Here is a 121,001-nt window from a genome sequence, read left to right on the forward strand (position 1 = left end):
GCACAGGTAGACAATCAGATAAAGAGAACCCTCTGTATCCTGCATAGTTCGCAATAGCCTACTTTGCAACCCGGAAGTGTATTTCAGCCATTTAAATAGGAAGGGGTGAGGGTGTGGCAAGGAGAGGCAGGTGCAGCCAATATTCCTAAGAGAGAAACCGAGTGCTGTTTCCAACAGTACCCATAATCATTTATGTAATTTTTCTCGATGCTGTTTACCTTTGAATCTCGTCGTTTTTATTGGTCTAGAAGTGGTGGTGGTTTTAAACAGCTTTTCACACCTGGCGAGGTGTAAAGGGGGAAGGGAGTAACTGTAAAAGCGATAAGCTGATGCCTTCTAAAGTGATTGCTAGTTGTTCTAGCCAATAGTTCATTCGAAACTGAAAAGATTAACACCTCACTTGTCATGATTTGTGATTGCTTTGGGAATGTGATTGTCTTTGGGAATGACGTGCATCACAACAAGCAATATCGGTTGTAAACATGATAACCTAAGCAAAGCGAAGCTAAACTAAGATAAGCTCTCCAGAGCACATGCGACTGATTTTGTGTGGTGAAATTGAAGCAGTCGTAGATTATTTTGTTAGTCAATATTTAGATTGCATATACTTTTGGACATCATAGAAAAAGAAAATGTTAACTTTAGCTGGAGTTTATGTTGATTTTTTTGGGTAGAATGTTAAACCGGAAGTTAGCTAAGTCAAAGTCAAAAGTCAAAGTCAAAGTAGGCTTTATTGTCAATTCCTTCACATGTTCTGGACATACAAAGTAATCAAAATTACGTTCCCCACTGTAACGTGGCTCGCGCCACGGAGCGAGGGGACGGACACAAATGCTGAGAAGAGCGAGATTTATTGCAGGACATTCCATATTCATCGTCACTAAAGCAGTCAGGGGTCATAACGGGGGGCCAGTCAGAATAACATAGATACACGGGCATAACGAAAACAAGGCAAACACGAGCAAGGCAGGGAAACACAGAGAACACGAACCACAGGCGAACGGCAATCCAAATGGAACAAACACCAACATCCAAACATCCAAAACAACCGACAAGGGACACTCAGGGATTATATATACACAGAACACCAAACAAGGATCAGGTGCAAACAATGACGACAGGGGTGTGGTAACAACGAGGAATCAGAGACAACGAGCTGGGCGGGATAAACAGGCAGGGAATAACAAAACCACGAGGAACAGAGACGTTGGAGTGACAGCGGGGAGAGGGGGCGTAGCCATATGTGACACCCACAGACATTTCGACATACAGTATTTAGGACATAAAAGACAGTACGCAGGAATACAATGTAATAAAATAGATATGTGGTTGTAATAAATAGTGATAAGTAGTCCTGAGTTGGTGTTTCACACTGAGAAAGTGTTAATAAAAATAAATATATTTGTGCAAATGGATCGCATTAGCAGCAAGGTTGATTGAGTCACAGTAGCAGCAACAGAATGTCTATTTGTGCAAGAGGCATTAAAGTGCAAAAACAAAAATTTATTGTGTTCATGTGTGAAGTAGGGGGGGGGGGGGGGTTGGGGGGTTATTTTCATAATAGTCCAGGGGGGGGGGGGGGGGGGGGGGGGGGTTGGGGGGTTATTTTCATAATAGTCCAGGTGAGGCTGAGTGAAGGGAATTCAGCATCCTTACCACCTGGTGAATGAAGCTGTTTTTGAGTCTTGTGGTGTTGGAACGAAGACTTCTGTACCTTCTCCCAGCAGGGAGGATGCTGAACAAACTGTGTGCAGGGTGGCTTTTATCACGCGCAATCATTATTACTTTCCGAGTGAGGCGGGTAGTGTATATGTCCTGTATGGATGGTAGTCGAGCCCCAATGATCTTGCCAGCTGTACTCGTTGATGTACACGCCCAATTATATAAATGGCTAAGAAGGGCTATGAAGGGCTACGAAGGATGCAGTTGCGTCCGAACGTAAATTGTTGTTTGGGGGTGGCGAGCGTAAAATGTAACCAGGGGATGTAAAATGGACACAGCGAGAAAAAAAAGACTTAAAGTGTGCAAAAACAGTCTAAATAGTCGTTTGAACTAATCTAGTGAAAACCGGGACATTAAATGAATTTTTTATTTTTTTTGCCGGGACTGAATATTAAAAAGAAAGAAAACCGGGACAGTCACGTGAAAACCGGGACAGTCCCGGGAAAACTGGGACAGGTGGCAACCGTACCTGCTATTGTGCAAATGGAACAGACAACAGGTAGAAATGAGATGCAATTACTGTAACAACACACCCCCTATAAAGGAGTGGTTCTGCAGGTGGTGATCACAGACCTTTTCTGTGTTCTCATCCTTTCTGGCTGATGTTTTGGTCACTTTGGCATTTTGTCAGTTCTCTCACCTTGGAGGTAGCATGATGCAGTGTCTACAACCCTCAGAAGTTGCTCAGGTAATGCAGCTCATCCAGGATGGCACATCAATGTGAGCTGTGGCAAGAAAGTTTGCTGTATTTGTCAGCAGTGTCCAGAGCAAGGAGCAGTACACTAGGAAACATGGAGGGGGCCATAGGAGGGCAACAACCCATCAGCAGGACTGCTAACTCCTCCTTTGTACAAGGAGGAACAGGATGAGCAATGCCAGAGCCCTGCAAAATGACCTCCAGCAGGCCACTGATATCCATGTTTCTGCTCAAACCGTCAGAAAAAGAATCCATTAGGTTGATTTGAGGGTCCAACGTCCACAAGTAGAGCCTCTGCTTACAGCCCAAAACTGTGCAGGGCGAGTCCGGAGACACCATGGAGAATGTTCTGCTGTCTGCAACATTCTCCAGCATGACCGGTTTAGCAGTGGGTCAGAAATGTTGTGGTTATTATAGAGTTATTTCTTTGGCGGGCTGCACAGACCTCAAAGTGCTAGCCAGAGGTACTCTGACTGCCATTAGGTGACGTATTTCTGATGCTGCGGGGATGCTCTGGGTTCGCTGTGCTTTACACCAAGGCCCCTGGGGAACATTAATTTCCTTCGGGATCAATAAAGTATATTCAATTCAATTAAATTCAAAATACTGTGCAAAATATTATTTGCCTGCCTCATTGTGCTCCAGACAAATTGAAACTGGTTGAAATTGAAATTATGTTTGAAAACTGTTTTCCTTCTCTGTTCAGTTTTCAGTGTGTACAAACTGCATCTTCAACTGCAACTGCAAGTTTTTAGGATATCAATAACAGCACTTATATCAGCTTCATGAACCCCAAGTGTAGCTAGCTAGCTTGTCTATGTAAATGAGTAAAATTTGTTATGTCATGTATTTCTTGCAGATGTTCGATTGTTTGCATAATGGTGGATGGAAGCAGACATTTGGCCTGTAGTTTTAGATAAAATTGGGCTAGACGTTTCAAAAATAGAGCTTCATCGATGATCTCTGAGTAGACCTCTTCAGTACTTTTCTCAGCATGAGAAGGAGTACCTATCGGCATATCAGGAATGCTCTGCCACAATGGAGCAGTCAGGGTTTATAATGGAATTAACAAGATTTTGTTTTAGATACACTATATTGCCAAAAGTATTTGCTCACCTTCTTTGACTCACATATGAGCTTAAGTGACATCCTATTCCTAATCCATAGGGGTCAGTATGACATTGGTTCACATTTTGAAGCTAGAACAGCTTCAACTCTTCTGGGAAGGCTATCCACAAGGTTTAAGGGTGTGTTTATGGGGATTTTTGACCATTCATCCAGAAGTGCATTTGTGAGCTCACATACTGATGTTGGACAAGAAGGCCTGGCTCTCAGTCTCCACTCTAACAAAAGTAATTGGAACACCTGATTCCAATAATTTGGATGGGTGAGTGAATACTATTGCTGCTAAGTGTGTGAGGCCCTGGAGACAGAGAAAATAAAATGTAACCAGACTCTGTTTACTGAAGTTAAACACAAACACTTCCTATAAGTGAACTATGGACCATACCAAAGGAAAGAAATAAGGAAAAGAGAGCTAAACCTGCCTACCCCAAACTTCTTCCCTAACCAAAAATACAAAGGTGGCACGTGACCCTAAACTGGTGTGTCTAGACAGACTGTTATCCTACGTGGATGTAATATGTAAAACTGGCCCATCTAAACTGTCCACTTACAGGAACAAAAAAAGGACAGGGACAAAATAAAGACCAAGCTAAATATTATTATTAGGATAAGGTGGTGATTCATGGATGAGCAATTTTCTAGCCATACAGTTTAAATGTATGGAGGTTGAAAGGTGACAAATAAATACATGTGCATAAAATAGAAATACATTTTAAAAAATGCATAAATATTCATGAAATTTTATTCATTTATTGATTTAAGGATTTATTTATGGATTTATATGCCTCTATTCCATGTTAATGAGGTGGGCAAGACTGTTGCAGTTCTTACAAGCTATTGGTTGAGGGTTGGTGGGCGTGAGCAGCAAGGTGGACAAGAGGTAACTAGTGCAGAGGCAAAAAACCCTCAAACTAGCAACAAACCCTTCAAAAAGAGGTGAATACTCTGACACTTGTGCTTGTAAAGAACCAAAATTGTTCGAGGGGAGCATTCACAAGCTCTTCATGGGATTAAGGGTGTTGCAGGGGATGGTGAGTCCACAGCTGAAGAGGAAAATAAGCCAGTCCTTACTGATGCAGAGTAAACTGTGATTCTTGATCTTAGTTACTGTAGAAGTGTAACGTTTCTCGCGCTGCGTAGCGAGGAGACGGACACAAATGCTGAGAGGAGCGAGATTTATTAAAGGGAATACCATACTCATCGTCAGAAAGCCAGGCAGGGTCGATCACAGGAGGGCAGTCCGAAAAACATGCAAACACGGGCATTACAAAACTGGGGAACACGAGTAACAGGCGAGGGATAAAAGACAGGGACACAAAACGGTCGGGTACAACGCTGAACAAGAACTTAGTTAAACCAATCAAACAAAATACCAGACAAAGGACAAGGGAGACTCAGGGGCTTAAATACAAGGAATCTAACGAGGGGCAGGTGACGGTAATAACACGGGGCGTGGTAACAAACAAGGTAATCACAGAGACGAACGAGCGGGGCGGGGTAAACAGGTACGAAACACAGACACGAGGGAGTTTGGAGTGACAGCTAACGGAGGGGGGCACGGTCATACGTGACAGTACTCCCCCTCAAGGCATGCCACTCCGGGGCACGCAAGGGCAGACAGGGCAGGGGACCACGGGACACAGGACAAGAGACCAGGGGCATGGCAGGGACTGGAGACAGGGGAGCAGAGACTGGCCAGGAGCCGGGTAGGGACTGGGCAGGACAGGGGACACAATGAGACCCGACAGGGCCAGGGCGAGGAATAGGGGCAGGGCCAGACGAGACAGGACCGGGAACAGACACGGGAGCGGGGCCAGGGGACAGGGCGGAGGCAAACACAGAGGCAAAGACACCATGAACAACGGAGACAGGCACTGGCACAAGGTGGGTGACAACTTGGGGAACAGACATGGGGACAGGGACAGAGATGACACCACAGGAAACAGACACAGGAACAGGAACATGGACACGAACAGACACAACCACGGGGACAGGGACCAAAACAAAACCAGGGATGGGACCAGGGAGCAAGGGGAACACGGGCAACGAAACATAGGAGGCACATGGCGGAGCAGGGGGAACACAAAGTCCATGCCCAACAGGGGGCAGCACAGTCCCAAGGGCAACAGGCGGGGTCCGCTGGCGGGCAGCGGGGACAGGCGGGGTCCGCTGGCGGGCAGCGGGGACAGGGGCCGGCAGGCGGGCAGCGGGGACAGGGGCCGGCAGGCGGGCAGCGGGAACAGGGGCCGGCAGGCGGGCAGCGGGAACAGGGGCCGGCAGGCGCGCAGCGGGAACAGCGGCCGGCAGGCGCGCAGCGGGAACAGCGGCCGGCGTGGACAACCTCCTCCGGGTCGCGGGTACAGGAACAGGCCCGGACCTGACGTCCTTGGGGGGCGGAACCGCCGGGCTGACGTCCTCGGGGGGCGTGTCCGCCGCACTGACGTCATCGGGGGGCGTGACCGCCATACTGACGTCATCGGGGGGCGTGACCGCCATACTGATGTCATCGGGGGGCGTGACCGCCATACTGACGTCATCGGGGGGCGTGACCGCCATACTGACGTCACCGGGGGTTCGAGCCGGCCACTCCTGGGTTGAGTGGCCAGTACTCCCCCCCAAAAAATTTTTGGGGGGCCTTCGGGGAGCGGCTTCCGGGAGGACGACGATTTCATGCGCTGTGGCGGCAGGGCTCTGAACTGGGGGCGTGGTCTTCCTCCTTCCCCGGTCCGGTCTGCGTCTGGAAGAACATACAGACACAACTGCTTATCGGTGGCTTTCCTGGTGACTCCGCCTCGTCGGAGGTATCGGGAGCTCACAACGACTTTTGAAAGCCAACCGAGAGCCAAGCCAACGCTCGTCTGCACATTCATTCCGTCTGCCCGACTCTCGCGCTACAGGCTGGAGTCGGGCAGACACATAGCGCTTACCAGGGAGCTCGTCGCCAAAGCCAGACACCGAAAGTGATTTCGCTTTGTTTTTACAGCGACGAGACTCCCCTGTACCCACAGCGCAAGGGGAATTCCTGTCTCTGGTTTGTTCGCGCTGTAATACCGGAGAGTCGAACCGAATTAAACCAGTCAACATCTCATTACAGCGGTTAAACTTACCAGAGTCTCACTCTCTCGCTGTGTCCTTGTGTGGTCTGGTATTATGTAACGTTTCTCGCGCTGCGTAGCGAGGAGACGGACACAAATGCTGAGAGGAGCGAGATTTATTAAAGGGAATACCATACTCATCGTCAGAAAGCCAGGCAGGGTCGATCACAGGAGGGCAGTCCGAAAAACATGCAAACACGGGCATTACAAAACTGGGGAACACGAGTAACAGGCGAGGGATAAAAGACAGGGACACAAAACGGTCGGGTACAACGCTGAACAAGAACTTAGTTAAACCAATCAAACAAAATACCAGACAAAGGACAAGGGAGACTCAGGGGCTTAAATACAAGGAATCTAACGAGGGGCAGGTGACGGTAATAACACGGGGCGTGGTAACAAACAAGGTAATCACAGAGACGAACGAGCGGGGCGGGGTAAACAGGTACGAAACACAGACACTAGGGAGTTTGGAGTGACAGCTAACGGAGGGGGGCACGGTCATACGTGACAAGAAGAATGTGAATTTGCACAAGTTGAGACAGTAAACACTGCAACAGAAAGTCAAAGAGTCTTAAAACATCCTTTGACAAACAAAGATGATAAATTACATGGCATATCACACTGAAGGTTACTAGATTTGTAGGAAAAACAGGTAGAAGAACCAGCAAGGGGTAATGAAAATGTATTTGAATAAACAAACAGAAAATACAAACAACCCATTTTCATTATCTTTTGACCATCCATAACATATCTGATACACAAAAATGATAAAAGCAAAAATACATTTCATGTTCCCAGTCTTTTATCTTTAATTTTTAACTCCCCTGAGATCTTTTCCAGCACACATACACACATTTTCTTCTTCAATTATCTGCTCTCTGACCTCTCTACAGGAGGAGAGATTACAGTCTATCAATACTGTTGTAAATAGATATGTAAACACAACATCAGGCATAACTTTTCATACCTTGTATGATCAAAGTAGTAACAAGTACCTGTGAAACTAAATTAGTTCTTGCAGAACCCACTCAAATAAGAAAGTTAATACACTGTAAGAATGGTTATAACTGAACCAATCAAGAAGCATATTCAGAACCATAAAATAAAGTTTTCGGTACCAACTTATACTTACATTTTAGTACTGAACAAAACCTTTTTTTGTAAATTTTATATACATCTTTTTTTTCTTAGAGCAGCGATCTACCTACTCCCTTCTCCCCAACTATGTCAGCATATAGTCTTTAGTCCAAGCTGGTGGTTGTCTCACTCTCTGGGTGTTGTGTCTTTTCAGAGTCTCTCTAACAGTTTCCTCTGTTATACCGTCTTTTGATGACTCCACCGCATTCTCTGGGTAGAGAGACGTGAAGCATTCCACCGTCTGCCGTCACTCAGTATAAAAGTGCTTAATCCAGTCTGCTGTTGCACGGACAAGGGTTCAGTGTATTGGCTCCCCTTTTCCAACATGAAAAGGCTTCCATACTCACACTTTGTCACCCACTCTGAGGTTTAGAGGTCGTACACCTCTTCTCCTGCCAATGTAACGCTTACTCTGGCCACTCTAGCAGCGACCCAAGCATACCTCTCTTCATCCATAGTAGGTGACAGGACATGTAATTTCATTTGCATGGGCCTGCCTCTCAGAAGTTGAAAAGGAGATTGTCCAGTAGTTGCATGAGCTGTGGCTCGGTAATTGTGAAACATGTTAGTCACTGCAGGCTTCCATGGTATTTCAGTTGTCTGTGCTGCTTGAATGCAGTCCTTGAGAAATCTGTTAAAGCATTCAATTGAACCATTAGCCTGCATATGGTAAACACTTGTTCTAATGTGTTTGACGTTCCGTTCTCTCAAAAACTCAACAAGAACCAAGGATGTGAACTATGAACCATTGTAGTAATGACACAACGGTTTCCTTCATGTGAAAAAATAGAAGTCAGGAATGCAAGGGACGTGTCTGTAGTCACATTCATTGAAAAACCTACTTCTGGCCACTTACTGAAATAATCCCCCAGGGTGATAGCAAATATACTGTCATAGGCCCCACGTTCACACGGACCCTCTATGTCGACAGCCACATACTGTGGGCCTCCCAAATTCCCAAAAGAAATTCAACAGGCTGCATCGGTGCAGGAGCAGCATGGGCTGTTTTGTCAAATGACTAACAAACTGTGCAAGACGAAAAGACCTCATTCAATTTAATTCAATTAAATATACTTTATTGATCCCATGAGTAGTTCAATTCAAGTTCCCCTGAGGCCCTGGTGTACAGCACCAAGAGTGGCCCAGAATGGCCGCTGCATCACGTAAATTTAGATGCACTGCCGTTCATAGATTTGGGGGAGAAACATAGAGAGATAAACACTAGGAGGAGACAAAAAAATTATCACAGATTATTCCCACAACAGGACAACAGTCTGTGCGCATGCAAAATATCCCCATAGCACATACAAGCATTGATAACACAGTCAAGCAGAGAGAGGTGTGATTCATTCAGATAGGGAGGGGGGAGCCAGAGGCCTGGTACACAGGTTTTGTGTCAAAGTTTGTGGTGGAAGGTGAGAGCCATCTCTGACATTCTCTGTGTGGAGGAAGGAGCAGGTAACCAAGACAACGACCTTCTGGGAGAATTTTGTTTGGGCGCCAATGCAGATAAGCAGGAATGAGGAATTTAGCAGGGAGCCCGTCCTTGAGCACTTGAGCACACGGAACCCCTCTTAAGTCTCTCCCAACTGATCCAACTTTGTTAGGAGTGGTGAAATCTCTGCTATCTCTGTGAATAAATCATGTTCAAACTTCTTTTCTATCCTGGAGTGATTGAGAGGAACACGTGAGAGACCATCAGCCATAACATTGAGACTACCATGGTGGTCCTGCACATCATACTGAAAACACATGAGACTCGCTGACCATCTTGCAATCCTCATGCCAGCCCTGTTCATACCTTTGGTATTAAAGAGAGTTGTAAGAGCTTGGTGGTCAGTTCGTAGCATGAACCTCCGTCCCCACACATAAGTTATTCATCATTCCACTGCCCAAACACAAGCTAGAGCCTCTTTTTCAGTGGTGGATTACTTCCTCACAGCAGCTGACAATGTGCGTGAAGCAAATGCAACAATGCGTTCACTATTATCGTTATGCAGTTGTGTTAACACGAGGCATAATCTGAGGCATCTGTCGTAACGAAAGTTGGTAATTCGGAGTTATGGATGGAAATTGCAGGACTTTTCAGAAGCATTGTTTTCAGATTGTTGAAACTTTTATCTGCTTCCTCATTCCGCTGTAACTCACTGTAATATGTAGCACCTGCCAGTTCTGCAAATAAATCTTCCACATGAGGAAGAGGATAACAGTCCATAATCACACTTTTATTTGGTTCACGCAAGTCAACACAGAGTTGGAGACCCACTTTTTGTTTTCGTGCTACCACAAGGGGACTCACCCATTCAGAGGCATCTATACATTCAATTATGCCCTATTGAAGTAATCGCTTTAAGTCTACTGACACGTCTTTACTAGTGGTGGGCCGTTAATGGCGTTCGTTAATTTGATACTCTTATCGGGCGATATAAAAATTATCGCCGTTAATTTATTCTTAAAGTTGGGTTGGGAACTGGGTCAAAATGGGTAAGCAAAATATGATGATTTTCAACTTGATAGTTTAGCTCGGCTGTATTCCTAACCAAATTGCACAGTAGCGGCGAGAACGAGTTTTCAAACCTGTGAATTACAAATCGTACGTGTGTACATGGATGCAGCCACGAAGTCGTCAGGTTTGCTTCATGGAAAATTCATTTTTAGGAACGTAAAGTGTTAGCGGAGCGGAGCTCGGAGCGGTCGTTTTCTGCATGGTCCTAGCGCTAGATTCCTTGCTATTTAAATATTTATTTTTAACCGTTAAAACTGCAGAGGACCAAAACCGGCTTTTGAAAAAGTCCCCCCCAAATTACGTCCGTGAGGTTAAATGTACTAAATGTTGGCTTACATTTCATATATCATGTTTAGCTGAATAAACATGTTATCAACCCCTTTTAATGTACAGTATGTAGGCTTACAAATTCATGTTTAACTGAAAAAACCGTTGAACACGAGTAGCCTACATTTTATTGAGCATGTTTTTTTTCTTCAAGTATCAAAGTAGAACAACTTTCTCAAGCAGTAAGTGATGCATTTTGGAAACAGGAGATGAGCCCCTGGTCTAATGCGCCCTCTGTATTAAGAAACCCTATCTCAAAAACTGACTTTTAGTCATTACTTGGGTAGCACGCATATGAGCCATTTTAATATAGATTAATCTAGATTTTAAACACACTAGAGATTAATCTAGAGATTAATCTAAATTAATTTCAAGATTTCAGTGAGATTAATCTAGATTTAAAAAATTAATCTATGCCCACCCCTAGTCTTTACGTACACTCAGTGGTAGACGCCTTAACTTTTGGCATACAGGTTGCACTGATTTGTCCACTTGTACCTCATGGATGAACCCTTTCACACATTCATATGTGGTAGATCAGGGGTGCACAACATACGGCCACTTGCGGCCCGCGGACGCCTCCGTTGCGGCCTGCCTTGTCTGATGCTGGTTGATAAATAATTTGGCCCGCCTGACGAACCAACAGTGTTGCCAACTTAGCGACTTTGTCGCTATATTTAGCAACTTTTCAGACCCTCTAGAGACCCTCTAGACTTTTTGTGGTGTTATCGGAGACTTTTGGAGACTCTGAACACACACGCTCTTCAGTTGCTGTCCTCTGGGGCAGGTGCTGCCATGAGCCCCGCCCCACAACACTCAGTGCAATCCAACAGTCTCATATTCAGAGCAGACCTTCACCGCTCCACGTCCACACTGGCAACACTGCGAACCAACGCTAAGCATAAGTCAGCAGCAATTTTGTTCTTTCAGTAAATCGGTAGCCATTTTGTTTAATATCAATTATATTTTAAACCACAGAATTCTGTTTACAGTGTGTTTAAAATGGAAGAATCAGAAAAAAGTAGTAACAAAAAACGAAAAATAGATCAGAAGCATAGAAATTTTAATGATGAATGAACGGAAAATTATTTGATTGTATGGCTATCGGGAAAATGCATCTGTTTGGTTTGTTGCGAGTCTGTGTCCGTTGCTAAAGAATACAATGTCCGTCGTCATTATGAGTCTAAACATGGGTCCAAGTACTCTGATGTCCTAGGAGAGTTGCGCAAAAGTACGGTTGTTAATTTATTAAGGTCACGGCCATTCACGGATGGAGATTTCATCAAGGAATGCATGTTGGCTGTGTGTGATGAAATATGTCCAGACAAGAAAGCCATATTTAGTAACGTGCCATTGTCAAGGATGACAGTACAAAGGCTTGCTGACGATATAGCCGGTGACTTAACAGACCAGTTAAAGGTTGGATGCAGCTGCTCGACCATGGAAACCCATTCCATGAAGCTCTATGCACACTGTTATTGGGCTAATCTGAAGGCCATATGAAGTTGTGTCTGTAGTGATTGACTGCAGAAAGTTGACGACCTCAGTTCACTTTCCTACTTTTCGCTTGCCTTGGATGAAAGTACAGATATCAGTGATACTGCACAATTACTTGTTTTTGTGCACGGCGTAGATAGCAAATTTGACATAACTAACAAACTAAAGGACATAGACAAGAACTGTTCGAACATCACTGCATAATTCATCAGGAAGCCCTGTGTGCTAAAACTTTAAAGTTCAATCATGTGATGGACTTTGTAGTCAAAAGTGTGAACTTCATACGAGCTAGGGGACTAAAGCATCGCCAATTTCAGTCCTTTTTGGAAGAAGTCGAAGCTACTTTTAGTGATGTACTTTACCACACTGACGTCCGCTGGTTAAGTCGAGGATCAGTCCTGAAACGATTTATGGCACTCAGAGTCGAAATACAACAGTTCTTGAATGCCAACGGACACGACACCAGCGTCATGAGTGACGACACTTGGTTGGCAGATCTAAGTTTCCTGATCGATATTACAGGCCACCTGAATGAGCTCAATCAGAAATTGCAGGGCAACAATAACCTTGTTTGTGACTTGTTCGAAAAGATTGTTGCGTTTGAACGGCAGCTGAAACTATTCACAGCTCACCTGAAGGTTTCAAATTTGAGCCATTTCCCCATGTGTCACCAAATGTCTGCACAGCAACAGGGAACAGTTGACTACACTAAGTATGCTCTGTGTACAGAACGGTTACTGGAGGGGTTTGCAGAGAGATTCCGTGACTTTCGAGCAAAGAAGCCACTGTATGCTGTCTTCGCTGACCCACTGGGTGTTGATGTTAATGATGTGCCATCAGAAATGCAGCTTGAAATCATTGAAATGCAGAGCTCATCAGCTCTACGTACTGTGCTACGTGAGAAAGGGGTGTTAGAATTGTATAAGTGCATTGACAAGGACAACTATCCTGCAGTTGTCAAAAATGCACTGAAACTTGTGTCAGTGTTTGGTTCTAGTTACATTTGTGAGCAGGTGTTTTCTGTGATGAACTTGAACAAATCAAAACTTAGATCTCGTTTAACAGACAGCAATTTACACTCAGTACTGTGGATTTCATGCTCGCAGTTGTCACCAAACTTTGAACAGCTAGCTGCCAACAAGAAATGCAATGTTTCGCATTAACTTTCTTTTTGTTTGTCTGTCTCTGTCACCTGACAAAGTTGATGGTTAAGAGAACAGTTTGTTTGTAGTTTTGTACCAACAGTATTCAGTAATCACTGTGGTCAGAGTTTTTGCTTCATTTTACTTACTTTACTTTTAAGTTTATTATCTCATTTCACAGTCATTTGCAGTGATGGTAGTTGGCACTGTGACGCTGGGCGGCGGCAGACGGACGAGACACAGAGTCCTTATTCTCACAGACGTCACTTTTTATTTACACAGAGAGTTGCGCAATCTAGCGCACGAAGAACATATATTTAACACAGCAACGTGTAACATAGACAACGACGAGCACAAGACACTGCGCGAACGCACATTAAATAGACAGACCACATCAACCCCACGTGATGACGAGACGAGCCACAGGTGAGACGGATAATGACAAGACGCACCCACACCCACGGAGGTACACAGACGCAGACGAATAGACGCAGACAACACTAACACACGCCCCAAAGGAAGGGTTCGGGGACCGTAGCGTGACAGACGCCCCCACCAAGGGCACTACCCGTCCCGGGGTGCCAACAGGACTGAGTGCCCCGAACCCACGTCGATGGGCGGATCTGAAGCGCCCAGTCCTGCGTCTGGGAGATGACCGCCCTCGGCGGAGAGTCCGCCACGCACAGTCTAGAACACCCTCCCTGGGAAGACGGGGGAAAACACGTTAGACACATTTAACGGGACATTCACAAACACACACACAGGTACACTTACACATAGTGGAACGAAAGGGAAAAACGGGTTAGGCACACAAATGGGAAGACTTACGAACACTGGCATACACAAACATGAAACAGGCGCCAGACTACGCGCCAGGAGTAGAGCGATAAGGGGAGAGAGATCGGGAGCTGCCGGTGCTGCAGCGGACGGTCCTCCTCCGGTCTTTGCTGCGGATCCTCCGCTGGGTGCAGCGCGACCGGCGGACTTGCCGGGTGCTGCGTGACCGGCTGACCTGCCGGGTGCTGCGCGACCGGCGGACCTGCCGGGTGCTGCGCGACCGGCGGACGTGCCGGGTGCTGCGCGACCGGCGGACGTGCCGGGTGCTGTGCGACCGGCGGACACCCCGAGCGGACCGCCTGGGAGATCCCCTGCGGTCTCCATCTCCTCCTCCTCTTCTCCTTGGTCCCACTCCATGGACTGCTCCGGGCTGCCACCCCGGGAGCAGTCCATCCTCTCTCCTCCGGAACGATCGGAGGATGGGACCGTCTCTGGTGTCCACCTCCCCTTTACAGTCCCAGCGGAACACTCAGAGGGAGGCGGACTGCCTTCCTCCTCCGACTCGAACTCCTCCACCTCCTCGTCGTAGCCCACGGCTGGTGCGGAGCAGTCTGACGGAGGGTATTCGTCGTCCTCCTCCTCCTCTTCCTCCCCATAGACCACGGCAGGTGCGGAGCACTCGGACGGAGGGTAATCGTAGTCTTCCTCCTCCTCTTCCTCACCGTAGCCCACGGCAGGTGCGGAGCACTCGGATGGAGGGTAGTCCTCCTCGTTCCCCTCTCCCCCACCATAGTCCACCGTGGGGGCGTAGCAAACGGATGGAGGGTAGTCCTCCTCCTCACCGTAGTCCACGGTGGAGGCGGAACAAACCGAGGGAGCCTGATCTTCCTCTTCCTCCTCGCTCTCCGATTCCTCCCCCTCGAACTCGCTCTCAGGAGTCTTCTCTGTGGAGCAGAGTTCGAGGGAGCCTACCCTCAGGGGCGAGAGGTCTCTGGTGGGACAGGGGTGTCGCTCCTTCCACATCCGCACCGCGGTCTGGCGGAAATACTCCGCCATTTCCACCGTCTTGGCCTCCCGAGACCGAAGCAGCATGATGCTGCATAACGGGTCCTGCTCCATCAGTTCGGGAGTTACGGTGGCCGCGCGGTGTGGGGCAGGAGCAGAGGCATGGCGGCGCTTGCTGGGCTTCTTGCCCTTCTTTGGCCGGGTGGTGTAGCCTGGCATGGCTTGTTGTGTCTCTGACGGCTCGTCGTTCTGTGACGCTGGGCGGCGGCAGACGGACGAGACACAGAGTCCTTATTCTCACAGACGTCACTTTTTATTTACACAGAGAGTTGCGCAATCTAGCGCACGAAGAACATATATTTAACACAGCAACGTGTAACATAGACAACGACGAGCACAAGACACTGCGCGAACGCACATTAAATAGACAGACCACATCAACCCCACGTGATGACGAGACGAGCCACAGGTGAGACGGATAATGACAAGACGCACCCACACCCACGGAGGTACACAGACGCAGACGAATAGACGCAGACAACACTAACACACGCCCCAAAGGAAGGGTTCGGGGACCGTAGCGTGACATGGCACAAACATTTCTGAACTACTGGTACTGGTTTTTACAAATGTTCATTGTCAAGATTCCTAAAAAGCAGCATGAAGATGATTTGATAAATAGTTGATGCTATTATAACTGTAAAAAAGTAAGAATTATTGTGCACAATGTACATAAAAATAAAAGGTCGGCGACCCCAGACCCCCAAATACAAGGTCACACTGTCATGCTTGCCATGGTGGCCCTTCAAGCAGCTTTACCTTTATTTGTGGCCCTGCTCCTCCTTCAAGTTGTGCATCCCTGTGGTAGATAGATCAGAGTCAAGATAATACACTGTAGAGTTTTGCCTGGCCACAGGTGGCATATTTACAATGTGGTCTGCAGTATCCTGAACCTTGCCACCAACAATGTTGACATTTAGTGCTTTAGATCTGGGCTTAATAAAGGTAATCCAGTTTTCACAATATAGAACAAAGTTGGAGTTTTGTGATTTTGGTCTTTAATGTTAGCTACAGCTGGTAGACAGCCAATCACTTGTAACTCCTGTCAACATAAGTGAGTAATTTGACTTCAGGTTCCTTGAGTGTGCCATTAACAAAATACTGTTTGTATAAGCTTTCTGGAAGAATAAACACAGAAGCTCCAGTATCAACAATTAATGTTAGAACATGGGAGTTTCCTGAAGGTGCTTTAATATTAACAGTGCATGTGATCTTATTATATGTTGCTGCAATATGTTTAACATCACCTACATAGAGCACAGTTAGCTCTGGAATGACCACCGCCCTCACTTCGTGAATAGCAGATTTACAGACCTTGCCGAAATGTCCATTTTTCCCCACAGTTGTTGCATTTTACTCAAGCTGCTGGACAGTTTTTAATCATTCGCCAGGTGTTTACACGATCCACATCCAAAGTACGTGGCTGCTGGTCAGTTTTTGTGGATTTTCTGTGGTCTTTCTGTTTCTGTGGTAGAGATTTACCTGAACATAATCCTTGCTTCCTTCTAAAACAAGCCAGTGTAGCACCCACAGCCTGTACTAATGCAGTGACTGGTTTCACTAATGAGAGTAATGTAGCAACTTTAGTTGCTGACTATCTGGCATGCAATTGTTTGAGGTTTGTCCAGTGTAAGATTCACCTCCAGTAATAACTTGTCTCTTAAAGCACTGAGACAAGCGTTAGAAATTAACTGGTCACTTATCATCTCACTCTCCATTTGCCCAAAAGAACATGGTGCTGCTAACATTTGCAGAGCTGCCACATACTGAGACACGGTTTCCTCCGCTCGTTGCACACGTTGTCTGAATTAACTTTCGGCACAAAGTGCTTCTCAAGCGCAGTCATAGCTTCATCAAAAGTCGTACCTTACTCCGGCAAAGTGTAGAACAATCATTGTCCCTCAGATCCCAAACAATGAAGTTAAACAGCACGCTGCCTTGCATTTGGCCATGTGTCTCCAGTAGCGTTTATAACTAACATGTAGTTGTCAAACATTTTCCACCATGTAACGAACAGTATCACCGGCTCACCCATGTGAGAAAGGAAAGGCAACGAGCTCGGTACTGAAGCGCTCATTCTCATTGCCAATTTTGTTATGTTTGGGTATCAATAATCCAGATACCAAGTTCCCAGTCTTTTATATTTTAATTTTTAACTCCACTCAGATCTCGTCCAGCACACATACACACACTTTCTTCTTCACTTATCTGCTCTCCTCTCTGACCTCTATACAGGAGGGGAGAGGTATTACAACAATACTATTCTAAATAAATATGCAAACAGCACGTGTTTTAAATTTTAAACTTAATGTCAACCTTGCAAAATTAAAACACACACACACACACACACACACACACACACACACACACACACACACACACACACACACACACACACATACACACACACACACACACACACACACACACACACACACACACACACACACACACATTCAGCATTCTTCTTCTGTGGAATAACCAAAGTTTGAAGTTGTGCTTTAAGGAGAAGGATCTCAAGTTTGGTTCCTCTGCCAGGCAAATCTGTATACATTGGTCTTTTTAACCCAAGTTATGGGTATAGGAGTGAACAAAGCAGCTGTGAGTAATGTGGTGAAAACAATTTGTCACTGTGGCCAGGCAGGTCAGTCTGTTTGTTTTCCAAGTGATGACCAGATTTCTCAGACCAAGGGGAGGTTCTTACTTTTGAGGAACATGCTCAATTAAATCAGGGATATTGATTGCACTTGTGTGTATAGAAAGTTCTCCAAGAGAGAGAGTGGGAGAACATTAACAGGAAGGGAAGGCACAGCATAAACATACAATTTGTGAGTGATCCTGACCTCCTCATCACAAACTGTGTTGTGAATTGGTCTGGGTCTGTCCATGATGCACATATCCTGTAGGAAAGCACTCTATACAGAAGGCTACAGGCCAATGGACCAGATGACGTAATAGTAGGAGACAGTGCCCGTCCACTCCTACTATGGCTGATGAACCCTTTTCTTGCATGCGTCAACACTGCTGATTTCCAAATCAGTGTGTATTATTGAGCATTTTAAATAGAGTTCTGAAGAGACGCTTTGCATGCCTCAACTACTTGCGAGTGGATCCTTAAGGAGTGTGCTACATAATGGTCACTTGTACAGTGTTGCCCTGCACAGTATTACTACAAAGCAGAAAATTATATTATTAATTAATAATATAGCATCATATCACAAAGGTTAGCAGATAATTTCCACAACTAAGAAAACCTGATTAAAGATATTTGAGGATTAAAATTAAATAATGTTACAGGTTGGAACTTAATATCACCAAACGATATGTGTCAGATACAATCAAAAAGTTGAAAAAACTTATTGTTTTAACATTTTGTTATTATTATAATTTGTTATTATTAAATTATTTAACAAAAATATGCTTGGAGCAGAATTCAAAATATGTACATCTATTAGCTGCTATTCATGATCTAGTAAACAGAAGCCTCCAAGCCAATTACAAAGAGGGTTCAAATGATGTACTAGAGCTGCAGTGTCTACTGAGGAAATAGAAAAAAACACATTTTGCAATTTGTGACCATTCGGTTGCCCCCACCTCCGCAAGTTCTTTCCCTTATCTGGTTAGTATTCATTGTTGCTGTGTGTGCGTTTGTGTGGAGATCTGTGTGTCCACCACACCCCTCTCGTGTCTCGTTAGAGTGCATTGAGGCTATGTGTGTCAATCTGTGATCCACACCCCTTGTTAATATGTTTATTTAAACTCATGTTTGCTATGTGTCTTGTCAGGCGTTGACCAGTTTTGCATGTTTCATAAGATTCTTGGGTTGACCCTGAAACACCATTCACGTTCTAACGAGCCCCACCTCTGCAACATGCTTTCTCTCTCTGCTAAACGTTACATGGATAAAACAGTCAAAAGTGTCAACTAAAATCTTCAAAAGCTGCTCTGTAATCTTTAATTTTGGGAAATATTCCAGAGCACTGTATTTGAAATGAAACAATGAGGATTAATTCAATGTTTAAAGAACAGTCATAAATTGACTATAAGTACCCCAATTTCCTTTCACAACAAGGCAAACAGAAAGTTGCAAACATTTCATTACAAAGGTGCTCTACTGAGTTCTGATCTGATGACTGAAGAGGCACTGGTTTGAGTTGACATGGGCTTTGTGACATGCTACAATATTATGCGGGAAGTAACCATTATAAGATTGGTAACCTATGGATATATTCAGCAACAGCACAGAGACGTGTGTGTTTGTGTGTGTGTGCATGTGTGTGTGTGTGTGTGTGTGTGTGTGTGTGTATGCCTGTGTAAATAAACAGATGTCCAGACAGATGTCCATCATTGTTCTCTGAAGCACTTGGCTTGCACAACTGATGATGGAATTCTCAAAAAGTTCTGTGTACTTCACTACAATGTTTAAAATATATATAAGGCAAAGGCTGTTCCCTCCAGAGACCTAGACTATTTTGCTCCATTGGAACCCTAGCTACAATTGGCATCACTGGGACTTGAATACCAATGACAGGATAAACACACATCCGATGACTCACTTTTGAACCCGTCAGCCTGAATTGGTGATACAGAGCAGGCTGAATATGTTGCTAATAAACATGATATATTAGAACGGCTAACACTTTTTCCAATCTTCAGCAGTCCAGTTTTGGTAAACCAGTGCCCACCGTGGCTTTGCATTGAAATCCCTGGTAGACACTCCTTACTTTCTGATATTCTGCCATGCCAGTTATGTAGTCAGTTTCATTGCCAAAGATGTTTAAGGATAAATAATAATGAGGAGAGGCTGAACGAGGGAGTAGCTGTAAGGGAGAAGGTATATGTAGAGTCCGGTGTGACAGAACACCCCCCCCCCCCTTCCCGTAGGCCACGGTGGAAGGAGGTGATGAAGACAGGATCTAGAATCTGAGACGCAGGTACCCAGCTGAGCTCCTCTGGGCCAAACCCCTCCCAGTTGACCAAGTACTGCAGCAGCTTGTCTCTCCATTTGGAATTCAACAAGGCATGCACTTGATAACGTCAACGTCTTGTCCAGGGATGTACTTGTCCTTGTCCAGTCCATGCATGGATGTTCCCAGTCAAGCTGTCTCTGTAAGTGACCTTGTTAACCCATTGTGTGACAGTGTATGGTCCGACGTACTTACTGGTCAGCTTGCCCCTCTGTCCCATTCATACTGTCTCTTAGCTCGTAGCGCATCTTCTTACCGCTCTTGCAGTTTGAGTCCGATTCCATGAATACAGTGGAGGCCATAAACCCATAACACACTCAAAAGGTGTTAGTCCTGTACCTTTATGGCGGAGCAGTTTTTGAGGTTTTCAGCCTACAGGAGGTATGTGCTTTGCATCTCAGGGTGTTCCTGATAGTAGAGTCAAAGTTTGCCAATGTTGGCAGGTCTGTGACGATATCCCAATTGAGACCAAGGGTGTTGTGGTGTTAGTACACTACATGGGAAGCAACTTACCTGCAGGCAAGGTGTGCAGGGTTTGCACAGGAGGTGACATGTTGAACAATGTCCCTGTGCATTGCCAGCTACCGATATTGGGCACTTACTAGCTGGGCTGTGAACACTGATTCAGGTGCCCAGTGATGTGCGAGTCCAGGTGATGAGTCCTATGCCATGTTTCAGTAGAACATAAAGTATGATAAAGATGTGAATTAGCTCTCTCAATTTGCCTCGGTCTATATCTGTTTTTAAGTGTCACAGCAGGCCGATCCCAGGGTTCAGCAGAGACATCCTTTTTCCCATCAATCACGTCAATTAGCCATGCCCTCAGTCACCCAATTATTGATAATTATTGTTCACCTCCTGTCCCACAATTCAGTGCTGAGTATTTCTTGCTGACAGACTTCTTCAGCCCTGAATCAGCAAGCATTCGTGTTTGTCAAGTGTGACTGCAATTTGCACCCTTTCCTGCTCCAACTACTCCTTCTGCTGCATCCTCACCATCACATTAACAAGTTGATATCTGTTCTCTAAGCTTCTCAGTCTGCTTCTTGTGGTCCTCTGAAATCATGTTATGGGATTCTTCTCCTTATATAAATGTAATGTATTCCTTTATAGTATTCTTGATCTCATCAGCAGTTTTACTTCATTGAAGGCAAATCCTGAAATGTTTGAAATATTTCTCTTTCCACATCAAAGCATCTACAAGATTTTAATATTAATACTGGCAGAGTGTTAATGGTAATATTGATAAATTAAGTGAACATTGTCATGAAGCACAAACAAGAGGACCATGTTTCGCAGACTCCTCTGTGTCAATTGCCTCGTTCCTCCTCTCCGCAGTATTGAATCTTCACACCTGTGTCTCCCTCCGCAGTATTGAATCTTCACACCTGTGTCTCTCATTAGTATACATATTTAAGACCTACCTACCATTACCGAACTTTTGTAAGCATACAGAGTGTTATTCTACTGCCTGTCTATGCATGGTTTGATCTAGTCTGTTTGCACTACACTTTTGGATTTGCCCCTTTGTATTTTTGCGGTTTGTTTGGGATTACTGACCTGGACTGTTTTGACCCTGTTTTTGGATTGCCCTTGAATGTTGTGTCCTTGGATCTGGTTTTGACCCTTGTCCTGTTTCAACACGCTATTCTTAATAAAAACAGTTATCATATACTCTGCACACATCTGCGAAGTGACATGTACCCAGCCTCACAAACATTTAACTTTCTGAATTATATTCTGATTCATTTTTTTATTTATTACTTTACTTGATTCCATGATAGCCAGTGCAATGTTTAACCATTGTGTTGTACACTTACCTTCTGCAGCACGAAAAACAAACAAAAAAATTGTGCAATAGTTAATCTACTGCTACACAATTCTATTCCATACTCTAGACCCAGTGGTCACTGGACGATGCCCAACACTAACACACCTCCACCACAACGGAATAAAAAATAATAATAAAGTAAACCCTGTATTTGTTTTGTATAACTGTGCTAAACATTTACTAACATGTAAATGTAATCTTTACCAAGTGTTGAACAAAGGGTTTGGTCAGGTTTTGCACACATAATCGCAATTATAATGAATAAAAATGCCCATCAAGCCTTTTTTGTGTTCTCTAATCTGAAAATCTGTCACGGTACGGCGGCCCCCTACCAGTCACCTGCGTCCACAGCGGCAGTTGTTGTTGTTGATATTGTGTATGTCCCTTAGGTGGGCGGGGCTCGCGATCCGTCTCACCTGAGGGTCATTTGTTTGTCTATATATGTCTTGTCTTTGTACCAGTTGACCGCTGGTTATTATATCCTTCATTTGGATCAGTTCACAGGTTTTGGTTTGCGCACTATTTCAATTAAACCATACTTTTTCCCTGAGACTTGGCGTGATCGCTTCCATTTTGTTTCGCTCACCCTGCCCGTCACAAAATCAACATCAGAACATGATGAAGAGCACATTTTGCATGGAAAATGAAATATTGTGCAGAATATGAGAACATACAACAACCAGCCTTATTTTTCTGCCTTAAATAAATGTTCTGCTATACAAAACAGCAACTTGATTTCAATGACGTTTGCTTGTGCAGAAACCACATTACCAAGACTGGACACTGTTTACACTATCTGAGACAATATCTGGTCTGAAATTGTATGGTGATAAATCATTATTTTACACAAATAGCGCAAATATTAAATGTTAATCACCAGTTACTGTCCCAATTGCCTGTTTCCCACATTGTGATTAAGTACAAGCCTAGACTAAAAAGAACTTTAAAAAGCAATTCACAAAGTCCACATCCAGGACTGTGGCTCCACAACATGAGTTGTGTGTGCATATTATAGTTACTACTCTTCATGTAACACATCAAAAAAGCCTTTGTAATGTGTGCTGCAGTGATGTGCTTATATAATCAGCATACTCCTAGCTGGATGTTCTGGTAAATCGATAAACAAACTCTAGCTGGTTCAGAACGCAGCAGCACGAGTTTTAACAAAAACTAAAAAGTTTGATCACATTAGTCCCGTACTATCGTCATTACACTGGCTGCCAATTAGATTCCGTATTGACTATAAAATACTTTTATTAACATATAAAACGCTGCATGGCTTAGCTCCAGACTATCTTAGTGAACTTATTGAACAATATAACCCAGCGCGTTCACTTGGTTACGCAGGGTTATTAACTGTTCCTAGGATCAAAAAGATCACAGCAGGTGGAAGAGCCTTTTCTTTTAAAGCTCCACAACTGTGGAATAATCTTCCTGCCTCTATTCGGGACTCAGACACAGTCTCAATGTTTAAAACTCGATTAAAGACTCATCTGTTTAGTTTGGCCTTTGATTAATCTGTTACATATTTACTACATCTCGTATCTTTTCTCCGAGGTTCACCTGGAGAGTAACATTGCAGTCGGAGCCTACAATACCAGCATCACTGCTCCGACAGGGAATGAAAGCCTGGCGTTCATCAACAGACATTTACAGTGACAATATCATAACCCAGAACTTTCATTTTTACCTTTACTTAGTCTGATTGTGTGATTTGTGTGTGACTTGTGTATTTGTCTGTATTTTGTGTAATTTGTGTGTTAACGGGCCGCCCAATGGAGGATGGGTTCCCTTTTGAGTCTTGGTTCTCCCGAGGTTTCTTCCTATTCCCCACCATCATAGGGAGTTTTTCCTCGCCACTGTCGCCTTTGGCTTGCTCATTAGGGTTCTGGACCCATAGTATTGTTAACCTTTTAAATCCTGTAAAGCGCTTTGTGACAACATGTGTTGTGAAAAGCGCTATACAAATAAACTTTGATTGATTGATACTTCTTCTGCAATTTGTAACAAATTTCAGGAGGTCATCCATAGTTGTGATAACTTCAGCTAGTGCTTGAGCTATGCGATTACTTCACCAGTTTACCCTAGACTTCTTGAAGACCTGTGGAATCATTGTATTTTACAGACAAGGATAAAACAAAGAAATAAACCAAAAACAAATTTTCCCATTAACTTTTCAGCTAAATGTTGTCCTCAAAAATGCAAATAAGCAAACATTGTACACGGGTTCTGATATTTTCCACTGAATCTCATGCCTTTAAAATCAGATAACTATGAAGCCTTTGACTAGCTAATTGTGGTGAATGTGTGAGGATATTGCTCAGCGTACCAAGAGAGTACAGTGACATCTGAAGAACAGCTTTGAACAGTTTGAAGAAGGGCTTGACCATCTTAATAGCAACAGGATTTAACAAAGGAAAACAGGAGTTGGACTCACTATCATTAACTACTTCTACCAATATGAACAAACCTGATGAAGTGGAATCTACTTCTCCAGCCCACTGGAAGACTAGTTCAGAGTTTAACTTATTGCTCCAGGTTAACCAGCTCTTTCATTGTTGCCTGGTGAGGAATTACAATCATTTGTCTATGGTAGCTAAACACATGATAGCTAAACAGTGAAATGCATTCTAATGCTAAAACTCCAATTTCACAATTTGTTAGGGGGTGGAATGTGTTGAATAAGACCCTCATCCGGGTAGGACTTCCTGTCTGCACTGAAGGAGCATCCTGAGTCACCTATATGGCACTGGAAAACTGGAAAATATTCAGGGTATAGATAAGTTGGGCTTTGATGCCTCTCTGGAAAGGGATGATTTATTTTAGTTCTTGCCCTTACCCCAATGACCCTGATAGCCTGTGGATACCATGAACACATGATTCTCCTGCTGACAACTGAGTGATGCAAAGCCATTCAGTGGAGGAACAGACCACAAAGTTTCAAATGGGCAGGGTGTGTCTTGTTCAGGCTCAGGTACAGTGTGCACCCAAGGGTGCTAACCACAGTGGCACAGTATTAGTCAACAATTGGAGACACAATGAGGTATTTGAAAGTTTACCTAAAGCATATGTGATGTTAAACAAAAGCCTCAAATATTAGTTTAAAATAGCAGTCTTAATATTGTCATAGACAATATAATGAGAATGTCAGTATTAATTCATGCTCCACCCTGAAATAATAATTACTCTTTAACATGAGCAAGATTCCTTATAAAAACCCCCTTAGAGGACGAGGTAGGTGAAAGAGGGGACGCAGCCTCTCACTTACATCCCAGGGCTGGTAACGATGGGAAGGCCAATAATGTCTCGAGTGTGGATGCTGAGATGTGTTACATTACTCATCATACTGCAGTCATCACAACAAACAGGTTGGTTCTTGGTTATAAAGTGGATTATACTTGTAAACTGTTAAAGATATTTAAATTCTGTTTTGTTTAGTCTGCATGCATTTTCTGTTGCCTGTCCATTTATGCTCTTTGACAGTTTCACTTAGATGGATATAAGCTTTGTTTATTCAGGTAATGGGAAGCGATATAAATTTGTACAGCAAACATTTTGAGAAGGACATTTTGAGAACAGTGATTGGTATCAGTGATTCTTTTTACTAATAAAAAACCCAGTTCCAGTGCATTATTCACTTTTGAACTATAAAAAATATTATTGACGTAAATAATCAATATTGTATAACATCTGTTTTAAGTGTATTTTATTAATTCTATTTCAGTCTTGATGTATCAGAAACATTCTGAATTATTCTGTGAATGTGTGTTCATTGATACTTTCATTTGATCAGACCAAAAGAAACCATCGATGAAGATGAAACCAGGAGAACCAGGTAGGTTCTGGTGTATATCCAGGTTAAGTATATTAATATACCCTGGCTACTACAGTTTATTACCTAATTTATTACTTATTTACTTAGGATAAGATTGCCATTTGGGAAAACCAGCGAGACAACTAGGAAAACAGTTAACAGAACAGTAGCAAATAATAATTAGTTAATTACATGTTAATAGAAACATGTAAAAATAGAAGATTAGACAGAAAGCAAACCAAACTACAATATGACTAAAACAGAGCAACCAACTGAATCAAAAAGAAAATAATATGATACACAACTTTGTCAAATACACAAACAGAACTACAGAAATCTACAAAAAACATGTGATGATTGTGAGGTTAACTGGACAGGAAACACAGAGCAGAAGATACAGGGTACAGAACATGAACCTAGTCAAATGGAGAGTTGAAAAGATACAGAGATTAATAATATGAAGGCTACAGTAACAATGTGCAGCAACCAATGGATACAGACATGGATACAATCAGTGGTATACATGCACAGAAAACAGGTGAAAAAAGTAAAGTTTACCAAAAATAAACACAATTAAGTCAAACAAATAAGTCAAACAGACCCGAACGTTTGACAGGGGGAACGGAGTCAGTAATTACACACCCCCTCACCATCTAAGACCACCAAGAAGACACTAGAAGACACATGTCTTCACATCTTCTTGTAGAAAGGAACAGAAGACAATCAGGGATAGCAGGAAACCAGGGAGGGACACATAGGGGGCAGGCTAGAGACACTACTAGAGAGAACAGGACCAGGTGACACAGAGATAGGTCAAGTGGGACCAGAATTAATGGGTATAGATGTGGACATGACACAGGATGACAGGACAGGGCACTAGGCTATAGGTGACTGACAGTCTACTTTGTGAATTTATGGTACAAAGTCCTCTTCTGACCCTCTTCCTGAGAAAACATTAGGAGTTTCGAATGCTGTGGGGAAGTTGTTTTCTCTTCTGTGCATCTCTTGAACAGGGACCAAGTGTAGAGGTGGTTTGTAATGGGGAGATGGAACCTGAAGTCAACCCCTCCACTAGAGTATTCAGATTCCTTAAACTCACTCTCTTGCTTTGTCCATGGTATGGTTAGTCCTTTTGTAACATTAGACTGAGAGGAGGCAGACACAAATGCGAGGACAGGACAGGTTTATTTTCAATAGATCTTCCTTGTCAGAACACAATAGGTAAACTTTCCTATTGGCAATACAGAGACGAGACTTACGAGACTGACTCAGCATGATACACAAAGGACAGAGAGTCAGAGTTGGTGAAAATCAGCGAGAAAACTAGAAAAACACAGAAAAACGCAGTAACACCAGCAATGAATAACACAAATGCTAACACAAACACAGCATTCAAAATATACAGAGACTAATAAAGAGAAGGCTACAGTAACAATGACCAGCAACCAATAGATACTGACATGGGGTATGAATACACAGACAACCAAGGAAAGTAAATAAGACACAGGTGAGGGGAATAACAGGTGATGAGGGGATAAACAGGTGTGGAAACTCAAAGTGAAACACGGGAGCAAATGGACCATCAAAACAAGGAAGTCAAACACTGACACAAACAGGATTGACAGGGGGATAGAATAGGGTAGGACTTTTAGGGTACGGTGCAATGATCTGGAGCAGGGGTCGGCAACCTTTGAGACATGGAGTGCCAACTATAACATGTCTACACTGTAAAAAGTGAATTATTGGAACAACTTAAAAAAATTACTTCAATTGGTAACACGCAAATGAATTAAGTTTCTTCAAATCAAGTTAACATGTTAGATGAACATATTTTTTTAAGTTAGATGAGCTTAACAATCTAAGTATTTTCAAATGATCAATTTGCATTAATACGAATTAATTTTAAGGCAAGTCAACTTAACTTTTCACAGTTTTCCAATTCAATTATTAGCGTTACTGAAAAGTCAAATACCGGTCCTTCACAACTCAACAGTACAGTTTCAGGAAAGGTAAACTTAGTAATTACCCTAATGTGTTATTTTAGTTTGTTAAATCTAATTGTAATTAGCTCCAAACAATTACAATTTTAGGTTAGCTGAAAGAAATAAAATGTAATGTAACTAATAACATAACATTAAAGCATACTATGCACTTAAAATGTATCATTCGGATCATTTTATTTTAAACAAATATGTCCAAACTGCATAACAATCATACAACGTTGTGACTTGGGAGAAAGACGCTGCAGACAAGTCCATTCTCCCACAGAACAGAGGTTTTATTCTTCACTTTCAATAAAACCAGCACTCACAGGCACAATTCATACAACATGAGACCTAAATTAGGTTGGCCTTGCACATGAAACACATGGGGAGGTCATGAAGACGGCAATGTTACACATACATGGAGGGTGAAGTAAGATAATGCACATGTACATAAAAAGATGGACCGGGATGACTTAAGTAATAACACAATTAATAATCATTAATAACACTATACAGACATAAACACCACATAATACGCACAACAGGGCCGGAGCCGCAAGGGCTCCAAGTATAAACGCCTCCGCGAAAGTATAATCCATTAATATAATAATTTATATTCATTTATAATTTTTTTTTGCTGATGCTGGTCCAGCGTGCCGTGTGCCAGTGATTATGCCTCGGCGTGCCAAAGGTGGCACGCGTGCCATAGGTTGCCGACCCCTGATCTGAAAAATTTATATTAATGAAAAATTATAAAGTATTGATGAAATATTTGATCAATAATCTGAATGGAATCTCTCATTTGATCAGCTCACGATTCTTCTAAAATTGAAGTTGTCCAAACAATGAAAATGAAACAAGAAACATCAGGTATGACATTCCAGTGTAATTATATAGTAATAAAGTGTATCAATATACCCAGGCTAGTACTTAATTTATTACTTATTAAAGATTATAACATTGATAATAACATGGAAATTGACATTTTATAAAGGTTACAATGTTATAGAGAATTGTTATTTAAAGAGCAATTATGAAGTTTTTGGGAAATATTTGATCAGTAGTCTGAAGGAATACTCTCATTTAATCAGCTCGTGAGACTTCTGAAACCCACAAAGTGCAATCAATGGAGACTAAAGATGGATCATCAGGTATACATTTCTAGTCTATATGTAATACATTTTATTATTATGCATAGGCTCCTACATTTCAATACTTCATATTATTGACATGGCCTTGCTATAATTGGTTACAGTATTACAGTAAGTCATAATAAACTATTTTTGATGGATTTGAACTATAAATATGAATGAATTCTCTCATTTAATCAGCTCATGAGTCTTCTCAGACCAACAAAGGGCAATCAAAAGTGATTGAAAAAGCATCATCAGGTACAACTTAATAATAATAATTATAATATATAATAATAATAATATAATACATTTTAATACTATGGCCATTTCATGATAGCTTCAATTGTTCTGAAGAATTATTGTTTATGTGCCATGGTTGAGTAATTCTGATGTACTTGCTTGTTGATCTGATTGGACACTCTCATTTAAATCAGCTCATGAGTCTTCTGAAACCCACAAAGACCAATCAAAAGAGATGAAACAAGGATCATTAGGTATATCTTTCTAGTATGCCAGTAATTAAGTGTATTATTAAACACAGGACACTACATTTCAATACTTGATAATATTGACATGGCCTTGTTATGATTGGTTACAGTATTCTGAAGAGATACTATAAATTATACATAATAGAGTATTTATGATGTATCTGATCTATAATCTGAAAGGATAATTTCATTTAATCAGCTCGTGAGTCTTCTGAGACCCACAAAGGGCAATCAAAGGAGATGAAAGAAGGATCATCAGGTAGACCTTTCTAGTATATACCTCAGTAATTAAGTGCATTATTGTTCAAAGGTTATTACATTTTAATCCTTCATAAAATGGACATGGCCATTTTATGATGTCTTAAACTGTTCTCAAAAATTACTCTTAATGTGCCATAATGGAGAATTTGTGATGCATTTTATCAACAATCTGATTGGATACTCTCATTTAATCAGCTCATAAGTCTTCTGAGACCCACAAAGGACAGTCAAAGGATATGAAAAAAACATCATCAGGTAGACCTTTCTAGTGTATATCCCATTAATTAAGTGTATTATTGTACAAAGGCTACTACATTTTAATGCTTGATATTACTGACATTGACATTTTATGATTGTTCAGAGAATTATCACCAATTGCTATTAATAAACCATACTATAGTATTTTGATGGATTTGAACTATAATCTGAATGGATACTTTCAATTAATGAGATTTTGAGTCTTCTGAGACCCATGATGGGCAGTCAAGGGAGATGAAAAAAGCATGATCAGATACACCTTTCTAGTCTTTATCCTAGTAATTAACTGTATTAATATACCCAGGCTACTACAATTTAATACTTGATTAAACTGATGTGGCCATTCCATGATAGCTTAAATTGTTCTGAAGAATTATTGTTTATGTGCCATAGTTGAGTATTTCTGATGTATTTGCTTGTTAATCTGATTGGATACTCTCATTTAATCAGCTCATGAGTCTTCTGAAACCCACAAAGACCAATCAAAAGAGATGAAACAAGGATCATCAGGTATACCTTTCTAGTATATATGCCAGTAATTAAGTGTATTATTGTTCTACATAGCTATTTTATGATATCTTAAATTGTTCTCAAAAATTACTCTTAATGTGCAATAATGGAATATTTGTGATGCATTTGATCAACAATCTGAATGGATACTCTCATTTAATCAGCTCATAAGTTTTCTGAGACCCACAAAGGACAGTCAAAGGAGATGAAAGAAGCATCATCAGGTAGAGCTTCCTAGTGTATATCCCAGTAATTAAGTGTATTATTGTACAAAGGCTACTACATTTTAATGCTTGATATTACTGACTGACATTTTATGATTGTTCAGAGAATTGTCGCCAATTGCTATTAATAAACCATACTATAGTATTTTGATGGATTTGAACTATAATCTGAATGAATACTCTCAATTAATCAGCTCTTGAGTCTTCTGAGACCCATGATGGGCAGTCAAGGGAGATGAAAGAAGCATAATCAGATACACCTTTCTAGTCTTTATCCTAGTAATTAACTGTACTAATATACCCAGGCTACTACATTTTAATACTTGATAAAATTGATGTGGCCATTTCATGATAGCTTAAATTGTTCTGAAGAATTTATCTGATTGGATACTCTCATTTATTCAGCTAATGAGTCTTCTGAAACCCACAAAGGCAACTCAAAGAAGATGAAGCAAGGATCATCAGGTTGACCTTTCTAGTATACTTTATATCCCAGTAATTAAATGTATTACATTTTAATCTCTCATAAAATGGACATGGCCATTTTATAATATCTTAAATTGTTCTCAAAAATTACTCTTAATGTCCCATAATGGAGTATTTGTGATGCATTTGATCAAGAATCTGAAAGGATACTCTCATTTAATCAGCTCATAAGTCTTCTGAGACTCACAGAGGACAGTCAAAGGAGATGAAAGAAGCATCATCAGGTAAACCTTTCTAGTGTATATCCCAGTAATTAAGTGTATTATTGTACAAAGGCTACTACATTTTATAGCTTGATATTACTGACTGACATTTTATGATTGTTCAGAGAATTGTCACCAATTGCTATTAATAAACCATACTATAGTATTTTGATGGATTAGAACTATAATCTGAATGAATACTCTCAATTAATCAGCTCTTGAGTCTTCTGAGACCCATGATGGGCAGTCAAGGGAGATGAAAGAAGCATAATCAGATACACCTTTCTAGTCTTTATCCTAGTAATTAACTGCACTAATATACCTAGGCTACTACATTTTAATACTTGATAAAATTGATGTGGCCATTTCATGATAGCTTAAATTGTTCTGAAGAATTTATCTGATTGGATACTCTCATTTATTCAGCTCATGAGCCTTCTGAAACCCACAAAGGCCACTCAAAGAAGATGAAGCAAGGATCATCAGGTTGACCTTTCTAGTATACTTTAAAAAATGTATACACTTAATTACTGGGATATAATCTCAGATTAATCTTAAATTGTTCTAAAAAATTACTTTTAATGTCCCATAATGGAGTGCTTATGATGCATTTGATCAACAATCTGAATAGATACTCTCATTTAATCAGCTCAAAAGTCCTCTGACACCCACAAAGGCCAATCAAGGGAGATGAAAGAAGGATCATCAGGTAGACCTTTCTAGTGTTTATCCCAAGTTTATTAGTAAACACAGGCCACTTCATTTCAATAATTGATAATATAGACATGGCCTTATTATGATTGGTTACATTATTCTGGAGAATTACTATTTCTAAGCCATATTTATAACGCATTGGGACGCGAGGACTGTACCTGTTGCGAGGTCTATAGAAACAGGGGTGAACCCAAGTGCCAGCTCGCACAAAAATAAAGGAACTGAAAGCAGCGCGACCAAACCAAAACAAACCACCGTAATGCAATGACGCGAAATAAATCAACGCATAAAAATGAGGAAACTACCGCGGAGAAAACACGGGAGAACAAACGAATCATAAACGACGCGGAAAACTGAAAGCGTGAATGATGACTCGACCATAGTACCAACACGGGAGAATAAACTACATGAAAACTCAGAAGACGCGGAAAACTCAACGCTTAATAAGGAAGAAATGAAGGCAATACAAAATACGCCAGGGGATGTAGCTGGCTAGCAGGCAAATTCCACAAAAAACTCAAAACCCTTCCGAAACTAGACCCAGACAGAGACGTAACAGCAAAGGAAAACTTGAGGGAAGCCAGGAAGCGGCGCAGGAATAAACTAGAACTCGAACAAGCGAGACTGGTGACGAGACACCGTGCAAACGCAACTCAAGATAGCGTGAGAACGGCTGACAAATGCGCAGCATGAGGGCTTAACGATTCAGCAGAGAGATACTACATGAAAACAGCTGTAGATCATCACTGCTGATTGTGGGAGCTCTGCCTAGAGCTGGCTCGCGAGCTCCTCCCAGTGGCAGCAGGACGAACCACCCTGGAGCCAGTCCTGACAATATTATTGTACAAAGGCTACTACATTTTAATAAATATTACTGACATTGGCATTTTATGATAGGTTAGAGTATTTTCGCTAATTGCTATTATTATGCAATGAAAGAGTATTTGTAAAGTATTTGATCAGTAGTCTGATAAAATACTCGAATCAATTCATGAATCGTCTCAAACCCACATAGCAAACAATGTATATGAAAGGAGCATCTGTCTATATCAAGTATATATTCCCGTAGTCATGTGTACTAATATTCACAATTATGTATATTAATATACACAGGCTACTGCATTTCAATACTTGATGATACTTACATAGCCATTTTATGATAGGTCAGAGTATTCTGGATAATTGCTAGTTATAATAGAGCATTTGTGATGCATTTGATCAATAATCTGAATGGATAATCTCATTTTATCAGCTCAAGTGTCTTCTAAGACTCATGAAGGAAAATCAGTTGAGATGAAAGAAGGATCATCAGGTACGTGTAGTCTATATCCCAATAATTAAGTTTATTAATATACATAGGCAACTATGTCACTGTAAAAGATAACACCATTGCTTAATCAAAAAACATTAGTAACCTTTACTTAATTCATAATAACCTAGTGATTTAACTCATATAATTTTAGTAAAGTCCTATTTTTTTATGAAACACCTCAGAAACAAAATACAGGTGAGTATACTCAACGCAAACCTTCAAGTTGCAGGATCCACGCATGCGCAGTGACGTCAGCAAGTCAAACGTTTTTCAGCGGAGCGCAGCGGAGATTTAACGTACCGTTTAACGGGCATGTTTCACTTTTTAAGTAAACGTTATGTTAAAATGTGAGATGAGACTGCCATGTTAATGAACCAACCGATTAGCTTAACTGAGGCAATAATTTCCAGTTCTGGTTATTAACCTGTCTGGCAGAAGTATTAGCAAAGTAACTTATGCTAACCGGGATTAGCAATTTACGTTCAGAAATACGGATGGTCACCATTAAAGTATTAACAGTGTAGATATAATAATTTGAAGGCACTTTTTAGATTCAAGTGTGTTTTTGGAAAGGCTTCGCCGTGTTAACGTCTTAGTTATGTAGTTTAGCTGCTGAAGTTATTGTTGTTTAGTAGGGGGCGGGACATTCATTTACCCAAAATGCCACTTGAGTTCATCTAAGGCACCGTTACCGTGGGCTGTGTTCGAAATAGACTACTACATACTGGATACTGCATACTGGACTCAGTATATACTGGATACTGCATACTGGTCCTCGTAGTAGTATGCAGTACAGTATGCAGTATATTTTGCGGAAGTAGTAAGTCATCCGGGTATGTTTCGCGTACTGGAAATTTTCATTTTGGTCACATACCGCATACGACATACTGATTTGGGGCTCGATCAGTACGCCAGTAGTATGTAGTAGACTATTTCGAACACAGCCCATGTCTAGTAGCTAGAATTTAGAGGTGAGTGAGGTTGTGCCTTATGTAGGTGTTCGTGAGAGTTAAAAGTTTTTATCTCGTGCGATATTGATGCACTGCTTGTTTGAGCTGGTGTTATTATTGCTGCAATAAAAGAAGCAATTTTTCCTTGCTTCTTCACAAAATGTTGCACAATGCTTTGATAAAACCAGCATGTAACATTTTAATGCTGGTTTTATATCAGAAATTAATAAAAGAAATACTGTGGTCTAACAGTTCTTAATTGTGCTTACTTTATTTTTCTAAGGCAGTCGGTTTCCTAAATTTCCTAAACAGGACTTTTTTTTATAAAGTTACATAAACTTTGGTAATATAAGTAGCACCACTTATAAATGACAAGTTAGCGTTACTATGCTATTTAGTCTGTACAACTCAACTAAACTGAGTAAATACAACTGTTTGGTACATTTAAGTAGTAGTAGACATTAAGTAAACATAACTTGAAAATAACAGTTATATTTACTTAACTTTTTAAGTGCAACCGGTTTCCTCAATTTTTTTAAGTAAGATAAACTTATCACATTTTACAGTGTACTTAAGAATCATGTCATGGACATTTTATAATAAGTTACAGTGGTCTGGATGTTTGCTATTAATGAGACAAAGTGTTTGTGAAGTATATAATCAATACTCTGAATGGATACTCTCATTTAATCAGCTCATGAGTCTTCTGAGAGCCATGAAGACCAATCAGTAGATATGAAAGATGGATCATCAGGTAGACCTTTCTAGTCTTTATGCTAGTAATTAAGTGTAATAGCATACAGAGGATACTACATTTTAAAACTTGATAATATCGACATAGTCATTTTATGACAGGTAAATTTTTTTTTCTGGAATATTACTATTAATGTGCCACAATAGAGTATTTGTGATGTATTTGATAAAAATATGTAATTGTTACTCTCATTTAATCAGCTCATGAGTCTTCTGACACCCATGAAGGACAATCAGTGGAGAAGAAAGAAGGAGCAACAGGTAGACCTTTATAGTCTATATCCCAGTAATTAAATGTATTAATATACACAAGCTACTACAGGTTACTACTTGATGATACTGACATTGCCATTTCAGCGCAGGTTAAATATTCTTGAAAATAGCTGTTTATGAGCTATCTGTGAAAATGTTTTTGAATAATAATCGTCTATCTCTTTATATTAATTAGAAACTACAGTGATAACTGATACAGGTAAAATATATTTTAGCAATATTCAAAACTCTGCTACTCCGTTTCAAGAAAAGTTGCAACTGGTCTTAAGAAAACATGTTGTTTAACCCAGGAGTGAGTGTGGGTCACAACGGACAGATTTGCAGCACCTGGGGAAACTTCCACTTCAATACATTTGATGGAGAATTCTTCCAGTTACCCTATACATGTAACTATGTACTGGCCACCCTGTGTGACACCACCAAGATGGACTTTAATATCCAGATGAGGAGGCAACATGTCAACAACATTCCCACCATCAGTTCCTTTACCTTAAAGCTGGAGGGAATTGTCATCAAGCTTTTCAATGGAGCTATTACCATGGATGACAAGGAGTGAGTGTTTTGGCTGGGATTAAAATCAGATCAATGACCTTTGAGTAATGCTTATATGACTAGCCTGTGCAAATTCATCAGTATTGTGTGGAATTAATAAATAAACAAATATTAGATAAATAAATAAATATTAGATAAATAAAAACTAGAACTTGAAAAGTAAAATTAAGTGAAGATAAATAATTACATTATTAGCTTGTATAAACTGCATTGTTGAATTGTTTAAAACACTTTAAAGCTGTGCTTGTGGTCATTTGATTATGTGATGTGAATGTAATGTGGTCATATGATTATGTAAATGTTTTGTACAGAGTGACGTTCCCCAGCTCTCACCTTGGAGTGCGTATTGAAAAAACAACGAGTTTCATTAAGATAATTTCCAAGTTGGGAGTGATAGTCAATTGGGATGAAGTCAACTCACTCTCGGTACAGTTCAACTATTGTTTTCATTGCCATTGTATATACAGTATATTTGCAAAGTAGTGTCTAAATAGATCTAATCTCTTAAACCTATCCTTAAATTCATATTTATGACCATGAGCCATGATATGTGCATTACACTCTTTAAAAAATGACTTCCGTTTCAGAACAGTGAGAGCATTTTCTTTGTAAGTGTACCTGATATACTGAAGGCAGAAGGTGAACATCCACTGTAAAGCTTAGTTGTCTGATCACTGTTAGTGCTGGAACTCTAACACCATGCGACATAGAGCCTTGCCAAGATTACAAATAGGGAAGCTTTTCAAAGAATAAGAATAGAACAAAAATATAAAGAATTAAAAAAATCTGCAGTGATATAATTGGAGATATCCAAACAGGATGTTTCCTTTGACAATTTCTCAATGAACTGGCATATCACAAAATGTTTTACAGCACAGAGCCTTATACCTAACCTCATCCCTGTCTGGGGATAGAGTTCAAAGGCTGGCAAAGAACTATGATATAGTGTCTCTACCTGATATGCAAGAGTTCTCTAAATAATAGTTTTAAAAACATTTTATTCAAATTCTTTATTTAAAATCATTTGAATAATAAAAGATGGATAATGGTTCTCTAATTGCTGGCAAGAAGGAGAGGTGATGTCCTGGAGATCCTGAAATTTCAGTCTTGCCAGTGTTAAATATATATTAAATTATAGGTATACAAATTATAGCTGTAATCTTGCCAATATAAAAGCAATTTAAATAATTTTATGAAATCATCATTTTAACTGCCTCCAGCTGTATAATTAAATCACTGCCTCCTGAAAACTGCACTTTAAAAACAAATACTGCTCATTTTTATAGTTATAGAAAATATAGTTTATTGCATGGACTCATAAATAGGCATTTGACTCAAAGGAAATAAAAAGGTGATTTTTAAAACTTTGTACTTACTGAATTGAGAATGCAGCGTGACATGCATGTGTGCAGATGACTTTTGTAGGACAAGCTTTACAGATATCCCAGACATAACAAAAATGAAGGTCAAAGCCAGTACTGAGTCGCCAGGAAGTCCAAGATATCATATTCAGACTGAGTTCAGCAGCTAAAATCCAAAACATGCACAGATATCCAAAAGAGATTAAATTAAAAGGCAGATTAATAGATAACAGCAAGAGTCCATACACAAGAAAGGAAGTGCAAAGACAATGCTCAGTATTCACTGTTAACAATGCTGTACTTCACAAAGAGGAAGTAATCATGCTTAAATACTTGAATTAAAATTGTAAATAGTGAAACTAGTGAATATTCTGGTAATTGGGTTGTCTGGTGAATAGCTACTGAAGTCAGTATGGCAGTCATAGTCTGCCATTTGTAATGTATTGTTTTTGAAATGTTTTTGTGTGCGTTTCCTATTTTTATATATACTCACATTTTTTATATGCTGTGAGTGAAATTAAGACTATCATGCAGCATTCTAGAACTATCTTTATATTCACTGTCCGTGTGTAAGTGTTAGGAATGACCTGCATTTTGTCCTACTTGTCAGGTTGAGTTATCAACAAAGTTCAGGGATCAGACCTGTGGGCTCTGTGGGAACTTCAACGGCATTACGTATGATGAGTTCACAGAAAATGGTGAGACTTATTTTTATTTTGGTAGCTACAAATAATTTATTTCAGTATATTGTTTGATATTAATACCAATCTCCAGGAGGAATGGAAAATTTACCTCCAGAATTTTAACATACAACAGTACTACTACCAATAATGATAGTTTGCTAATGAACTCATATTTCCTCATACGTTTTGATGCTGGTGGTTGTGACGGGCAGGGTGAGCAACTTAAAAAGGAAGCGATCACGCCAAGTCTCAGGGAAAGAGGATGGTTTAATAGAAAGTGCGCAAACCAAAAACCCGTGACATTGTTCCAGATTGAGGAAATAATAACCAGCAGTCAACTGGTACAAACACAAGACATATATAGATGAACAAACGACCCTCAGGTGAGACGGATCACGGGTCCCGCCCACCTGAGGGACGAACATCACGTGACCAAAAACAGGACCGCTGCCGCTGTAACCGGGGGCGACCGGTAGGGGGCCCCCCCACAACGTGACAGACCCCCCCACCAAAGCCGCACTCCCCTCCGGATGTGCGGCTTACAGCGGCAGCACACAAAACACAACAAAGGGGCGGGAGGGCGGGGTCAAGACAGGGACCCGTTCCCTGCCGTCCTGAGCTGAAACACAAAACACATAAAAGCTCCTCGTCACAGGACGCAGACCAGGCAGGGACCCGTTCCCTGCAGTCCTGGAGCTGAAAACATAAAAAGACAGACAGGTTAGCTCGCCTCCTGGGCGGGACCCTGGACCGACTAGGCCGTCAACAAGACGATAACCATGCCCCGGTCGGTCACAGGGCCCTCGCGCCCTAACCGGCCTTAGGCCGCTTAAGCCCCACCGCTGAGTGCGGACCGGGAGCACATGGCCCAACAGACGTCACAGGTGTGGATGTGTGCAGGCCGCCACACTGGGGTGCGGCCACGGCTTCCACCAACACCTCCCGAACCTACCTCCTCGCTCGGAGCTGACCCCTGCCCTTTTCGGTAGGGGTCACCCCAGACTCCTGGGGAGTGAACCCCTCCCAGGGCCCCTCATCTCAAGGTGGACTCCTCCACCCAACCCAGGAGCGCCAGAGACCAGGGCCCTGGCAATCCGCATCAGGGACACGCTGGTCACCCCGAGCTTGAAGGGGATGGTCTCCGCCTGGAGACCCCACTAGGTCCGGGAGTGCCGCAGTCCACCACCAGAAGCGACCTGCAACACATCACACACACACGCACACAGACGACACACAACATATAACACGCACTGCCCTGACCTTTGCACCCCCTTATACCCAGGGGGGAGGGGACCCCTTCTTGGCATGAGGAGACACCCTGTCCATACACCCCAGGCATCCTCAGCCTACAAAGGGGTACAGGGGCTCCTCCCTGCTCAGGGGTCCCTCCCAAAAGCCAGTTCTCCCTAAGGAGCAGCGCCTTCTGAGCCACATGCCGTGGCTCAGGAACCCCATAGCTCCCCCCCAAAAACATATTTAGGGGGGGCCCCTCCGGGGAACAACAAAACAAAAACATAAAACACACACGCACCCAAGATGCTCTCAAATGGGCCCCTCCCCACACACAGTGAAGAGGGGTGCAAGAGAGGAATTACATAAAACAAAGCACGCTACACTCTAGGACAAAACGAACACGCAAAGACAGAACACAAACAAACGGACAGGACCCACCGATGCGCGAGCTCTGCGGAGCGCGACGCGCCCACTCCAGCTCTCTCTCTCACCGTTTTCACCACGGGATCCGTAGATCTTTAAAGAGAGAGCTATGCGCGAGCGGCTTGCGCGCCACGCCCACAGCGTTCTAGCGCGCAGCACGCATCGGTGGGCCCGTCTACATACACACACGAACACCACCAGCGAAACACACACACCACGGCACACTCACACACTCGCTCACGTCCGCGTCGTTATTAAAACACAACACAACGTACATACACAGACAATAACGAACAACGAACGTGCGCAATGTGAGGCACCGGTAGTTTCGCTGGGTGAGAGCGGAGTCTACTGGTCCCCAGCTCTAGTCACCGCCGTGTGACTTATGGGTTTTAACACAAACAACATTTAAACACGGCGGGACGAGTGGGGACAGACTCAACACACTCTCAGACAATACACGACAAACACACAGCACGTAGACAAACACTTACCACGAGACATGACCACGAACGAAGGAGAAAGCAAAGGAGACTGGCGGCTTCCGAAGGGTGGCTGGTTATTCTGTGATGGGCAGGGTGAGCAACTTAAAAAGGAAGCGATCACGCCAAGTCTCAGGGAAAGAGGATGGTTTAATAGAAAGTGCGCAAACCAAAAACCCGTGACATTGTTCCAGATTAAGGAAATAATAACCAGCAGTCAACTGGTACAAAGACAAGACATATATAGACGAACAAACGACCCTCAGGTGAGACGGATCACGGGTCCCGCCTACCTGAGGGACGAACATCACGTGACCAAAAACAGGACCGCTGCTGCTGTAACCGGGGGCGACCGGTAGGGGGCCCCCCCACAACGTGACAGTGGTTAAATAACCAAACATATTTCACTATTTGATGTAATGCGAAGTGATCACAAAGCAGACACATTCGCTGAGAAGAGTGAGATTTATTTGGGGCAGATCCATAATGACGGTCATATACACATACAAATCCAGAAGACTTAAATATTATTCTCCTTGGTGATTTTAATATACATATGGACAATGTAAACTGCACCACTTCTAAGGATTTTTCATCTTGCCTGGACAGTTTTGGATTACATCAACATATCAACTTCCCAACACACTCTAAAGGACATACCTTGGATTTAGTTTGTTGTTCAGGTGTAACTCCTCATAACTGTATGGCCACAGACCTCCCTGTTTCCGATCATTTGTTAATCTCATTCAGTATCAACATGACTGTCTAAAACAGGGGTCTCCAACACATCGCTCGCGAGCTACCAGTAGCTCGCCAACCCTTTCCGAGTAGCTCGCCAAAGGTCCAATGAATTACATATAAATTTGTAAACCTAATTGGTCCCATCGAGAAATCTACTTAAATTTATGTCCAATCAAAATTCACAGTTGTCCCTCCCCTTCTAACACTAAATGATTATTCGCCAATTATACAACAGTTAGTTCACAATCCGACTGGTTGAGAAGTGTTCTAACCCTGCAGATATGTGTGATAACAGCACGGTATTCTCATTCTCTGTATCACTCCGCGGACGCGTTGTCAAGTAACGGCATGTACATATATTCACGATAACACACTCCCTCTCGTGTTCTATTGCTCAATTAGCTGTCAATCAAAAAGTTAGGCTGCCGTCAATATTGAATAAATCAGGGGTCACCCACGTCATGAGTCGCCCGCGGGCTTGTTTTAAAAATAGCTCACTATAGCGCCATGCACCAAAGCGCTGCATCGTTTATGTTTTTGCTACTATTATAGATTGTCCGCGGTTGCTGGCGGTCTTCCGGCTTAGCAATTGACACTCGCACATGCACCCCCCCCCCCCCCCCACTCAACATCTTTCACTTTCGTTCGCCGCCAAGGTAGCCCTCCGCAATAACTGGTATCCAAGAAGTAGCTCCCAGTTCCAAAAAGGTTGGAGACCCCTGGTCTAAAAGTAGAGTACCACATGTTATCACTTATCGTAATATAAAAAATATTAATATAACTTCACTTCTATCAGGTATTGACAGTCTTACTAATGCCTTTCAGACACTACTGATGATTTGGTCCATCACAATGGGCTTCATTCTTTTCTGGACTCACTTGGTCCACTAAAAACCCGGACTGTTTCTTTTACTCACTCTGCCCCTTGGTTCTCATCTCACCTGCGTCAGCTTAAAACTACAGGGTGCCAGTTGGAGCGTCTTTTCAGGAAAACTGGCCTCACAATACACAAGGATCTATATCATAACCATCTTCTTTCCTATAAAGACAGTCTTCACACAGCTAAATCCCAGTACTATTCTCAATTAATTAGAGCCGGTGATGGAAACACACGGGCCCTGTTCACTCTGGTCTCAACCACTCTACAGCCACTAGACTCCTTACCTTCTCACTTCTAGTCTGTCGACCATTGCAATTTTTTAATGTCATTCTTCAATACTAAAATTGATTTGATTCATCAGAAATTGCCTCCTGTCACTTCCTCTACCATATTTCCCCCTATTTTGTGCCCTCTCACTCGTCCATTTACTAATTTTCTGCTTCCAACTATCTCTGATATATCCACTCTCATCCACAAATGTAAATCTTCCACTTGTCAACTTGATCCTCTTCCAACAACCCTGGTTAAAGCATGTCTACCCTTTATTTTGCCTGTGATAACTGCCATTATTCATTCTTCTCTCACCTCTGGATCTGTCCCTGTGTCATTAAAGTCTGCTGCAGTTACCCCAATATTAAAGAAACCTGGTCTAGACCCTAACAATTTCAATATTGTTCTATTTCTAATTTACCTTTCTTCTCTAAAATCCTTGAGAAGACAGTTGCTTCACAGGTTCACTCTCACCTCTCCAATAATGACCTCTATGAGCTATTTCAATCTGGATTTCGTCCCCATCATAGTTTAGAAACAGCACTCCTCAAAATAACAAACGACCTCTTGACTGCAGCTGACTCAGGTCTTTTATCCATACTTATCCTCCTTGATCTGAGTGTGGCATTCAACACCATTTCTCATTCTGTCCTCCTTCATAGGTTATCAGCCATTGGTTTTTCCAACACATTGGTCCTATTCTTTTCATGATTTACCTTCTTCCTTTAGGTCACATCTTTCATAAATATAAAGTCCAGTTTCATTGTTATGTGGACGACACCCAGCTGTATGTTTCTAGCAAACCCAACTCCACCCTCCCTCCCTCCTCCCTCTGTGATTGTTTACAGGAAGTCAAGTCTTGGTTTTCCTCAAATTTTCTCAAACTCAACAGTGATAGAACAGAGGTCCTCCTCATTGGTTCTAAATCAGTTCTTGCAAAAGTAAAAGGTTTTTCCATTTCCATAGACAACACTATTGTTCCTCCCTCCCCTCAGGTAAAGAGTCTGGGTGTCGTCCTTGATAGCACTCTGTCTTTCCAAACCCATATAAATAACATCACTCGGTCTGCATACTTTTATCTCTGTCACATTAACCGTCTCCGTTCCTCTTTCACTCCTGAAAATACTGCCATCTTGGTTAATTCCCTGGTCACTTCCCGCCTGGTCTATTGTAATTCTCTTCAATCAATCAATCAATCAAATTTTATTTATATAGCGCTTTTTACAACAGTTGTTGTCACAAAGCAGCTTTACAAGTGCCGAGTCCTAGCCCCCAGCGAGCAAGCCAAAGGCGACAGTGGCAAGGAAAAACTCCCTTTTGTTCGGTCTCTCCCTCAAATCCCTCCATAAGCTTCAACTGGTTCAGAATGCTGCTGCCGTGTCATATCTAGAACCCCATCCTTTCATCACATTAGTGTCATATCTAGAACCCCATCCTTTCATCACATTAGTGTTATATCTAGAACCCCATCCTTTCATCACATTAGTGTCATATCTAGAACCCCATCCTTTCATCACATTAGTGTTATATCTAGAACCCCATCCTTTCATCACATTAGTGTCATATCTAGAACCCCATCCTTTCATCACATTAGTGTCATATCTAGAACCCCATCCTTTCATCACATTAGTCCTGTTCTTCAGCAGCTTCACTGGCTCCCTGTTATATCTCGCATTGATTATAAACTTCTACTTCTCACATTAAAGGCTATTCATCACCTCGCCCCTCCATATCTCATTGAACTCCTAAACATTAACAGACCCAGCCGCACTCTCAGATCCTCCTCGTCCATCAGTCTCACTGTTCCCCTAGCACGTATGAGCACCATGGGGCTAAGAGCTTTCAGTCGCTCAGCTCCCCATCTCTGGAACTCTCTTCCACCGGACATCTGAAATATTGATTCCTTGGATGTTTTTAAAACACACCTGTTTAGGACTGCATATAGTCTCTAATCTGCTCCCTGCTTTTTGTAGTTTATGTTGTTTGTTGTTGTTTATGTTCTTTGATATGATTTTATTCTTTTATGTACGGTGACCTTGAGAGTCGTGAAAGGCGCCTATAAATAAAATGTACTATTAAAGATTACTGTGACGCTCGGGGCTGGACGAAGGACGAGACACGGATCCCTCTGGCTTGACAGACGTCACTTTTATTTTAGCGCGTAACGCGCACGAAAAACACAGATATAGCGCAATAGCGCACGTAGACCACTCCGCATACACACACAACGTGTAGACTTAGACAACGACGAGCACAGGACACTGCGCGAGCGCACATTAAATAGACAAACCACATTAACCCCACGTGATTACGAGACAGGTGATCTCACAGGTGAGACGGATTATCACATGACATAGCCATCACCACGGAATATCCACAGACGCAGACGATGCACGTAGACTACGTAAACACATGCCCAAAAGGGGGGGGGCCGGGGTCCTCAACGTGACAGACGCCCCCTCCAAGGGCACTACCCGTCCCGGGGTGCCAACAGGACCGAGTGCCCCGAACCCACGACGATGGGCGGATCCGACGCGCTCAGTCCTGCGTCTGGGAGGTGACTGCCCTTGGCGAAGCGTCCATCACGAATCGCCTAGCACACCCTCCCTGGGAAGACGGGGGAAAAGACGTTAAACACATTAAACGGCACAGGAACAAACACACAAACAGGCAAGCTTACACACGTCGACACAAACGGGAAAAGGGGGTTTGGTACACATACGGGCAGACTTACGATTACAGGAACACACACACACGACATTGGCACCAGGCTGCGCGCCAGGAGGAGAGCGATGAGGGGAGAGAGATCCGGAGCTGCTGGTGCTGCGTTGGGCAGTCCCCCTCCTGCCTTTGCTGCGAACCCTCCGCTGGGCGCAGCGCGGCGGGCGGACGCGCCAGGTGCAGCGCCGCGGGCGGACGCGCCAGGTGCAGCGCCGCGGGCGGACGCGCCAGGTGCAGCGCCGCGGGCGGACGCGTCCGAGGCAGCGTAGCTGGCGGACGCGTCCGAGGCAGCGTAGCTGGCGAGCTTGCCAGGCGCAGCGTGAGGGAGCTCCTCCTCACAGTCCATCAGCTCCTCCTCGCCCTCCAGGACCCCTTCCATAGACTTAGCCGGGCTCTCACCCCGGGAATAGTCCATGGGGCTGGCCCTGGAAGGTCCGGAGGACGTGGTCTCCCCAGGAGTGCCCCTTCCTTTTACAGTTCCCACGGAACACTCAGAGGGAGGCGGACTGCCCTCCTCCTCTGAATAGAGGTCGCTGTCTGTGCCCTCCTCCTCCTCACCGTCTCCAGCGGGGTAGGCGGAGTACCGGCCGTCGGAGCACTCCTCCCCCTCCTCGACGGTGGGAGAGGAATCTACGGGCGGAGGGAGATATTCTTCTTCCTCTGACTCCTCCTCCTCACCGTAGTCGTTCACCGACAGGGGGTAGGATTCCTCCCCTTCCCCACCATAGTCAATGGTGGAGGCATCGCACAGAGAGGGAGGGTAGGCCTCTTCCGCGTCCTCTTGCTCCTCCTCGGAGTCCACCTCCCCAAACTCGCTCTCTGGGGTGGACTCGGTAGCACCGAAGATGCAGGAGCCCACCCTCAGAGGCGAGAGGACGCGGGATGGAGGGGAGTGTCGCTCCCTCCAAATCCGTACCGCGCCCTGGCGGAGGGACTCTGCCAGCTCGGGTTCCCTCTCCTCTAGCCGCCGGGCTGAGGCCAGCTGGAAGGCGCACACCGGGTCCTCCTCTAGTTGCGCCAGCGTCGGCGGGTTCTCCTCCTCTACGGGCACGCCCTCTGGTGGCGACGCCTCGTAGAGCTCTGGGTTACTCACCCGTATGGGTGATCCTTCCCGGGAAGGAGCTGGGTGCCTCTCCTCCCACACCCGCGTCGCTGTCCGGCGGTACTCCTCCGCCAGCTCGGGTATGGATGTCTCCCGAGCCGCGCACAGCAGGTACGCGCACTCGGGGTCCTGCATGAGCTGTGCCCGAGTCGGCTGGGCTTTGCGGCGCGGGGAAGAGGAAGAAGAGCGGTGGTGCCGCTTGCTGGGGCGATCCGCCTTCTTATGCCGGGTGGCGTAGCCTGGCATGTTGGTGTCTCTGCGAGGCTCATCGTTCTGTGACGCTCGGGGCTGGACGAAGGACGAGACATGGATCCCTCTGGCTTGACAGACGTCACTTTTATTTTAGCGCGTAACGCGCACGAAAAACACAGATATAGCGCAATAGCGCACGTAGACCACTCCGCATACACACACAACGTGTAGACTTAGACAACGACGAGCACAGGACACTGCGCGAGCGCACATTAAATAGACAAACCACATTAACCCCACGTGATTACGAGACGATCTCACAGGTGAGACGGATTATCACATGACATAGCCATCACCACGGAATATCCACAGACGCAGACGATGCACGTAGACTACGTAAACACATGCCCAAAAGGGAGGGGCCGGGGTCCTCAACGTGACAATTACTCAGACATAACTTCTGAAATAATTGGTTGTCATGATTTTGAATGAATGTTGTTGCCGATGGTTCTGCTATCAATTTAACATATAATCGCTCCTTGTTTATAGTTGTGTACTAGTTGATTCTGTTGGCAAAGACAATGAGTTTTATGAATGTACATTAAAAGCAGGCCACCAGGCCATTCGGACACTGTTTACTCTTTAAAATCAGCACAATGGGAACTATGGCTTAGGAAAATGTTTCTTTGAGGTATTTACATCTTTCTCTGCAGTTAAAATGTATTTTCTAAAACTGCTGTTTACAACTGTCTACAAATTGCTGCTTAAAACATTGTAAGTTTTATATTTCTTTTACAGGGGCACGACTAAATGCAGATGACTATGGCCACAAATGGAAGATGGATGCACCAACTGAGACGTGTGAGGAGGTGAATGAGCAGGAGAATCCTGAGGAATGCCTGAGCAAGGTATTTATTACTCACATTCACGATCGTTTAGTAAGCCTGCATCTGTAATGTAGATACACCTGCATCTGCATAAATAAAGCCAGAAATAAATAAAAGCTTAAATCAGTAATTCCAGATATAAATATTTTTATATATGCTGAACATTGTTTCTATTTTTATGCTGCACAATAATTTTTTTATTTATTGATTGGTCACCTTTCATCCTCCATAATACCGAATAAGACATTTTCATAGTATAATAAGGTGATAATAAGGGTTTACCATCTAACATTTTGTTTCATTCTTCTCAGAGATCTACATGTCAACAGCTGCTTTCCAGTCCAGCATTCAGTAGCTGCCAGGACCTACTATCCATTCAAGGCTTTATGGATGCTTGTGTTAGAGATGCATGTCACTGTAACAGCAGCAAGACCCCATGTTTGTGTAACACAATATCTGAGTTCTCACGACAGTGTGCCCATGCAGGGGGCAGGCCGCAAAACTGGAGGACCAAAACACTCTGTGGTATGTACCTGTACCAGTAATAGTGATGTCATCTGAAAAGCAGTTTTGGAGACCATTGGAAGAAATCTGTTTTATACACAGTTCAATATACTGTGACGTGCAGGGAGTGCAAAATAAAATGGAAGCGATCACGCCAAGTCTCAGGGAAAAAGGATGGTTTAATGAAACCAGTATCCAGTATCCAACTTAGTATCCAAGTTGCCTGAACTATACATTTTATGCTTTATGAAGTAAATTCAAAATATACAGAATATAATTAAGTAATTGTGCATTTTATTTGCATGTCAAAAAGTAAACATAAAATATTACCAAACAGGCATATGAGAGCTGCTTTATAAATGTAATAAAAATTGAAACGTCGTCGTCTCAGGAGGACAAGAATGAGCCATGACACCAACGTTAGCTCAATGCTAATTTATTAGCAGTACGCTAACGGCAAAACCACACTGGTTCTAAGGGAGGGGGGACACTAACACGCATACAACACACATCCAGGGAAACGGGAGAACTGACCGCGGAGCTGTATGTGGTTGGAAAAAGTATCTAAAAAAGTACTTAATTAGAAATCGATTGGGCTTCAGCAAATGCTTAATTACTACGCAGATCTAGCTAGCTAGGTAGCTAACGTTAGTCCGCATGCTAACAGTTTGCCGACGTGAGGTAGTTAAATTCCAAATGGACAGTTAACGCGTGACAGTTAATTAACCGTTAATCGGTAGCTTGTCCTTGCCAACCACAACAGTATTAACACTAACATTACTAAACTCATAGCAAAGTTAAACACTGAAAAACAACTTGTATAGTTATCAAAACTAGACCTAAGCCAACGTTTGGAAAATATGTTGAAATATGACCTAGTTCAAAATTCAAACTCAACAAACGCCATCAAGTTAGTTGTGTTAGCGTAGTAAAGATCCACATTAACTTCACTCAGTGAACGTTTGAAGTCCTCTAGATAAATGGTGAAACGCTGGGTCTTCATTTTAGTTTTGGTGCAGAAGGCGCCAAGAAAATCTTCTCTCGAGCATGCGCATTAGTTTTACCACTACCACTATTGCTCGCCCAACAGTTTTTTACTTTGGACTTGACATGTTGACTGAGAACCATAATGCTCATTCACTGAACACAAAATATTAAGTTGAATGGTAAAAATGCAGCAGCTGATGGCACAATTCGTTTTTTGTTTTTGGAGTAACTATTTTCATGTTTCATGCTTTGCTCACATAAATTTTTATATTCACAGAACATAAGCAAACAAAGATTTTTTACAGTGTACCTCCTCCCGGAGTTGACCCCTGCCTCCTGGGGAGTCAGCCCCTCCCGGGGACCCCGATATATACATAACTATATATATAATATATACAACTAAAGGAGCTATATCTAAAATAAGTGAAATGCAGAATATGAACTAATGGCACAGGAATGCATAAAATAGACTATACAGTGACTTGTGGAACCATCTCATTAATTCTGGAGCAGCAGTGTGATGCAGGGCAATTACAGGCGTTATAGGGGTTGTAGCAGGGGTATCCAGACAAAAGAACATCTTGAATATTTCTACTTTATAAAATAGTGGCCCTGTTCTTTTTTACCTTTGTTGTTGTTAACCTATTGAGTGCTGAAATTATCCATGTGGTTTGATCTATGTAGGAAAAGAGTGTCCATTGAACATGGTACACAGTGAGTGTGGGAGCCCCTGCCCAGACACCTGTTCTAACCAAGAAGGGAGCCAGCTCTGTGCAGACCACTGTGTTGATGGCTGCTTCTGCCCACCTGGTAACCCACCACTTATGAACACTGTAGAAACACACACACACTGAGTCTTGTATGATTAGGAATAACATGGACATTCAGAACTCAGGAGACAAGGACCTCTGGTAGTCAGTGGCAGGATTTACTGGATCATCTCTGACACACTATAATAAATCACAGTATTTCATTATATACACCATGTTGAATATTGGTTCACCAATAATGTTCACTTTCTAGTTCAATAATTCAATACAATAATTTTATCAAATAGAATGACAAAACAAATTCTAATTCAGTTTCTTAGGAAACAAATTTGACTATTCAGTTTTATACTTCTGAGCCAAATTCCCAGGTATTCCTAGAAACATAAAATGAAATGTGCATGGATTTCTAAATAGTACCAGGATACTATTTGAAAAATACTCAAATAAAAAAGTCAAATAAATAACCAACTCACTATAATGGTGGACTTGCACAGCTAGATTCACATTCATGTGTGATGTCTGTTACTGGCTAGCTAGCTAACACAAGTGATGTAGATAATAGTGATGAAGATAAGGGAGAATTTTGATTCCTTTGATGAAGGAGACAATGAAAAATTAATACATTGATGACTAAATGAATATTATTTTACAATATTTCTTAATAATGGACTTACGCACATTCATATTTAGGCACGTTGTGTGCTACTAGCTAGCTAGAACTAGGACCTGCTTCTGTGAAAAATTTGTGTAATTGATTCATAACAAAATAGTCCTGACAATTGTTTTTGGCTTTTGCTTAAACTGACTGTCCATTAGTAATTGTTTACTTTGTAGGTTTCTGTGTGTGAGTATAGTGTAGTATAGTATAGAATAATATACAGTAGTACAGATGAATGGATACGTGTTGGACATGCTGAACACTGTTCTATGCTGATGAGTCTTTTTTTAATAGCTGTAATGTTTTTTTTTCTCTTGCACACATAAATACTGATATATTGATACTCCATGAAGCTTGATATGGAATAACAAAACATTTACCAGGCACATTTTATCTCAGTCCCTTAGATCACACTTTTATGCAATAAGTGATTTTTAGAAAATGTCTTTTTTATGTAAAAATGTCTTTTTAAATTAACAAATTTCTATAATACTTTATATATTTCACCACTTTTGTCAACTTTGGTAAAATTATTTCCAACATCAAAATGATTAATTTATTTCAGTAAAGGTATGTCTCCATATGAATTATGAAAATAATATATCTATACCATACAAAAGACTAAAGTGAATTATATATGTATAATGATCTGTTTATACAGGCACTGTGCTTGATGACATTGGGAATACTGGCTGCATCCCTGTTGATCAATGTGCTTGCAGCCACAATGGAAAAAACTATAAATCTGGAGAATCATACACAAGGACTTGTCAAAAATGGTAACACACACACACACACACAGTCCATATACACATTATAAACAAAGTGTACTTTAACTATCTTTCCTCTCTGTGTATATCAGTGAGTGTTCTAGTGGGCGGTGGACTTGTGAGGTTCTCGACTGTCCTGGCACATGCATGGTGACGGGGTCTCATGTCACTACATATGATGGCACTGCTTACACCTTCCATGGAAACTGCTACCATGTCCTTTCCAAGGTCAATTCTGTTAAATTCACTTAAAACCACAGAGACATTAGTTGTTTATTAAAGCCAGTGACTAATATGCCAGAATTGTCTCTGTATTGTTAAACTTAGTGTCATGTCTCTAATCCAATCTAGTGCAAAATAAATAAATAAAATCCTACAAAATATGGAAAAATTGCAATACAAGTAATAATTGTGACAGAAAAAGTATTGAAGTAAATTAGAAATATTTGAAATTTTGCTTTATTTTCTTCAGGACAAAGATTTGACTATATTGGGGAATTTGGTGCAGTGTGGTCAGACAGATACTGAAACATGTCTGACAGCTCTGAAACTGATAATCTCAACAACCACTGTAAGCATTCTGAACTAAATAAACATTTGATATCATCTGTAAAATTCATAACATATATAGGGGACAAACACAGTGATATTTGAGAGGTGAAATGAAGTTTATATGATTTACAGAAAGTGTGCAATAATTGTCTAAACAAAAATAGGCAGGTGCATAAATTTGAGCACTGTTGTCATTTTATTGATTTCAAAACCTTTAGAACTAATTACTGGAACTCAAATTTGGTTTGGTAAGTTCAGTGACCCTTGACCTCCATACAGAGGTGACTCCAATTATGAAAAAGGGTAGTTAAGGGTGGCAATTGTATGTTTTTCACCTCTTTGCATCTTCTCTGAAGAGTCGCAGCATGGGAGATTCAAAACAACTTTCAAATGACCTGAAAACAAAGATTGTTCACAGTCATGGTTTAGGGGAAGGATACAGAAAGCTATGTCAGAGATTTCAGCTTTCAGTCTCCAGTGTGAGAACCATTGTGAGAAAATGGAAGAAGACAGGTACAGTTCAAGTCAAGGCTTGAAGTGGCAGACCAAGCAAAATCTCGAATAAACAGAAGCGAAGGATGTTGAGAACAGTCAGAGTCAACCCACAGACCAGCATCAAAGACCTATAACATCATCTTGCTACTGATGGAGTCACTGTGCATCGTTCAACTATTCGGCGCACTTTATACAAGGAGATGCTGTATGGAAGAGTGATGCAGAGGAAGCCTTTTCTCCACCCACATCACAAACAGAGCTGCTTGAGGTATGCTAAAGCACATTTGGACAAGCCAGCTTCATTTTGGAGTAAGGTGCTATGGATTGATGAAACTAAAATAGACTTATTTGGCCATAACAAGGGCCGTTATGCATGAGGAAAAAGAACACATCACTCCAAGAAAAACACCTGCTACCTATAGTAACATTTGATGGTGGTTCCATCATGCTGTGGGGCTGTGTGGCCAGTACAGGGACTGGGAATCTTGTTAAAGTTGAGGGACGCATGGATTCCAATCAATATCAGCAGATTCTGGAGACCAATGTCCAGCAATCAGTGACAAAGCTGAAGCTGCACCGGGGCTGGATCTTCCAACAGGACAATGACCCTAAACACTGCTCAACATCTACTAAGGCATTCATGCAGAGGAACAAGTACAATGTTCTGGAATGGCCATCTCAGTCCCCAGATCTGAATATTATTGAAAAGCTGTGGTGTCGCTTAAAGAGAGCTGTCCATGCTCGGAAACCATCAAACCTGAATGAACTAGAGATGTTTTCTAAAGAAGAATGGTCTAAAATACCTTCAGCCACAATCTAGACTCTCATAAGAAGCTATAGGAAGCATTTAGAGGCTGTTATTTCTGCGAAAGGAGGATCTACAAAATATTAAGTTAAGGGTTTTTTTTGGGTGCCCAAACTTATGCACCTGGCTATTTTTGTTTAGACAATTATTGCACACTTTCTGTAAATCGTATAAACTTCATTTCACTTCTTAAATATCACTGTATTTGTCCCCTATATGATATATTTAACTGAATTTTTTAATCCAAACATTCAATGATTTATAAAGGTAAATCAGGAAAATTAACAAGGGTGCCCAAACTTATATATATATATATATATATATATATATATATATATATATATATATATATATATATATATATATATATATATATATATATAAAATCATCTCATGCGGTACTAAACTTTCAGGAGTCTTTCAGCACCAGTTCATCATACAGTGAATGATGTATCAACACATCTCAATTTCCAATTAATGTAATCTTGTTAGCAATGTTTCATTATTATTACTTCTTCATTTTTATGTCCAATTTACAGGTTACTTTCTTACCAAATGGCATTGTACAAGTTAATGACTTCACTACCAAGCTTCCAATTTATACCGGTGAATTTTCCAACCCTGACTTATTTTACCTAAACATAAAATCATAGATGCTTTAAGTTGTGAATATCTACCTATGCATATTTCCAGTTGTAAAAGCAAGTCTGGACAGCTTAATAAAGATCGATTGATGAGTAAGCTGTGATTTTTAATGACATGGGGCTCTCTTATTTTATTCTCAGATCAATTGACGATCTTCAAGCCTTCTACATTCTTTATTATTGCCAACACAGCAAATCTTCGTTTGGAGATCCAACTAGTTCCAGTCATGCAAGTGTACATTGTAGCCAGTTCTACAAAGACAGAATTAAGCGGTCTGTTTTCATCTACATTTGTAGGCCTGTGAGCATATATATTTATCCTTATATTGAAATGTTTCATTTCATGACAAATACAATTCTTTCCTATAGGTCTGTGTGGGAACTTTAACAATGTCCAAGCAGATGACTTTGTCACAGAATCAGGACTTAAAGAGGGCACAGGAGTGTATTTTGCCAAGACATGGGAGGTTGGGTTGAATTGTCCTGATGTCAGCAACAACAATCAAGACCCCTGCAGTATGAGTGTTGAAAAAGGTATAGTCCTTATTATTCATGTACATTCAGCCTAGTTCTTTTAAACAATAATTTCTCACATATGTTTAATTCTTTTATCTTTTTTTTTTATTTATGTTCTTTTAGAAAAATATGCCAAGGAATGGTGTGTCCTGCTTACTGACCCAGCAGGAGTGTTTGCCCAATGTCATGTTGAAGTCAACCCAAAAAATTATAGAGATGTAAGTTTTGGTGCCCAAGCTAGAGTTATTTTAAAACAATGTTTTCCATACTAAACCTCAAAGACACCTGTGCTCAGTCTTAGCTCTCAGAATATTTCTACAACAACAAGTTTTTACAACTACATTGTTTACATCAATTGGGACAGAAAAAAAACATGAACAGTCTTGTGGACCCTAATGTCTGGGTTTGAAAACATCACATACTCGTGCCATTTCAGGAATTGTTTTAATTGTGTTGCTTAATTTTCTGCAGAGGTGTGTGTATGATGCGTGCAACTGCGCCAATAGTGAGGACTGCATGTGTGCAGCTGTTTCATCATATGTCCATGCATGTGCTGCTAAGGGTGTACTGATCTATGGCTGGAGAAACACCACCTGTGGTGAGGTGCTAATTTGAGTATTGAGTAAAAATTTAATTCTTTTAACAGCTTTGTATAACATTGGAAATTGACAGCTAAATCGGTAGGCCTGTTTCAAATTAAGATGGAAAATAATATATGTACTCTATTTCTTTGATTACATAATTTATGTCTGACATTTTCTAATTATGTACTTTTCAGGTCAGTTTACTTCTATAAAGTTCAGTGTAGCTTAAAATTGTACCCATAAAGGTTTAAATTGGTAATTCATCGTCCTGAGATTTAAAAAAAAAAGTGAGTTTTGTAGTTTTGTCTTTTTGTGGCTCATAGCTACACTCAAGTCAAATGATCCGATACAACTAGTTTATTTAAAACAGTGAAGGTGTCAGAATAATGAAATAACACATAACTATGCTACGTTAAACCAAAATGGATGCTTTAATAGATGGCTGTAGATGGCTGTAGATTGAGAAGTTATTCAGAGCCGTCCATTACTGCACAGATTGTGAAAATGGCTGTGCGACAATGAGGCAGCTACCAATTGTAACGATGGGGTGGTAGTATAACCAGGGGGCGGACACACTGGCGCTGGAGAGCGGGACTCTAAGCTACCTAAAGTAGCCATATTAGCTGACCGTATAGTGCCTACACGGATCACTCTACTCTTGCGCAGCATGGTAAACACTAGCACCGACAGACTACTAAAAGATCACTCACGGAAGAACACACCATATAACAAAGTTAAATCAAATAACTATTACACAAAGCACAACGGGAAGATTAACACACACACACACACACACCAAAACATACGGTGAGCTGTAATACAAAGCTAACGGAATGAAACACGAAACATAACCAGAGCAAACTGAACCGAAGACCATAAGAACACTTACAAAACACTCTGAAACAGGAAACACTGAACACCTAAACTCACAGGACACTATACAGCTGGAGTGCAACATAAGCAAACATGACTAAACAGAAGTAAACCATATACGACGTTGGGCAATATACAACAGACACAACTACAGGAAACGTGTTAAATCTAAAACTACTCAGACAACACAAGGCGATATCTACAACTAAAGCACAACGAAGAGAAACGTGACAAAACAGAAACAAACCTCACACACTGAAACTCGAACGACGTAACATACAGCAATCTTTACCATGAAGCATAACACTCAATAGAAGTACAAGCAAGACCTTAAGAGAGAAACATACACCACTGCCGTACAAGACTCTGACTTCACCATAAACGTTAGAAATGAAACATTGACCCACACTGAAGACCTGGAAAACAAATAATATATACAAACCCAAACGAACAAACAAGAGACAGCTGAAACCAATGAGACAAAAAGAGAGGCGGAACTAAACAGAAGACCAGGGGAGGAGGAGCCAGGCTAGACAGACAGGGAGGGGGCGGAGCCAGGTGTGACACCAATGATGCCCTGATTTATTAAACTTTTGAGGAGACATTCAAAATGAATTTTAAATTTCATTATTATTATTATTAGGGTTAGTGTTATTATTATTATTTCATTATTATTTTAATTATATACTGGTTACATTGTTTTGGGAAAAAATTATATATGAGCCTTCAACATTAACTATTTATATTTATATTAGAAGCAAATTTAAGCAAAAACCATTAGTAAAAAATGCCTTTAAGACTCTGAGGAACATGCATTGTGTAAGATAGGCAGCCTGCAGATTCAGTAATAAACAGAGACACAACGTCATGTTTTCAAAACAACAACTGACAAACACAGAGGGCAAGACACACAATTAAATACACAGTGGACAACAAGCAACACAGTCAAAAGACGTGGGGCAAGGGATTCAAATAAAACTGACATACACACACCCTATAAGACACACACGGAAGTAAATATACATATAGTATATATAAATATACAATATACATATATAAATATACATATAGTACATATACATATACATAGACAAACGAATCCAGACACTTGTGCACACCCGAGGGAAGGAGTCAGGGGCTGTAACATGACACATTCAGTCAGCTGTGTCCAAACTTTTCACTGGTAGTTTACATTGGATTCTACAATAGAGCAGTGCTAGCAGTAATTAAATATTTTCATTTGCTATAAATAAACAAGTCTACACTCAAAGTAGCAATTTCTCTTCACAAAAACCTGAAATTCTCACTGTTAAAGCAAGTTTGTCTCCCATTGTGAAGGTTCATTCTCCAAGGATTGTCCAAGCAGTATGGAGTACTCCTATAGCCTGAGCAGTTGTAGGACCTGCCGCTCTCTCAGTGGCCAGGACCATAGCTGTCAGGTGACTTACACACCACTGGATGGTTGCAGTTGTGTTGAAGGCACCTACCTCACGGATCAGGGCAAGTGTGTTGACTCCTCCAACTGCCCCTGTTACTTCAACGATGAGGTTGTGGCTCCCATGAATGTCATCGTCAAGGACGGGGCTACATGGTATGAACATTAATTTAACCTGTGGCTCTCTATTCTCTAATTGGGTCATCTGTGTTCATTTGCATTTACATTAAGAGCATTTAGCAGATGCTCTTATCCATAGCAACTTAAAGTAGGCCTATTCATCACTTTGTCATATTTATCTCAATACCGTAACTCACTTCCGGAAGTCATCTATTAATAAAATAATCCCTGTATCACTGTAATCAATGTAAATAAACATTCATTCAAATACGATTTTTCAACTTTGTTAGATTATGTGACTTATTTTGCTTTATCACAGCACTTGCAATCATGGCGAGCTCCACTGCATTGGACAGCAGCAAGTTCCTAGTGAGCATAAGTCCATATTTTCTTATGTAGATTTAGGGCGTACTCACACTAGGCACGGTTTGCTCATTACGTGCTGGGGCCCGGTTATCCCCCCTCCCCATTCCCCCTCTGGCCTGCACTCACACTGCCTTTATCAAACCGGCCCAAGCACGCTTACACAGCGCGACTTTATTTGGAAAAAAAGCGCGCTCGCACAAAACTATGGAGTTCCCAATTCTCTTTTTATTGTATTTTTGGAGTCGTTTTGGGAGTGCAGAAACACGGTGCAAGCACAGATTTATCGATCATTTGTCATTTGCCGCCATGACTGTTTAACGTGAGCGTCGCATCACTGACGTCATGTTTGAGTTCCGGCAAAATGAACCAATCATATGAGGCACCAAGCGGGCTCGGGCACGGATAGCACTCACACTAGAAGCGAACCGTGCCCGAGTCCACGCAAATCGTGCCCTGGCCGACCTCTTCAAGCGGGCCCGGGCACGATATACTGGGCCGGGCCCGGGCACGGTTCGGAGCGATCACACTAGTCAAACGAACCGTGCTTCGGCAGGGAACCGTGCCCGGGCCCGGATCACAGACCCTAGTGTGAGTACGCCCTTATATGAATGGATTTTGTCTTTAATGCAATTAGTGTATTTCACACTAAATACATTGTGTATAATGTTTTTTGTTGTTAGCTTGCACAGATCCTATGTTCTACTTCAACTGCTCAAATGCTGAACCTGGAGAGAGTGGAGCAGAGTGCCAGAGAAGCTGCAAAACACAGGGACCTGACCAATGTGTAAGTCACCAGATAAAGGTGGAGGAGTGGATGTGGAGAATAGGTGGAGGTGTGGATGGAGCAATAGATCAACTTATCAATATATGGATAACAACTGATCGTAATATGACAGCACTTATACCAGAAAGAAAAAGCTTTTGAAGCTACGTTTCCACAGTAATAAGTGTGTGAGACAAACCTGGTGCTTCAAACCTCTATTCAGTGTTTTCTTAATATCATAACTTTGTTTACACTATTTATTAAATTGTCTAACAAGTCTTCAGTCTTGTTGTGTTTTGGTGTATATAGCTCTGGTATAACATGTTAATTTCACTACGTTGGGTAATGTGTGCAGAGCAGGCTTCTTCATGTCATAAAATGTGAGCTACATTGAAAGAAAAGCTAAGAATGTGGTTCCAGAATAATTGCTATGGTTCTGACCAATATCTTGTCAATTGTCTTGCCCTCTTGTCAGTTGTGAGTTCATTGCTAGATGTGTTATAATAGTTTGATATTGAGCCAACATTGACAATATTATGGACATATCTTTACATGACTGTAAGATCTTCTAAAGCTTTCCCTCTATGGTGTGGGCCACAGGTGAGCTCACACTGTATATCAGGGTGTGTGTGTCCAAATGGTCTGCTGGCTGATGGACAAGGAGGGTGTGTGAAAGAAGAGGACTGTCCTTGTGTTTATAATGGAGGCTTCTACCAACCAAAAGAAACTGTTAAATCTGACTGCAACACATGGTGAGCTAGTTCATTTAGTGACACAGACAGGATGCTGTTAATGATAATCTTGTGTATATACGTGGTCATTATATGATATGTTAAACCTACATTATCTGCTAATGCATTTGCTGAATGTGAACTCAACAGCATTTCTGATTATATTTTGACATTTAAAACAAGCGTAACTCGAAATTGTGGTATGAACTTTCCAGCACTTGCAAAAACCGGAAGTGGGACTGCACAGATAATGAATGTTCTGGTGCTTGCTCTATATATGGTGATGGTCACATTACGAGTTTCGATGGTAGGAGATACACTTTCAATGGAGACTGTGAATACATGTTGGTCCAGGTAACTTTTGATTATTATTTCATTCTTAATTGTTTTTCCTCAACAAGCTAGACGATCATAAAAATATTATACTTGATAGTATAACTTTCTCACTTAGTCAAATACAAAGGTGTCAAAAGTACTGGTTTCAAAACTACTTAAAATATTAAAGTAAAAGTAATGTAAGGGAATAAATGCTATTAAGGACAAAAACTTAGGTTGCACAGGGCATTTAGTGCACTACCTCACCTCCCCAAAAAACATTTTTATAAAGGCTATAAAGTTGTTTGAACATATAAATGTTGAAAAATTAGGGAGCACTAGACTACCTGTTTAAGCTGCATATATGCCCATTGAAAAGGAATGCATTTTAGTTCAAATTAAAACCATTGTCACAGTGGCAGGGGAGGGGCAGCGAAGGAGTGGTGCACAACACAAATCATGTATTATCATGACGAAAATACACAGATGACAAGATAAATAACAATTCCAAAACCTAAAACTGTCAGAACGGGAGATGTAGGGGACGGAAACTCTCGCGGATGTTTTATGATGGCGAACCCAAGCGCCTCGTCCGTACACTGAATAATCACACAAGCGCGAGGGAACAAAGACTCGGCGCACTGGGTACTCAGTGCTGACATGGAGGGTGAAACTGAAAGTAATCGCGGAGAAACTCGATGCGTAAAAAGGGAGAGAACAGAAAACAATCGCGGAATACTCAACACGTAGAGAACAAACAGAAAACCAAAAAGAAAACCAAGGACGCCAGGGGAGGTAGCTGGCTAGCTGGCAAATGCCGCGAGGAAACAAAAAACCCTTCCCAAAAACCAAAACCAAACGGACAGGAAGAATAACAGCGGGAGGAAAACTTGAGAGAGGCCAGGGAGCGGCGCAGGAGGTAAGAACTCGAATGGACAGAGAAACAAACAAAACTGAAACGAGCAAGAGGCAGGGTGGCAAGACACCGAGCAGAGACAACAGGGAAATGGCGTGAGGTTGACGACATGAAGCAGACAACTCAGCAATGAGGCACTGCGCCTGTCGTCCTTAAAAACACAGGATGACAGGTGAATGCCATCATCGCTGATTAGCCTGTGGTCTGACTCGTGGGCTCCTCCTGGTGGCAACTGGAGGAGCCGCCCTGGGGCCAGCCCTGACAGAGCCCTCCCCTCTAGGCCCGAGACCCTGCGGGCCCAAGGCGACAGCCCTGTCACGGCGGAAGTTCCGGATCAGGGTCTGGTCCAGGACCCGGCTGGCCGGAACCCAGGAGCGGTCAGCAGGACCACACCCTTGCCAATCAACCAAGAACTGCTCCCGGCCGCGAACCCGACGGACGTCCAACAACCGACGGACGGCATAGGCAGGACCCCCACCGACTGTACGGGGGGCAGGCGGCGTCGCGGCACGGGGAAGACGGCACAGAACTGGCTGAAGCTGCGAGGCGTGGAACACAGGGTGCACCCGGAGGGACAAAGGAAGGGACAGGCGGTAAGACACCGGATTGACACGCTGCTCGACCTTAAAGGGGCCCAGAAAACGCGGTGCCAGCTTCAGGGTCCCACCACGAACCGGCAGGTCCCTGGCCCACAGCCACACCCGTTGTCCAGGACGAAAAGACAGGGCCGGAAGGCAACGCCTGTCAGCACAGCACTTGTGGCCAGCCGAGGGGAGCTTAGGCAGGGCTATAATAATAATAATAATAATAATAATAATAATAATAATACATTTTATTTCAAGCGCCTTTCAGGACACCCAAGGACACTTTCCAGGAAATTAGAAAACATGCAACACATACAGTAACAAAACAAACACATACATAAACAGAAGAAACAGACAAAAAGGTCATTGGGAGTAAGCGATATTGAACAGGTGAGTTTTAAGTCGTGTTTTGAAAAGAGGGAGTGAATCTATATTGCGGATTTCTGGCGGGAGAGTGTTCCAGAGTTTGGGAGCAGAGCGGCTGAAAGCTCTGCACCCCATGGTACTTAGACGAACAGGTGGCACAGATAGATGAGTGGAGGAGGAGGATCTGAGGGAGCGGGAGGAAGATGTGATAGTGAGGAGGTTTGAGAGATATGGTGGAGCCAGATTGTGGAGTGCCTTGAACATATATAGGAGGATTTTAAAATGTATTCTGAATCTAACCGGTAGCCAGTGGAGCTGTTTGAGGATAGGTGAGATGTGGTGAGATGAGGGCGTTCTAAAGATAATATGAGCAGCTGCATTCTGAACCAGTTGAAGTTTATTGAGGGACTTTTGAGGAAGGCCATAAAGGAGAGAGTTGCAATAATCAATACGGGAGGTAACGAGGCTGTGAACAAGAATCGAGGCAGTGTGTGGGGTGAGGGAGGGACGAAGACGATTGATGTTGCGGAGATGAAAGTACGCAGCTCGGGTTATATTGCTAATGTGGGAGTGAAATGAAAGAGTGCTGTCTAAGATGACACCCAGACTCTTAACCTGTGGTGAGGGGGAGACTATGGAGCTGTCAATCAGGATAGAGGAACTGTGAACTTTGGAAAGTGTGCATTTTGTACCGCAGAGCAATATTTCTGTTTTATCAGAGTTTAGTTTAAGAACATTAGAGGAGAACCAGGTTTTTATTTCAGACAGACAATTGGAGAGAGATGAGGGAGGGAATGGAGAGCTAGGTTTACTGGCTATGTAGAGCTGGGTGTCATTCGCATAGCAGTGGAAATCAATGGTAAACATGCGAAATATATTTCCAAGGGGTAGCAGATAGATGATGAACCTCAACGGCTGCTGTTCAAATATCAGGGCACATTGCAGCAAAAAACCACGACATTCACCGGATCCGCCTGTGAAGCGTGCAGGCGAAGGTAGAGCAGGCTCATAGTGAGCGTGTGTGGCTGAGGGCACAGCAAGCGGCGGGCTAACAGGAGCAGTTGGTGGTTGGCTAACGTTCTGCAGGGCCACCGTAACATTTTGTAGCTGTTCTAGTACGTGTCTAGTACGAGAAACTCAATGCGTAAAAAGGGGGAGAACAGAAAACAATCGCGGAATACTCAACGCGTGTAACGGGGGAAGACAGAAAACAATCGCGGAATACTCAACGCGTAGAGAACAAACAGAAAACCAAACAGAAAACCAAGGACGCCAGGGGAGGTAGCTGGCTAGCTGGCAAACGCCGCGAGGAAACAAAAAACCCTTCCCAAAAACCAAAACCAAACGGACAGGAAGAATAACAGCGGGAGGAAAACTTGAGAGAGGCCAGGGAGCGGCACAGGAGGTAAGAACTCGAATGGACAGAGAAACAAACAAAACAAAACTGAAACGAGCAAGAGGCAGGGTGGCGAGACACTGAGCAGAGACAACAGGGAAATGGCGTGAGGTTGACGACATGAAGCAGACAACTCAGCAATGAGGCACTGCGCCTGTCGTCCTTAAAAACACAGGATGACAGGTGAATGCCATCATCGCTGATTAGCCTGTGGTCTGACTCGTGGGCTCCTCCTGGTGGCAACTGGAGGAGCCGCCCTGGGGCCAGCCCTGACAAAATCGGATGGCTTTTGACATACAGTACATGGACTGGCTGGTCTTCCTGGCTACCATCCTCCTTGCTGGTGCTTAGTTGGGACTTTTCGGTCAAGTACACGAGTTCTGGTACAATGAACACCACTGATGTTAATGACATTAATTATTTATGTGACAATGATACACCTGAGTGAAACTGAAAGCTTGCTTGATAAGGTGTAAAATGGATCCTGTTTGCTTCAGCTGATTAATTTTGCCATGTCTTCCATATCAAAACTATCCTGTGTGACAGTGTTTTATCTTGGCAGGACTACTGTGGCAGCAGCCTTAAGGGTTCATTCCGCATCATCACAGAGAATGTCCCCTGTGGCACCACTGGGACCACCTGTTCCAAATCTATTAAACTCTATCTGGGGGTAAGGAGCTCATACAATGGCCTCTTGGTTATTAGAAGGCAGTTCTCCAGTATTAAAGTGCATTAAAGGGGCAGTGTGAGTTCTTCCAAAACTGGAAAAAAAACTGAAAACTTGCAGAATCATTGTCTACTAACTTGTCAGCTGTTTAAACTTCTCTTGTACTTTTCCTTCATTTTATTTATAGAACCAAGAGTTGCATCTGTCAGATGAGGATATTAAAGTGGTCAATTATCAAAATGATTCAGAAATCCCTTATCATACCCACTATGTGGGGATATATTTGGTAATTGAGGCAAAAAACGGTCTGGTTCTTTTCTGGGATAAGAAGACAAGTGTAATGATCAAATTAAGTCCGTCTTTTAAGGTAATCATAAAGACAACACATTCAGACCTGTTCTCATAGTGCCATGCCCCATCCCACATACATTCTTGTTTCCTTTGTCAATATATCTCTATATGCTTTCAGTTTATGTTCCTTCCACACATACTGCCATGCCCATCCTTGTTAGAAGTATTTTCCTCTTCACCTGATTCCTTCTGTTATTGTTTGTGAATGGAGTGTTGTGAAACAGTGTTTTTTGTTAGTTGCTTATTCTGTTAATCCGAGAATAATTACTCATTCAGTCACATTTACTCCCTGTTTCCCTACCACTTTTTCCCCAATGACAGGGCAATGTATGCGGCTTGTGTGGAAACTATGATGGAAATGGAAAAAATGACTTTGTGACTCGCAGTGGTGAGGAGGTGGTGGAACAGCTCGAGTTTGGTAACAGCTGGAGAGTTTTTCCGACATGCCCGAAAGCCAACAGTGTCAGCAGCTCCTGTGATATGAGACCACACCGTCAGGCCTGGGCCATCAAACAGTGCAGCATTATCAAGAGTGATGTCTTTAAGGACTGTCACTCCTTAGTGAGTAACCAATAATGTGTTGAGGATGATTAATAGACATATATATATATATATATATATATATATATATATATATATTAGTGCTGTCAATTCCAGGTGCTGCGAATAAAAGTCCTCACCAGGATTTTGCTCAGGCTTCCTGGATTGTGTTGATTCCACAAATTTTACCTGGATTGCTAATTAGAAAATCTAGCAAGCTTGAGCAAAATCCTGGTGAGGACTTTTAATCTTTTAATCTAACCCTAACCCTAGGACTTTTAATATATATATATATATATATATATAATATGCAGATCAAGCATTAAATAGTCTCCCTTCTGAGAGACTCAGTTCAGTTGTTTTGCTTTTTACTATAAAGTATATTACATACACAGGGCCGGCCCTTTCATTAGGCGACATAGACAAATGCTAGGGGCGCTGTCTGTCCAGGGGGGCGCTCGCGTGCATGTGGTTTTTTTTTTTTTTTTTTTTTACAAATGAACAATTAATAAATGTGAAAACAAGCAAAGTCCACATAATCATAATTTAATTGTTTAATAATATTAGTCAAATTAATAATTCTTACAATAACAACACACGACACCTATCACCCGCGTGCCAACCCGCCCTCCCCCGCACGCTCTGCGCACCTCGTTACTGTTTCTCTGTGTGGGGAAAAAGACACCACAGAGTGAGTGACATCTCCTCGTAAAGACGTCAAAAAGGCAGAAGTCCTCTGGTGCCCAGGGTAGTAAAAGGAGAAAAGTGGAGGAAGAAAGGCGGCAAAAAACAGGTAATATAATGGTAATATGTGGTGAATTAACACTATACCATTGGCGAACCGTCTGGGACTTCAACGCCTTCTCTGAAGGTTAATTGATCTTAAAAAGGATGCTTTATCTATTATATGTAATATATGTTAATAACGCTTCACCAATAATTTGTATTTTTCCTATAAATCGGCTTTCAAATCCACTTTTCGTACTTGTGCTGGAAAAAAACCTCAGCGGTGAAATAAAAAATCAACCAATCAGCAGGCATGAAAATCTGTCACCTTTCGGCGAAATTCGCCGTTTTGAAGTTGAAAAGGGTGACCTACGTGAATCGTGTAGATCCGATGAGTTTTTTGTTTGGTGGTGTGGTGGTTAGCACTGTCGCCTCACAGCAAGGCGGTCTGGGTTCGATTCTCGGTCTGGGCTGCTCTGTGTGGAGTTTGCATGTTCTCCCTGTGCCTGCGTGGGTTTCCTCCGGGTACTCCGGTTTCCTCCCACAGTCCAAAGACATGCGTGTTAGGTTGATTGTTCACTCTAAATTGCCCGTAGGTGTGAGTGTGTGCGTGTGTGTTGGCCATGCGGTGGACTGGCGACCTGCCCATGGTGTACCCTGCCTTCGCCCGGAGATGCTGGGATTGGCTCCAGCCCCCCCGTGACCCCGACTAGCGGGATTAAGCGGTTCAGATAATGGATGGATGGATGGATGGACTAAATTAGCAAACAGAGCACTTCTGAAATTGGCTATTTCAATGACAGTGGCCAGCAGTTTCCGCCCAGAACCTTCATAGAGGCCAAATAGCGTTTCAATCATACGAACGTTCTTCATTCATGTTATTCATTTACTGCTAAGCGGGACGAGAAGCAGGACCTAGTGCTACACCGCGGACAAGTCAGAAGAGCATACATTTACCACTACATTTACCAGATCGTACATTTACCACTACATTTACCACATCGTACATTTACCACTACATTTACCAGATCGTACATTTACCACTACATTTACCACATCGTACATTTACCACTACATTTACCAGATCGTACATTTTTAATTGGGTGGATTTAATTGGGTTATTAATGGTTTCAATCGTTTTCATATTTTGCGGTAAAACAAAGTTACTGCCATTCGCTACAGCGTTGAACACTGTCAGATCTAACCACAAGCTCTTGTGATAATAGGCCCATCTATCTACCTATTGTCACGTAGGGCTACGCCCCCCTCTCCCCGCTGTCACTCCAATGTCTGTTCCTCGTGTTTTCTGTTATTCCTTGCCCGTTAATCCCGCCCCGCTCGTTTGTCTTCGTGATTCCTTGTTTGTTACCACGCCCCGTGTTATCACTGTCACCTGTCCCTCGTTAAATGTCATTGTATTTAAGTCCCAGTATTCCCCTAGTCTAGTTATCCGTGGTTTTGTTTGTGCTTTGTGCTTTGGCTTCGTGCGTTGTATTCCCGTTGTGAGTATTTCTCGTCTGCTGCCCTGTATTACCTGTTTGTTCCGCCGTTCTGAGTTTACCCGTGTTTCGTTTCCCAGTGTTCAGTATGTCGCTCTATGTTTCATGTTCGGACTCCCTAGACGATCTGACCCATGCATTCCTCCTCGACCCTGAATTTTGTATTCCCTTTATTAAATCTCGCTCTCCTCAGCGTTTGTGTCCGTCTCCTCTCTCCGTTGCTTATGCAACGTTACACCTATTTAAGTTCGTGTCAACCCCGTGTAGTTAACGGTGACATAAAATAAGAAACAAGATTTTTTTCTAGTGTGTCTGTTGTAACTGGTGAATCCAGGGACGTGTGAGGATCACATTCACACCAGGGCTGAAAAGGTTGAAGATGAAGTTGTAAACTCTTGTCGTTTGAGTCTACCCTGTGCTTTAGCTCATGGTATTTCGTTTCACAACAAATAGCTGTCTGACTGAATAGTTCGCTTGTATTACGTTTACAAATACATTTACAAATAATACCGTGCAGCAACACAAACTTAATGTCAGGAGATACATTGTTACTGTTAACAATGCACTTCCAATAAAGTTAGTATTGGAAAAACTAATTTTAGTGCTGAATGTAACTACTAAAGTAACTCGTAATCTAATGTAGTTACTTTTAAAATCAAGACATATGTAATTTAACTGTTACTTTTTAAAGGAGTAATCAGTAATTGGATTACGTTTTCAAAGTAACTAAGCCATCACTGTGGACCACTGACTTGAGTTATTGTGCTTTCAATTTCTGCCTACAGGTGGATCATACTCAATATTATGATGCGTGTGTGAAAGACACGTGTGCGTGTGACACTGGTGGAGACTGTGAGTGCTTCTGCACAGCTGTGGCAGCCTATGCAGCCGCATGCAGTCAACAAGGAGCCTGTATAATGTGGAGGAGTCCAAATATTTGCCGTGAGTTGAAATACAGTACAGAAACCTGTGGCGCAGTGGGTATGGTGACATACTCACCGCATATGTAACCTGAGAGTGCCGGCTCGAACTGACACACTAAGTAAAGGTGCACGAGAGTAAAACAAACACACGCACAGTGTCAAAAACACCAACACAAAACTACGTGGGGAACTCAGTTAAACACAACCGTGAACAATCGGGAGAAAATAGAACACAAAACAATGCAGAAAAACTAATAAGTGACGAGAGAGAGAGAACGACAGGTGTGATGGATCATTGCTGATTGCGCTCATTTTGTCTGGTGCTGACTCGACAGCCTCCAGAGGTGGCAGTAGGAGAGACATTAGAGCCAGCCCTGACAAAACCAATAGCTTAATCAACCCTCACATTCACACATTATTTTGCATTAAATGCAAGTACAGTGTTCTTCTACACTTTTTTATGGATTTATGTTTACCATCTTATTTAACTTCACTTAGGAAATGTACATGTGAGAAATTGACCTGTGAGGAATACTTTTTTAACTTACACTGAATGAAGATGAAATTTATGTATGTTTTTTTTTTTTACTTTATGTTTATTTTAAAAATATTTTTACAATACTGTAATTCCACTTGACAAGTCATAGACTGACTTGGACTTTTCCTACAGCTTTGTTTTGTGACTACTACAATTCACCTGAAGGATGTGAGTGGCACTATAAACCTTGTGGACAATCCTGCATGAAGACTTGTGAGAACCCCTCAGGAGTCTGCTTCAATAAAATTCATCCTTTAGAGGGTAAGTGGTCTTGGCTAAAACTTCAGTGCATTTTGTATTGCAGGTTTGCAGGTTGCTATGCATATCTCACTTATGTTTTTTTCTCAGTAATTTTTCTCTAATACATTTCAAAGGAATTAGACATAAAATTCTATGTGTTGAAAATACAGTACTAATATTATTTAGACTGCTAATAACTTGTCATTATGGTCATTTACCAACACATTCTTTAAAGTTATTTAAGAGCCTTTCTCTTTTTTATTGTTATCCAAGCCTCACTCACCTTCCCAGACGTTAGTAGAGTTTTGATGTGTAGTGTAGCTAAACATTGAGCTAGTAATCTTTTTCTTTGTTGACACTTTATTTTGTAGGATGTTTTCCCCAGTGCCCATCAGACAGGCCATACCTGGAGGAGAAAACAATGAAGTGTGTTCAAAGAGATCAGTGTGGCTGCTATGTAGAAAACATTCATTACAACATGGGAGATACTATTCCTTCAGAAGAAAACTGCCAATCATGGTATATTACAGAATCAAATTTCAGCACCTTTATATAAAGTAGCTGTTTATAGTTGTGGTAAGATAGACTGAGATTCAAAACAGACACTGTGGGAATATGCATCTGATATAACAGGCACTGCATCATGAATCATTTAGAAGCATCAGTCACAATGTCCCCATGCTTTTAAAGACAATCAAGCTAGCAGTATGGTGTATTATTTTTGAAATTTTACAGAATTTGATCATTCTCTTTTAGCAAATGTGTGTCAGACAGTCCTTCATGTTTCTACAACGAAACAGGTCAGCAAATAACATGAGGCAGTAAATTCATTACCTTGCAATTTACCTAGCCATTACCTAAAATATACTCACTCATTTAATTACTGGTAACATCTTCTTGATTTAGCTTGCAAATGTATGTATGATGGAAAAGAATACATGAAGGGAAATACAATATATTACACACATGATGGAGATGGTACATGTATTAATGCTACATGTGGGATCAATGGAACTATTGAGAGGAGCATGCTTAACTGTGTCACTACTACAATTACACCCACAACATTCACATTCACAACACCTGGTAAGTACACCATTGCTTTCTGCATTAAAAATTCATTAGAAATTGGTTTTAACATTATTAAAACCAGTGATACCAATGTTGGGGGTAGGATATTTTTCAAAATTGCAAAGTTAAACTTTTTTTTTTTAGCTCTCAAGGAGCCTGAGGTAACATTTTATTCTGTTACATCTCTAAACACACCTCAGCCAAAGTGCATTAGAATGCTGATTACCTGTTACATCCGTGTTGCGAACACAGAACTGTAATGCCAGAGGTGTTATATTAGAGAAAGTAGTGGAGTTAGGTGGCGTTGTATGGAGGTTAAGCTGTCAATATTAAAATTAAATACTCAAAAGGGCATTGTAATCCTAAATTTGCATTTACATGTTTCACTCTAGTAACTTTGAGCTCAAAATTCTAATTAAAATGTTACTCACTTAATATGCGTTTGCATAAATGACAGAGATTCCCACAACTACAAGCAAGATTTTGTCAACAACTCCTGTAACACCAACAAAACCAATACTAAAACAAACAAGTGGCTCTACCACAGAACCCACAATGACAACGGAAACACAAGCTTCCAGACCAACTACAGAACATACAACCCTAAAACCTGCCGAAAGTTCAACAGTGATCACTGCTACAGAGCTTCCTTCAATAACTCCCGTATCAAGCACGAGCATCACAGAGAGCACAACTGTAAAACCTGGCACTGTTTCTACAACACAAAGACCAGGCAAAAAATCAACTGTTAGCAAATCGACAGAGATTCCCACATCTACAACCAAGATTGTGTCTTCAACAACTCCTGTATCAAGCACAAGCATCACAGAGAGCACAACTGTAAAACCTCCCACTGGTTCTACAACACCAAGTCCAGGCACAGAATCAACTGTTAGCAAATCGACAGAGATTCCCACATCTACAACCAAGATTGTGTCTTCAACAACTCCTGTATCAAGCACAAGCATCACAGAGAGCACAACTGTAAAACCTCCCACTGGTTCTACAACACCAAGTCCAGGCACAGAATCAACTGGTAGCAAATCGACAGAGATTCCCACATCTACAACCAAGATTGTGTCTTCAACAACTCCTGTATCAAGCACAAGCATCACAGAGAGCACAACTGTAAAACCTCCCACTGGTTCTACAACACCAAGTCCAGGCACAGAATCAACTGGTAGCAAATCGACAGAGATTCCCACATCTACAACCAAGATTGTGTCTTCAACAACTCCTTTATCAAGCACAAGCATCACAGAGAGCACAACTGTAAAACCTCCCACTGGTTCTACAACACCAAGTCCAGGCACAGAATCAACTGTTAGCAAATCGACAGAGATTCCCACATCTACAACCAAGATTGTGTCTTCAACAACTCCTGTATCAAGCACAAGCATCACAGAGAGCACAACTGTAAAACCTCCCACTGGTTCTACAACACCAAGTCCAGGCACAGAATCAACTGGTAGCAAATCGACAGAGATTCCCACATCTACAACCAAGATTGTGTCTTCAACAACTCCTGTATCAAGCACAAGCATCACAGAGAGCACAACTGTAAAACCTCCCACTGGTTCTACAACACCAAGTCCAGGCACAAAATCAACTGGTAGCAAATCGACAGAGATTCCCACATCTACAACCAAGATTGTGTCTTCAACAACTCCTGTATCAAGCACAAGCATCACAGAGGGCACAACTGTAAAACCTCCCACTGGTTCTACAACACCAAGTCCAGGCACAGAATCAACTGGTAGCAAATCGACAGAGATTCCCACATCTACAACCAAGATTGTGTCTTCAACAACTCCTGTATCAAGCACAAGCATCACAGAGAGCACAACTGTAAAACCTCCCACTGATTCTACAACACCAAGTCCAGGCACAGAATCAACTGTTAGCAAATCGACAGAGATTCCCACATCTACAACCAAGATTGTGTCTTCAACAACTCCTGTATCAAGCACAAGCATCACAGAGAGCACAACTGTAAAACCTCCCACTGGTTCTACAACACCAAGTCCAGGCACAGAATCAACTGTTAGCAAATCGACAGAGATTCCCACATCTACAACCAAGATTGTGTCTTCAACAACTCCTGTATCAAGCACAAGCATCACAGAGAGCACAACTGTAAAACCTCCCACTGGTTCTACAACACCAAGTCCAGGCACAGAATCAACTGGTAGCAAATCGACAGAGATTCCCACATCTACAACCAAGATTGTGTCTTCAACAACTCCTGTATCAAGCACAAGCATCACAGAGAGCACAACTGTAAAACCTCCCACTGGTTCTACAACACTAAGTCCAGGCACAGAATCAACTGTTAGCAAATGGACAGAGATTCCCACATCTACAACCAAGATTGTGTCTTCAACAAATCCTGTATCAAGCACAAGCATCACAGAGAGCACAACTGTAAAACCTCCCACTGGTTCTACAACACCAAGTCCAGGCACAGAATCAACTGTTAGCAAATGGACAGAGATTCCCACATCTACAACCAAGATTGTGTCTTCAACAACTCCTGTATCAAGCACAAGCATCACAGAGAGCACAACTGTAAAACCTCCCACTGGTTCTACAACACCAAGTCCAGGCACAGAATCAACTGTTAGCAAATGGACAGAGATTCCCACATCTACAACCAAGATTGTGTCTTCAACAACTCCTGTATCAAGCACAAGCATCACAGAGAGCACAACTGTAAAACCTCCCACTGGTTCTACAACACCAAGTCCAGGCACAGAATCAACTGTTAGCAAATGGACAGAGATTCCCACATCTACAACCAAGATTGTGTCTTCAACAACTCCTGTATCAAGCACAAGCATCACAGAGAGCACAACTGTAAAACCTCCCACTGGTTCTACAACACCAAGTCCAGGCACAGAATCAACTGGTAGCAAATCGACAGAGATTCCCACATCTACAACCAAGATTGTGTCTTCAACAACTCCTGTATCAAGCACAAGCATCACAGAGAGCACAACTGTAAAACCTCCCACTGGTTCTACAACACCAAGTCCAGGCACAGAATCAACTGGTAGCAAATCGACAGAGATTCCCACATCTACAACCAAGATTGTGTCTTCAACAACTCCTTTATCAAGCACAAGCATCACAGAGAGCACAACTGTAAAACCTCCCACTGGTTCTACAACACCAAGTCCAGGCACAGAATCAACTGTTAGCAAATCGACAGAGTTTCCCACATCTACAACCAAGATTGTGTCTTCAACAACTCCTGTATCAAGCACAAGCATCACAGAGAGCACAACTGTAAAACCTCCCACTGGTTCTACAACACCAAGTCCAGGCACAGAATCAACTGGTAGCAAATGGACAGAGATTCCCACATCTACAACCAAGATTGTGTCTTCAACAAATCCTGTATCAAGCACAAGCATCACAGAGAGCACAACTGTAAAACCTCCCACTGGTTCTACAACACCAAGTCCAGGCACAGAATCAACTGTTAGCAAATCGACAGAGATTCCCACATCTACAACCAAGATTGTGTCTTCAACAACTCCTGTATCAAGCACAAGCATCACAGAGAGCACAACTGTAAAACCTCCCACTGGTTCTACAACACCAAGTCCAGGCACAGAATCAACTGGTAGCAAATCGACAGAGATTCCCACATCTACAACCAAGATTGTGTCTTCAACAACTCCTGTATCAAGCACAAGCATCACAGAGAGCACAACTGTAAAACCTCCCACTGGTTCTACAACACCAAGTCCAGGCACAGAATCAACTGGTAGCAAATCTACAGAGATTCCCACATCTACAACCAAGATTGTGTCTTCAACAAGTCCTGTATCAAGCACAAGCATCACAGAGAGCACAACTGTAAAACCTCCCACTGGTTCTACAACACCAAGTCCAGGCACAGAATCAACTGTTAGCAAATCGACAGAGTTTCCCACATCTACAACCAAGATTGTGTCTTCAACAACTCCTGTATCAAGCACAAGCATCACAGAGAGCACAACTGTAAAACCTCCCACTGGTTCTACAACACCAAGTCCAGGCACAGAATCAACTGGTAGCAAATGGACAGAGATTCCCACATCTACAACCAAGATTGTGTCTTCAACAAATCCTGTATCAAGCACAAGCATCACAGAGAGCACAACTGTAAAACCTCCCACTGGTTCTACAACACAAATTCCAAGCTCAGAATCAACTGTTAGCAAATTGACAGAGATTCCCACATCTACAACCAAGATTGTGTCTTCAACAACTCCTGTATCAAGCACAAGCATCACAGAGAGCACAACTGTAAAACCTCCCACTGGTTCTACAACACCAAGTCCAGGCACAGAATCAACTGGTAGCAAATCGACAGAGATTCCCACATCTACAACCAAGATTGTGTCTTCAACAACTCCTGTATCAAGCACAAGCATCACAGAGAGCACAACTGTAAAACCTCCCACTGGTTCTACAACACCAAGTCCAGGCACAGAATCAACTGGTAGCAAATCGACAGAGATTCCCACATCTACAACCAAGATTGTGTCTTCAACAACTCCTGTATCAAGCACAAGCATCACAGAGAGCACAACTGTAAAACCTCCCACTGGTTCTACAACACCAAGTCCAGGCACAGAATCAACTGGTAGCAAATTGACAGAGATTCCCACATCTACAACCAAGATTGTGTCTTCAACAACTCCTGTATCAAGCACAAGCATCACAGAGAGCACAACTGTAAAACCTCCCACTGGTTCTACAACACCAAGTCCAGGCACAGAATCAACTGGTAGCAAATCGACAGAGATTCCCACATCTACAACCAAGATTGTGTCTTCAACAACTCCTGTATCAAGCACAAGCATCACAGAGAGCACAACTGTAAAACCTCCCACTGGTTCTACAACACCAAGTCCAGGCACAGAATCAACTGGTAGCAAATCTACAGAGATTCCCACATCTACAACCAAGATTGTGTCTTCAACAACTCCTGTATCAAGCACAAGCATCACAGAGAGCACAACTGTAAAACCTCCCACTGGTTCTACAACACCAAGTCCAGGCACAGAATCAACTGTTAGCAAATCGACAGAGTTTCCCACATCTACAACCAAGATTGTGTCTTCAACAACTCCTGTATCAAGCACAAGCATCACAGAGAGCACAACTGTAAAACCTCCCACTGGTTCTACAACACCAAGTCCAGGCACAGAATCAACTGGTAGCAAATGGACAGAGATTCCCACATCTACAACCAAGATTGTGTCTTCAACAAATCCTGTATCAAGCACAAGCATCACAGAGAGCACAACTGTAAAACCTCCCACTGGTTCTACAACACCAAGTCCAGGCACAGGATCAACTGTTAGCAAATCGACAGAGATTCCCACATCTACAACCAAGATTGTGTCTTCAACAACTCCTGTATCAAGCACAAGCATCACAGAGAGCACAACTGTAAAACCTCCCACTGGTTCTACAACACCAAGTCCAGGCACAGAATCAACTGGTAGCAAATCGACAGAGATTCCCACATCTACAACCAAGATTGTGTCTTCAACAACTCCTGTATCAAGCACAAGCATCACAGAGAGCACAACTGTAAAACCTCCCACTGGTTCTACAACACCAAGTCCAGGCACAGAGTCAACTGGTAGCAAATCGACAGAGATTCCCACATCTACAACCAAGATTGTGTCTTCAACAACTCCTGTATCAAGCACAAGCATCACAGAGAGCACAACTGTAAAACCTTCCACTGGTTCTACAACACCAAGTCCAGGCACAGAATCAACTGGTAGCAAATCGACAGAGATTCCCACATCTACAACCAAGATTGTGTCTTCAACAACTCCTGTATCAAGCACAAGCATCACAGAGAGCACAACTGTAAAACCTCCCACTGGTTCTACAACACCAAGTCCAGGCACAGAATCAACTGGTAGCAAATCGACAGAGAGTCCCACAACTACAACCAAGATTGTGTCTTCAACACCTCCTGTAACACCAACAAAACCAATACCAAAACAAACAAGTGGCTCTACCACACAACCCACAATGACAACAGAAACACAAGCTTCCAGACCAACTACAGAACATACAACCCTAAAACCTGCCGAAATTTCAACAGTGATCACTGCTACAGTGTCGCAAGAAATGTCAACCAAAACAGCACCACCTTCTACAACAGCACTGACTTCTATAATCACAATTGAAACTCTTACAACTATAACAAGTTCTTCACAGTCTCCTATGACAACCAAAAGCACCACTGAGAGTACTGCAAAACCTAACTGTGGAGATTGCAAGTGGTCACATTGGCTTGACAGCCAATATCCTAATGATTCTAAAACTGGAGAGGATATTGAATCTATTGTTGCTCTTTGGACATCAGGCAACATTTCCTGTAAGGAACCTGTGGGAATTGAGTGTAGGGCAACTGCTTTTGAAGATGTGTCTTTGGAAAATCTGCATCAAAAGATTACATGTAATCCCTCTATCGGTCTGTTATGTAAGAATTCAGACCAGACAGGAGTACCATGTTTCAATTATGAGATAAGGGTATTTTGTTGTAACATCACAAAGAGCAATGAATGTGCAACAACAACTTCACAAGCAATTACTACTACAGCAGAAACTTTAACATCAGAGCTTCCTTCAACAACTCCTGTATCAAGCACAACCGTCACAGAGAGCACAACTGTAAAACCTGGCACTGGTTCTACAACACCAAGTCCAGGCACAGAATCAACTGGTAGCAAATCGACAGAGATTCCCACATCTACAACCAAGATTGTGTCTTCAACAACTCCTGTATCAAGCACAAGCATCACAGAGAGCACAACTGTAAAACCTCCCACTGGTTCTACAACACCAAGTCCAGGCACAGAATCAACTGTTAGCAAATCGACAGAGAGTCCCACAACAACAACCAATATTGTGCCTTCAACAACTTCTGTATCAAGCACAACCGTCACAGAGAGCACAACTGTAAAACCTGGCACAACAGTAACACATAGTCTTTCTACAATACAAAGCCCAGGCACAGAAACTACTGTATCACCAAAATCCACTATAATAATACCACCACAAACATCAGAGATGGCATCAGCTACTACAAGTACAACAGCTGCAAGTCGCACCACACAGCTCATTGAAACAACGTTTACCTCCAAACCATTAACCACTCAACAAACAACATTCAGCGTGATCACAGGTCCAACTTTCACAGAAACAAAGCATACAGGACCCCAAGTTCTTATTACAACTGCAGTACCATGTATCTGCATGTACATGAATAACGCCTTCCCTGCAGGCAAGTACTGTTTATGTTTCAAATAACATAATTATTTATTATTTAACATATACCAAAATGACTTTTTCTGCCTATAAACTAAAATGCTCGCTGCACTGTACATGCTGACATTTGTCACTTATTTTTAATTAGTTACACTTCTTTTTTTTGACTAGGAATAAGTATGCTTTCAATGTTAAATACAAAGATTTTTTAAATCAGACAAGTTTGATTTATTATACTTGAAATGCAGAATTTGAGCAGTTCTCATGTGACATATATTTCCTTTTTACATGACATTTCCCTTTTGGCATAGAAAAATACCAACATACAGATTTTATGTTATAAAATGTTGCTTTCCTGTAACAGTCTTGTAAACTTTTATCTGGTTGCTTAACAAAACCAACATGCACATATTGTATCTTCTAGCAAAATTTCTTACCTGAAAATTGCACTGATCTGGTAAAAGAAATATCAGTTTCTTTTGGCATGTTTGCACATGTAATGTAAAATTAAGCTTATTTAAACTTGAATGTTTGCCTTCTTTTTTAAATAGAGATTAGTTTTTCATTATATAATTTTGACCACTTCTGTATTTAGGGTCCTTCATGTATAATGAATCTGATGGAGCAGGATGGTGTTTTACTGCTTATTGCGATTCAGTGTGTCACGTTGACAAGAAGGCACAGCTATGTGCTGCAACTACTACCCCATCTACTACAACACATTCTAGTACTACCCCATCCACTCCAACATATTCCAGTACTACCCCACCTACTACAACACATTCTAGTACTACCCCATATTCCGAAGCTACCCCACCAACTACAACACTTTCTAGTACTACCCCGTCTACTGTAACATATTCCAGTACTGCTCCATATACTCCACCACATTCCAGTCCTACTACTACACCCAGTCAGGGCTGCACATACCTTAATCCACCAAGAAAGGTAATGAATATGTTTGGATAATTTCAGTTTTTCAAATGTATGGTTTATATTTCAGATAGAGGAGCTGAACCTGCCCTGGCAGAATAAAATAAATTGAGATTTTAAGCAATTTGTAACAACTTATTTGAAACTTGTTGGAAATATACTCAAAATGTTTGCATAAAGTCAGTGTACATCCATGTTGTGAGTCAGACAGAGGAAGCCGAAAGAACGATGCACAGATATAACATTTATTGACCACTAATATACAGATAATGATAGCGACAACAACAACAAAAGCAAACAGGGTTTTCCAAGCTTTTCATAATGTGTTTTTACAAAATTAGAAAATAAAAATTCTGTTAATTTTACAGAATTATGGGTCATAAGCAAAATGTATTGAAAAAGAAATGTTGTTCCATTTATTTTAATCTCTGTATTACGTGGATTAAGATTGTTAACTGGATTTTAACTGCACTAGAATAACTCATGTATACATGAAATTGAGGCACAAAAACTGATACACATTGATATAAAGATTATCTATTTATCATTAACAGAATGGAGAAACATGGACTGAAGATTGTGTGGTGAAAACATGTACAGACGGTTCAGTTTTGGGTCAGCCTGTGTGTGCCCATCCAAATCCCCCTGTACCAAACTGTGAGAATGGCTTTCCTCCAGTGAAAGTCAATGATTCGGAGTGTTGCTTCCACTATGAATGTGAATGTGAGTTTGGCCTTTAACTTGTCATTTTTTTCTCTTTTTTTAGCATTAAGTGGGTACAGTACCTTTTTTTATTTGTAATGTCAAATCTTTTAAACATTCTTTAAGTATGAATAGGCTACTTATTTTGCATGATTGCATGGTAACTGTTCTTTTCCAAAATGACAGGTATATGCATGGGATGGGGAGATCCCCATTATGTGACGTTTGATGGGCAGTATTATGCTTTCCAAGGAACCTGCACATACGTCTTGGTCCAGGAAATCAGGAAGAAACACAATTTCAGTGTCCACATTAAGAACTATTATTGTGACCTCCCCCATGGCTTGGCTTGTCCTGAGAGTATGATTATATACTATGAATCCAATAAAATAAATCTGACTCAGACAAGAAACCCAACTAATAACAAAGTGAGTGATTAAAGAGTTTTCAAAGTAAAATTGTTACAAACCCAAAGCAGTGGCTCAGAATGCTAGCTGACGCATAACATGAGGATTTCCTTTACATCAAGACAGTGTAATTAAACCTATACTCAAAGTAATCTCTTTAAATATGGAAATTATTGAGAGGAAGAAATCATACAAATTAGTCACAAACAATTACAAGAAAAAGACTCAGTTATGAATTTGTATATACACCATATATAATTTATATTAGAAGAGAGAGAATATTAGTGTCACAGTAGGCTAGGCCAGCCCCACAGGGGAGCCGCCCACTTCACATTCCACAACTCAACCACTCCCACTTTCCGAATCACCTACTTATTCCATTATCACCTGCACCTGTCCCTCATCAGGCTCACACCCCTCTTAAGCCCACAGTTCTGTGCATTCCTTGCGCATTTGTTAAGTGAGTAAGCCTGCGACATCTTCCGCTGCTGTCCTCAGTCTGCCCAGTAGAGTAACCCTAAGCGCCACTAAGTGACTGCATCATGCTGTGTGTCTCTAGCTTTCCTTTGACTCTTGAGAGTGTAGATTCCACAGCACCGTATTCAGCATCTGTTGCTTCTGTCACCCCATTACAATTAGAGATATTTTATTTAGTCTTCTGTTAGCCATTTGGTTAATGCTTAACCATTTGTTATGCCTTTAAACTGTGAGAGATAAAGATATTTTTTTATTTTTCACAGGTATTTGTTAATGATGTAGAGAGGATTCCAACTATCTCTAATAAAGACTTCACCATCACCACTTCTGGAATTGAGATAACTGTGGATATTCCTGCCATACAAGCTCATATTAATTTCAGAGGAATGAACTTTGAGGTCCACCTGCCATTTTCCCTATTCTACAACAACACTGAGGGACAGTGTGGTAGGTGCACCTGTTTATCTGCACACACTGTGTGCATAATAATGATAAAAGCTTTGCCAAGCTATTCTAATACTCTAGAAATTCTGCTGGAACTGGCAATGAACTTATATTGGATGATATGCTTCTTTAGTCACAACTTTTTAATTTGCCATGTTAATATACAAAAATTTATTTTTGCCATGTATGTACAAAAATGTAACAGTGGTTGTGTTGGGAGAAGAGAGGTCGCACACAAACCCTGAAACAAATCCACCATGTAATGATTTCATAGACATAAAACAGACAATTGATCAAACTAATTTTTACCAAAATATAGACACGAACACCAGGGCTGCATACAACAGAAAGACCAGCAAACACATAAGGCCAAACACAGGATTTAAATACACAGAAAATCAAGAAAAGAGACAAATGAAATCAATTACAAGGGGTGGGGTTACAAAATACCAAGTGGGAAAAACCAGAATGAAAACAGGATCACATGGAACATGACAACAGAGACTTGTCAGACATGACAAAAATGACAAAAAAGGTATTTGTAGAGATATTGCGTGATTATGAATAATTATAAGGGGCATCACCCTGAACTCCCAGGGACCTATGTTTTGATAACGGGCATACGTGAAAGAATGTTATATCCATCTCTGTCAGTCTAATCCTATGGTCTAATCATATTCCACTCATGCCCGTAGGAATACATGGTATTTTGAGGTCCAAAATGAAGCCCTTCTGAAGTTATATTCCAAAGTTATATTCTTCCGTACACCTTCTGAAGTTATATTCTTTATTTATAAGTTATTGTAAATAAATAAATTAAAAGCAGTTGTGTGAGTGTGTGTGCATGAATGTGTGTGTGCTTGTATGCCCAGTGGTGGATGGTGCTCTGCCACTCGGGTCTGTCCTCTCTCCCCTTCCTGCACCCCATTTAGTCCCCCAGGGGGCTGTGGATCCCGGTAGAGAGTACGCTGTGCGCAATTGGCTGCCGCTTCTCACCGGTGTGTGATTGGTTGTGTAAGAGTTGTACCTGTGTTAAAATTGTAAAGCGCCTTGGGTATCCTGAAAGGCGCTATATAAATTGAACATTCAGTTATTCATTCATTGTTTTCGGTAACACTTTACATTGTTTTCTTACTAACATGAAGTAATGCATTAGTTAACATGTACAACACATGAAGTAACACATTAACCAGTATCTTAATCCAGTATCTATCTTGGAATATAGAGTTAGTAGAATCATGCTCAATTTAGCCATTCTTGGATATAGGTCTGTTTGCAAATTCCAAATGTGATGCTTTATGGTTAGGAATGTACCAAGCTATACAAAAATGAGCATAAACAGGGGCCCTCTGCCTTGGTGGAAGCCATAATTCTTCACACCAAGGCCCTGGTGAGTCTGATAAGAAGGGTTTTCTCAGTCCTATGGACAGAGTGTGTGGGTTTTGTAATGGTCCAAGGTCGCCTAAGTAGGGTGTTGTTAGGGTCAGTCAAAGGTGAAACTGCAAGAGGGAGTGAGAATAGTCTTTATCCACTGCATATTTATTAATTTATTTTTCTTGAATAACTCTGAAAGGTGTTTGTGACAACAACAAGAACAACGACTGCAGGCTACCTAATGGACAAGTCCAATCATGTGAGACCGCTGCAGCTTCTTGGGAAGTGATGGGCAATATCCCTTGCCATCCTCCTCCTCCACCTCCAGAACCCTGTGAAACTGCAACCAAATCAGACATCTGCAACATCATCTATAGCGAGTAAGGCACTGATGGAGATGGGGCTTTGAACCTCTCCTGAAATTATTTATGATGGTTCCAAATGTTTATATTGGACTTTACATCCAGTGCAGCTGACACAGTATTTAAAAGTAAAAGGGTTCAATGAACATGCAGTAAATGCAGACAAGTTATGTGTATAAAAGGTCAGTAAGCCTCATATGTCAAATGAAGGAGACCCCTAATTGGTTTACTCACATTTGATTAGTTAACAGCTGCTTTGGAGATACACAATTAAAACATGTATTTTTATAAAAACATGTAGTTTCTATTGAAAAGTAATATTAGCAATGAAAGTTCAGTCACATAAATGGAAAAAACTAAGCAACTTCAAACAAAGAAGTAAAATCAAAAACAATTAAACTGCCATAAAATAATTGTTTTTCCTAATTTGTCCCAATCCTAATGAGATTGATTCACTATATATCATATCTTTAATTATGCTACAACTGCCTCCACTGGTGTCTGGTTCTGTACATTTTTACATGGTCATTTTATTTAGTGTTTTTCCTCTAACCTTAATGTGACGCGCGGCGGAGCAGGGAAGGATGAGACACGAATCCTCTATTGCAGCAGACGTCACGGCTTTTATTACACAGATTATTGCGCAATAGCGCACGTAGAACATTAACAGACTCTTGATACGTGTAGACATTAGACAACGACGAGCACATGACACTGCGCGAGCGCACATTAAATAGACAAACCACATTAGCCCCACGTGATTACGAGACGAGTCACAGGTGAGACAGATTATCACACGACATAACCATAACCACGGAGATCCACTGACACAGACAAAGCACGTGGACAACATTAACACACGCTCAAAAGGGAGGGGCCGGGGTCCTCAACGTGACACTTAACCTTTCCTTAACATTTTCATTTAACTTTTTCCTCTGACATGATTTCCTGGCTTCAACCCTAAGGCACATTCAATAATTAGGAGATTTCAATATCATTCTGCTCAGTCCAAATTAACCTTCTATTGCATATTTAACCATTATAAAAATGTTTTTGTGATGCGGGGACAGAGGCAGCAGGAGGCAGAGGCTGTGAGCAAAAGGCTTTATTATCCATAATGTTAACCAAAATACTCAGGCCACTAGGCAGATCAAACACAACAGTATACTCAAGGTAAAGCAGGTAAGTAATGCAGCCACAGGCGTATGGCAGGTCCGGTGCAGAGCAGGCTATCCCACGTAGCGAGGCGAGGGGTGCAGGCTGTATGCGCAGCACTGGATGGCGCGACCTGTGGGGATTTAAAGAGCCTGAGTCCAATTAGTGCCAGGTGCTAATACTCAAGTGATTGGGAGTGAGGGAGTGTTTGGGAGTGAGAGGGCATGCGCAGAGTCGGAGTGGGCGTGTTTGAGAGGGAAGGAGTGTGTGTGTACGCGCCCTCTGGTGGCATCTGGGCTGACCCACCATGACAGTTTTAATGTGTTTTAACTATGTAAAAATGCTTTTAATTTTTAAAATTATTTTTTTTATTTTATAGGGTATATGACAATAATGCGCAGTTATGGAAAGTACCATAAAACCCATATTTTGTTTCCCAAAAACAAAATGTTATTTGAAAATTGGACCTGGGAAATCCAGATTATATGTAGTGATACATTTAACCCAATATTTAAACAGTTAAATAAAAACAATTCTACTTTTTATTTGGAATCTAAGTTAAGGTACACACGCCTTTAGTAAGATGTATGCCACATCTCTCTTGCCCAGTCTCTTGCCCATCTGCTCTTGTGGAAGAGCAACTCTGTTCACCTTCCCTCTAACATAAAAGATGCTGGCTTTCATCATTTTCATATGTAAACTAGTATTACAGCAAAAATGCAGTCTTCAATTCCTATGCTTTCCAGTGGTGAAATTTATAATCAAGCTAATGTTGCATTAAAAAAATGTTAGGGTTAGGCTTAGGGTTAGAATAACAAAATGTAAATAAAAATGTTAAGGTTATGGTTAGGGTTTTTTTCCAGTTTAAATGTAATAAAAAGTTGCAAGCATAATCTCAGAATAGCCTACTACTACATAAGTCAATTACAGTTCAATAGGCTGAAGGTGCACAAATACGTTCCATAATTGCATATGGTTACCATATGTCAACAATTTAATTTTACCATTTTAGACTAAACTTAGAGCATATAAACTGGTATTATTAATGAAACATTAAAGTGAACATACCCCAAATAGTATTTACATTTTTTCCTTCAAGAAACTTTGTCAAAATCTTAAATTATTAGTGGATTTTGGCAGCGTTTAGGTTATGAACTTCAGTGGTGTGTGTCAATGGGAAAAGGAGGTACAAACATGGACTTTTCTGGTCATGTGATGTCATAAGTTACTGTTCTTGTCAAAGTAGAAGTCTCCCCCACCCTCCCAATTAAATAGTAACATGGATTTTATATTTAGATTTTTTTTTAAACCAAGATAAAATAATTATTTCCATATGGCAACACATTGCAATAGAGGGTTAATGTCCTGACAGTTTGATTCATAATTATAGTAGGTCTTTGAAATACACTGCATATAAAATGTTAATCATTCTTTAATACTGGTTGGTTAGATCAGTTTTTATATATGTTTTAGTTCCATTCCTCCATTTTGTTCTTTTTAAGGGTGTTTAAAAAGTGCCGTGAAGTCTTTCCTGCAGACTATGTATATAAGGCATGTCAATTTGACACGTGTCACATGGGGGAGGAAGCAGGCTGCTCCAGCTTAGAGGGCTATGCTCGAATGTGCGCTGAACATTCTGTATGTGTGGACTGGAGACACTCAACTAATGGACTATGCCGTAAGGAACAGAAAATAACATTGTCATTAAATACTGAATTGCATTAATATATGGATGGACATGTTCATCAAGTTCTGATGTCTTTTAATAGCGCACAGCTGTCCCGATCATAAAGTCTACATGCCATGTGGACCCAAAGTTGAGAAAACCTGCAATTCAATGTAATGATAAAATTATTATCAGATCATTAATATCAGATAATTTAACTACAGTATGGTTTGGTCATTCGTCCTTTAGTTTCACTGTTGATAAGTGTCACGTGTTTCTTTGTGATGAATTCAGGTACAATGAAAAGTTTGTGACATGCGAGTCTGAGTTTTGTAATGATAACTTCAGAGAAGGATGCTACTGCTCTGAAGGCACAGTCCTCTTTAACACTGCTACAGACCAATGCACAAATGCCTGTGGTAAGTACATACTATAAACATAATTGATTTATTATGCAGAAAATATCAATGCTCTAGTGACTCCTCAATCTACTGAACTGTAATTGTTTCTCACTCATAGGTTGTGTAGATTGTAATGGACAGCCCAGACAAGTAAGTCCACTATGTGGTTTATATTATTTGGTATGGTGAAAAAAAAGGCTTCCCGCACACTAGGAACTACCTGACATCTTCAGTTAGGACTGTACAGTTTATGTGTCTGGCATATTAATGCAATGTTTCAGGATATTCAAAAAATTCCATAAGGTTTTTGTAGTGCATGAAACCTTTGGACTGTGTTTCTGACACATTACCAGATTTTCCACAGTGCAAAATATACTAGAAATAGAAGCAATCTAAGAGACATATTTTAGAAATACAGTGAGTATCACATCACAAAACAGGAGGAATTTACAAGTGAGCTCAAAAAGCATTTTATTAGTTAAAAAAAAGAAGTCTTCAGAGAACCAGGCTTGGCAAAGTCTTTGGTGGTTAATGACCGTCTGTGCAAACTTCTCAGAGTGGGAGCATGTGGAGATTAGAGTGAGGTAAATGGTGAGGTAAATGAGGACATGTGTAAGTGATTATTTAATAAATGGATTGGGACCGGGGCTGTTATTGGTGCATGTGGTCCATGAGGGTTGGCTAGGTAGCACTGGGTTTGTATAGTAAATACATCAGCATTTTATGTATACAGTATTTTACATGCTCTCATCGTGCATTTCTCCTGCAGCCTGGAGATAAATGGAACATGAACTGTGAGGAATGCATATGCTCAATGGAGACCTTCAGTACAGTCTGTTCCCCTATTAGTTGTCCACCCTTAGAGTCATGTGAGAAACCCGGCTATGAGATCCAGACAAAGGACTGCTGTCAGACCTGTGGTGAGTGATCAGTACAAGTGATCTTATTCTTACTGATTTTAATTGTACAAGTGTGAACTACCTTGTAATTGTCTGTATAATGTAGTAACAGTGGAAGACACTGGTCATCATGTACAAGACTTGAGTTTGAATGAGTGTTTGACCATGGCACCATCAAGAATGAGTCTAAAATCAGAAGGTTTATTAACTGTGGATTTAGAAGATGTGAGTAGAACTTTAGGATGTTGATGGTCATCCACATTTTAAAGATCTTGAATAGAGCATAGTAGAGTGTTGTGGTAACTTGGCTGCTAATATAGATCTGTGTATGATCAGCATGACAGTGGAAGTGAAGATCATGTCTATGAATAATGTAACCAAGAGGTAACATATAGAAAATCAAAATGAGAGGACCAATAGAGAGGAGGAGATTGTTGGCTCCTACAGAGCTACAGAGGCTATGTATGATAACTGGGCTTGCACAAAAGGCTAGAACAATAATGAGCAGAAATCAACAAGGGAAATAAACAAGTTTCAATATATGAGATAATAAGGATAAATGGCAAGACACGTGGAATTAATGAGAGGCAGAGGACTAAACAATGAAACATGTCGAAACATGGAAAATCAGGAAGTAAAGCAAAATAAAGATATGAAATAGGAAACCATGGACACAGATGCTTTTATGGGAAATATTTAGAGAGGCAGGCGTGACAATCTTAAAGATATTAAGTGATCATTGTCTTAACTACATATCCATGTAGAAAATGTATTTTGTTGGATTTTTTGTTTTAGACTGTTTGTGTTTAATAAATATGTGTTCTGTTTGTGTTGTATATGTTTAATTTATTGCATATTAATACATGATACACTGTTAAACAGTTTTAGAAAAATCTTTAGACAGTATTTTTACTTCAGTGTCACTATCAGTGATTTGCTATCAGCACAAATAACATTCCTGTTTTTTGTTTGTTTGCTTAGAACCCAAGCCTGTCTGTGTGGTGAGTGGCACAGAATACCAGGTAAGATTTTTTTTTACTTTCTGTGTTTATTAGTTTCTGTGTTATACTTTGTTTTTTCTTAAAACCATGTAAACCAGACTGGGAATATCACATTCCGTGCATGTTTTAAGCAAGAGATCAGATCCATGGGTAATGCAATAGCAGCTGTATGCTATTATGACCTTGTGTAGATCAGGCCATAACAGAAAATGGTTTAGCTTGGAATTGATACAGAATGTGTCTGTTCATGTATAAGTGAAGTACAACATCAGAGGAAGGAGGAATATGACATGAGATTTTTTTATGTAGTGCTATAAATCAATTGACTTTGTTGGACCATCACAAAATAACAAACATCAGAACACCTTATTTTATAAACAGTATAACGTATCACCACCAAAAATGAAGGCAAACAGCTGTTTCCTCACACCCTATTACAAAAAACCTTTACAAACCCAGCTCAACCAAAATGGCACATAATATAGGGAAAAGCAAGCAAACCAGATGGGGCTAAAGATGATCTCAAATCTCTTAGAGTAAATCTGTAGAAAGTGTGACAATCCAAAATGACAAAAATAAAACACAAGTAAATAGTGCTACTGCTAATGCTGGCACAATGCTCTTGTACACGGCTAAATGCACAATCATCTGTAGGACGTACGTAGTGTGAAGGGCACTAACTTTAAGTACAAAAATATCAATCTATGAGCAAGAAATGGTCAGGCTGCAAGCTTTTGTCAATATTCTTTAATTTATAAATAGGCTCCAAATGATCTCACACATTAACAAGTATGCACACACACATTTTTCCCAATTGGTTCAGTTTCACGAAAATCGACTTGTAAAGAAAGTAACAGTCACTTCCATGATGCTCTTTTCTTTATAACCATTTTACAGCCTGGAGATTCAGTTCCAGGAGGCCTCTGTGAAACTTGCCACTGTGGTTCCAACATGGACTCCACTACAAATCTACATAGAGTAGATTGCTCTCCTGTGACCTGCAACACAACCTGTACTCAGGTAATGACATTAGCATATGGTGTAAGCAATGTTTATGGTTCTAGCTGACATCTGAAAGATTTATCCACTGATGAACTCCACCCCTTCCCTTCAACCCTGGACCCACCATTCAAACATCTGTCCAAAGCCCCTTTACCCTGTGCACTCTGCTGTGACTTAACAAGTACACAAAAAGTTGTTGACTGGCAAGGATAACCACCTTCTTGTGTAAAGGTAGATGTTTTAGTTGCTGATTATACAGCACAAAATATTATTTTTCATCGTAAAGCATCTGTTTACCTTATTAATGTTAGAATATAAAGGCATTTTAGCAAATGTATTAGAAAATCACTTAGACCCTTTATAGATCTATATAGACCCATTTTGTGTTTCACCTAGCTTTGTTCTATTCATCCTAGCCTATTTACGATTGTTGTTTACTAGTTTCTCCTAGTATTCTTAAGCCTTAGTCTTTTGTACTTACTTTTGTGTTTTTGCTAATATATCATCTCCCATAGCATTAATATTAGTGATACAAATGATAAAAAAACATGAATTAATTATTTTGACCAACCTCCCTTTTCTCAGTAAGCTGCTTGAGCGTGTGGTTGCCACTCAATTAAAGGACTATTTATCATCTAATAATCTATTTGAGCAGTTCCAGTCTGGGTTCAGGAGTGAAACTGCTTTAGTCCAAGTGATGAATGATCTATTAGCAGCTGGTTCTGGACTAGATAACATCTTGGTTCTTCTCGACCTCACTGCAGCATTCGACACAGTTTGCCACTCTACACTGTTGACCCGGCTGAAACTCTGGACTGGACTATCTGATACGGTGCTATCATGGTTTGAGTCGTACCTCTCTGACCGCCAGTAGTTTGTTTCCCTCAGTGGCTTTAGATCCACCTGCTCTGCTGTAACGTATGGAGTTCCTCAAGGCTCGGTCCTTGGCCCACTTCTTTTTATAATCTACCTCCTCCCCCTTGGTAATATCATTCGACAGCATGGCCTCCAGTTCCACTGCTATGCTGACAACACCCAAATTTATCAATCAATCAATCAAATTTTATTTATATAGCGCTTTTTACAACAGTTGTTGTCACAAAGCAGCTTTACAAGTGCCGAGTCCTAGCCCCCAGTGAGCAAGCCAAGGGCGAAAGTGGCAAGGAAAAACTCCCTAGTTTTTTTGCATGAGGAAGAAACCTTGAGAGGAACCAAGACTCAGGGGGGGAACCCATCCTCCTCTGGCCGACACCGGTCACCATGACAACAACAACAACAATTTAGACAGAAAGAAGAGAAAGAAAAGGAAAAATATGTAATAATGTCCATCATGATGTATGCATCCGGTTAGGCAGGAGGTGGCTGGCTCAGGATGGATCGCTGGTCTCCTCATCTCATTATTCCTCAAGCAGGCGGGCAGCCATGTGGAGAAATGAAACAGGGAAAATTAGCTCTGTATGAGGACATATACAGGACAGGTAAAATTATAAACATTTCCGGAGTGTGGCAGCAACTCCGGCATTTAGTTAAATTATTACAGCCTAGCTAAAAAGGCAGAACCAGAAGGTAACATAGGCTTGGGGGCATTCTGAGACAATGGCATCCGTCCACTGCACTGTCAACAAACTTGAGTGACCACGAGCAGTGACAGGACGACAGCACCAGCGCCCCAGTCTACCATAAAACCCTTCGTCTATGAACCCCTGGATCTGTACTTTTATCTAAGGGGGGATATTAATTATCAAACGCTAAACTAAATAAGTGGGTTTTCAACCTAGACTTAAAGATTGTGACTGTGTCGGAGTCCCGGACGCATTTAGGAAGATTATTCCAAAGCTGGGGGGCCTTACAAGAAAAGGCTCTTCCCCCTGCTGTTACCTTATTAATTTTTGGAACTAATAAAAGACCAGCACCCTGTGATCTTAGTGGGCGTGGGGGTTCGTAATAGGAAATAAGTTCCTGAAGGTACTCAGGAGCAAGCCCGTGCAATGCTTTATAAGTTAATAAAAGAATTTCAAAGTCAATACGGAATTTAACTGGGAGCCAATGCAGGGCTGATAGGACTGGACTGATATGCTGAAATTTTCTAGTTCTGGTCAGAACCCTGGCTGCGGCATTTTGATCTATTTGAAGTTTATTTAGATTCCTATTTGAACATCCTGACAGTAGTGCATTGCAGTAGTCTAATCTAGAGCTAACAAAGGCGTGCACCAATTTTTCTGCATCATCCTGTGATAATGCATTTCTTAATTTAGCAATGTTACGGAGATGTAGAAAAGCTATCCTAGTAGTATTATCTATGTATTTATCAAATGATAGGTCAGAGTCGAGTATGACGCCTAGGTTTTTGGCTACTGTGCCAGGTGTAATGGGGTAGCCTGCGAGATTAAGCATTAGATTTGGAATTTTCTGTTTTGAGGCCTTAGGGCCCAGGAGAACTTCTGTTTTGTCCTCATTAAGTTGGAGGAAGTTTAGAGACATCCAGCATTTAATATCTTTTACACAGGCCTCAATTTTTCTTAAACTGAGTTTGTCATCAGGTTTGGCTGATATGTAGAGTTGAGTGTCATCTGCATAGCAGTGAAAATTGACACCATGTTTGTTTATAACTGTGCCCAATGGTAGCATATATATTGTAAATAATAGTGGTCCTAGAATGGAGCCTTGCGGGACCCCATATTTAACTTTTGTATGTTTGGATGGAATATTATTGAGCTCTACAAACTGATAGCGATTTGTTAAGTAAGAATGAAACCATGAAAGGGCTGTGCCAGAGACTCCAACCCAGCGTTCTAACCTTTCTAGCAAGATCCTATGATCAATTGTGTCGAAAGCTGCACTAAGATCAAGAAGCACTAACAGCGATACATAACCTTGATCTGAAGCAAGGAGGAGGTCATTTGTTACTTTAACTAATGCTGTTTCAGTACTGTGATGGGGCCTAAAACCAGATTGGAACTTTTCAAATATGTGATGCCTATGCAGATATAGGCATAATTGCTGGGCAACAGCTTTTTCTATGATCTTAGATATAAATGATGTGTTTGAAATGGGTCTATAATTAGATAGTACAGTAAGATCAAGATTTGGTTTCTTAATCAGAGGTTTAATAACTGCTAATTTACATGATTTTGGCATGTGACCTATTGTAATGGATGAGTTAACTATAGTTAGAAGAGGTTCAGTTACCGCTGGTAATACCTCTTTTAATAACTTTGATGGAACCGAGTCTAGTGTGCAGGTAGCACAATTTAAGGAAGAAATTATTTTCTCTAATTCTGATTGTGGGAGTGGATGAAAAGCATCAAGTTTTTCTCCCAGTATGCGATTTAAATCGATGTCAACCAAACCAGATGACATACCAGTTGTATTACTAATAAAAGGTTTTATATTTTGTCTAATATTCTCTATTTTATTATCAAAAAAATCTATAAATACATTACTAGTGAGGTTTACTGGTTTCCAGTAAACAGTTTGGAAATAGTTTTAAAAAGAAAATCTAGGATTGTTTTTATTTTTCTCTATCAGTGAGGCTAGGTATGCTGAGCGTGCTTTAGCAAGTGCCTGTTTGTGGTCAATGATGCTATCCTTCCAGGCACAGTAGAATACTTCCAACTTAGTAGATCGCCATTTACGCTCTAATTTACGTGCTATTTGTTTTAAGTTTCTAGTTTGGTCAGTGTACCACGGAGCGAGTTTTTTAGATCTAGTCTTTTTATATTTGAGTGGAGCTACTATGTCTAGAGCTGATCTGCAGGTATTCTCTATGCAGTTGGTTAGACTATCTAACTCTCCTGGATAGGATGGCGAGTGGGCTAGAGCAGTTAAATCAGGGAGGGCTTCAATAAACTGTGTTGCTGTTAATGAATTTATCGAGCGCTTTATACACTGCCGAGGAGACGGGCGGGTATTTATGTTAAGATGAATCTCAAATTTGACTAAATAGTGATCAGAGATAGCTACGGTTTGCGGGAGTATATTTATATTATCTACGTCAATACCCAACGTTAAGATTAAATCTAGGGTATGATTTTGATAGTGTGTGGGTCCTACAACGTTTTGTGTAATGCCAACAGAGTTCAATATAGAAGTAAAAGCCCATGTCAGTGGATCCTCCGCATTATCAAAATGTATGTTAAAGTCTCCTATCATTATTATTTTGTCACTACTAACTGCTAAATTTGCTGTAAAATCTGTGAAATCTTTTAAGAAATCTGAGTAAGGCCCTGGTGGTCTATATACATTTGTTAGGGAAAATGAACTTTTATTTTCAGATGGACTAATTACATTAATAGACAGCATCTCAAATGAATTAAAGATATCCAAGTATTTCTGATGAATTTCTAAACAATCACGATATATTATACATATTCCTCCTCCTCTGCCTGACAATCTAGGTTTATGTATATAACTATATCCCACAGGAGTGGCTTCGTTTAGAGATAAATAGTCACCAGATTGAATCCACGTTTCAGTTAGACATAGAATATCAATTTTCTGGTCAGTTATAAGTTCATTCATAAAAACTGCTTTAGAGTTGAGTGATCGAATATTAATTAATCCAATTTTCAGATTGGTCATATAGGTAATAATTGGATGTGAAGTTTGAATATTAGTTAAAAACTTAGGACGGACTATTTTCTTATGATTTAATTTAACCCGGGGCACAGACACAGTCTCAATCCTATGGGATCTTGGTGACGCCTCTAAGCAGCTCGCAGACAGACGGTTTAGCCCGTTAGTCTGCGGCCTGGTCGCGATTCTGGTTAGTCAGCAGCTCCTAGTACTACACTGCCTACTAACTAACAGACTACGGGCTATGCTGCAAGATAATAGGGCAGCGCCATCCCGGGTGGGGTGGACACCGTCCCTGCCTAAAAGACCAGGCTTGCCCTCGAACTCTTCCCAATTATTAATAAAGCCCACTTGATTTTCGGAGCACCACTTGGACATCCAGCGGTTTAGCGACGTGAGCCTGCTGTACTGCTCATCACCTCGCCGCATTGGGATGGGGCCAGAGCAGATTACGGCATCGGACATCGTCTGGGCTAGACTGAAGGGTCTAGACTGAACATGCCACACTCCGAACAAGGAAACAAACCAACACCAGCCATGAATAAATCAAAACACTTACCGTGTCTAGCCGATTTATACAAACTTACGCTAGCTGATTTTTAGAAGCAGAAAGTTGATCAGCGGCCGGAATATTCAACTGCCTGTCTTGATGGTGGAAGTACTATCTGTAAAAAATTATCTAGGAAGGCAAAAAATAAAGATTAGCACGTAAACAGATTAGTACACTTTAGAAAAACAATTTCAAAATTCGCTCCGCAGCAGCGTCGGCAGGAAGCAGCGTCGGCAGGAAGTCGGCAGGAACACAGGCCTAGCACACGGCAGGAATTTATGTCTGCTCCAAGCCCTCTGATCTACAAACTCCTGGATCCTTGCTCAGCTGTCTCCATGATGTCAACTCTTGGATGGCAAAGAACTTTCTCAATCTAAATAATAGCAAGTCTGAGGCCTTTCTCATTGCCTCCTCACCCACTTTTCAGAAACTTGCTCAACCATCCATCTCAATTCCTGGATTCATTTCAACCACATCACCTACTGTCCGTAATCTGGGTGTCATCTTGGACTCAGCTCTCACAATGGAAACCCATATCAATAACATTACTAAAACTGCTTTCTTCCATCTAAGAAACATCGCTAAACTCTGCCCTTCACTCACTGACTCTGACTCTGTTCCCCCAATCCGGTTACAAGGGTTCGGTGAACAAGCTTTCAGCGTTGTTGGCCCAAAGCTATGGAACTCGCTCCCCATTTCCCTGCGTTCCTGCGCATCACTCAAGACTTTCAAATCTGAACTGAAAACACTCCTGTTTCGGACTGCTTTAATATCTCTTAATTGTTTTAAATTATTTTCTGTTGTACCTGACCTTTTTCTCCCATTTTATCTGTACAGTGTCCTTGGGTGTTATGAAAGGCGCTTTAAATAAAATGTATTATTATTATTTTTATTATTATTATTACATGTGAAATAAAACATTCTATGTTGAATGCGCTCGCACTATTACACCCTGGTATATTATATCCTGCTGTGCGATAAATTATCATTATAATGATGCTCTTGTTTTTATGTAGGGCTACTCATATAACACTGTTCCAGGAAAATGTTGTGGAGAATGTGTACCACAGCACTGTATTTACACAGGACCAGGCAACACTGTACAAACAATTGAGGTACAGTGAGCAGTTCAAATGGGATTATCCAGTAAACATTTTGACGGACATTTCAGCTTGGTCATTCTTGTTTATTTGTGTTTCTATCAGGTTGGACAGAGCTGGAGCTCTTCAAATGAAAAGTGTGTGACCTATAACTGCACTAAAGTTAATAACATGTTTGTGTTGGTGAAAGTCCTCCCTGTTTGTCCCGAATTTCATAAAGAACAATGCATTCCTGTAAGTATATGTTCTGTGCTCACTTTTACCTAATATGCTAAATTAATTGTACCCTTGGGTACCTTTATTGCATTTTATATAAATGTAATGTTAATGCATAGTAATCAGATATAACAACAACAGTAATAATAATAATATAATAATAATTCAAGTATACCATTGTTTTTTCAAGGGTACCGAAACAACCACAGCAAACGGATGCTGCAGTACTTGTAAGATGATGAACATGCATTCTCTGTTTCTCTCCCTCACCATTTAGTTATATTAACTATTCATAATAGTTCTATTAACTGTAATCTTTCATTTTCTACTTGGTCTATAACCTGTATTTAATGCTACAGTTACTTAACTAAGGAAGGGAATGCCTTGTCTTGGCTATTATATTTGAATGAAACAAAACAATATAGGCAGGAAATTATAACAAAAAATTAACAATAACATATATTTAATATGTTTTATCTTTTTGTCCAGTATCACCCTATAACCTAATAATCACATGCAGATTAATTAGAATAATTAGTAATTAACTAATCACACCGGACACACACACATATGTATGAGTGCACCTATGTTTTTTCACTCAGGTTTGCAGAAAAAGTGTCGTGCTACAACGAACAGCACCTACTTGGAGGACAACAACTGCATCTCTGTCAACCCTGTGGAGATAGCCTCCTGCTCTGGTGCCTGTGACACCAGCTCCATGTGGGTGTCCTTACTTCTAGAAACACACACACACACACACACACACACACACACACACAGTTTTAGTTAAGGAAGAAGTAACGATAGAAAATATAGATGAAGTTTGAAATGTGAGAATTAACACCTACTGTCACCAACTTAACAGTACTGCCATGCTGTATTTTGTTTTTACATTACACACACACAGCAAATCTGCAAGACTTTTTAAAAATTTCTTTCCCTCTCTCTGTTCCTCTGATGTTTATGTCTCTTCTGCCTGTTCAGATACTCGATGGCGGCAAACACCTATATGCACACATGCTCATGCTGTCAGGAGCTGCGTACCAGCAAGAAGCAGGTGCAGATGCGCTGTCCTGGAAAAACCCATAGGACATACACATACACCTATAATTTTATTGAAGAGTGTGGCTGCAATGTTACCGAGTGCAAAGATACAAATAAAAAAAATGAAAACATGAGTAAAAGCAGTGAAGAAAACAGACATTAATTTCTCTTACTTGCTAATGACAAATCTGATAATGAAATATTTTGACCTGTCTAGAAAAATAGATGATAATTTCTGAATTAATAAGCCATGCATTGTAATGCAATAGTAAAAAATTGCTTTTTGATTACTATGTGGTAAGAAAACAAGGCATAATTTTTTGGGGGTGCTGGATTCAGTTTTTCTGTCATTGAGCAAAGATGCTGAGTATAAAAGCTGTTTAATCTCTTGCATGAATTATGGTTACAAATTTGTATGTGCTATTCTTATTAAAATGTAATTTCTTTTTAAGATTAATGATAAATAAAATTAATCAAACAGCAACAGTAATGGTGTGTTGAGTTTTCTGATTGAAAGGAAGGATCAAGCACTAAACATCCATAGCATAATTGCATGTATCCATCCATTCATACATTCACAGGCACACATTTATGTTTTGGTTTGGCTATTTTAAAATGTGAAATTTTGTCTAGAATAATTTAATATTACCACTATATTATGGAAGCTCCTCATGTCCGTGCCACATTAGCCTTCAGCATTAAAGCAGGAGGTACAGGGAAAATCAACAAACTCATCAGAAATGCTGGGTCAGTCCTGTGCTGGTGGCTGGAGTTTTTGAGATGGAAAGGAGGTCACTAAATAAGCTCACTGTTATCCTGGACATTACATCACACCCACTGCATAATTATATATTGAAATATTGAACCTTAGTGGTGAACAAGAACAGTCAGAGGAATTTGGGTAAGATATCAAAGTAAAATAAAGTGTAGTGAATATATTTGTTATGGTGAGGCGGCCCCCTACCGGTCGCCTCCGTCCACAGCGGCTGTTGTTGTTGTCTTGTGACGTCGTGTGCATCCCTCAGGTGGGTGGAGCCCATGATCCGTCTCACCTGAGGGTTGTTTGTTTGCCTATATATGTCTTGTCTTTGTACCAGTTGACGCTGGTCATTATATCCTTAATTTGGATCTATTGCACGGGTTTTTGGTTTGCACACTTTCAATTAAACCATCCTTTTTCCCTGAGACTTGGCGTGATCGCTTCCTTTTTAGTTGCTCACCCTGCCCATCACAATATTGATTAATTATAAATTATGAAACAGGGAACCATCCTGATTATTTAGGAACTAAAGTTTCAATAACAGAATGAAAATTATTGAATTAGTTTTATTACCAAATGGTAAATACTGAATCTGTGCAGTGACCTAATGCCACAAACCAAAATTTGTATTGTGGCATGGAGTTACAGAATTCGAGAGGTGCACGCGATTACGTCGTTTTCGGCGCGCGGACCCTCACGCCGGTCGCGACGCGTCAAGATATACTTTATACTTAGTATAAAGCTGTGAAGTTTTCTCAACAGTTGGCAATATTGTTACTGCAAAATGGAGCTGTCTCACTCCTCAACAGTTGGCAATATTGTTACTGCATAAAAGAGCTGTCTCACTCCTCAACATGTTGATCAATATTGTTACTGCACAAAGGAGCTGTCTCACTCCTCAACATGTTGATCAATATTGTTACTGCACAAAGGAGCTGTCTCACTCCTCAACATGTTGAGCAATATTGTTACTGCACAAAGGAGCTGTCTCACTCCTCAACATGTTGATCAATATTGTTACTGCAAAAAGGAGCTGTCTCACTCCTCAAGATGTTGATCAATATTGTTACTGCACAAAGGAACTGTCTCACTCCTCAACATGTTGATCAATATTGTTACTGCACAAAGGAGCTGTCTCACTCCTCAACAGTTGGCAATATTGTTACTGCACAAAGGAGCTGTCTCACTCCTCAACATGTTGATCAATATTGTTACTGCACAAAGGAGCTGTCTCACTCCTCAACATGTTGATCAATATTGTTACTGCACAAAGGAGCTGTCTCACTCCTCAACATGCTGATCAATATTGTTACTGCACAAAGGAGCTGTCTCACTCCTGAACATGTTGATCAGCTCCTTTTCTTGCAGAAAAATTTGACAATCTCCAAGATGTCAGAAAGCAGTCATGAATAAATATTAGTTTTTGGACCTTAATGTTTACAATATTCAGAAGTATGTTCATAAATGTTTTTGTTACATGTAAAAAAAAACAACAACTTAATTTGCACTTTAAAAGGCTGTTCAAAACCGCTTTCAATGCCTTTTCTGGTAAAGGAGCTATGTGGAAGAGTGTGCATTAATTGATATTAAAAAAGAATGTAACTGTTGTTCACAGTATAAACACTAATATCTTAATACATTTTAATAAAGTTTGAGTGTTCCTTGTATCATTACAACATTTCACATTCAAACTACACTTTTTATTGTAACTGAAATGTCCCTACAAGAATCGATATTGAATCGGATCGAATCGAATCGAAAATCGAATTGAATCGGGACCTTGTGAATCGAAATCGAATCAAAATGGGAAATCAGAGGCGATACCCACCCCTAATTTAAACTCTCATTTGTTCTCGTTAGCCCTGAAGCTGATTGATTGTACGCGACTAGAGACGCGTTCTAGTCTTGGTTGTAAGAGTTTTTACCCATTCTCGCAGAGTTTCTGGGTTGTAAGAGTTTTACCCATTCACACAGAGTTGAGATTGTTCAGGGCTTTAAGACGCTGGACTGGGTGTGTTTTGAGCTGCATGCGAGCGGTCGCTGAGGTGGCCAAGTAACGGGGGATTAGAGTTATTCCAGCCATTGCACGGAGCCATCAGAGTGCGTGTTGGAGCTGTTTTCTCCCCTTTAATTGTCTATTTTAGGGACTGGAGTCTTTTAGCGTCAGACGTGTTTTTATGGAATGCGATTTATTGTTGATGTGTTTTTATTTTTAGCCCGGCGGTACTGTTGGGGAACGGTGGGAGCGGAGTGAGTGCGGTGTTGGCGGCACCTACATATTTGGGTTTATTTGCAGTGGATTTGAGTTTATTTGGATCGTTTCACGCGAACGTGTGGTGTGGTTTATTTGTTTATTGAGTTGTTTGTTTGGTTTATTCTTTTAGGTGCGCGCCAACCCCTGCTGGTGGAAGTGAGGTAACCTGTGTTAGGTAGCGGCTCCTAAAAGCTTGTGGCTGTACCGCACGGTGCTTCTTTTTAAGAATGTATGGTATTTTATATTCTGTATAATAAATGATCTGCATCTCAGTCTCTGCAGTCCAACAATTTTATTTTCGTTGTCAGTAATCTAGCACGGGTGAACGATACTGATTGGTGGTTTCCCTCTAGTTGAGGGTGGCGTAGTCCAAAGTTTATCATAATTATCGCTGTGTGACGCTGTGAGCGTTACACAACTACACTGAATGTTAAGTAAAATCAATCATCTGCCGGCCTAACAGAATTAACTTTAACTTAGTTTGTTAACTTTAACAAACAAACAAAAAACTATGCTCATATGCTATGCTATAATACCGCATGGCTGAAGAGCTCTCCTGGTGTTTCATTTTTCAGGTTAAGGTCACTCATGGTGTTCTTTTTCAGGTGACCTGGACGTAGTTGGCGAATAAACATCTCTCCTAGGATTTCTAGAAAACTAGAATGCACATTATTTTCTTTTCTTTGTTTTTGTTTTCCTTACTTATTTTACTGTACTGTAACAATTACATTGTTGTCAACCAGAAAAGGATAGGGGAGACATTCCATTGTTACATTGTTGTTATTGTCATGTCTCTTGTTGACCAGAAGAGGATAAGTCTCCCCGTTGAGTCTTGGTTCCTCTCCAGGTTTCTTCCTCATGCTTCCTCATGCTAGGGAGTTTTTCCTTGCCACTGTCTCCTTTGGCGTGCTGACAGGGGACTGGGACTTGTACTTGTACTTGGATATATGTAAAGCTGCTTTTACCTTGTAAAAAGCACAAATACAAGTACTATACAAGATTGGTAGCAATCGTTTGGCAGAGAGAATCCCCTACTCCTAAATAAATTGACAAGTATTATTCAGCCTAATTACGTACTCATTTGGTTCCTTGTCATTCTAAACATTGAGCTATCCTTCATTCCCACTTTTTGACAATAAATGACATGATGCAGAGACAGGCATGAATCTGAGGTCACACAAAAACACATGGATATGCTTACATTTGAACTAACTGCACACACTAATATATAGATATGCATATGTGGCAGAGTGAGATTTTTGGGGGAATCCCAATAATTCCCTCCCTAATTGTAAATTGCAGTGGAGCCGTGTGAGTCGTGGGTAGGTTTATCCTGGCATTATAAATAGCAGGGGTGTGGTTACTGGGGCAGACTCCACTCTGTCATCCTCTTTTCCCAGCAGTGCTGCGCGCTGAGAACTAACGTGCTCTGCTGTTTGGTCCCAGTTCGGTGGGCACGTCATTGGAAGTACTGTGCTGATATCTATTCCAGTCACAAGAGGGAAGGAAGACAACAGCATTATAGAATTTCGCCCAAAAATAAAGTTTGCTGCGTGGTTCCAGTAGCCGGCAGTGCTGCTGTTTTGTTGGGGGGGGGGGGGGGGGGGGGTGTTCGTGATTCGCATTGTCCGAGTGATTGTGTGTCTTGTGTTTTCTATTTGTTTTCCTGCTACGTTTTTAGGCTTGGTTTGGCGGCGACCTTTTTCAGTCATGGCCTGGCGGTTAGGGAACTGGTCTTGTGACCGGAGGGTCGTGGGTTCGATTCCCAAACAGGCCATGACTGAGGTGCCCTTGAGCAAGGCACCTAACCCCAAATGCTCCCCGGGCGCCGGGCTAGGGCTGCCCACCGCTCTGGGTACGTGTGATCCACAGCCCCCTAGTAATCACTAGTGTGTGTGTTCTGACTGCACAGATGGGTTAAAAGCGGAGGACAAATTTCGATTGGGGTGTAAAAAATCACAATTGACAAAAATATGGCACATTTCAATTTTCAATTTCTTAGTTTTACGTGTTTGATTTGGTTGAGTGAGTGGTTTTTATTTCTTTATTTCTTTTTCCATTGGCAGTGATTTGCAGTGCGATTTCTTTCGTGGTTTCTTTAACTGGTGTTGTTGTCAAACTGCGCTGCAAAGCGTTTGTTTTTTGTGTTGTGTTTGAGGAGGGTGTTGAGTTGTGTTGGTGTGTTCGTGAGGAAGTTTTGCTTTTGTTTGTTCATTTATTTGTCCTCCCTCATTGTTTGGTTTTGTTTAATTATTTGATTGTTTTGTGCAGTGCAGGAGCTGCAGGCCAGACAGAGGTAGATGTCCCAGGTGGTGGAATCTCGTGCACGGGTTTGGTAGCGGGGAGTATTTTAAGTGTGAAGTGTGGGGTGGTCACGGTGAGGGTGTAGTATAGGTGTGATCCCCTAGCTCCCCTCTTAATGACTAAGGCCGCAGCCCTGTTCCCTCCTGTTTTACTTGTCAATTGTGAGTCTGTGAAATTATATTTTTATACTTCAAATAGTTCAAAATGCCGCAGCTAGAGTTCTGACCAGAACTAGAAAATTTCAGCATATTAGACCAGTCCTATGAGCCCTGCATTGGCTCCTAATTCCGTATTGATTTTAAAATTCTATTATTAACTTATAAAGCACTGCATGGGCTTGCTCCTAAATACCTCCAGGAACTTATTTCCTACTATGAACCCCCACGTCAACTAAGATCACAGGGTGCTGGTCTTTTATTAGTTCCACAAATTAATAGGGTAACAGCAGGGGGAAGAGCCTTTTCTTGTAAGGCCCCCCAGCTTTGGAACAACCTTCCAAAATGTGTCCGGGACTCTGACACAGTCACAATCTTTAAGTCTAGGTTGAAAACCCACCTATTTGGTTTAGCGTTTGATAATTAATATTCTCCCTTAGATAAAGGTACAGATCCAGGGGTTCATAGACAAAGGGTTTTATGGTAGACTGGGGTGCTGGTGCTGTCATCCTGTCACTGCTCGTGGTTACTCAAGTTTGTTGACAGTACAGTGGATGGATGCCATTGTCTCAGAATGCTCCCAAGCCTATGTTACCTTCTGGTTCTGCCTTTTTTAGCTAGGCTGTAATAATTTAACTTAATGCAGGAGTTGCTGCCACACTCCAGAAATGTTTATAATTTCATCTGTCCTATATATGTCCCCGTACAGCGCTAATTCTCCCTGTTTTATTTTCTCCACATGGCTGCCCACCTGCTCGTGGAAAAATGAGATGAGGGGAGACAAGCGATCCATCCTGTACCAGCCACCTTCTGCCTGACCGGATAAACCTACACCATGATGGACATTATTACATCTCTTCCTTTTCTTTATTTCTTTGTCTAAATTGTTGTTGTTGTTGTTGTTGTTGTTGTTGTTGTTGTCATGGTGACCGGTGTCGGCTAGAGGAGGATGGGTTCCCCCTCTGAGTCTTGATTCCTCTCAAGGTCTCATGGGCAGTCATGACCTGGTGGTTAGGGAACTGGTCTTGTGACCAGAGGGTCGTGGGTTCGATTCCCAGACCTGAGGCCATGACTGAGGTGCCCCTGAGCAAGGCCCTTAACACTGGGAAGGCCAACGCTACGAAAAAAGTCGCAAGGAAAATCAGCCGCCGAGTAGCCCACTTCCCCGCTGTGAAGAGATTAGTGCCCTTTGTCTTGCTAAAGATATGTGCGTGTTTGAAGCGCCGACCCCCGCTCTCCTTTGCAAGGAAATTCAGCCCGGCCAGTGCATCTGTATATCACAGCTCCAAGAAGCAATTCAAAAGTTACAATCTATCTTTCTTTATAGCGCGAAGATAATTATTCATATGCTGAATAGGAATGAATCCTTTGGTTTGAATCGCGCTAAACATTCTAAGTGAAATAAATCCTTGCGTTGTTTTTGTATTAGGCGTACGTGCTGTGCAATTTTCTCAAGGCAAACCAGACACAGACTAGCCAGTTTTATATGTTTCATTCGCATTTTATGCTTACTTCATCGCACTAAAGAATAAACTACAATAATGTGCTCGTTGTAGGCATACGTGTTGTGCGATTTTCACAAGGCAAACCAGACAATGACTAGCCCATTTTATGAGTGTCAAGCACCGACCACCGCTCTCCTTTCCAAGGAAATTCAGCCTGGGCAGTTCATCTGTATATCACAGCTTCAAGAAGCAATTCAAACGTTACAATCTATATTTCTATTATAGCGCGAAGATAATTATTCATATGCTGAATAGGAATGAATCCTTTGGTTTGAATCGCGCTAAACATTCTAAGTGAAATAAATCCTCGCGTTGTTTTTGTATTAGGCATACGTGCTGTGCAATTTTCTCAAAGCACACCAGACACAGACTAGCCAGTTTTATATGTTTCATTCGCATTTTATGCTTACTTCATCGCACTAAAGAATAAACTACAATAATGTGCATGTAGTAGGCATACGTGTTGTGCGATTTTCACAAGGCAAACCAGACACTGACTAGCCCATTTTATGAGTTTCAAGCGCCGATCACCGCTCCATTTCCAAGGAAATTCAGCCTGGCCAGTTCATCTGTATATCACAGCTTCAAGAAGAATAAACAATCCATTTGTAGTAAGCATACGTGTTATGTGATTTTGTATGTGTTTCATATGTTTTTATGCTTACACTAAAGAATAAACAATGCGTTGGCGGTACGTGTAGTGCGATGGCAAATTCACAGAATCGTGCTGCAGAGTAAACATATATACATTTTGAATCCACTACAAACTTGTAAGATACCAGTCAATCTGTGTACCTATATTTTTTGTAATGTAACATACTTGCACATTGTGTTAGAGTTTGAGTATATACGCGATTTACAGAAATAATGCCGGTAATAGAACCGTTGTAAAAGTTTTATACACACACACACACACACACACCCCACCCAGTAATAACAACAATAAAGATATTCTTGCCTTAGCAATGACAGGGTAAAACAAATGTGTGATGCAGAACAACAATATTTTTATTAGAAAAATAGAAATCTCATTTGAAATACAGCCAAGTGCGCTTTGAGCATCCCGCAAGCTAACAGTTGCTACATATCCATGGCCCATCCTTTCTACATTTTCGACAGGTGTACTTGGCGCACACAGCACACTGCTCCGAGCTGTGATTCCTGTTGCAGTGTATCTGCACCTGGCACTGCGCCGTCTTTCCAGGAGCAGGTGGAGGTCGTTGCTTTTTCGCCATTGTCTTTTCCTGTAAGAATCGACGCCGAAGTTCCTCAGCAAGAGCATGTAAAAAGTCTCTTCTGCTCTCCGTGGACCTCGTGCATGTCGTATACAAAACATGTGCATTCATCGCTGCCAAGTCCAGCATGTTGTAGAACACTGCAACAGGCCACCTGCGTGTTCCTGCGCGGACCGTATACCCACGCACCTTCTGGTCCATGATATCCACACCGCACTGCAAAAAAGAAACATAAAAAGGTTATGTTACATTATAAACATTATAATCATTTTGTCTGACATATATGACATAAAAATTCAATAATGTGACATTATTTATCATCATATACGCATACCTTCATGCTGTTGTAGTCCGTGATCGTGTTTGGTTTCCTTTTGCGGCCTTCGGAGATCGTGACTTGTTTGTGCATTGTGCTGAGAATGCAGACTGCCTTGTTTTTTTTTGGAGCATACGCTGTCAGTATGGAACTTCCTGATGTGTACACGTGTGGAGAATTCCTCACGTCCCTTGGTGTTTTTTGCTGGAGGAGGAATTTCTCTTCTGATCTTGTTGATTGTCCCAAGCAGAGCTGTGTTGCATGCAAGCAGTCTGTTGGCCAGAGACAGGGATGTGAAGTAGTTGTCAGTGGTGACGGTTCTGCCCTTGTCCAGATATGGTTCCATGAGTTTCATGACGACATTCTCTGACAGTCTTTCTCCCTTGGGACGACTGGGGTCCTTTCCCAAATATGAAAGAGCATTGCACATATACTTGGTCTTCAAATCAGCAGCAATCCAAAACTTTATGCCAAACTTGTCAGGTTTTGTAGCGATGTATTGCAGGAAAGGACAGCAGACCTTGGTTGGAAAGAGCTGCTCATCAACGGTGATGTGTTGTCCTGGCGTGTAACACAGAGTGCAGTTACGTACAAAACATTGCCAGATGTCCGAGATTGCAGCAAATCTGTCGCTCTTTACACGTTCCGCACGGGTGTCCTTGTCATCGAAGCGCAAGTACCGCATGATTTCTTTGTAGCGGTCACGCGACATCGTGTCCTTGATTGCAGGCACAGCGTATTTCTTAGACCAACAATCGGCCACCGCTCCAACCGGGCAGAGTATTGCCCGCAGAAAAAGCACTGCGATGAAAGCCATCAACTCGCTGACAGACAGGTTCCAGCTCTGATCCGCTCTGTGGGCTTCATGGACCGTGCAGTGTGTGATTGTCCTCAGCATCTCTATGTCGATCAAACACAGAAAGCTCTGCAACCTGCTTGTGATTCTGCGCTGTAGAAGTAAAATAAAAATCATATCACTTGTATGTAAAAAAATAGGAAATATAAAATAAATTTTTTTTTTCATCTTTACATCTACAAAAGAGGAAATATAGTTGGCCATCCATGATAACATTACTTATATGTAAAAAAAAGAAGAGGAAATATAATATAAATATATTTATAAAATATAACAAAGAGGAAATATAGCTGGCCAAATTCAGTTCAATGCTTTTTCCTATGTACATCCGTGATAACATTACTTATATGTAAAAAAAGAGGAAATATAATATAAATATATTTATAAAATATAACAAAGAGGAAATATAGCTGGCCAAATTCAATTCAATGTTTTTTCCTATGCACTACACTACAACATGCACTACAGTTTCAGAACAAAGTTCCTCTCCTCCGTCGGAATCATAGTCATCCATTGCGTTCAGAAGAGCCAAAGCTTGCAAAGGAGTGTAAATCCTCTTGTGTGCCATCGTAGTGTCCGTGTCTTCCTCGCAGAACAAGAAAAATATATGAAATGACTCACCTGTGTTTGTGTGTCCGTTTTTATCCCAGCTTGGAGAAGACCACACCCCACCCATCTTCAACAAGTGTAAATTGTGAACCTTCACGGCGGCTGATGCAAAGGCGCTAATGACATGCGTATCGATACCCGCTAATCACTAACCGATACTTGCGCATTTCCATTTCTTTATATCTGATGGATGAATAGATGTATAGATGAATGGATAATCAGTCAGTCTCTGAGTTAAAATTTAATTTAATTGTTCTGTAATTATCTGGAATTAGGTGGAAAAACAAAATTGATATGGCTAGAATTTTTATATAAGTAGTGCTGTTTCATAAAAGCAGAACAACATAAATAACATGTAGGCTACAATGCCTATATTTGACTTTCTCTAAATATCTATATACAGATAGAATATATATAATTTTTATGATATTTCAGAGATTATTTTGTGGCATTTCCTGTCTATGTAGCAGTGCAAATTATATATATTCTCTACCTGTAAATTAGTGCTGTTTCGTAACGGACGAATTGCAGAAATAACATGCATACAATGTTTGATTCTGTCTAAATATCTAGATACGGATAGAATATATATAATTTGTACTGATTGATTTCGATTTTTACTTAATTTTAGATAATACTTGGATAGTATAAAACAAATAACTTCTAGCACATACGTCTACTACAAGTACAACGTTTATTCTTTAGTGCGAAGAAGTAAGCATGAAATGTTTTTGAAACACATAAAATGGGCTAGTCAGTGTCTGGTTTGCCTTGTGAAAATCGCACAACACGTATGCCTACAACGAGCACATTATTGTAGTTTATTCTTTAGTGCGATGAAGTAAGCATACAATGCGTATGAAACACATAAAATTGGCTAGTCAGTGTCTGGTTTGCCTTGTGAAAATCGCACAGCACGTACGCCTACTACAAATACAACGTTTATTCTTTATCGCGAAGATTTATTTCAGTTAGAATGTTTAGCGAGATTCAAACCAAAAGATTAATTCCTATTCATCATAGGAATAATTACCTTCGCGCTATAAAAAAAAGATAGTTTCACGGGTTGTAACTTTCGAATTGCTTCTTGAAGCTGTGATATACAGATAAGCTGGTTTTCTGTGGAAAGGAGAGCGGGGGTCTGCGCGGTTTGCCTGCGAAACTCCTCGTACTTTTAGCCATATTAGTGTTTGACCTGCTGCCTCAGTGCTCCGCATTTGCATAATAAAAGGATGGCTAATTGCTAGCAAGAAGGAGGGGTGATGTCCTGGAGATCCTGAAATTTCAGTCTTGCTAGTGTTAACCCTCAATTGCTCACTTGTAAAAAAAAAAAGAGATAAAAATGTAAGTCGCTCTGGATAAGGGTGTCTGCTAAATGCCATAAATGTAAATGTAAGGTTTCTTCCTCATGCAAAAAAACTAGGGAGTTTTTCCTTGCCACTGTCGCCCTTGGCTTGCTCACTGGGGGCTAGGACTTGGCACTTGTAAAGCTGTCACCGTAACAGTCTTATTTTGTGCTGAGGCTTTCATTTGCCCCAGTGTAATTCCTTGGGGTGAAATTCCCCTAGGTGGTGTAGTCATGTATTTTTCCTTTTTTTGGGTTTTTGTTAGTCCTGCTCGCCACACATACATCTAATATAACAAATTACATGTTGACACTTAGTTATACATAAATCTAAAATAATACCACACCTGAATACACTTTTTGTTTTCCTTACTTATTTCTCTGTTTGCTGAATAACAATTACATTGTTGTTATTGTCATGTCTGTGTCGACCAGAAGAGGATAAGTCTCCCCGTTGAGTCTTTGTTTCTCTCAAGGTTTTATTCCTCATGCTCTAGGGAGTTTTTCCTTGCCACTGTCACCTTTTGCTTACTCACTGGGGACTGGGACTTGTACTTGTACTTGGACTTGGACTTGGGACATATGTAAAGCTGTTTTGTGACACCTTCTATTGTAAAAGCGCTATAGAAGTAAATTAGACTGAGGACATTCCCCACTTTGTAGGGACCTCTGTGGACTCCTTCACTAGCTTAGTGATTACTGTTATCATATTTATGTGTTATCAATATGATAAAAAGGGTAACTGTAAGGGAAAATGTGATTGACTGTCTGTGACCCTCAGTCAGAACACTTCTCTCTCTGTCTCCCTGTCTCTCCCTGTACTTTCCCACTTCCTCTAGATCAGAAATGGGTAAACTATGGCCCGTTAATCTCTTTAATCTGGGCCCTTTTCACCCTTTCCCCTGCAATACCCTTGTTTTCCCACTAGTCCAGACACACTGACTTCTGTTGTAGTGTAACTGTCCCGCTGCCGTTTTCGCCCGGTAAAAATGAGCGGACCAAAGAAAAGTGGACATTGAGCGCTGATTAGTGTTGCCACCTGTCCCGGTTTTCCCGGGACTGTCCCGGTTTTCACGTGCCTGTCCCGGTTTTCCCGGGCTGTCCCGGTTTTTCGTCTTTTTAATATTCGGTCCCGGCAAAAAAACTAGGTTAGTTCAAACCATGATTCAGACTGTTTCTGCACACTTTAAATCTGTTTTTTTTTCTCGCTGTGTCCATTTTAAACCCCTCCGGTAACGTTTTACGTTACGTTTACGTTCGCCACCCCGCGCTCAACAACTTACATTCGCCGCCACACACAACCATCTCCACCCCCCCCCGCTCAACAACTTACGTTCGACACCCCCCCCCCCCCCTCACCAGGTTACACTCGCCACCCTGTGTCAGTATGACAGTGTCCTTGTTTTTTGTCAGACCTAGGTGGCAACCCTAGCGCTGATTGCTTAAAAAGTGTCAAGTCAAGTCAAGAGGATTTATTTTAACTACATACAGAGTACACAGTGAAACGAAACAACGTTCCTCCAGGACCATGGTGGAACATTAAACGCAGTGCAGACAGAACATAACTGCAAGGGACAGACAGTACAACACAATACAGAGAGTACAATATACGTAGTGCAAACAAACACTTCACTGGACAGAGAAGTGTAAGAGGTAGGTTGGATAGGGCATATTGTGCTATGTGCAATATGTATAATTGCTCTAAATGTGGGAAAGTTTGGATGAAGTTAGTTCACACAACCGCTTCCCTCGCGCACATTTTATTGAGTCTTACAATCTAATTATTGCAAATACAAGCATCTCCATTTTTACCGGCTTAAACAAGAATTATACACCAGTTATTATAGAGCATAGTTCGCTTCTCCAGTACGCAAGTCTAGCTAACATTGCTAGCTATCTAGCTACAACATGACTAGCTATCATATTGATACACAGAACAGCATAGCTAGCTATATAGCTAAGACGCAACTAGCCAACATATTTGTACATAGAAACCAGTACATTCAGAACGACATTTATGTGCATTTTGACAGGCATTTATGTAAACATGCAAAGCAAGTTACAAGTATGACTCAATCCGCATTTGGCAGTATTTTTCCTCACCTAAATGTGGGAAAGTTCGGATGAAGTTAGTTCACACAACCGCTTCCCTCGCGCACATTTTATTGAGTGAGGAAAAAGCGGCTCGCGGGTTTTCTCCCCAAAGTCCTGAACTCCACCTGCTGGCAATGCCCGGTACGTCACCCCATATTTCCACCCAAACTATATACAGACATGAATCCTGAGCCCCTTACATATGCAGTATATGTGCAAAGGGAGTCCCTGTCACAGTGAAGTAGTGTGTGTAGTGCAAATTGCCTTTACATTGTCAGGGATAAGTGGTTGGGTGTGTGTGGGTGAGTGTGTGTGTATGTATGGAGGAGAAGTCCATCAGTTTAATGACTGGCGTTGAGGAGTCTGATGGCTTGTGGGAGGAAGCTGTTGCAGAGTCTGACCATGTTGGACTGGATGCTGCGGTACCTTCTTCCTGATGGGAGGAGGGAGAACAGTTTGTGGGAGGGGTGGGTGGGGTCATCCACGATGCTGGTTGCTTTGCGGATGCAGCGGGTGGTGTAAATGTCCGTGACGGAGGGGAGAGAGACACCAATGATCTTCTCAGCTGTCCTCACTATACGCTGGAGGGTCTTGCGGTCTGAGACATTGCAGTTCCCAAACCAGGCAGTGATGCAACTGCTCAGGATGCTCTGTATGGTGCCTCTGTAGAAGATGGTGAGGATGGGTGGAGGGAGGTGGGCCTTTCTCAACTTCTAGAGGAAGTAGAGACGCTGCTGGGCTTTCTTGGCTAAGTGGACACCAAGTGCTCTTAACGATCTCCACAGAGGACCCATCGATGTTGAGCAGAGAGTGTGAGGAGTGGACAACAAAATATTTTTGTCACTGAGGTCCGAACAACGGTTGTATGTCTGATATGCCAAGAAAAAGTTGCGGTTACAATATCTGCGGTTACAATATCTGCAGTCACTTTGCTACGAAGCATGCAAACTACGCTAGCAAGCAGTCAACAGTAGGACGAGTGGCTACTCCCCAGAGGTTGGCAGTTTCTCTACTGTATTGTGCAGTGATGGCATAGTTACCTTGAAAAAGTAATCCAATTACTGATTACTGATTACTCCTTTTAAAAGTAACTTAGTTACGTTACTGATTACTTGATTTTAAAAGTAATTACGTTAGATTACAAGTTACTTTAGTAGTTACATTCAGCAGCAAAATTAATTTTTCCAATACTCACTTTATTGGAAGTGCATTTTTAACAGTAACAATGTATTGAAGCAGGTTCGATAACCGAGGCAGAAACTGCTTAATCCAAAAATCCAGAGGAGGGAAACTTTATTGATAATGCAACCCTGGCGTGCGCAGGCACCACCCCCCTCCCCCCCAGTGTCACTTAAAGTGCTAAGACTCCCTGAGTGGCCAAGTGTCTGTCCGTTAGGGAATTCACCATGAGGAGTAGTAGTCGCTACAGTATCTCCTGACATTACGTTTGTGTAGCTGCGTGATATTATTTGTACATTTATTTGTAAACGTAATACAAGCAAACTGTTCAGTCAGACAGCTACTTGTTGTGAAACTAAATACCATTACAATTTCAAGCAAGGCTACGTTAGTCAAAATTTCAGCACATTTCAAACGTGGAACACAATGCAACATTAAAATTGGTCAGGTAAATGTTCCTTCTCCTGTTTTTGAGGGGTATTTCTTTACACTACCACATATTGTTACGGGAGGTCACTGCAAAAATGACTTGTAAAACATGCTCGCGCTCTCACAGGTTCGTGCGCAGCGTGCGGAGTTGAGCGCTACGGTCAGACACAAAAGTATAACTGAGCCGAGAAGAAAGCAAAAATATCTATTTTTACTAGGGAAAATAAAAAATAGTAACGCACAGTTACGTGGATAAGTAACTTTAATCTGATTACTGGACTGGAAATAGTAGAGCGTTATATTACTCATTACCGAAAAAAAGTGGTAAGATTAGAGTAACTTACTGACATCACTGGTATTTTGTTATGAAAAAAATGCATATGGAAAGTTTGGAGGAGAGTTTTTAAATTAAGCATAATGTGCGCATTTACATTAAAATTTCAATCAAATCAAAATACAACCGTCAGTGCAGATGGGCGATTCATCTACTACTTTTAATGTCACACGATCTACATACATTCCTTCGCGATCGACCGACACTTCCTTCCGACCGGTCGATCGCGATCGACGTTATGAGCACCCCTGTAGTAGACGCTCTTATCCAGAGCGACTTACAAAGTGCTTTGCATCTGATCACAGAATTCATCCGGTAATAGTACGGATAGGCCAAAATTCAAGATACCATTGAGTCTACATTGAGACTACTACTAAACTACAGGAGTCAATGTCATTACCTAGTGTTTTGCAAGTTACATGTTTGCCAAGAAGCACAATTAACCATAGACAGACATACAATTTAAGAACATTTACGCACAGCAGGGGTACAGTAGCTTAACACGCTGCACATCGCTCTCAATTTAAAGATCCCTTTGTAGTTTCTGCTGCAGGCAGGATGTTTAATGCAGTCTATCTCTCAGGACAATCTGTCCATGATTTTGCAGGGTTTAAAACAATTCGAAATTATTGAGCTTGAGTATTTCATTAGGTAATGTGTTTTGAATGTTGAAAGTGTTCCATTTATCTTTTCCCAGTAAATGTTGATTTCATTAACATTGCACCTTCAATTGAAATGTATAAAAATAATAAATTGCGTGTCCAAATGCTCCAGATCCAGCCACTCTGTCAAATTGTAGAACCCATTGCTGCCCGCAAGTCATACGGTTTGCCCATCCCTGCCCTAGATCCAGTCTACTGTACCTCCTCTCCTGATAAGGAGAACACCAATCATACATATGTTTTATTATTGTTACCCAATTGTGTTAAGACACATCTTATTTATTCTGTTTTAACTACATATATTATTATTATTAAACAGTGGAACTCTTTCCTGAAACCCATGTGTTGTGAATCTGTTCTCCCGGCACAAAACAATTCACAAAAAAAAATTCACAAAAACAAACATGTCCATCCGGCGAGGGGGACAAATCAACCGTCCAGACCGGCTCACACCACCCGCCGGCGGGGCAGATGCACAGGCCGGTTGACCAGCAGGGCGGGCAGGACCAACGACCGGGGGCCGCTCACGGCTCGCTGGACGTGCCGTCAGCACCATCCAAGCACCATCCAAGTCCAAGTGGGCCGGCTTCAGACGGTCCACCGAAACGCTCTCGGGGACGCCTCCGATGTCCACCTTGAAGAACTTGTCCCCCGGCTCCAGCACACGGAAAGGGCCATCGTAGACCGGGCGGAGGGGACTGTGGTGCGCATCATGCCGTATAAACACAAATTTAGCAGCCCACAAGGAAGGTGGAAAACGGGACCGCTGTAGGCCATGCTGAGAGGTGGGCACGGGGACAAAAGCACCCGAGAACTCACGAAGGGCCTGCAGCTGGTGGCCGGTGGACCACGGAGCAGTAGGACAAGGGAGAAAATCCCCGGGGACCCGCAAGGGCTGGCCATAGACGAGTTCGGCCGACGAAGCCTGGAGATCCTCTTTAGGGGACGACCTGAGGCCCAGCATGACCCAGGGGAGCCTATCCACCCAGTTGCCGTCTTGGAGGCTGGCCCGGAGTGCAGCTTTCATAGAGCGATGGAAATGCTCACAAAGCCCGTTGGCCTGGGGATGGTAGGCCATCGTGCGGTGCAAGTGTACTCCGAGGCCCTCAGCCACGCCGTTCCAGAGGGCAGAAGTGAACTGAGGCCCGCGGTCCAAGGACATATCTGATGGGATGCCAAACCGTGCGACCCACCCGCCAATAAACGCCCGGGCCACTTCCGAGGCCGTAGTGGAGGACAACGGTATGGCTTCCGGCCACCTCGTGGTCCTGTCGACGACGGTGAGTAGGTGAGAGAAACCACGGGATAGTGGCAGCGGCCCCACTAAATCCACATGCACATGGTCGAAACGCCGCTCCGGCACAGGAAACGAATCCAGCGGGGCCTTAACTTGGCGCGCTGACAGGCTACACAAGCTCTAACCCAATCACGAGCATCCTTCCTGAGGCCATGCCAGACAAACTTGTCCGCCACTAGCTTCTGCGACGCCCTCCTGCCGGGGTGTGAGAGACCGTGTATAGAATCAAAAACCAGCTTGCGCCAGCGGGCGGGGACAATAGGCCTAGGCCGGCCCATGGACACGTCGCAGAGGAGCGTCACACCTGCATCACTGAAGAGAACGTCCGCCAACTGCAGGCCGGTGATTGACGTCCTGTAGGCCTGGACCTCCGGGTCTGACGCCTAGTCTGCTGCCATACGGGAGTAGTCGATGCCGAGGTGCACCCCACGAGAGAGGCAGTCGGCCACCGAGTTGTCTTTCCCTGCAATGTGCTGGATGTTCGTGGTGAACTCCAAGATGAAGGCCAGCTGACGCTGCTGACGAGCAGACCACAGTTCAGAAACCTTAGCCATCGCGAATGCCAATGGCTTGTGGTCCACAAACGCAGTAAACGGGCGGCCTTCCAGAAGAAAACGAAAATGTCGCACACCCAGGTACAGGGCAAGTAGCTAGCGGTCAAACGTGCTGTACTTGCGCTCGGCGGGGCGGAGCTGGCGACTGAAGAATGCCAAGGGCTGCCAAGGCCCATCGACCCACTGCTCATGCACCGCGCCCACCGCGTAAACTGACGCGTCTGTGGTGATGGCGATGGGCGCATCAGGAGAGGGGTGCGCCAACAAAGTGGCATCCGCCAACGCGCGCTTAGCTGCGTCAAAAGCCAGGAGCCGCTCACTAGTCCAATCCACCGTGTGCTTGGCGGCCTTGCCTTTGAGGGCCATGTAGAGAGGGTGCATGAGGCCGGCTGCTCGTGGTATGAAGCGGTGATAGAAGTTCACCATTCCCAGGAACTCCTGCAGGGCCTTAATCGTAAGCGGACGGGTGAAACGCTGGATAGCTTCCACCTTAGTAGGGAGTGGAACAACACCAGCCCTGGAGATGCGGTGGCCAAGAAAATCAAAAAGGTGAAGTCCGAACTGGCCCTTAGACGGGTTGATGATCAGGCCATGCTGGCTGAGACGCTCAAAGAGGAGCCTGAGGTGCCGCAGGTGCTCCGACCTTGAGGCGCTGGCCACGAAAATGACATCCAGGTAGACAAAAAGGAAAGGCAAATCCCGCAGGACACTGTCCATGAGACGCTGGAATGTCTGGGCAGCATTTTTGAGGCCAAAAGGCATGCGGAGGAACTGCCGTCTTTGGAATGTCCGCGGGATGCACGGTGGTAGCCACGGACTAAGTCCACCTTTGAAAATATGACTTTTCCGGCCAGACAGGTAGAAAAATCCTGCACATGAGGAACAGGATAGCGATCAGGATTGGTGGCGTCGTTGAGCTGGCGATAGTCACCACAAGGGCGCCAGCCGCCGCCTGGTTTCTTGACAATGTGCAGCTGCGAGGCCCAGGGGCTGTCCGACCTACGCACAATACCCAGGCGCTCCATCGTCCCAAACTCAGCTCCCGCTATTGCGAGCTTGGCGGGGTCCAAACGTCTAGCGCGAGCGTGAACAGGTGGGCCAGAGGTCACGATGTGATGCTCAACCCCATGCCTGCTGCTGTCCGAAGAAAACATGGGTTCCGTCAGAACAGGAAACTCCGCGAGGTGACGTGAGAAATCGTCCGAGACAGAGAACGCACCCGACAGGACGGAGGAGCTAAAACGACTGAGCGAGCATGGGAGAGAGCTGAAAGTCTCTGTATTCACGAGGCGTCTGTTCCTAATATCAACCAGCAAGCTGTTGGCACACAGGAAATCAGCACCTAAGAGGGGAGTGGAAACCTTCGCCAGCACAAAAGGCCATGTGAACCGCTGCCCACCGAAGCACAGTGGCACTGACCGTTGGCCGTACGTGGGAATAGAGCTCCCGTTGCTGGCATCAAGGGCAGGGCCAGCGTGGCCTGACCTCATGTCCATCTCGGAGGCGGGCAGAATGCTCAACTGAGCGCCTGTGTCACGGAGGAAACGACGCCCCGAGACCGCGTCCGTCAGGAAAAGCAGGCTACTGGAACGGCCGACGCCTGTAGCCGCTAGCAGGCGTCGGCCCTCACTTTTCCCGGCTTCCTGAAACCGGATGGCATGCGGCAGCTTCTGGCCTTGGCTCCGAAACGCGCGTGGTAAAAACATAGAGCTGGGGAGGGTGGAGGCATTGACGCGCAGACGGCAGCGCCAGAGGCGAGCGGAGGTGTACAGACCTGCGTGGCTGCAATACACTGCTTGGCCAAGAAAATCTTGTCGGCCTCCTTAGCCAACGCACGATAATCCCTGAGTGTAGAATCCGCCAAGGTTGCGCGAACGTCGCTGGGTAACTGCTGCAGGAAAATCTCCCTAAACAGAAAACACGGCGGGTGGTCGCCAAGTAGGGACAGCATGTGATCCATCAGCTCCGAAGGTTTGGAATCGCCTAAACCAAACGGCGGCATGCTGTTCCCAAAACTCAGAAAATCCCGAAGAGGGAAACTTTATTTTCCACGCAACTCAAAACATAGCACTGTTTTCTCCTCCTCCCCTGGCGCGCACAGGCACCGCTCCCCCAGTGTCACTTAAAGGGCTAAAACTCCGTGAGTGGCCAAGTGCCTGTCTGTTAGGGAATTCGCTGCGAGGAGTAGTAGTCGCTACAGTCTGACATTAAAATGTTGTCTTCCCATTGCTGCAAAAGCATTCTTGGCATCGCTTCTTTTTGCAGTATTGCCACATTGTGCAAAACTGCAAAGGCTGCTACATTGTCACAAGCTCTCTCAGGGGTGACTAAGCCTTGAACCTTCTCTCTGCATCTGTTGTAGGGTCTGCATATAGGGAAAGGAGAAAAGGTTGGCAGGGGTAACCCTGATCCCCAAGCAGTTAACTAGGAAATGCACCTACAATTAGGATAGAGTTAAACACTGAGACCAAACCTGCATTTTGTGTGGTTGAAGTATTCTTACCTTAGGCAAACCTCTGTGCCAGTGAGGAGGCATGAAATATTCTTGAATTGTGCACCGAGCCAGGCCATTTTGCCTCAGTGTTGGAAAAGAGATTTTACGTGGTGCAAATCATCTAGAACAATGGCAAACGTTCAAACGTTTGGACTAACTGAATTTACATGCTTTAAAATTTCTGTTGGGTAGGCAAAACTTGAAATGGGCTGTGAAATGATTTTTTATTCACATGGACTCAGTGGACCACGCGCCACCTTGAGGCCCTCAAAAGAACAACAGGTTTTTTTTATTTTGGGCCGCAGAGGGCATCTGAGTGACACTACCGCTCTTAGTAGTGAAAAAGTGCATTGCACCTGATTCAAAATCAATGTGGTACTGCGGCCCTCTGCGGCACAAAATTAACAAAACTGTTGTTCTTTTGAGGCCCTCAAGGTGGCGCTCGCGGCCCATGGGTTAAGAATCTCTGACATAGAAGATGAACCTTTGCTACCAACCGAGAATGGAAACCTATTTTAAATGAAAATTAGAAGGCAAAAATGAAGACAACCCATCGAAAAAGGCCAAAGTGGTACGAAAATAGAATGCAGACTTTATTAAATATGGTTCTGTAAACAGAGGAGCTATATTTTCATTTGCATTTTATTACATTTATATTTGTAGTTTATTTTATTTAAAACATTTACATTTAACATTTTGAATTTATTCATTTTATGACCACAATTTAATTTATTGAATTGTCTATTTTAGTTATTATGTTGAAAAAAGCTATTTTCGTGTTGATAAGCCTGAGTGGTCTGTTGACTGACTGTTGTATTTGTTCAAATAATTGTTATGGGCAGGTTCCAATATAAAAAAAAAATGTTTGCCATGTCTTGTGATTATTTGACAGGAGTTTTACTTTTAAATTGTAGGTGTATTTAATTTAGTTATAATGCAAATATAAAACAAACTAAACCCAAATTTAGAATAATTATAATTATAATTATCATTTTGATCCATACATTGGTAATATCTGACTGGGCCTTGTCCCACTTTATGTTCAACAAATTGGGCCCCAAGGTCAAAAAGGTTAAGGACCCCTGGTCTATAGCACCAATGATATTTGGAAATCCTGGAGAATTTAATGCATTTTGAATCAAATACATTTTAGCATTAAATAGTTGATCAAGATAAATGCAAAGGACTTTGGTAAGTGCTCTGGATAAGAGTGCCTGTTAAATCATGTAAATTTAACTCCCAAGTTACCAATCAATCCAACACTACTTCTCATGACTACATACCAACTGTTCTGAAAAAGGCTTCTTTTACGGGAAAGATGCTTCTGTGACCAGGGGATTTGATGAATATATGAGTGCAAGGCAAACCTTTCAAATTTCACGGCAGAATGTTGCCTTACAAAGACGTTCTGCATCCCTGACACTGTAGAGAAATGCACCACTGGCAAAGAAGCACAAAGTGATACAGACCGTTTGGGGTTTGGTAAGAGTTTTACTATGTCTAGTTGTTTTCTCAATATATGACCCCAATAATTTACAGAGATATACAATGAGGTATCTTCTGTAGCACCCAAATAAGTAGTCATCCGAAAAGCCCTGTGGATTTTTCCTGTCCTGTCCTTGGAGCAGGTAGCGTGAATGTTCTGTGCACTATACACGCTCCCTCATCTACTGGATTTTCTACAAATGGGCATGCCATTGTCAATCATAGCTTACAGCCTTCACAGTTAGCTGCTCTTTTTATAGCCTACATTTTGGATTATATGTATCACCTGTATACAAATCTTGGTAAGGTAGTTGTCTGTATCCATTTCCTTTTTGCACCATTAAGTTAACCACACATTTTCATTATTTATACCGAACATATGTGAATTGCAGAGTGATATGATTTGTATAAATACTCATAATATGAACACAAAAGAGGAAGTGTGGGGATAAAATTAAAATATACCTAAAAGTATCTTCACCTAAAGTTCTCAGTTATTATTCATACTCAGGTACAAAGAAATGTATTTTTTATTAGATTGAGTTTATGCTAATGAATCTTTGTAGACCATAACTGTGATTAGACAGTATATTCCATTTTACACTGATCTGAAACCTCACTGATTAACAATGAATATGTACTCTGAAGATTGAAATAGAAATTGCTTTTGGAAATATAATTATAAAATTTTAAAGATATGATATGATATGCTACATCCACAGCAATTTATTGGATAGAACTGCGGCAGAACCTGGTTCCTCAATTTTGTTTCCCGTCCGGCGAGACTATGACATCACATGGCTCAGCCAATAGAAGCGGTCCAGCTAAGCTAAATCTCAACTCTAGCCTGGTACAGAGCAGCTTTGTACAAAAGTATATAATGCTGTAGTAACTGAGCAAGGCTTAAGTCTAGCCTCTTTCATGGAACAGAATGTGAGTAAAATTAGCCAGGCTTGTCTTAAAAGCCCGACTTACTAAGCTAGCTCACTTTGTGGAACAGCCCCCTGGACAGCCGGGTAGAGTGAACATTATAGGCAGGAGTGAGGTGACTATAATATGTGTGAAGCGAATTTTTTATTCTACCATTCTAATTATTTTGCATTTCATAAAAAATATTTTTATATTCTTTATTTTTGTTAATAAATTTGACAATTATTTTGTCCTTTTTTAATTCGTTGTGTAATGTATAAAACGACATTTGCAGATTTTTATGTTTGCAATAACACAGTAAAATGAATTTAGATTAAAACAATACCTCCCATAGGTCTACCCTAGGTCGAATCATTACTTCCCAAGCCTCAACATTAACTTTCCTTTCTAGTGCTATCTCAGACAAAAAAATAAACATAAGTTTGAGGGAGCGTAGCCCCTCACCACCTTCCCAAAGTAACCAAATAATCAGAAACCATAAACCAAAACAAAACTCACAAAACAACCCACAAACCAAAATCCAATGAGGGGAATGGGAGACATACAACCCCCCCCCCCCCCCCACACACACACACACACACCCTCTTGGTAGCACACTAAGATGAACATTCAATCAGTAGAGCTAAAGGAAACTACCGCCGATGGGCCGGCCACCGGCACTTAACATGTTATAACATTCATACTTGAATTGTAAGTCTAGAAGCATGCCTTGAAATATACATATAAACCTGCCTTGGCTCACTTGGCAGGCTTCACATTAGCTACTTTGCAGTGTCTACTGAGGATATAAGAAAAAGCACACTTTGTAATTTGTAACCATTGGGTTGTCATGGCCCTCTCCTCTGCAAATCCTCCCCCTTATCTAGTTACTGTTCAGCATGGCTGTGTGTGTGTGTGTGTGTGTGTGTGTGTGTGTGTGTGTGTGTATGTCTGTGTGCCTACCACACCCCTTTCCTGCCCGGTTAGATTTCATCGTGGCTGCGCGTGTCAGTCTGTGATCCACACCCCTTGTTAATGTGTTTATTTAAACCCTTGTGTTTGTCTTGTGTCTTGTCAGGCGTCAACCAGTTTTGCATGTCTCATTACATTATTGTTGAGCCAAAAACACTTTTCATGTTCTAACGGACCCTACATGCTTCGTCTCTCTGCTAAACATTACATGGGTAAAACAACAGTAAAAAAAAGTCATATGCTGCCCTGTAATCTTTAATTGTGAATAGTAATCCAGAGCATTGTATGTGAACTGAAACAATGAGGATTATTTAAACATTGTTTAAAGAGTAGGCATAAATATTGTTTTAATTGTATCAGGCTAATATTGAATAGAACCCCAATTTGCTCTCAAAATGCGGCAAACATTCCTTTTCATTCCAAAGATGATCTATTGAGTTCGGATCGTAAGGTCGCATGCCCAAATTCTGTAATTAGCGGTTATTAAACCTCTGATCAAGTAACCAAATCTTGATCCGACTGTGCTATCTAATTATAGACCCATTTTGAACATATCATTTATATCCAAGAAAATGCTGTAGCCTAGCAATTATGCCTATATCTGCATAGGAATCACATATTTGAAAAGTTCCAATCTGGAATTAGGCCCCATCACAGTACTGAAACAGCAGTAGTCAAAGTAACAAATTATCTCTTCCTTGCCTCAGATCAAGGCTATGTATCTCTGTTAGTGCTTCTTGATCTTAGCGCAGCTTTCGACACAATAGATCACAGGATCTTGCTAGAACGGTTAGAAAGCTGGGTTGGAATCTCAGGCACAGCTCTTTCATGGTTTTACTCTTACTTAACTAATCGCTATAAGTTTGTAGAGCTCAATAATATTCCATCCAAACATACAAAAGTGAAATATGGGGTCCCGCAAGTCTTCATTTTAGGACCACTATTATTTACATTATATATGCTACCATTGAGCATAGTTATAAACAAACATGGTGTCAATTTTCACTGCTATGCAGATGACACTCAACTTTACATATCAGCCAAAACTGATGACAAACTGCTGGATGACTTTTAACTTCCTCCAACTTAATGAGGACAAAACAGAAGTTCTCCTTCTGGGCCCTAAGGCCGCAAGACAAGAAAATTCCAGATCTAATGCTTAATCTCGCAGACTACCCCATTACACCTTGCACAGTAGCCATCATACTCGCCGTCATACTCAACTCTGACCTATCATTTGATAAATACATAGATAATACTACTAGGATAGCTTTTCTACATCTCCGCAACATTGGCAAGTTAAGAAATGCATTATCACAGCATGATGCAGAAAAATTGGTGCACACCTTTGTTAGCTCCAGATTAGACTACTGTAACTCATTATTGTCAGGATGCTCAAATAGGAATCTAAATAAACTTAAAATAGTTCAAAATGCCGCAGCCAGAGTTCTGACTAGAACTAGAACATTTTATCACATCAGACCAGTCTTATCAGCCCTGCATTGGCTCCCAGTTAAATTCCGTATTGATTTTAAAATTCTTTTATTGACTTATAAAGCACTGCACGGGCTTGCTCCTGAGTACCTCCAGGAACTTATTTCCTATTATGAACCCTTATGTCCACTAAGATCACAGAGTGCTGGCCTTTTATTAGTTCCAACAATTAATAAGGTAACAGCAGGGGGAAGAGGCTTTTCTTGTAAGGCCCCCCAGCTTTGGAATAATCTTCCAGAATGTGTCCGGGACTCTGACAGTCTCAATATTTAAGTCTAGGTTGAAAACCCATGTACAGTTGTGATCAAATTTATTCAACCCCCACTGAAATAAAGTGTTTTGGCCAGTTTGACATTGATTTTGATCATTTCAGTCATCTTATTTACAATTATATCAAAGAGGCACTTATAAATTAGACAAACATAACATAATATTTATGATGGAATAACCACAAATGTCTTTACTGTGCTCACATCATTATCAGTTTTATTCAACCCCCTAGTGACATTATTTTTTAGTACTTAGTACAACATCCTTTTCCAGTTATGACAGCTTTCAAGCGTGAAGCATAGCTTGACACAAGTGTCTTGCAGCGACCTATGGGTATCTTAGCCCATTCTTCATGGGCAAAAGCCTCCAGTTCAGTCACATTCTTAGGCTTGCGCACTGCAACTGCCTTCTTTAGGTCCCACCAGAGGTTCTCAATTGGATTTAAGTCTGGTGATTGCGATGGCCACTCTAGAATGTTCCAGCCTTTCATGTTCAACCATGCTCTAGTGGATTTGGATGTGTGCTTCGGATCATTGTCCTGTTGGAAGGTCCAACGTCTCCCAAGCCGCAGGTTTGTGACTGACTCCATCACATTTTCCTCCAAGATCTCCTGGTACTGAAGGGAATTCATGGTACCCTGCACACGTTGAAGCTTTCCTGTACCATTAGAAGCAAAACAGCCCCAAAGCATAATTGACCCCCCGCTATGCTTCACAGTAGGCAAGGTGTTCTTTTGTTCATAAGCCTGGTTCTTCCTTCTCCAAACATAGCGCTGGTCCATTGTCCCAAACAGTTCTAATTTAGTTTCATCTGACCACAGTACACTGTTCCAAAACCTTTGTGGCTTGTCCACATGACTTTTGGCATACTGCAGTCGACTTTTCTTGTTCTTTGGAGTCAGCAAGGGGGTGCGTCTGGGCGTTCTGGCATGGAGGTCTTCGTTATGCAGTGCGCGCCTTATTGTCTGAGCTGAAACTTCAGTGCCCACATCTGACAGGTCTTTTTTCAGTTCCTTAGCAGTCACGCGGGGATTTTTCTCCACATTACGCTTCAGGTAGCGCACAGCAGTCGCGGTCAGGATCTTCTTTCTGCCACGACCAGGTAACGTTTCCACTGTGCCCTTTAACTTGAACTTGCGAATGATACTTCCGATAGTGTCTCTTGGAATATTTAACAACTTCGCAATCTTTTTATATCCATTGCCATTCTTGTGAAGAGCAATAACCTCTTCTCTTGTCTTCTGGGACCATTCTCTTGCCTTCACCATGCTTGGAAACACACCAGTAGATGTCTAGAAGGAGCTGAGTATTACAGTCCTTTTAAATCTGCCTAATTGGTGCTTATCATGCTTGATTGCTGCTCTTTGACATCCACAGATGTTTTCAATACCTGATGGAAAACACT

The 121,001-nt window shown here is 41.7% G+C and overlaps 1 protein-coding gene across 9 annotated transcripts; it reads left to right on the forward strand.

The window, feature by feature from the left end:
• The first annotated feature begins 25,143 nt into the window (after positions 1-25,143).
• LOC143492558 (uncharacterized) lies at positions 25,144-94,569 on the forward strand. 9 transcript variants are annotated; one of them, XM_076990893.1, is made up of 58 exons: positions 25,144-25,259; positions 25,685-25,726; positions 28,501-28,560; positions 28,782-28,841; positions 29,022-29,081; positions 29,258-29,317; positions 29,511-29,570; positions 29,768-29,827; positions 30,281-30,340; positions 33,220-33,279; positions 34,924-34,983; positions 35,184-35,243; positions 35,431-35,454; positions 35,546-35,807; positions 36,119-36,233; positions 37,779-37,866; positions 46,694-46,803; positions 47,094-47,307; positions 48,958-49,083; positions 50,363-50,480; positions 50,564-50,699; positions 50,944-51,042; positions 52,863-52,929; positions 53,109-53,240; positions 53,337-53,501; positions 53,607-53,701; positions 53,955-54,081; positions 56,279-56,531; positions 56,815-56,864; positions 57,542-57,645; positions 58,225-58,376; positions 58,571-58,709; positions 62,495-62,602; positions 62,787-62,966; positions 63,272-63,511; positions 66,501-66,657; positions 67,309-67,437; positions 67,788-67,935; positions 68,173-68,216; positions 68,323-68,502; positions 68,945-75,793; positions 76,373-76,725; positions 77,265-77,433; positions 77,599-77,840; positions 78,560-78,743; positions 80,314-80,494; positions 83,134-83,309; positions 83,401-83,470; positions 83,592-83,716; positions 83,817-83,848; positions 84,468-84,618; positions 85,579-85,619; positions 86,496-86,618; positions 92,742-92,840; positions 92,931-93,059; positions 93,232-93,271; positions 93,644-93,761; positions 94,026-94,569. In XM_076990893.1, the coding sequence occupies exons 1-58, from the start codon at positions 25,178-25,180 to the stop codon at positions 94,246-94,248; spliced, it is 13,791 nt and encodes a 4,596-aa protein (XP_076847008.1). In that variant the 5' UTR covers positions 25,144-25,177; the 3' UTR covers positions 94,249-94,569. The 9 variants fall into 9 exon arrangements, with proteins under 9 accessions (XP_076847008.1, XP_076847010.1, XP_076847009.1 ...); XM_076990895.1 differs by lacking the exon at positions 34,924-34,983; XM_076990894.1 differs by lacking the exon at positions 30,281-30,340.
• Positions 94,570-121,001: the final 26,432 nt, after the last annotated feature.

Source organism: Brachyhypopomus gauderio, unplaced genomic scaffold, assembly GCF_052324685.1.
Source record: "Brachyhypopomus gauderio isolate BG-103 unplaced genomic scaffold, BGAUD_0.2 sc79, whole genome shotgun sequence".
NCBI classification, from domain to species: domain Eukaryota; kingdom Metazoa; phylum Chordata; class Actinopteri; order Gymnotiformes; family Hypopomidae; genus Brachyhypopomus; species Brachyhypopomus gauderio.

Excerpts from the sequence above, each read along its gene's own strand:
- LOC143492558 (XM_076990893.1), top strand. The coding sequence starts at position 25,178 with ATGGGAAGGCCAATAATGTCTCGAGTGTGGATGCTGAGATGTGTTACA. Across the intron at positions 35,808-36,118 it reads ATTACCATGGATGACAAGGA|AGTGACGTTCCCCAGCTCTC; the intron begins GTGAGTGTTTTG and ends TGTTTTGTACAG. Across the intron at positions 68,503-68,944 it reads ATTCACATTCACAACACCTG|AGATTCCCACAACTACAAGC; the intron begins GTAAGTACACCA and ends CATAAATGACAG.